Below are 127,403 nucleotides of genomic sequence, written 5' to 3' on the forward strand. Positions count from 1 at the left end.
ACCTTTGCTGGTGCAGTGGGTCCTGGGTTTTTCATGGTGTCTGATAATGCTCAGCCTCATGTTTCACAAGTATGCAGGCTGTTCCTGGAGGATGAAGGAATTGAAACTATTGACTAGCTTCCGTGCTCCTCTGACAAAAAAACATTTCTGGGACATCATATTTAGATCCATCTGACGCCACCATGTTGCACCTCAGACTGTCCCAGAGGTTAACAGGCCCTGGTCAGGATCTGCAAGATTTTCTTTTCAACTAAGATCTGATGTTTTTTCAAAGACTTCCTTTAATTTTTGTGAGCTGCATATTATGAAGTCAAGATGTGGGATGCCATCTGAGTTCTACCAAAGAAGAATGAATGCTGAAATTGAAGCAATAGGTGCTTCAACAAAGAATCAGTTCAAATGTGTGTGGACCTGCAACCTGATATTGCAGCTTCTGTTCCACTTTATAGTATTCCCTCTAAAATGTATAATTTTTTAGTTGAATTGTTCAGGATGTATGTCACATTAAAAGGTGGAAATAGTTTTGAAATCATTTCTCCTCTCATTTTCAATCCAAAATATCCTGGAGTTTTAACAGGGATGTGAAGACTTTGTATATCCAATTTAGATTATACCAAAAAACAGAAAAACGAAGAAAGAAATGTAACGGCATTGATTATGAGATCAAACAACTAAATTGTAAAACGTTTATTGGATTTTTGATATATAACATACATTAATTTACCATATATATACTGTTACTACTATACATCAAAGCCCTTTATTTAACTTTACTTATGAAGCTCTTCAAACAGCCACTGTCCCAAAGTGCCGTATACCAGAATAAATGAAAGGACATAAATAAAAAAGAGACAATGAGCAGAAAATACAAATAAAAGCATAGAGACCCAGACTTGATTATGCTGAAAAACAGACTTACAATAAGGACACATTTACTAACAATTCACTGAAAACAAAGGCATCCTCTCAAAGTGGTCAAAGGTCAAGGAGATGAGATAAACAGATGTGTCTGAATGCAAATTATTCTACATTTTGGGAGCAACAACAGTGAAGGCAGTGTGACAGTGGAATTTATGCTTGGTTTAGGCTCACACAGGACCAGCTGACCTGAGAGAACAGGCAGGGAGCGTGGCCTTCTGCTGTGACCTCCAACGGTCTTTCTGTTCCTGTTTCAGAGTGCTAACAGTTCAAAAAGGCAAAGTCATGATACAAGCATGGATATGCAAAGACTTTTGAAGCGATTTGTCACAAAGTAAGGCTAAACATGGAGTGAATGATAAATTACATTTTAACCTCATTTAGAATTGAATTTGTTTTATTTTATGTTACATATTTTGCAAAAAGAAAAAAGAAAATTCTTTCTATTCCCAACTGTTCACACATATCTCAGAGATTATTATAACTTTACAGTTGAACCATTTTTAATATCAGCCCTTCAACCTGATCTCAATTTTCAGGTATTGCTCTTTGTGCAGTGTAGAATCTGCCATCCCATGCAAAACCAACCTCAATCAGTACAGTGTTAAGATGATTTAAAACGACATCTGTAGCCATTTGCCTGTCTTGTTCTGTCCAGTTTTCATTATTTTGTACTCTCCTTTCAACTTCTTCCACCCCAAGCAATTTGCTCAAACTTTCAACTTCAGCACAGTTGCCATAGGGCCACACCTGTGTGTCAGTCGTGTCCAAGCCAAACATATTACTGCAAGATTTGCAAGGATTCATTGGTGTCCCTGTTCTGAGTTTAAAGGCTTCACATCTGACATCCACAGGAAGCTGGAAGGTTCCATTAAAGTACACCTTCCTCATTTTATTAGGACAGTAGCTTATCACTGCATTAGCTACATATTTATGCCAGAAATGAAAGCAGGATGCTGCAATCAGGATTTGGCCAGCAGGACGACCAGTGGTGGACATGGAGACTCCATAGTGCCTCACTGAATCGTTCTTGTTGGCATGAGAGACGCAGAGGGTGGAGGAGAACAACACTTTCTTAGAAGCATTTGCCATCAACTCAAGGGTGATTTCTCGCAGACTCGTTCTTATTGCATCTTCATTCTCTCGTCCCTCCAGGTTAACAACCTAAGATAAAACAAAAATAATGAAAAGCAAAAGCTACATTTCTAAGACATCATCATACTTTAAATTACACACAGGCAATCACTGTACTGATTGGTTGAATTTTGAAACAGTTGGTTGCATTGGACTTTGAGTATCAAAGTAAAGGGGCCTGAGTATAAATGTAATGTGAAAAAGTTTAGGGGCAAGGCACTGTATGTAGGACTTTACCAAATAAAAATATCTCACCATGTCCAGCAGACATGAAATGGGACTCCGTCTAGGTAGCTGAGAGGAATAATGTTTGAAAGGCTCCGGATGGGCTTCCATTAAGTCCCCAAGTACGTCCTCATCATCATCCAAAAGTTCTCTGGGAGAAAATGCTGGTCTATTAATCTTCCCCAAAAAGAAGATGCTATGAAGAATCTAGAAAGTAAAAACATACACAAAGAGATGTTTTTCTACAAGCATAAGAACCATGAAGTGAATGAAAGTATGAAGCATTATATTACAATCATACACACCTCATCCACCAATTCAGAAGTGTCTTCTGGAGTGCGTGTAGTCATTTCCATCATTTTTTTAATAAGTAGGAAAGCATTTCTTCTGAAAACCTCACTGTCGTCCAGAAAATATTTTCTAAATTAATAATAAAAAGAACATATTTAAGGAAAATTAAACATCAGACATAAACATAATCTTTTATGTTTCTATAAACTGACTTACATGTTCTGCTCCTTAGCCTGTAAATATGAAACAATACATTATAAAAGTGCACATTTATTGATGATTACTACGATTAGAAATGTATTAAAGCCTACAAAGATATATTATAGATAATCCTAAAGGTAATGACAAAGATAACATACAAGTTGCCACTCACCATAGCTTCTGGGTAAATGAAACTGACAGAAACACTAAGCCCGTCCCCTTGACTCAACTAATTTGGTTTCCTTTGTTTGACGTTAACTCAAACTGTGATCGTACACCCAACCCATAATTAGCAAGAACCACGAAAGCTTTAGCACAGCAGGAAGTATTTGGTCAAAGTTGAGCAAGGTGTGGCAGCTGTACAGAAAATAAAAAGCACAGCATAACCTGCTCTGTTAGATTATTTAGAGGACAATACAGCACAAGGTAAAACACATAGTGGAAAAACTAAATGGTGCATTAATCTTGTGGTACAGTCATCATAAATATGTTAATCTTGGGCTTCTAATGATTTCATTATGAACTGTTCAGAATCCAGGGTTGAATGATTCTAACTGCAATGATGTTTAAAAGCAAGAATTTGGTGAACAAGTTTGAGTTTATCAGAATATTTTTTCAAATCCACATGGGGTCACGATTATACCCACAGGATCAAATAAATCTTTTATATTTAGGGCTCATGGTTCGAGAATGACAACTTGTGAGGACCTTTTAATTTCTTCCTACCCATAATGATTGCTTGTCACCAATGAAATCCCTTTTGGGTTTTGTTTAACAGCGCCCTTTAGACTGACCAATATTTAGAACATTAGGTACGTTTCTGTAATTCAGTGAAGATTTAAAAAGGAGAGCTGTAGATTTACACAAGTTGTAAAAAAGCCTTTCAGGGTAATTTCTAAACTACTGCAGATTCAAAGATCACATGTCTTCTCGAGTCATTTCCAACATTTTCCAAATAAGTAGGAAAGCATTTCTTTTGAAAACCTGACTGTCGTCCAGAAAATCTTCTCTAAATTAATAATAAAAAGAATATATTTAAGGAAAATTAAACATCAGACATCAACATAATCTTTTATGTTTCTATAAACTGACTGACTTATGTGTCTTGCTCAGTAGCCTGTAGATATGAAACATAATACATTATAAAAGTGCACATTTATTGATGATTACTACGATTAGAAATGTATTAAAGCCTACAAAGATATATTATAGATAAACCTAAAGGTAATGACAAAGATAACATACAAGTTGCCACTCACCATAGCTTCTGGGAAATGAAACTGACAGAAACACTAAGCCTTGACTCAACTAACTTGGTTTCCTGTGTGTGACAGTGATCGTACACCCAACCCATATTTAGCAAGAACCACGAAAGCTTTAGCACAGCAGAAAGTATGTAGTCAAAGTTGCAGGTGTGGCAGCTGGAGGACACTGTGAACACTTTTTCCTCACTCTTCTGTTTTCTCCTGCTGCTCCACATTTATGCTTTATTTGCAATTATTGTAGCCATTACCTTTGAGTTCCCATGTTTTTTTCTCTCAGTAGAAAGGACTCTTTGTTCTTTGGTTGTGTGTCCTTTCATAAATGGTTCGGTGTCTTCATATTGACTCTACATTGCAATGCCAATGCTTGGGGTCACAGAAGGATGTGAAGTGTCTTAAACAGGATGATATACAGGAAACTATGCTGTGAAAGTCGGCTCCTCCTCCCAGAAGTAGATTCAGATATTTTAAATACAGGTCCTTCTCAAAATATTAGCATATTGTGATAAAGTTCATTATTTTCCATAATGTCATGATGAAAATTTAACATTCATATATTTTAGATTAATTGCACACTAACTGAAATATTTCAGGTCTTTTACAGGGGTTGGACAATGAAACTGAAACACCTGTCATTTTAGTGTGGGAGGTTTCATGGCTAAATTGGACCAGCCTGGTAGCCAGTCTTCATTGATTGCACATTGCACCAGTAAGAGCAGAGTGTGAAGGTTCAATTAGCAGGGTAAGAGCACAGTTTTGCTCAAAATATTGAAATGCACACAACATTATGGGTGACATACCAGAGTTCAAAAGAGGACAAATTGTTGGTGCACGTCTTGCTGGCGCATCTGTGACCAAGACAGCAAGTCTTTGTGATGTATCTAGAGCCACGGTATCCAGGGTAATGTCAGCATACCACCAAGAAGGACGAACCACATCCAACAGGATTAACTGTGGACGCAAGAGGAAGCTGTCTGAAAGGGATGTTCGGGTGCTAACCTGGATTGTATCCAAAAAACATAAAACCACGGCTGCCCAAATCATGGCAGAATTAAATGTGCACCTCAACTCTCCTGTTTCCACCAGAACTGTTCGTCAGGAGCTCCACAGGGTCAATATACACGGCCGGGCTGCTATTGCCAAACCTTTGGTCACTCATGCCAATGCCAAACGTTGGTTTCAATGGTGCAAGGAGCGCAAATCTTGGGCTGTGGACAATGTGAAACATGTATTGTTCTCTGATGAGTCCACCTTTACTGTTTTCCCCACATCCGGGAGAGTTACGGTGTGGAGAAGCCCCTAAGAAGCATACCAATCAGACTGTTGCATGTCCAGAGTGAAGCATGGGGGTGGATCAGTGATGGTTTGGGCTGCCATATCATGGCATTACCTTGGCCCAATACTTGTGCTAGATGGGCACGTCACTGCCAAGGACTACCGAACCATTCTTGAGGACCATGTGCATCCAATGGTTCAAACATTGTATCCTGAAGGCGGTGCCGTGTATCAGGATGACAATGCACCAAGACACACAGCAAGACTGGTGAAAGATTGGTTTGATGAACATGAAAGTGAAGTTGAACATCTCCCATGGCCTGGACAGTCACCAGATCTAAATATTATTGAGCCACTTTGGGGTGTTTTGGAGGAGCGAGTCAGGAAACATTTTCCTCCACCAGTATCACGTAGTGACCTGGCCACTATCCTGCAAGAAGAATGGCTTAAAATCCCTCTGACCACTGTGCAGGACTTGTATATGTCATTCCCAAGACAAATTGATGCTGTATTGGCCGCAAAAGGAGGCCCTACATCATACTAATAAATTATTGTGGTCTAAAACCAGGTGTTTCAGTTTCATTGTCCAACCCCTGTATTGTCTTAATACGGATGATTTTGGCATACAGCTCATTAAAACCCAAAATTCCTATCTCACAAAATTAGCATATCATTAAAAGGGTCTCTAAACGAGCTATGAACCTAATCATCTGAATCAACAAGTTAACTCTAAACACCTGCAAAAGATTCCTGAGGCCTTTAAAACTCCCAGCCTGGTTCATCACTCAAAACCCCAATCATGGGTAAGACTGCCATCCTGACTGCTGTCCAGAAGGCCACTATTGACACCCTCAAGCAAGAGGGTAAGACACAGAAAGAAATTTCTGAACAAATAGGCTGTTCCCAGAGTGCTGTATCAAGGCACCTCAGTGGGAAGTCTGTGGGAAGGAAAAAGTGTGGCAGAAAACGCTGCACAACAAGAAGAGGTGACCGGACCCTGAGGAAGATTGTGGAGAAGGGCCGATTCCAGACCTTGGGGGACCTGCGGAAGCAGTGGACTGAGTCTGGAGTAGAAACATCCAGAGCCACCGTGCACAGGCGTGTGCAAGAAATGGGCTACAGGTGCCGCATTCCCCAGTCCTGGGCTACAGAGAAGCAGCACTGGACTGTTGCTCAGTGGTCCAAAGTACTTTTTTCGGATGAAAGCAAATTCTGCATGTCATTCGGAAATCAAGGTGCCAGAGTCTGGAGGAAGACTGGGGAGAAGGAAATGCCAAAATGCCAGAAGTCCAGTGTCAAGTACCCACAGTCACTGATGGTCTGGGGTGCCGTGTCAGCTGCTGGTGTTGGTCCACTGTGTTTTATCAAGGGCAGGGTCAATGCAGCTAGCTATCAGGAGATTTTGGAGCACTTCATGCTTCCATCTGCTGAAAAGCTTTATGGAGATGAAGATTTCATTTTTCAGCACGACCTGGCACCTGCTCACAGTGCCAAAACCACTGGTAAAGGGTTTACTGACCATGGTATCACTGTGCTCAATTGGCCTGCCAACTCTCCTGACCTGAACCCCATAGAGAATCTGTGGGATATTGTGAAGAGAACGTTGAGAGACTCAAGACCCAACACTCTGGATGAGCTAAAGGCCGCTATCGAAGCATCCTGGGCCTCCATAAGACCTCAGCAGTGCCACAGGCTGATTGCCTCCATGCCACGCCGCATTGAAGCAGTCATTTCTGCAAAAGGATTCCCGACCAAGTATTGAGTGCATAACTGTACATGATTATTTGAAGGTTGACGTTTTTTGTATTAAAAACACTTATTTTATTGGTCGGATGAAATATGCTAATTTTGTGAGATAGGAATTTTGGGTTTTCATGAGCTGTATGCCAAAATCATCCATATTAAGACAATAAAAGACCTGAAATATTTCAGTTAGTGTGCAATGAATCTAAAATATATGAATGTTAAATTTTCATCATGACATTATGTAAAATAATGAACTTTATCACAATATGCTAATATTTTGAGAAGGACCTGTAGCAGAAGGTATCTGGAGCGGCTGAATGACGGCATTTACTGATCTGGAAGGCGATCTGGTTGCATTAAAATAAAATAAGAAAATAATTGGACTCGTCTTTGAACAACTGTTGGCCTGTCAACTGCATAATTAATATTATGAATCAATGTTCACACAACTAATACCAATGAAGCAGAAGCACATTAAATAAAAAATCTGGGACAATAATGCAGACCAGTAATGTCGAGGAACATTATGCTGGGAAAGGAAACTAAAGAAAGATTGATGACAAGTTCCAACATTTTAAGATTAGATTTTAATAACAAGAGAATTTGTTAAAATGTTAAGTAATGTTATGGAAATTTTTGTGCCTTGCTTGATTTGCTCTTTGATTCTCTACAGGAACTGACAAAAGTATTAGAACCCCTCAGTGTTGTTCCATTCTTCTCTTATTTAGTCTTAGAGTAATGGTTTCTCAGCCTTCTGCTTGCAGCTGTGAGATATGTGTGCCACACTATTAAGATTATGTCTAGGACAACAGGTCTCATGAGAGTCACCTTGAAAACTGTTGTCGCTTATAGGAGAACTTTTACTTTGTCTGGTCAGAATGATTTGGCAGCACTACTGAGTGCATCTCCAATGCTGTAAAATCCTCTCTTGCAAGAATAAAATAAAGCTGATTCTGAGTGACAATCATCCTTCTCTGGATGCAAATTTTTCTACAACAGTAATTTACAGTGTGAGTTTTAACTGGAAAGACCAATTGTCAACCTCTCACATGATGCTATATTACAGTTTTTCAACATCAGCGTTAATCTGCAATTCATTTTATTTAAACAAGTTAATTCCATAGAAATAACATATCTCTTCTACAGGGGAGACCTGGCCAAGCATGGCGCAGCATGGTTACATTACTAAAAACAATAAAGAAATTAAATTTACATAAAAACCTTTTAAACTCATTCAGTGTAATTAGTTTGTAGTTGATTCAACGTATCGGGAGCTGAAAACCAGAATGATTTCTTGTCTACATCAGTTTGAACTTTGGGAACAACTGCAGAACATCCAATGATCAGGTCCATTTGCCTTTGTTAAAAGACAAAACAGGTAAGATGGGGTTGATGCCTAAAATGATTTGTAAACCAATAAATACCTGACTGAGACAATGGGTATACAGGCACATCCAGTTAACTTTAGCATATAGTGTATAGTGATGAGTAAGGCAGCCAGACTTGGAAATGAATCTCAGCGAATCGCCCAGCCAGAGACAGTGAACAGAAGGAATTGGAATTAATTCTCAGTGAACAGAAGCACTCATATTGAGCACATCATCATTGTCAATAACAGGTAAAAACTTGTTTCCACCAAAAAAAAAAAAAAAAAGGCAAGACCTGGTTGTGTAAGAAAATCCCAATAAAAGTTGCTTTTTTCTTAAAAAAATACCGAACATGTTCCTTAAAAGTCAAGCGATCATGAATAATAAAAAAAAGTCAGATATAGATATAATTTCTAATTTTTCAGAGTGGTGATCTTGAAGATTGGGAGAAAAAAAAAAACATGCATTTAGTTTTATTTACATTCAGGGTAACCTCCAAACTAGAAGTTCATTTTGTGTTCTATTGAATAATAATGGACCCTGCAAGGAATCTTGAGGGATATCCTTTTTAACATGTACTACCTCATGATTTATATATACAAACATCACAGACAGGAACAAAACGGCTCAAAGTGCTCTGGTTTTTTTAACCCTTGGAGCAAAATATGATCACGTTCCACCTCTCTGCAACTGAGTCAGCTTGCTGTCAGGGAGGAAGCTGACGCACTGCTGATGACACCTGCAGGGAGGACAACAGAGAATGATTACTATGTTGGTTTAACACAGCCCTATTATGTTTTCCACTGCTATTCATGAATCCAACTGCAAACAGAAGTTAATGTCTGTAGGAAGATCCAGTACCATCTAAAGTTTCATTAGGTCTAAACAGTCAAGTCATATTTACAGAAGCAACACACAGAGCTTGCACATCTTAAGCTAGCTTATAAACTAAGACAGTTCAAGTTAAAAATGCATGTTTTTTTATAAATGTATGAATTTTATTTTACATTATAACATTTATTTTAAATCCCAACCTAATAGGACACTCACCTCTGCTTCTGTCTGCTTTTTCTGATATTCTCCAGGAGGGCAGATTTGTGAGAAGCCACCAGTTTATGATGCTCTTCATCCAACTTCTTCCCAACAGGGCCCTGCTTCACCTTCTCCCAGTCCTCTTTGGTCTAACCATAACAGAAAACACCAGAAACATACTGTTGACTCTCCCAGACCGACCATCAGAATAAATCTTCACACATCCAGTCAATGACTCACCATGTCTTTGAAGGCCTCCCCATGGTAATAGCTTTTTAATGCAGGATATGCTATTCCCTCACCAAACATCTGATTCAGGTCGGAGGCCACCAGATGCAGCTCGTCTCCGTCATAGCCGTACACCTTTTTGTCCTCACATGTCATCAAGACAAGCTGGTCACATGGGTACGGAGTTCCCTTCACATAACCGATAACCTGCATCTCCACTGGGATGCGAAGATAAAACTTTCCCCATCCTTTCACCTCTGCATGGCGGTCCCTGTACTCTGTGTCCTCCACGGGTGCTATGGTCAGTATAGCCTGAACTGGACTACATAAGCTGACGTTTTGGCCTCTATATGATATCAGAGTCAGATACTCTGCACCTGAAACACATCACAGACATCAGGAATATTTGAAGAAAACAAACTTTTTATTTAATGTAGTTCAGATATATGTAACCTACCTCTTATTCCACTGCAGGGTAGAAAACCATCTGATGCAAAGCTGAGAGATACAAAAAAACTGTTACAAATAACCAGGTAAAATAACTAACGTTTTCTAGACTCCTTCTGGGTCTGCCCTGTTCAATTTTCCTCTCAATCTTCGTCATGCAAAACCTTCTTTAATTCTTGCTTTGCAATGGACCACTAATGATTATGTTCTACAGCGATGAGTTGAAACGTAGGTCGGCATTTCTTCTTCCTCTTAATATTGATGTTTGTCCCTCCAGCTTCAGGTCCTCTTTCTTCAGCATTTATCTCGTCTTCCATCCGCAACAGTGGAAATAGAGCCTCTATATGATCATCTAGTTTAGACAAGTAGTTTGCCATCCCTTAGAAATTACACAACATCTTCCTTAACTCCGCCATCTGAAGAGTATTTAACATCTTGAAACACCAATTTTCAGAATCTTGCAGGTGCGTCTGATAGGAAATTTTTTATCTTAAATTATATTGTACAGGGGACTGTACAGTGGTGCCGTTGTTTGCATTGCAGCAATAATGTCTTGAATCCCAGCATGGCGTCTTCCTGTATCCTCTATGGAATTTTCATGCTCTCCCAGTGCATGTATAGGTTCTCCCCGGGTACTCCAGCTTCCTCCCAACATGTACATGTTAGGTTAAGTGGACACTTTGAATTGCCCTCAAGTGTAAATGAGTGCATGCTGGCATATTAGTTATCCTGTGTGTCTCTGTGTGACCCTTTGATGGACTGGCAACACTTTCAGACTGACTCAGACTCACCACAAACTCAAACTATTTGCGTGACTTACAACTAAAACAATACAACCAACACTGAGTGATTTTCATTTGATATATTACACGTCAGTTTATAAAGCATGCAGTTTAAGAGGAAAATGGTACTTACAGTTGGGGCTCCTCCATTGTGCCTTTCTGTCAATTTAGACAAACTCAAATGAATATTCTTTAAACTCCTGATACACATGTAAACTGCTTGCTGACAACAATAACTTTATTAAGACAACAAAAAAAGTCAAAAACTAAAACTCTTTAGTGTGAAGCTTAAATGTGGCTTCTCCCCAAAACACTGGAGCTACTAAGGGGTCATTTATTATACTCTGAAACTAGTTGACCTTCTAATTCTCTTCAATTATACCCCCCCAACTTTGACTGTGGACCTTTGCTCTAATACAATGTTTTAAAAAAAGATAAAGAAAAATCCAACTTTAGAGATATTTTCGTAAATTTGTCATTAGTATTTCTGCACATTTGTGAACTAACAGGAATGAGAAAAATAAACAATAACATTTTTTATTAAAGTAAACCGTTTCACTTTTACCTAAAAAAAAATTGTAAAAAGATATATTCTGCCGTCTTTCAAAATTCAGTGTAGCATTGTTTTCGTTTCTGTATCGTCTTGCTTCCAAGTGCCCACGTTTTTATTAGTATTATTTTTAAAAACGGAACATTGACGGTTGAAGAAAAACTAAGTAAAACTAAATTAAACTCAGATTTAGTTACTCTTAATGTGTCTACGTTTATTCATATAATGTTGGAAGAACTATTTTATCAAATAAATTATTTGTAGTAAAAAACTAACTTGAGGAGAATGAATTTGTATTGAGAAGATTAATGCTACGCAACAAACAAGGGGATCAAAAACGCCATTCTAGTTTTCGTTTCCTGTCTATGGAAACGTTGAACGCTTCAGACTTTGCGCTTTTATTCTTTTCATAACTTGTCTTTTATGTAACTAAACCATCAAATATTAGCTTTTTTAGTTTGAAACGGTATTATTTTTCAGCTTCTCAGTTGTTTAGTGTGTATTGCCAGTTTGAAGTATTGCGAAATGTTAGTAGACTAAATCGTTTTGGACACAACGCGGAGTTGAAATCTTTATGACTATAAAACAAAGTAGTTTACGTATCTTTAGCTAACAATAGCTGTTAATAATGTCAAATAAAAAAAGCTTGTTACCTCAGTAACAAACCAGCAGCTTCCACTGTCGTCTTCACCAAAAAGAATACCCGCACTTCCGGATCTTCTGGTTTTACGACAGCTTAATGCCGCCTTCACGGACTGCCGGAATATTGTGAACACAAATACTCTAATTCCCATTTTTTAATTCAAGTCTTTTATTTAGAAACAATTTCTCAGATGGTTGTAGTTATCAAAGCCTGGTGTATAAAGGTCATATTTAGGTTATTTCAGTTGAAGAGCTTTAGCCTACGTTTGAATCGTCTTACATCACACGAGGGAACGAGAGAGTATGACGCAAAGGTATTTAATCACGTCCAAGTATATAAATACACCAGGATGATCATATAATTTCAAATAAAGTTGACTGTGTCGGGGCGTTTACATGTATGTGCTTTTATCTTGGTGGAAAACTGAATGACCAGAAAACCGCCACGTTTTGTAACACTATAAATTCGTTTGTTTGAAATACAGGTCCTTCTCAAAACATTAACATATTGTTATAAAGTTCATTATTTTCTATAATGTAATGATGAAAATTTAACATTCATATATTTTAGATTCATTGCCCACTAACTGAAATATTTCAGGTCTTTTATTGTCTTAATACGGATGATTTTGGCATACAGCTCATGAAAACCCAAAATTCCTATCTCACAAAATTAGCATATTTCATCCGACCAATAAAAGAAAAGTGTTTTTAATACAAAAAACGTTAACCTTCAAATAATCATGTACAGTTATGCACTCAATACTTGGTCGGGAATCCTTTTGCAGAAATGACTCCTTCAATGCGGCGTGGCATGGAGGCAATCAGCCTGTGGCACTGCTGAGGTCTTATGGAGGCCCAGGATGCTTCGATAGCGGCCTTTAGCTCATCCATAGTGTTGGGTCTTGAGTCTCTCAACGTTCTCTTCACAATATCCCACAGATTCTCTATGGGGTTCAGGTCAGGAGAGTTGGCAGGCCAATTGAGCACAGTGATACCATGGTCAGTAAACCCTTTACCAGTGGTTTTGGCACTGTGAGCAGGTGCCAGGTCGTGCTGAAAAATGAAATCTTCATCTCCATAAAGCTTTTCAGCAGATGGAAGCATGAAGTGCTCCAAAATCTCCTGATAGCTAGCTGCATTGACCCTGCCCTTGATAAAACACAGTGGACCAACACCAGCAGCTGACACGGCACCCCAGACCATCACTGACTGTGGGTACTTGACACTGGACTTCTGGCATTTTGGCATTTCCTTCTCCCCAGTCTTCCTCCAGACTCTGGCACCTTGATTTCCGAATGACATGCAGAATTTGCTTTCATCCGAAAAAAGTACTTTGGACCACTGAGCAACAGTCCAGTGCTGCTTCTCTGTAGCCCAGGTCTGGGGAATGCGGCACCTGTAGCCCATTTCCTGCACACGCCTGTGCACGGTGGCTCTGGATGTTTCTACTCCAGACTCAGTCCACTGCTTCCGCAGGTCCCCCAAGGTCTGGAATCGGCCCTTCTCCACAATCTTCCTCAGGGTCCGGTCACCTCTTCTCGTTGTGCAGCGTTTTCTGCCACACTTTTTCCTTCCCACAGACTTCCCACTGAGGTGCCTTGATACAGCACTCTGGGAACAGCCTATTCGTTCAGAAATTTCTTTCTGTGTCTTACCCTCTTGCTTGAGGGTGTCAATAGTGGCCTTCTGGACACCAGTCAGGTCGGCAGTCTTACCCATGATTGGGGTTTTGAGTGATGAACCAGGCTGGGAGTTTTAAAGGCCTCAGGAATCTTTTGCAGGTGTTTAGAGTTAACTCGTTGATTCAGATGATTAGGTTCATAGCTCGTTTAGAGACCCTTTTAATTATATGCTAATTTTGTGAGATAGGAATTTTGGGTTTTCATGAGCTGTATGCCAAAATCATCCGTATTAAGACAATAAATGACCTGAAATATTTCAGTTAGTGTGCAATGAATCTAAAATATATGAATGTTACATTTTCATCATGACATTATGGAAAATAATGAACTTTATAACAATATGCTAATTTTTTGAGAAGGACCTGTAATTGTGCTGTTGGATAGATCAGCAGTCACTGTTTCATCGCTGCTCGTCTCTGAGTTTTAATTTCCAGTGACTCACTTTGTCCACGTGATTTGCTGGAAGCTCTGTACGTTCTTAGTCAAAAGTGAATGAGACATGCACATGGAATAACTAAGCAGGAAGAGAAATCTATTTCTTATCATCAACAAGCTCTACCAACAAATAAAGGACATCAAAGTACAGCTGCCATCATCTTGTTGATCTTGACGAATTTTTCAAAGTATTATTCTGTTTGGTATCACTGCCAAGGTTCTGTAATCAGCATAGAAACAGTGTTGGTTCTTGCATGAATGGTGCCCTCAATAACATAGCCCATAAAGCACAAATCAGATAATGTTTCTCACATTTTGGCCCAATAACTTATCAGAATCATTAGGAACTAAAACAATTCAGATTTGTTTGGAGGTAGGTCTTGTATGGAGGTAAATCTGGAGCACAATGATTTGTGCATTGTAACTATGAGTTTGAAGTCACACAGAGAAACACTTGGTTATAGGAGTTTTGTAATTGTAGATTTTCTTTCTGTCTTTTACAGTTACAAAACAACAGTTTCAGCTTTGTATTCTGTGAATCACGCATCAAAAACCTCTTGCATTCACAGTTTTGATCCAGTTGATCCAAAAGAAATGGTGCACAAATACTTGTGCATTGTAACTATTGTGTTTCATAAATGTAGAATGCTTCTTTTTCACAAATACAAAACAACAGTTGCATCTAATCAGATCCTTAGAGCAGCTAAACTGCAAAACAACTCTTGTTTGCAGACAAACTGTATAAATTGGGCCTCAATGCTGCTATCTTTATATTAGGCTACTGTGCAAATTTTGTCATTTTCGTGTAAACTTGTTTAATCCTGCAATTTTTGGCCTAAAACCACTTTAGTGCTTCCCTCTTTGGGTTGAACAGTGGCTACTGCAGTTGAATCTTTTCTGTTGGTTTCAAACTATACAGCTTCATAATGTCTACGTCAAAGCCTCGCGTTTGGGTATAAGACCATCTCACTCAATGGTCGGTTTCAAGATGACGACCAGAACGGAGGTTTTGTAAGGAGCTCCAAAACTATAAACTGGACCACGATGTTAGGAATAACCTTTATTAATATGCTCATAGCTGTTTTTCCCTTTTAAACAATAGTGAAGTAAAGTATAAGTTCTAATGTTTCCCTTTTGTTAAAATAGGATAAGAATGCTCATAAACACACAGTACAAGGATAAATGGTCCAAGGATTGTCATAAATGACCTGAGGCTGGGGCACTGGGTTTCATGGTGGAGCAGCCGGTATAACTGGTTTGATTAGAAAGCTACAGCACACTTAGATTAAGGATGGACACCCGCTACTACACAACCTACCAGATAGACACCACAATGGTGACACATAGTCTACTGATAATCACTGAGGGAGGGCACATCCATTGCATTGGAGTGCCAGATATAAAACTACATGTGACCTTCTATCGAGGCTCTTCGTCATCCTCTAACAGACGGAGACGGTCCGAGACGGGAGCCTCAGCGCTGATCTCTGTAATCATTCCTCTGCCTTAACTTAGATTAAAGGAGCTAAAAGCTAGAAACTGGTTGAGTTCCTTTCGTTCCTTTAAGCGTCTTTAGATAGAGTGTGTTATTGCTTCTGGGGACCAAGGACTGGAGGAGCTCCGAGGCATCTGACTGCCAACAGGGTGCGGTAGCTCAGACAACGACATCAGAGGTGGCTAAACCAAATCTTGTTGTCACATTAATCAAGGTATCTCGCTCCCCCAAGATAAAAAGAGAAAGTTTGAACGGAAAACTGTTGATGTTAAAAGAAATTTCTCCCAGAGGAAAACCTAGTGACCATTAGCTTTTAGGCAACTTCGCCAGCTTAGCATTAATACAACGCTATGGTGAAAAGAAGAATGACAAATGTCAAAGAAGGAGATTTCTTTGTTGCAAGAAGGTGCCCTAGACTTTGAGGCTATCTTTACGCCACTGCCTGTTGCACCCTCAAAGAGTCCTGAGCCAAAAAAGCAGTGGTCAATTGATAACTTATTTGAAGGCTCTTCAAATGATGACATCTTGAAGGCTGTACTGGAACTATCTGGTCACTTCGCTGCTTTTGAGCAAAAGATATCCAAGAACACAGAGGTGATCACTAATGTCTGTGAGCACCTTAAGGCAGTGGAAATGCACATACGAAAGAATTAAAATAAAATAAAAGAGTTATTGAAGCAGATGGCTAAAATCCAGAAAAGAAAGGATGAGGCTGAGCGCTACAGTAGATGCTGGAAGCTGTGGTTGTATGGCAAACAGGAAACACGCAAGGAGAACATCAGAGCAGATATAATGAAACTCGTTGCTGCACTTGCACCTGAGGAGAAAGAAAAAATATGGGTTTCCTTATTGACACTACACAGGATTGGTGTACCGGAGGACAACTCCAGTCAACCTGTAATAATTCAGTTCACCATGCGATCTTTCAGAAACAAGATCTGGAAAATCTCTCGAGACAGCGGAGTACTTAAAGACCGGGAGTTGCTGCTTAACGAAGATATTACACCTGGCCACTGGTGGAGGAGGCCATGAAACAAGGAAAACGAGCTGGCTTCAGGGGCCACTGAAGGGAAAAAAGTGACTCATTAAGATGTAGGGTACCATCTATGCAACGATGGATGACAATGACAGTGTTTTAAGTTAAATTGCAGTTAAGGGCATGGTACTTATAGCTGAGGATGCAGATTTGTAAGTACTACTTTTTTACCTAATATTTTTGAGGTTGTTTTATAGGCATCAGCAAATGTTTAAGCCACCAAAATGATGCTGTCTTAATGTAAGATGTCTACGGGACATGAAAAGAAAAGCAGTATTTTTATTTTGCAGTAGTTGTAATACAGATATTGTTTTTCTGCAAAAGACTCAGTCGTCCAAAGACGATGAAAGGTTTTGGAAGTCACAGTGGGGAGATTCAATATTTCTTTTCCAAGGATCAAATCATTCAGCTGGCACTGCAATGTTGCTAAAAAGATTTTATGGAGATATCCTGGAGTCTGTTGTGTCAAATGAAGGGCATTGGATCATGCTAGTCATGAGGTTAGAGAATGTATAATTTATTATTGTTAATGTTTATGTGCCAAATTATACAAGTCAGGCAAAGAACTTAAACAATAATCTTCTGTAAGACAGAAAATTTAAGGAAAGTGTCTCTTTACTTGTTATTAACACGTCACATTAGCTCTAATGTCAGATGGGTGTTGGATTTAATTGATTACTCAAGTTTTAAAGATACCAATGCGTTGATGATTTTCCTTGACTTTTATAAGTCTTTTGAACCAATTGAGCATTCCTTTATTATACAAACACTACAAATTCTAGGTTTTGAAGAGTCATTTATTAAGATTAATAAAATGATTTATAATTATATAAACAGCTCAATTATTTTGTATCCCAGAATGTCTGGAAGGTTTCTCATATTGAGAGGTGTGCGAAATTGCTGCCCTGTTTCTTGCTTTCTATTTTTCATCATCGCTGAGCTTTTATTTTGTTTATCAACCCTAATATTCATGGTTTAACAATTTTTGATAAGAAAGTTAAGATGTCTCAGCGGCCAGATGACACGGTCTTGTTTCTTAGAGATAAATCACAAATACTAGATGTGCCAGAAGCAACTCAGAAATATTCAGAAGCGTCAGGTCTTAAACTAGACGTTGACAAAAACTAAATTTTATGCTTATATGAGACTGATGAATGCCAAATGTTTATTATTCTGGTCAAGCAAAGTTTTAAATATTTAGGGAAAACTATATAACTTTTTAGGCAACAATTAAACTTATAAATTAAGATTAGGAAAACTCCATTAATTTTGAACACTTTGCTGCAAAGGGATTATTCTGTTTTTGGTAGGGTGTTGCTGTCAAAAGCTGAAGGTGTATCGAGGTTTGTCTATCCTGCTCTTTCTCTTTAAGTTAATAATGCACTTTGTAAAGACAATTACAGTTTATTTGTAAACTTTGGAAGAAAAAACACCATCACCACCTAAACAAGGACAAACCTTGCCTAAAAAAAGCAAAGAGGGGCTTGGAACTTTTACATTTTATCCACTTACATTTATAAAATGGATTAAAAATGTTTGGAGGTGCCAGAATCTTTATGGATTTTTATTCCACACAATATATTTAAGATAGTAGGCAGGTTAAAATCGTTACTAAGTTGCAACTTCATTGTCTCTAAGTTGCCAGTAAAACTATCAACAGGCTTATTATGGAACAATGGTGATATTACTACTAACAACAATGGCTTATATAGTCTTTGTTGCAGTGCTATGTGATGATAGAGGTAAACTTAATTACTATGAAAACTTTCTGAAACCAAAGTGTTTTCCAATGAAATACAAAGAGTTTGTCTCTAATGTGAAAGCTATTCCCCTGGGGATGGTGGAGCTAACGAAAGCACATTTTAAATATCAAAAAGTTAGTTTGCAGAAGCCCTAGCTAAAGATTGGGGGAATTACATAATGCACATTAAATGCTCAAATCAGATCATAAGAATTCCTTCTGTTATCCTGGTGTTTTAGTTTTGTCTACACTTCTGTCCCTTAGTTTTAGTATTTCCTTCTTCCCTCGTCCGTAGGTCCCTTTTGTTATTGTTTACTCATATGTTTATTCCTTAGAATTGTTTCTCCCTCGGGTTTATTATTGTTAGTACAGTTCTCTTTGTCTATTCCTTATGGTTGTTTCCCTTCTTTGGTTTTATTTAGCTTTAATTTCTTGCTTGGTATTCTTGTGCGTGTTTACTTTTAGTTTTTTCCATGTCCTTAGATTAAGTTCTTTCTAGAGTTACTATTTATGTTAGCTTATGTTCTGTTTAGTTTCTTGTTCCCTGCTTTGCCCAGTTAGTGTTTCCCTTCAGATCTGTTTCCCTGAGCTTGTTGTTTAGCTTAGTCTCTCCTCATGTTTTCCGTATCTCGGTTTCCCCATAGCCATAGTAACCTATTCCCTTCAGTTCCCTACACCTGGTCATCACACCTGTCAGTACTCACCCTGATTACCTGCCTCTCCTTCCCATTGTCTCACTATTCACTTCCCTCTGTATAAAAGCTCACCGGTTTCACTAGTTCCCCTTTGCCGCGTCCTGCTATGTTCCTGGTATGTTCCTGAGTCCATGCCTGTCTAGTTTCTGTTCAGCTCCCAGTAAGTCTTGTACATCCTGTCTGTCTTGACTCGTTTCTCTGGACTCGATTGTCAACTCTGCTCATCAAAAAAAAAATTACTCTAATTATTAAAAAAAGAAAAAAGAAAACATCTTAGACACACGCCACGTAGCGAATCAGGAGTTGGAATTACAAACTTTGCAAGCATTGATGGACAGAGTTTTTCAGGTTAATATTTTATGACCAGTTAACCTTCTGAATGTTTTCAATGTTTTGAACTTTAGCCCATATTAGTAATAATGCGCTAATATCAGTTTACTGCTCAGAAACCGGACCCATTCTGGCCTCCACTGCCTTGGCAGCGCCAGTTTCAGGCATCGCTTAGTCAGCACCTTGACCCAGCGGTCCAAACTGATTAGGCTCAGGCCCGCTGGGCTCCACAATGCCTCACTCAACCACCGGTGACGAGGGGGGTGAGAAATCCTTTACCCATGTGGTATTTCATGTACACAAACACAGTTACAACATCAGGTCTTAGTAGTAGTACATGTAAAGTGGCACATGTGTGACTGACTACATATTACATGAAAAATAAAAACTGCTTAAAACAGTCATGGAAAGAAAGTTTTACATTGTTGATGCGGGTAGCAGCCATCTTGAATGCGGATGTTGGGTATGGTCCTATTGCTCCAACCCTTCGTCTTTAGGATGTGTTGCAGTTGAAATTTCCTATCATTTGTACTTGGAAGTGGGACATTTAGATGAATTATAACTAGAATGCACCATTACATTCACAGTTTTGCTCCAATTGGTCCAAAACAAACTTTGCAAAACAAATTTACACACCTGTATTAACATCTAAGTTGACTTTTTGATGACAGTGAGAAGGACACTTATGATTCAAGAGTATAGTAAAGCTTATTTAATCAATAAAGAATCACATAACAGATATATGAAGCCAGCCTGTGATTAAAGACAGTCATTGTACAGCATCAGTCCTCTCTATGAAACAATGATTTTGATGCTCTGTAATATTCATTGCTCCATGTCTTAAACTTAATCATTTTCAGAATTTCTTTGAGCTTCCGTTCAGTATATGTTCTGGCCTCTGTGTTCTTTGTGAATGTGTTAGATGTTGGTTTAACGTTTTCATGTTTTAACAAGTTGCTCAGACTCTCAACTTCAGCACAGTGACCGTAGTCACTCTCTTTGTGATATTTTTCTTCCGGAACTGGGCTCAAGCTGAAAAGATTTCCGCATGCTTTGCAAGGCTGCATTTCAGACCCAGACTTGATGCTATATGCTGTGCATGTGACGCCTTCTGGTAGTTTGATGGTTCCATCAAAATAATCCTTCTTCGTATTCTCAGGATAGTAGGTCATCACTGCATCAGCTACATATTCATCCCAGTATGAGCTCAAACAGGAGGCAGCAATCATAATTCTGCCAGCATTGGGACCAGTGGTGGACATAGAAACTCCGTAGTGCCTCACTGAATCTGTGTTGTTTGCACGAGAGACGCAGAGCGTGGAGGAGAACAGCACTTTCTTATTTTTGTATTTATTTCTTTTTTTAGGAGCATTTTTCATCAACACAAGGGTGATTTCTTGCAGTCTCGTTCTTATTGCATCTTCATTCTCTCGTCCCTCCAGGTTAACAACCTAAGATGAAACAAAAATAATGAAAAGCAAAAGCTAAATTTTGAAGCCAACACCGTACTTTCCATTACACACAGGCAGCCACTTTACTGATTGGCTGAATTTTGAAACAGTTGGTTGCATTGGATTTTTTATTTAGGAATATCAAAGTAAAGGGGCCTGAGTACAAACCTTTTAGCATTTTTTTGTGTAAAATGTCAATTCATGTCATTTTTATTCTACTTCACAATTATTCACTAGTGGGTGTCAGTCTGTGCCATTAACGTTTGTGGTCATAAGATCACAAAATGGGAAAAGGTTTAGAGGTGTGAATACTTTGGCTAGACTTTACCAAATAAAAATATCTCACCATGTCCAGCAGACATGAAAAGGTAGCTGAGCCTAGGTAGCTGAGAAAAATAAAGTCTGAAAGGCTCCGGATGGTCTTTCATTAAGCCCCTAAGTAAGTCCTCATCATCATCCAAAAGTTCTCTGGGAGAAAATGCTGGTCTATTAATCTCCCCCAAAAAGAAGATGCTATGAAAAATCTAGAAAGTAAAAACATACACAAAGAGATGTTTTTCTACAAGCATAAGAACCATGAAGTGAATGAGAATGTGAAGCATTACAGGTTCTTCTCAAAATATTAGCATATTGTGATAAAGTTCATTATTTTCTATAATGTCATGATGAAAATTTAACATTCATATATTTTAGATTCATTGAACACTAACTGAAATATTTCAGGTCTTTTATTGTCTTAATACGGATGATTTTGGCATACAGCTCATGAAAACCCAAAATTCCTATCTCACAAAATTAGCATATCATTAAAAGGGTCTCTAAACGAGCTATGAACCTAATCATCTGAATCAACGAGTTAACTCTAAACACCTGCAAAAGATTCCTGAGGCCTTTAAAACTCCCAGCCTGGTTCATCACTCAAAACCCCAATCATGGGTAAGACTGCCGACCTGACTGCTGTCCAGAAGGCCACTATTGACACCCTCAAGCAAGAGGGTAAGACACAGAAAGAAATTTCTGAACGAATAGGCTGTTCCCAGAGTGCTGTATCAAGGCACCTCAGTGGGAAGTCTGTGGGAAGGAAAAAGTGTGTCAGAAAATGCTGCACAACGAGAAGAGGTGACCGGACCCTGAGGAAGATTGTGGAGAAGGGCCGATTCCAGACCTTGGGGGACCTGCGGAAGCAGTGGACTGAGTCTGGAGTAGAAACATCCAGAGCCACCGTGCACAGGCGTGTGCAGGAAATGGGCTACAGGTGCCGCATTTCCCAGGTCAAGCCACTTTTGAACCGGAAACAGCGGCAGAAGCGCCTGACCTGGGCTACAGAGAAGCAGCACTGGACTGTTGCTCAGTGGTCCAAAGTACTTTTTTTGGATGAGAGCAAATTCTGCATGTCATTCGGAAATCAAGGTGCCAGAGTCTGGAGGAAGACTGGGGAGAAGGAAATGCCAGAAGTCCAGTGTCAAGTACCCACAGTCAGTGATGGTCTGGGGTGCCGTGTCAGCTGCTGGTGTTGGTCCACTGTGTTTTATCAAGGGCAGGGTCAATGCAGCTAGCTATCAGGAGATTTTGGAGCACTTCATGCTTCCATCTGCTGAAAAGCTTTATGGAGATTAATATTTCATTTTTCAGCACGACCTGACACCTGCTCACAGTGCCAAAACCACTGGTAAATGGTTTACTGACCATGGTATCACTGTGCTCAATTGGCCTGTCAACTCTCCTGACCTGTACCCCATAGAGAATCTGTGGGATATTGTGAAGAGAACGTTGAGAGACTCAAGACCCAACACTCTGGATGAGCTAAAGGCCGCTATCGAAGCATCCTGGGCCTCCATAAGACCTCAGCAGTGTCACAGGCTGATTGCCTCCATGCCACGCCGCACTGAAGCAGTCATTTCTGCAAAAGATTTCCGACCAAGTATTGAGTGCATAACTGTACATGATTATTTGAAGGTTGACGTTTTTTGTATTAAAAACACTTTTCTTTTATTGGTCGGATGAAATATGCTAATTTTGTGAGATAGGAATTTTGGGTTTTCATGAGCTGTATGCCAAAATCATCCATATTAAGACAATAAAAGACCTGAAATATTTCAGTTAGTGTGCAATGAATCTAAAATATAGGAATGTTAAATTTTCATCATGACATTATGGAAAATAATGAACTTTATCACAATATGCTAATATTTTGAGAAGGACTTGTATATTAGAATCATACACACCTCATCCACCAATTCAGAAGTGTCTTCTTGAGTGCGTGTAGTCATTTCCATCATTTTTTTAATAAGTAGGAAAGCATTTCTTCTGAAAACCTGACTGTTGTCCAGAAAATCTTCTCTGAATTAATAATAAAAAGAACATATTTAAGGAAAATTAAACATCAGACATCAACATAATCTTTTTTGTTTCTATAAACTGACTTACGTGTTCTGCTCAGTAGCCTGTAAATATGAAACATAATACATTATAAAAGTGCACATTTATTGATGATTACTACGATTAGAAATGTATTAAAGCCTACAAAGATATATTATAGATAATCCTAAAGGTAATGACAAAGATAACATACAAGTTGCCACTCACCATAGCTTCTGGGTAAATGAAACTGACAGAAACACTAAGCCCGTTCCCTTGACTCAACTAACTTGGTTTCCTTTGTTTGACGTTAACTCAAACTGTGATCGTACACCCAACCCATAATTAGCAAGAACCACGAAAGCTTTAGCACAGCAGGAAGTATTTGGTCAAAGTTGAGCAAGGTGTGGCAGCTGTACAGAAAACAAAAAGCACAGCATAACCTGCTCTGTTAGACTATTTAGAGGACAATACAGCACAAGGTAAAACACATAGTGGAAAAACAAAATGGTGCATTAATCTTGTGGTGCAGTCATCATAAATATGTTAATCTTGGGCTTCTAATGATTTCATTATGAACTGTTCAGAATCCAGGGTTGAATGATTCTAACTGCAATGATGTTTAAAAGCAAGAATTTGGTGAACAAGTTTGAGTTTATCAGAATATTTTTTCAAATCCACATGGGGTCACGATTATACCCACAGGATCAAAGAAATCTTTTATATTTAGGGCTCATGGTTCGAGAATGACAACTTGTGAAGACCTATTGATTTCTTCCTACCCATAATGATTGCTTTTCACCAATGAAATCCCTTTTGGGATTTGTTTAACAGCGCCCTTTAGACTGACCAATATTTAGAACATTAGGTACGTTTCTGTAATTCAGTGAAGATTTAAAAAGGAGAGCTGTAGATTTACACAAGTTGTAAAAAAGCCTTTCAGGGTCATTTCTAAACTACTGCAGATTCAAAGATCAAATTGTTGTACTTAAGTAAATTGTTATTTGATGTATTGCCAAGATTTAAGGGATATCCTCACATGAAAAGGAAATTGGTTAGGATGTTTGGAAACAACCTTGTAACCCTTCGGCTCGAGCCTGTCATGACCTGGAAACTGTGGTAACACCAGTGTCCACAGGGAAGCCAGTTCTACATTCAATTCAAAAATATTTTATTAATCCCAAAGGAAAGTTAAATGTTGTAGTTCATATATTAAACAGGTTTCCTTAAAGAGCCGTTGTAGATGCTGATGGCTGTGGGCAGGAAGGATCTCCTGTAGCGGTCTGTCTTACAGCCGATCTGAAGAAACCTCTGACTGAAGAAACACTTGTTGTAGGACATTCGGATGAAGAGGATGCTCAGAGTTCTCCATAATGTTCTTCATTTTATGAAGAATCCTTCTTTGCACAAATATCTCCAGAGGTTCCAGAGGAGTCCCCAGAACAGAGCCAGCCTTCTTTATCAGCTTGCTGAACTTTTTCTAAATCCCTGGCTCTAATGCTGCTATCCCAGCAGATGATGGAATGAAAAGATCACACTCTCCACAATAGACTTATAGAAGATATGCAGCATCTTGCTGCAAACCTCAAAGGTCCTAAGCTTCCTCAAGAAGTACAGTCTGATCTGTCTTGTCTTGTAGGCGGCTTCAAAGTTGCATCTCCACACCAGTCTGTTGTCCAGGTGAACACCGAGGTATTACTACTCCTCCATCACCTCCACTTCTTCTCCCATGATGAGAACATTAAAATGAACCGAGAGAGTACGATCAAGAAATAGGCCCTGCTCCAAAATCGACACCGTTACGGTCGACTGAAATTTGCAGCTGCCAACATGGACAAGACAAAGGTCCTCTGAAGATTTATAAGATCAGACAATGATAGAGCTATTTGGCCACACAGAGAGACTGTGGTAGCAGCATCATGCTGAGCACAACAGATGTACTGATATCTCCATCTAATATTAATATTATTGTTATGGCAGATAACTGATTATTTTCCTATTTTAGATTGGTAAAATAATTACCAATAGAGTAATGACTAGTTGCATTATTCGATTGGTCATGGTTTGTAATCATTTATATCAATTCCCTTGGTCCTTCATGTGTATATAGTTCATTGTTTATTTCTTATTCTTTCATTTTACTCAGTAGTTTTAGTTGGATTGTTCTAGAATAGTAAAGGCTTTGTCAATACAAATATGTTTGATTTTGAGATAAATTATGTTTGTTAATAAATTCTTGTATTTGAAGAAATTGTGTGACTTTATTCCATGTGTGTGCAGAGTTTTGCAGTTCAGTAAGGCCAGAGCTTGTTTCACCCTTTTCTTTGTTGTCCTAATACCACCACCATATTGAGCTGGTATTCACAGGGCAACACTTAACAGACCAAGTTATTAAACTAAATAATATAATCATAATAACTAAAATATAAGTCAGTCTTTATTGGCAATTTAGCTTTGTTGGGTGAAGCAATTCTTTCTTTTTTTTAAATATTTTTTCAGTAGTAGAGGCTTTTATTTTTTATTTTTGGACAGTAGGCAGACAGGAAAGAGGGGCAGACATTCGGCAAAGGTCACAAGGTTCGGGACTCAAACCCAGGACAGCCTCTGTATATGGTCACACGCTTAACCCCTACACCACCAGCGCCACGCTGAAGCAATTCTCTGTGTCTGGAGTGTATTTCACTAAAACTAAGAAGGGATTAAGCCAGTACTTCCATGATATCATGGCTCAACCTATCCTATCTGTAAATCTATTTCACAAAAACAAATATATCGGTTACCATGGTGACTTATTCTGGGTAGCTAGCCTGGTTAGGAGGCGGGTTAACAGCCAGGCCTACTTAATGCTGAAGTGTGTTTACATTCTGTCAGAGGTCACCTTGTTTAGCATCTACTTTTACAGTCAACTAAAACATCTGAGTCAGGTCTTCATGCAGTCGGATTCACCATTTGCTGTGTGCATTATCTATCATTAAAGTAGCATCAGTCCTCAAACTGAGATTTCTCACTTTCATAAATGATTCGGTGTCTTCATATTGACTCTACATTGCAATGCTAATTCTTGGGGTCACAGAAGGATGTGAGATGTCTTAAACAGGATGATATACAGGGAACTATGCTGTGAAACTCGGCTCCTCCTCCCACACCCAGCATGTCTCACAACAACAAGCATTAAAAGTGAAATACAACTTTTTCTAATACTAAGAGTGCCTCTGATATGAAGATAGAATGCTTCATCTTTACAAATTTCTGGGCCAGAAGTAGATTCAGATATTTTTAATAGCAGAAGGTATCTGGAGCGGCTGAATAATGACAGCATTTACTGATCTGGAAGGCGATCTGGTTGCAATAAAATCAAATAATAAAATAATTGGACTCATCTTTGATTTGAACAACTGTTAATATTATGAATCAATGTTCACACAACTAATACCAATGAAGCAGAAGCACATTAAATTAAAAATCTGGGACAATAATGCAGACCAGTAATGTTGAGGAACATTATGCTGGGAAAGGAAACTAAAGAAAGATTGATGACAAGTTCCAACATTTTAATGTAGAAGATTAGATCTTTATAACAAGATAATTTGTTAAAATGTTAAGTACTTTACAGTGTGAGTTTTAACTGGAAAGACCAATTTTCAACCTCTCACATGATGCTATATTACAGTTTTTCAACATCAGCGTTAATCTGCAATTCATTTTATTTAAACAGGTTAATTCCATAGAAATAACATATCTCTTCTACAGGGGAGACCTGGCCAAGCATGGCGCAGCATGGTTACATTACTAAAAACAATAAAGAAATTAAATTTACATAAAAACCTTTTAAACTCATTCAGTGTAATTAGTTTGTAGTTGATTCAACGTATCGGGAGCTGAAAACCAGAATGATTTCTTGTCTACATCAGTTTGAACTTTGGGAACAACTGCAGAACATCCAATGAACAGGTCCATTTGCCTTTGTTAAAAGACAAAACAGGTAAGATGGGGTTGATGCCTAAAATGATTTGTAAACCAATAAATACCTGACTGAGACAATGGGTATACAGGCACATCCAGTTAACTTTAGCATATAGTGTACAGTGATGAGTAAGGCAGCCAGACTTGGAAATGAATCTCAGCGAATCGCCCAGCCAGAGACAGTGAACAGAAGGAATTGGAATTAATTCTCAGTGAACAGAAGCACTCATATTGAGCACATCATCATTGTCAATAACAGGTAAAAACTTGTTTCCACCAATTGCTGTTTACAGTAATAATAATGATAAAAAAACAAGATCTGTTTGTGTAAGAAAACCCCAATAAAAGTTGCATTTTGGTTAAACACTGAACATGTTCCTTAAAAGTCAAGCGATCATGAATAATAATTTTTAAAAAGTCAGATATTTAGCATGAGATACAAATTCAATTTCTCATTTTTCAGTGGTGATCTTGCAGATTGGAAGAAAAACCATGCATTTAGTTTAATCTGCATTTAGGATAACCTGCAAACTACAAGTTGTTCTTGTATTGTATTGAAAAATAATGGACCCTGCAAAGAATCTTGAGAGACACCCTTTTTAACATGTACAAACTCTTGATGTATATATACAAACATCACAGACAGGAACAAAATGGCTCAAGGTGCTCTGGTTTTTTTAACCCCTGGAGCAAAATATGATCACGTTCCACCTCTCTGCAACTGAGTCAGGTTGCTGTCAGGGAGGAAGCTGCCGTACTGCTGATGACACCTGCAGGGAGGACAACAGAGAATGATTACTATGTTGGTTTAACACAGCCCTATTATGTTTTCCACTGCTATTCATGAATCCAACTGCAAACAGAAGTTAATGTCTGTAGGAAGATCCAGTACCATCTAAAGTTTCATTAGGTCTAAACAGTCAGTCATATTTATAGATGCAACACACAGAGCTTGCACATCTTAATGGAAATTTTTTGATTTTTTTAACTTAAAGCAATTTGTCAAATAAAATGCAAACGCAATTTAGTCAAAGGTGAATGAAAAATGCACATGGAATAACTAAGCACATATTGCACAAACAAAAAATTTATTTATTTTAGAAATAACAAATCTATTTCTTATCATCAACAAGCTCCACCAACAAATAAAGGACATCAAACTACAGCTGCCATCATCCTGTTGATCTTGACGAATTTTTCAAAGTATTATTCTGTTTGGTATCACTGCCAAGGTTCTGTAACCAGTATAGAAAACAGTGGGGGTTATTGCATGAATGGTGCCCTCAATAACATAGCCCATAAAGCACAAATCAGATACTTCTTCTCACATTTTGGCCCAATAACTTATCAGAATCATTAGGAACTAAAACAATTCAGATTTGTTTGGAGGTAGGTCTTGTATGGAGGTAAATCTGGAGCACAATGATTTGTGCATTGTAACGATGAGTTTGAAGTCACACAGAGAAACACTTGGCTATAGGAGTTTTGTAATTGCAGATTTTCTTTCTGTCTTTTACAGTTACAAAACAAGTTTCAGCTTTGTATTCTGTGAATTACACATCAAAAACCTCTTACATTCACAGTTTTGATCCAGTTGATTCAAAAGAAATGGTGCACAGATGTTCCTCAATAATTCTTCATATTTTTGACATTAATTCATATGCATATATCACCTGTCAGCAATTTACTGCGATTGTGTCATGATTTGTGGGTGTTTTTGGTTTATTATTATTATTAATATTATTATTGATAGATTTTGAATAATGCCTCTGGTCATGCTTTAGTTTTTTTCTTCTTGTTCATGTTTTGTCAAGTTAGGTTTTTTGGATCTGGTTATGCTTTAGTTTCATGTTTTTCTAGTCATATTTCTATTAGTTTGTGTCCTTGAATTTCCGTTCTGCTCTAGCCACGTTTTGTTTTCTCCTGTCAATCAATTTTATTCAGTTCACCTGCACCTAGCTAATCTGTCTTCTTGCTTCACCTGGTTCACGCTCCATAAATACACACCTGTTCTGTTACTCATCGCGGAAAAATTTTCAGATCATGTCACCTTGTTTTTCGTATCATGCTTTGCCTGTCTTGCTTACCCGTTTGTTGTTTTGTTCCTGCCTCCTCTTTTGAGTGAGCTTTTGTTTTTTTTAAAAGATTAAATCTTTTTGTCTACCATCATGCTGCCTGCTTGTCTGCATTCTGGGGTCCTCCGTTGCACTCACACTGACAGATTGTCTTCTTACATAAAGAGGTTTGATTTGGCAGAATGACCAAAACAAAACCTAGAAAAAAGGGTGGAGAAAATGAACTGCACAGAGGAGTGGAGCCTGCTGTTGGCACAGCTGGTGGAGGAGAATAAAGGAGTGTTGAAAGTATTTGGTTCCAGGAGCACGGTGCCAATAAAATGGGCAGTTCCGAGCAGATCAATGCATCGTTCCCTCTGGTTTCAGAACCAGCTTGGATTATGAACAGCGCCGGTTTCTGCTGCTGGTCAGAAGCTACAGAGGAGATAACAACAAACCAGCTAACTTCTCCACAGACAGGTGGATGTTGGAGATGACCATTAGGCTTAGACTGCTGACATCGTGTACAAACAGTAAGTACCTCTTCACCTCATTCACATCTTCCTTCTATGTTTAGATTATTGTACTATTGTCTAGAGTTTGTATTTATGTGCATATACCGTATTTTCCACACTATAAGGCGCACTTAAAAACCTTTAATTTTTTCAAAAAATGACAGTGCGCCTTGTAATCCGGAGCACCTTATATATGGATCAATTGGTTAATTGGTTGATCCATACTGGTTGTACACGGCGCTCTGTCAAAATGTTTCAGTACGACTGGTAAACTACAAAGCCGCACCGCTTGCAGCATTACGGCTACCGTAGTCAGGGGCGTCGCCGAATTAATAGCGGTAAACACTTGTACTGTGCTTACTCTTAGTTCAACACCACTTGTGTGTGTATAACGTTTGAATGTACTGTTGCAGGAATTGCCTGAACTATATGTGATTAGAAGCTCAGTGTGTGGGGTGTATGTTTCGTGTGTGTGTATGGAAGATGTTGACATTACTCCTCCAGACAGAGGTGGCGCTGTGTGCTGCCGTAGCTGAGAATCAAGAGTGAAGGAGTGACGTCGGTATTATTGTGTGTGTGGGGTGGGTAGAGACGGCGACCGGAGCAGCGGTGTATGAGTCTGTAAGCCCTGTGTTTTTACGTGCTGCAAAGTCATTAAAAAGAACCCCGAATCTCGTCAACAACTCAGTGTTTTGATGCTGTTTCTTCATGCTCAACTCAGCAACGTATGAGTGAGGGAGTTAACCCCGAGGAAACTAGTAACTTCGGCCCTAGAGAAAGCGTCTCCCCTGTGTCATCTGACTACAGTCAGGGGACAGAAACAGGAAAGGTTAACAGTACTAACGTTTGATTTAGTGCATCAAACTGTTTCTTTTACGTGTTTACTGAATCAGGGAAAAGTTCCCTTTCACGTTTTAACTAACGTTTGATTTCAACTTCAACTTCATAGACTCCAATGCATTCCTAACGTGCGGTTGGCTCTATTCAATAGAATTCTATGTAGAGGAGACCTTACCATGAGAGTGAATGGAGTTATCAGAACGCTGGTTTGTAGTGTATTAATAAAGTTTGACTGACTGACTTTGTTGACATTCTCTTTAGCACAGCTCCATCTAGTGGATGCATAACGCAACCCCAGTCAAACGTTTGACTGCAGTAGCTTCTATTCTATTCGCCTTATAATCCGGTGCGCCCTATATATGAAAAAAGTTCTAAAATAGGCCATTCATTGAAGGTGCGCTTTATAATCCGGTGCGCCTTATAGTGCGGAAAATACGGTATATATATATATATTTTTAGAGTTTTTCCAATTTTTTCCAAATTAATTTTTTGAAAGCATTTTACAATCTGCAAATATTTAAATTATCCTGTACTAAATTGTTTACAATTTGTCACTTTTTAATTATGGTTATTTATTGCTTCTATTATTTATTTATCCTTCCTGATATTACCAAAGGTGCATCTTTAATCTGTCCTGCCACTGAAACTATTTACTTTCCCCCTAGGGGCATGACAAAGTTAATCTTATCTCTATATTAATAATGGTATTATTGTTATACAAGTTTAAGTACTCATTTCGTCGACTGTTTAGAAGGTGGATGTCAGGGGGGGCTTGGCTGGAGGGCTAAGGACACTGGTTTGGACAGGCTTGATCTGGAAAACATGAAAGGTCGGGTGAATGCGCATAGAAGTGGGTAGGCGTAGGCGAACAGCCGTGGGACTGATAACAGAGTCAATAACATAGGGTCCAATAAAACGAGGAGCCAGTTTCTTAGATAAGGATTTCAAGGGTTCATCATGGGCAAACAACCATACCTTTTGGCCAGGTACCCTACGACAGTCAACGTAGCAGCGATTCTGTTCGTTAGAGCGCTGCAGGGCAGCAACAGTGTTGGTCCAGATCTTTTGACAGCGACAGATATGGTGCTGAACAGAGGTTACAGATATTTATTTTTCATCTGCAGGAAACAGTGGGGGTTGGTAACCTAAGGACACCTCAAATGGGGACAGTCCAGTGGTTGCGGAAACATGAGAATTGTGAGCATATTCGATCCATGGCGGATACTCACTCCAAGTGGTGGGGTTGGTTGTGGTTTGACATCGGAGCATGGATTCCAATTCTTGATTCATTCTTTCGGTTTGTCCATTGGTCTGAGGATGATAGCCAGAGGAGAGAGAGACTTTAGCATTTAATGCATAACAAAATACCTTTGAGGTGAATTGTTGGCCACGATCAGAGAGGATTTCCTGTGGGATGCCATGGAGATGAAACACATGTCGGACCAGTAACTGAGCCATCTGAAACGCAGAAGGAAGTTTCTTTAGAGCAACTAGATGACATGATTTGGAGAATCGATCCACCAACGTCAGAATGGTTGTCATGCCACGTGAGGGTGGCAGACCCATAACAAAGTCCAAGGCAATATGAGACCAGGGTCATTTGGGTATGGTAGAGGTTGAAGTAAGTCCAGCAGGGGGCCGGTGAGTAGGTTTGCTCCGGGCGCAGATTGTGCAGGCTCCAACAAATCCTTTAACGTCATTATGCAGTGTTGGCTACCAAAACCGATGAGTGATCAAGGCGGTGGTATGGGAGGAACCAGGATGTGCAGAGAACTTAGAGGAGTGAAACCATTGTATCAGACGGGAGCAGACAGACAGGGGAACATAGGTCCTGTTAGGGGGACAGTTGCTTGGACTAGGGTCTGTAAGAGTAGCCTGTGTAATGAGATTATCGATCTCCCAGGTAACGGAGCCGATCATGCAGTTGGTTGGTAAATGGGAACAGGCCCCTCACTGGTTACATCAGGAGAATACTGACAGGACAGGGCGTAAGGTTTGACGTTTTTAGTTCCAGGATGGTAAGAAATGGTTAGGTTAAATCGTGAGAAGAATAATGACCAACAGGATTGACGTGGATTTAGCCATTTAGCTGACTGGAGATATAGGTTCTTGTGATCAGTCCAGACCAGTACTGGGTGTTCTGTGCCCTGCAGCCAGTGACGCCACTCCTCCAAGGCGAGTTTGTTGGCCAGGAGTTCACGATCCCCAACATCATAATTTTTCTTGGGAGGTGATAGACTGCGGGAATAGAAAGCACATGGATGGAGTTTATTATCTTCACACGAACACTGAGACAACACAGCACCAACTCTAGAATCAGAGGCGTCCACTTCCAGGATGAACTGTTTAGATGGATCGGGCTGGAGAAGGATGGGTGCCACAGTGAATCTCTCTTTCAGAGCCACAAAGGCAGAGTTAGCTTCAGGAGTCCAGGAAAAGGCAACCTTGGTAAAAGTGAGACTAGTGAGTGCTTTGTCAGAAACTCCAGAAGACTCAGGTGGAGGCCTCAACAATCTCCTGGATCAAAGACTACCTGACAAACAGACCACAGTTTGTGAGACTGAAGGGTTGTGAGTCTAACCAGGTAGTCAGCACCACAGGGGACTGTACTCTCACCATTCCTTTTCACTCTGTACACCTCAGACTTCCAGTACAAGACAGACTCCTGTCATCTGCAGAAATACTCGGATGATTCAGCAGTCGTGGGGTGGATCAGAGATGGACAAGAAGCTGAGTACAGGAAGGTGGTGGACCGCTTTGTGGCATGGTGTGGAAACAATCATCTCCTTTTGAACGTGACTAAAACAAAGGAGATGATTGTAGATTTTAAGAGAAACAGGAATAAGTCAAAAACTATTTCTATCATGGGAGAAGAAGTGGAGGTGGTGGAGGAGTATAAATACCTCGGTGTTCACCTGGACAACAGTCTAGAGTGGAGATGCAACTGTGAAGCCATCTACAAGAAGGGACAGAGCAGACTGTACTTCTTGAGGAAGCTTAGGTCCTTTGGTGTTTGCAGCAAGATGCTGCATATCTTCTATAAGTCTGTTGTGGAAAGTGTGATCTCTTCTACCATCATCTGCTGGGGAAGCAGCATCAGAGCCAGGGACTTAAAAAAGCTCAACAAGCTAATAAAAAAGGCTGGCTCTGTTCTGGGGACTCCTCTGGAACCTCTGGAGATCATTGTGGAAAGAAGGATTCTTCATAAAATGAAGAACATTATGGAGAACCCTGAGCATCCTCTTCATGAGACTGTCCTACAACAACAGTGTCTTCAGTCAGAGGCTTCTTCAGATCTGCTGTAAGACGGAACGCTACAGGAGATCCTTCCTGCCCACAGCCATCAGCATCTACAACAGCTCTTTGAGGAAACCTTCATGAGCTACAACATTTAATTTCCCTTTGGGATTAATAAAGTATTTTTGAATTGGATGGGAGTGGAGCACCTGGAAGCAGGTCAATAGCACAGTAGTAAGGACGGTGAGGTGGCAGAGAAAGGGCCTGCTTTTTACCAATCACCTGGCATAGATCATGATACTCAGGTGGAACCTCGGAAAGGTCAGTGGAGTCAGTCTCCTCAGGCGATGTTGGTGTATTGGTTGGGGGAACAGCGGACTGTAAGCAAGTAGAAAGGCAGAATGAAGACCAGGAGAGACTAGACTTAGTCCAATCGAGGTGGGGATTATGGAGACTCAGCCAACTGAACCCCAAAACAATTGAGGAATGAGAGATAGGAAAGACACAAAAAGATAATATCTCCCGATGGTTACCTGAGAGCACAAGTTGCAATGGTTCAGTGGGATGTGTTATGCGAGGCAGTTCCTTCCCATCTAAGGCCTCGGTTCTGAGAGGTGTTGAGAGTTGTACAGTTCTGATCCCAAGTCTCTCCACTAGTGTACTGTCGATGAGGTCACGTTCACAACCAGAGTCGACAAGAGCAGTGTGTTCATGTGAAGAATGGGGCAGCAGGATCTTGGCAGGAATAATTAGATGGGGAAATGTAGGTATTGTGGTATGGTCCATCAGACTCCCCGTCCTCACTGACGGACCCGATCTTTTGGCCGAATCGGACATGAGGCTAGGTAATGTTCAGAGGAACCACAGTAATTAGCAGTTCGTCTCCTCTGTTTCTCCTCTGGAATGAGATGTGCGTGCCCCATCTGCATAGGTTCTATTTCGGAAGACTGGCCAGGAGTGGGTAAAATAGGGGTCTTCTTGTAAGTAGAGACAAACGTACTCCTGCCAGCCAAAGAACCTTCAGCACGTGTCCTCCACCTGTCCCTGAGCCGATTGTCTATTGTAGCAGCCAGGGCAATTAAATGGTTGAGAGTCTCAGGCTCATCAAGTGTGGCAAGTTCATCCTTTAAGGACTCGTTTAATGCTTGAAAAATGCAGTTTTTAATGCACTGGGGTTCCAGCCAGAAGCGCCTGCCAATGTGCGAAATTCAGTGGAAAACTCGGCTACTGTCCTGTGGCCCTGTTTCAGGTTCCATAATCGGCAGGATAAGCCCGTCCAATCAGTGGAAACAGAAAAAGTCAGTTGAAACTCATCAAAAAAGTCCTTATAAGAGCAACCAAAAAATGAAGGATACTGAAACCTGGCTTCAGTCCCCTCTAAAGCTTTTCCAGTGAGTAAGCCTAAGATGAAAGATATCTTTGCTTCTTCTACTGGGAAGGAATGAGGAGAACAGTTAAAAACCAGAAAACATTGCAAAAGAAATCCACCACAGTCAACCTCACCAGAGAACTTCTCCGGGATGGGGGAGGTGACGTCACAAAAGTAGTCGAGTGAGGAATGGATGGTGCAGCAGCGTCGCCTGGCGGAGTGGAGGAAGTAAAGACATTAGGCTGTTCATTTTGTAGAAACCTTTGCATTTGTCCAGCCATCTGTTCTAGACATTGATTAGAAAAAGTTAGTTGTTCATGTAATGATCTGAGCATGGTGTCATGCGACTGGACTAGCAGATTCTGGTCGGCAAGCTGTTTACGGAGTGGGTCTGCTGGGTCTTGTTGGGCTGAGTGTTCTGTCATAATTTTAGTAATTTGCTTGACCCACATGCAAACACACTCCAGAACCCAAAAAAGGTTAAAGGGTTTATTTTACAGGTTGAATAAAAGTGCAGATCCATTGGAAGAGGCTCAGGCTTCGCAGGTTCTCTGGAGATAATGGTTCAGATTAATTCAGTCTTTTCTTAGTAATAATGTTCCAGAAGATGCAAACAACTTGCTCACTTGAGTCGTGTGTTGTAAATACTCCAGAGGGGTTTACCGTTGAGAAATGGAGTCGTTAGTCCAAGGAAGTAATCCTACTAGAAGCGGTCCACAGTTGGTCACAATCCTCACCAAACCGATTGCTGGGAAATCCAGGAGCTCAGCCACAGTCAATGGAAGTGAGATCCAAAGGCACTTACGGTCAGGTTGCAAAGTAGTTTGTCCAGGTTCCAAAATATACAGAATCCACCCACACCTCTCAGGTACTAGCAGGAAGCAGAACAAACACAAGATGAGTCAAAAGCACAATAACACAGGCAAGAATTACTCAGGCCAGAGATTACCACATGGGCAAAGCACTCAGCCAACGAAGGACTGGTGGCAGGCTCCTAAATACTCCTCAGGTGGCACACAGCATCAGCCAGATCTGGAACACCTGTGGTGAGAACCTGCAGTGGCTCCAGGATGACCTCTAGTGGTGAAACACAGTAAGTCACAACAGTGGATCCCTGAGCGATGGAGGTGGAAGCGTTTTATTAATTCACTGTTATTCATTGTACGGAGAATATCTCTACTTTCTCTCGGTCTTTCTTTCCATCTCTGCACTAAAGGTCTTTCTCACAACTCTTAACATTTTCTCGCATTAGGAGCACTCTTAAGGCCTAAGGTGCTTCCTGAATAACTTTTATCTTACGGAGGAAAAATTCTAAGAAAAATCACAAAAACCCCTCTTGAACCTCATAATAAAGAATGAGGCGTCGTGTTTTTTTTTTATTCTGAAGTTGCGTTTGGATTTCTGTATTACAATATTAGCGACTAGCCTTCGAGTCATCCTCTGGGACAGGGGTAATCAGGATTTTAGCTCAGGATCAGCCTCCCATTCCTTTCTGTATATTTCTTTGTTTCTTCCACTTTCAGCATGACGCTGTCTTCCAACATCAGGTCAAATCTTAAAAGTAAAGGGCTTTAGGTAGCTTAGTTGAACTCTTAACCCCATTAGGGTCGTTTACAATCAGCATTAACCAATATAGTTTAAAAGTGACACTTGATTAACTGGTTGATGGTCAAGTTCGACAAATTCTCTATATTGAAAAATAACTGAACTAATGATACAAGTGCAAGGAGACATTTTACTGAAATGCGTAAGTTTCTACTTTTGCACACAATGACAACTATTTTGATATAATTTTCCTATAAATACTTTTCAAAAACCCACAAAATGTTGTGAAAAGCAGCCCACATTTTAGCAACCAGCCCAAGCTATTTTTGACAGCTGAACGTGTTCAGAAGAAGCCAAATCTGGCAACACTGGAAACCTTCTCCACACACAATATTGAACTAGAGTATTTGTGTTTACAATATTCCGCCACTCCCTGAAGTGGCGGAATATTATAAACACAAATACTCTAGTTCAATTAGTACATTGTACTACTAACAAGCTCCAAGTTTTAATTCAAACTTTTAGTGGGAAATTAGTACAGGTAGAGAATGACGGGACACTTTGGATAGTGGAAGGATGAATCCAAAAAGAGGAAATTCTTCTGATTTGCTGCAGTTCCCCACCTGTCATCGTGAGAAGTAAGATACTAGCAATGAGAAGAGAAAATATATTTGTCCACTTGACTGTTTCTATACATTTGTTTTCTGTATGATTTCAACATTTTTAGGTGGAAAGTGGGAGAGCCCTGTTTACATCTAAGACATAAGCAAGTTATGATGAATTACTGGGTAAGCCAGGGCATAAGGCGAAGTACCATCCGACAGTAGGAATACTACAGCCACGCTGGGAATATGAAAAGGCTAAAGTAGACTGCTTTGCTTGGGCAGCAAATAAATTTGCTAGGGAAATGGGACTACAGGGTAAGAGATATAGTGCTGCAGTGCTCTATTCAGTTACAGCTTTTTGGCTGTTTCCCAATGTTAGTGTAGATCTAAATATTCATAAAGAAGTGCAAATAATAAAGGTAATAGGAACTGTGTAGATTTTGTAAATGATAGAATTGACAATACATACATGTTCTTGTAATATTTACAGATGACTCAAAGGATTCAGATTCATGTAAAACAGGATTTGTTTACGTTATTCCTGAGTTGAACCTAACTCAGGTTCAACTTATGAAGCAAAAAACATCTGATCATTTGGATACTGTAACGTATACAGTGGAAATGTTAGCAATTCTGATGGCGTTACAATGGGTAGAGCAAATTAGAGTAGGAAGAGTCCTTATACAGTGATGTGAAACAGTGTTTGCTGATGCTCTATTATTTGTATGTTTGTCACTCTTAAATGTTTGAGATCATCAAACTAATTATATAAAAAAAATAATATTAGTCAAAATTAATGTAATTCAGCCACAATAGAGGATTTTTGAGCATGAGCAGATTTTTTAAGGTCATGCCAAAGCATCTCAATAGGATTCAGGTCAGGAATTTGACTAGGCCACTCCAAAGTCTTTATTTTGTTTTTCTTCAGCCATTTAGAGGTGGACTTGCTAGTGTGTTTTGGATCATTGTCCTGGTCCAGAACCCAAGTTCATTTCATTTGGCCAGACAGTCTCATTCAGGGGCCAGGACTCGAACCCTGAACAGCCGTGTCGAGGATTAAGGCCTCCGAAAATGGCTTGCGCGTTTAACCCCCTACACCACCAGCAGTGCGCCACTGCACTGTTCCTACTAATGCAAAAAGAGAGCACCCATAAACCCTATACCTAATACGGAAATGGAGAACAGGACTCCGTACAAGAACAATGGTATGTACAATGGTTTTTTTTTTTGCATATGTTCAGCATACGCGAACGGAAATGAGTAGTTAAACAATGTGTGTTTAGTGTGTTTTTGCAAACATATAAATAATGTTTATACATTTATACAGTATGTTCTTCATCTTCTCCGCTGTGCTTGTTGCTCCTATTGTCTGTTTTTGCGGTGCCCAAGTTGAACCAGAGTTCGTGCTCTGGAACCTCTTTTTATTGGTAAAAACACACATCACCTGTTTGAAATCACATTCGGGAACCGGAACAGGCTAAGAACTGCATTGTGGAAAAGGAATAAAATGGCAATTTTTCTTTATCTATTTTGAAACCAGTGAGTCCCAGACCTTGTAGGGCTGTGTCTATACTTATAAAATCTGGGGTTACAGTATGTAACCAACGTATTTTGTATAGGCTTTACCATTTAAGGCTATAGTTAATTGGTTAAAGGTGACGCAGAATGTGGTCTATGCCTCACTCAAAAGCCCAGCCCTCACACTCAGAAGTGCCCTGTGCCACTGAGCAGCAGAGAGGAGAATAATCTCTGTTTAGGGAAGAGGCTGAGATGTTAGATCTGTTGCTGTGAATAGTGACTACAAGGTCACAATATGTGACAGCCTGACAATGAGCAAAGCAGGTCAACAACTCGTCAGGTGGAGAAGGAAACCATTCAGCTGCTGAATCATGCATGGTGGCGCAGCGCAACAAAGCTTACGTGCAATGACCGCAACAGCAGAAGGAATGATTTCTGATTACCGGGAGGCTTGATGGAATTCAGCCGTAGTGTCAATAATAGAGGTCATGAACAGGGGCAGGGAGATAATTATGATCTCACCTTGTGTCTGCAAGCAAAAGGGTTCACCGTTACAAAAGCACAGTGAAACAATAATTATTCTGTCAGAACCTTGCGAGGACTGAATGAGACATGGAGAATGTGGAAACTTGACCGCTGGTAAAACCTAATAAATGAGCTCAGAGATGACCAGAAGGCTGCCGTGCAGATTTCCTCTGCTGTCAATTCTCCGTGCAGAGCTGTGGAGGATGAACTCTGAGCTTCTCTGTAGGATGCAGTCCAGAGGAAGTATAAGCATGTGAAATAGCCTCACATAACCTGTGTGAAAAGTGCTGAGCCAACATTGGCTGTCGTGCAGAGTTCTCTCTGTAATGCACAAACAGCGCAGTGTAGCCGTGCACACCACACAGCATGAGAGTGCGCACACTAGACAAAGAAGATGAGACATGGCCTTCTCCTCAGAGTTATGAGGAGGGGGATAGACAGTGTTCAGGGTTATCACTCTGGACCTGACTGAGCTTGTGATGCTGTTCGGTGTAAAAGCAGGATTACGACGCAGCACAGCTGAGCTGCCTTCGGCCTGTATTCTGAGACAGGAAGGAACAACAGAGAAGGCATATAAATCCCTCACTCTCTTTGCAGATGTCTGAGCTAACAGCAGAGCTGTTTTAAATAACAGAAATTTAAGTGAAGCAAATCCAAGGGCTCAAATAGGGTTTTAGCCAGTGCGCACAGGACCAGAGCTAAATCTTACTGAGGAACAAGTTGGTGTGACACCAGTCTGTGTCCATGTACGCCATCAGCTGCAACAATATGCAGGCTAGTGGACATGAATGAGACCCACTGCAAAATCCAGTCGTGAAAAGCCTTCCATTTTGAGGTGTATAAGGCCGTCCACTCCTAATGATGGGTCCTCCCGTGGACTCAGTGAGAACTGAAGTCCACTGATGCCAAATCTGCACCAGACTTAAAAGATTATGTCGAGATGGAGGCTCCAATTTCAGTGTCGCAGAGCCCCCCCCCCCCCGGACATGATGACCCCTCTGTTCTGTCCTAACCCCGAGGATGAAAACTGCTCTGATGGAGAGGAGGTTCATGCACGCCCCCTTGTTGGTTTATGTAGGCTGCTGCAACTCTGTTGTCTGCATGTATCAGAACATACTGATCCCACAGCAGAGGAGCAAGGGGCTGTGTCACTTTCTACACAGTAAGGAGCTCCAGCTCATTAATGTGGTGAGACTTGTGATCTGGCCACTTTCCTCCCATTACCTGAGACAGACACATCCCTCCCCATTCTGACAGTGAGGCCCTTGTGAACTCTGGGATGTGTAAAGCAGACCTGCTGAGGGGAATTCCCTCTAACAAAGTATGGGTGCTCCCACTAAAAGGGGGCCAGAAATCATTCTGTGCCCCTCTTGTGCCACACAGGATCTGTGCGCAGGCAGGTGAACCATCTTTGAAGGTGTCATATATGAAGCAGACCCAGTAGAACCACACACTCAGCTGACATAGTTCATAACTGGCAGGGTTGTCACCACGCTGTGAGGCCTGACACAATGGAGATCTCTGACAGAGCATCTGCTCTCCGCTGTGAGAGTCAGGCTGTCATTGTGGCTGACTTTTAACTACACCTCCAGATAATAACAATCTGGGATGGGAGATCAAATGACAAGTGGTTGTACTGATATGGGATCCCTTGAAAGGCGAAACGCAGATATGTGCAGATGTGGGCATCTTTCAAATCAATGAAGGTGAACCAGACATTTTGGTGAATATTTTACAGCATCTGCCGTATTATCAACTTGTGGAATTGTCTCTACGTGGTCGATTTGTTAAACAGGGACAGATCTAGAATGGGTCTCATTCCTCCCGTTGTCTTGGAACCAGGAAGTAAGGGAATTCAAAACAGTATTTCTCTGCGTAGGAAACCCTGGAAAAAAGTTCTATCAGTTCTGACTGGAGAGTAGATTTCTACTCTGGAGACTGCAGAACTGTTTCCACAATCACTCTAAATAGTGGGGTGTGACAGGAACTGCAGCGTGTAACGTCCGCTGATCAGTCTGTCCATTCATCTGTCCAGGGAACATAGCGCTGGCACTCTGACTAGTGCTCTGAGAGGTGGCACACATTTATTTGCTGTAGTGTGGACTTCGTGGACATGAGCCAGTTTAGAGCCCCTGCCGCCATTACCCGCCTTGGAATCTCTGGGGGAAACTCATGGAGGGCTCTGCTTGAAAAAACAGCTACTCCAGCACCAACTAAAAATAGAGAAGAAACAGTCCAGCAGTCGGACTGATAGGACCTTCCAGCAGCTCTTTTTTTTTTTAAATCCTCCAAGATGGAAGATAAGAGACAGAGCAACATTTGATGTTGCAGCAAGGTCTGCCAAGCACAGGAGGAGCACACAGCTGATGCCACACAGAGGTTCAGGATGATGTTGGCGAAATTACAGAAGTCCTCTCCATCTTCTGGTGGGAGATCCAATTCTTGAGCCTTCTTTGAGATGGCATAGGCGAGGAAAGCGATGTTGTTAGTCGCTACTGTAGCCTGAGTGACACACTAATGGGAGAGATCAGTGAGCCTGCTTATGATCTGATCACTGAGGGAGGGGGCCACCGGCAGTTGTCCCATGTCAGGCCGACCTGACCCCTAACACCATGGCCAGGCTGGGCTCCTGTGCAGGAACTAGAGGAAAGCTCTGATCCGTGAAGGACTACACCCTTGTGATGGGTGAAATTGTGGAGACTGTTGCCTTGAGCTGGAGGGGATCGGCCGCCGCTTTGACACGTATGCAATTACCGCCGGGAAGTATGGCCAGACCGGGTCTTGTTGGCTGGAATGTGCCAAAGCGAATTTCCCCGCCAGGTCATCTGTGGGAGGTGAGCCTAGTGGCGCAGGGACCGAGAGGTTCTTTAGCGCTAGCTACTTTAGCTATGATTTCTGCTTTAGCTACGATGTCCGACAGCGCACTAATAGGCGCACTCATCGCTGACAATCAGAATCGCCCGATTCTCGCCTAGCATCGAAGATATCTAGCGCTATGTCTAGCGGGTAGCAGACCTCTATAGGGAATTCCCCTTCCAGTGGAGAGTAGTTTGCGAGCTGCCGTTGCTTCTCCTCCAAAAGGGAGGCACCTGCAGGAAGGGCAAATGGGCTGTGAGGATAGGGCCAGGTCCGCGTGGTCAGGTCCGAGGCAACCCTTGCAGATGGCATGTTGGTCGTAATCCATGATGTAGCCTGTCTGACAATTTATACAGACCCGGGTGAGGCCCACCAAGCAGGTGGGCGTGGACTAAAGTTTTCAGTGCGCGTTTGCAAACGGATAAACCCGCTAGTGATAGCCTTAATGGGTGAAGCCTAAACAAAATAGAACCCCTGACTCCCAGCACATCATTTTCATTATCCCGCTGGCTTTCACCAATGAGTGGACGTTAAACATAGAAACAATTCAGTCAGATAATATCTAACGGTTAATGTTTGGTTTATTTATTATTACCATGCTCGTACTCATACTCGTACTCGTACTCGTTGTCTTCCGCTTTATCCAGGACCGGGTCGCGGGGGCAGCAGACTCAGCAGAGACGCCCAGACGTCCCTCTCCCCAGACACCTCTTCCAGCTCCTCCGGGGGGAGCCCAAGGCGTGCCCAGGCCAGCCGAGAGACATAGTCCCTCCAGCGTTTCCTGGGCCGTCCCCTGGGCCTCCTCCCGGTGGGATGTGCCTGGAACACCTCCCGAGGAAGGCGTCCAGGAGGCATCCAGTATAGATGCCCGAGCCACCTCAACTGGCTCCTCTCGGTGTGGAGAAGCAGCAGCTCTACTCCGAGCCCTTCCCGGATGGCCGAGCTCCTCACCCTATCTCTGAGGGAGTGCCCGGCCACCCTACGGAGGAAGCTCATTTCAGCCACTTGTATCCGGGATCTCGATCTTTCGGTCATGACCCAAAGTTCATGGCCATAGGTGAGGGTAGGAACATAGACCGACCGGTAAATCGAGAGCTTCGCTTTTCGGCTCAGCTCTCTCTTCACCATAACGGACCGGCACAGCGCCCCCATTATTGTGGCAGCCGCACCGATCCGTCTGTCGATCTCCCGCTCCATTCTTCCCTCGCTCGTGAACAAGACCCCGAGATACTTAAACTCCTCCACTTGAGGCAGGAACTCCCCTCCAACCTGAAGAGGACAAGCCACCCTTTTCCAGTCGAGAACCATGGCCTCGGACTTGGAGGAGCTGATCTTCATCACAGCCGCTTCACACTCGGCTGCGAACCGCCCCAGTGCATGCTGTAGGTCTTGGCTAGATGGGGCCAGCAGGACCACGTCATCTGCAAAAAGAAGAGACGAAATCCTCTGGTCCCCAAACCAGACCCCCTCCGGCCCTTGGCTGCGCCTAGAAATCCTGTCCATAAAAGTTATGAACAGGACCGGTGACAAAGGGCAGCCATGCCGGAGTCCAACATGCACCGGGAACAGGTCCGACTTAGTGCCGGCAATGCGAACCAAACTCCTGCTCCGCTTGTACCGAGACCGGATGGCCCCTAGTAAAGAGCCACCGATTCCATACTCCTGGAGCACCCCCCACAGGGCATCACGAGGAACACAGTCGAATGCTTTCTCCAGGTCCACAAAACACATGTGGACCGGTTGGGCAAACTCCCATGAACCCTCGAGTACCCTGTAGAGGGTATAGAGCTGGTCCAGTGTCCCACGGCCGGGACGAAAACCACACTGCTCCTCCTGAAGCCGGGGTTCGACTATCGGCCGGACTCTCCTCTCCAATACCCTGGCGTAGGCCTTACCAGGGAGGCTGAGGAGTGTGATACCCCTGTAATTGGAACACACCCTCCGGTCTCCCTTCTTATGAAGGGGGACCACCACCCCAGTCTGCCAATCCAAAGGCACTGTCCCCGTCCGCCACGCAATGTTGAAGAGGTGTGTCAACCATGACAGCCCCACAACATCCAAAGACTTGAGGTACTCAGGGCGGATCTCATCTAACCCCGAAGCCTTGCCACCGCGGAGCTTTTTAACCACCTCGGTGACTTCAGCCTGGGTGATGAAAGAGTCCAATCCCGAGTCCCCAGCCTCTGTTTCCACCAGGGAATGCGTGATGGCAGGATTGAGGAGATCCTCGAAGTACTCCTTCCACCGGCCGATAATGTACCAAGTCGAGGTCAGCAGCTCCCCACCCCCACTGTAAACAGTGTTGGCGAAGCACTGCTTCCCCCTCTTGAGGCGCCGGACGGTTTGCCAGAATCGCTTCGGGGCCAACCGGTAGTCCTTCTCCATGGCCTCACCGAACTCCTCCCAGGCCCGAGTTTTTGCCTCTGCAACCGCCCGGGCCGCAGCACGCTTGGCCTCACGGTACCCGTCAGCCGCCTCAGGAGTCCCACAAGCCAACCACAGCCAATAGGACTCCTTCTTCAGCTTGCCGGTGTCCACCACCGGGTTCGGGGATTGCCGCTGCGGCAGGCACCGCAGACCTTACGGCCGCAGCTACGGACAGCAGCATTGACAATAGATGTGGAGAACATGGTCCATTCGGACTCTATGTCTCCAACATCCCTCAGAATCTGGTCAAAGCTCTCCCGGAGGTGAGAGTTGAATACGTCCCTGGCCGAGGGATGTATATTCTGTAATACAAAAATAAAAACCAAAGAGCAAAGTGTACCGGAGTCAAATTCCTTGTTTGTATGTACGTACTTGGCAATAAAGCTGCTTCTGATTCTGATTCTGAGTGTGTCTGGGATTACATGAAAAGACAGAAGAATGTGAGAAAGCTTATATCCACAGTAGATCTGGGGTTAGTTCTCCAAGATGTTTGGAACAACCTACCAGCCGAGTTCCTTCAAAAACTGCGTGCAAGTGTATCTAGAAGAATTGATGCTGTTTTGATGGCAAAGGGTGGTCACACCAAATATTGATTTTAGATTTTTCTTTTGTTCATTCACTGCATTTTGTTAAATGATGAAAATAAATGATTGACAATTACCATTATTGAAAGCATTTTTGTTTACAGCATTTTTTCACACCTGCCTAACGGCCTAACAGTACTGTATGTGGAGAAAGTATCCTGACTATTTAGTAGTGTATACTAATGCTTCAAAAATGGAGAATGGTAGGGTTGGGGTTGGGTTTGTTAAGCTGTGGCAAAAAAAACTGAGACAATAGGATGACAGGCCGTTTCTATTATTTGATCCATGTAAATGTAGCAGAGGCAGTTGTGATTGGAGGTGAGCTTATCCAGAGAGAGGAGGACGTAATTTCACGTTTGAGACTGAGATACACTGGGTTTAACAGTACACTGAAACTGACTGGAAAGCATCTAACCTGGGACTGTGAATGTTGTGAAGAGGATGAGACTATAGAACATGTGATTGTGTATTGCATAGGTATTGGCAGCAGAGGGACATTTTCAGAGCACATTTGAAAGAAAAGAAAATTCAATTTATCATGAAGTCAGTAATGCAGAGGTGTTCTCAAGCAGTTACTTGTAAAGTATTTTTGAAGTTACTAAAAATACAGGACTGTTTTTGAGTTCCCGGTCCATACTCCATACCGGAAGGTGGCGGTAATGCACCTACAAGTTGTTTGCCAACCGCCAATAAACCACATAATGATATGGTGTCTGTGAAGACTGCGCATGTGTGATTGTTGATAGGAAGTCGTATGAGCTCTGAGCGGAAGCTACGCCGTCCTTTCTGCTCCTAGACTGCCATCATGGTGAGTTCGCCATGAGAGTCAGAGAAATTTTTTATGTAAATTAGGTCTTATTTAGTGGTTGTTACATGACGGATGTTTCCACACGCATTATCGCAATGCCTATAGAGCTCAAATTGAAGCGTTTTATAGAGTCCCGTTGGTCTGAGATGGAGTTTGTGGCCGCGTTGAGGCGGGCTGTCGGCGTGTTGTCTGGCCGCCACACAACGTGGTCTATCGGGCTGTGTAGGCCCAACGCAGTCCGATGATTGAACACAATGCCTTAAAAACTTACATTTCGTTAGGCATGCGCCTTCGTGTATTATTTATTTCTTATTTATTTTAAGGCTCACTGTTGTGTTTGTATTTTGCTGGCGCTAGAATCTGGCTTGGCGAAATCAGCCAAATTGTTCATCCTTCACACCCAAATACTCCCATGTCTGCTTATAATCGAGATGTAACAAGTTCACAATTCACTTTAACATGGCCATTTTTGATGATTACAGAACCGTGAGCTCAAACCTAAGACAGCTTGCATGTTTTCGTATTCCAGATCCAGTTATGTCTGCTGTGTCTTTCAGGTGTTCAAACGCTTTGTTGAGATTGGCCGTGTTGCCTACATCTCTTTTGGACCCCATGCTGGCAAGCTGGTTGCAATCATTGATGTTATTGACCAAAACAGGGTAAGTGACTGGAAAACTGGATCATTACGGTGGGGGTTACAATTTGATTGCTTTGCTTATCTGCCTTGCATTCCCAGGCGCTGGTTGATGGTCCATGCACAGGAGTAAAGAGGCAAGCCATGCCCTTCAAGTGCATGCAGCTCACGGACTACGTCATCAAAGTACCTCACAGGTGAGTACACCTTACAGGCTGCATTCATAAGCACTTTAAAATATTAATTAAAATTGGTCTTATTATTTATATCCCTCACTTCTCAGCATTTCCTTTTTTGTAAGTACAGTAATATAGTTGCAAATAAAATAAAAAAAAAAGTGGTGATCTGGAATTTGTGAAATCTGTCTCCCTATTGTTTAATACTGGTATACTGTGGTGGAGGCACAGGTTTTTAGAACTGCAGATCACACGTGTTGCATTGCAGTACAGTATAGTATTGATGTAGAAACAACCAGTCCGGCCCCGCCTATCCAACAACAGCACATGCATTACTATTTTGAGCAAATTGTGCACCTTCAGTCACTTTTTACACCCCAGCCATTGCTGCTAAGGGTTGCTTTTAAGGCACAGGACAGTTTCTCTTAAAAGCATAGGGCTGCACACACGCTGTATCTTTTCTAATTATTCTTCTGGTTCCTAGTGCCCACCAGAAGTTTGTGAAGCGAGCCTGGGAGAAGGCCCAAGTCAACGAGAAGTGGTCACAGAGCAGCTGGGCCAAGAAGATCGAGGCAAGACAGAAGGTAAAAGTTACAATCTGTTTGCTATACAATTAATTTTAGTGGTGATGTCATTTTTATTTGACCAAATCAAAGATTAAAAGTGGGTCTAAAAGCTTTAATCCCTTGTCTGTTCTAAGAGGGTTAGCTTGGGATTCTTTAAAAGATACTGTGAATTCATTCGTAGTAATAGTTACCTGTAGTAAAACGTATATCAGTCAGCTTGTCGCAGTAAATGCATCCTCGCAGTGGTGGAGAGCTGACAAGCTTTTAAGACGTATGCTGCATCAGTCCGCCTCAACGTAAGTCTGTTGGGATCATTCTTAAATGACTAGGAGACCAGGGGCCTCATGTACGAAAGAGTGCGCAACTTTCATACTAAACTTGTCGCACAAAAAAAAATCAGATGTACGAAGCCGTGTGTAAACATGTCACGGCACACGTAGCCTTCATTCATCCCAATTTGCGGTGGATTTGGCGTAGCTGCAGGTGGCACCGCCCGGTCCCTGCCTCTAAATACATATGCAAAGTAGTATAAGTAACCGGAAGTCACCCATAACGTGTCTAAATAACCATGGCAACAGGGCTGTGACAGTCAAAGAACCGGTTTCTGTCAGCGCAAAAACGTTTAGAGAGACCATGTCTGCAGATCATGACGAATGTTTGTAGTAAATTACAGCAAACCAACAACTTATGGAATGAAATAAGTGACTCAAACCTGGCTGAAAATAAACCGTTTGTCAACTCGTACCTGCTTAGTTCTACATAGTGTGTATCTAAACCAAACGACGCTGTCTACCTGCTGTACTGACAATAATCATACCTAAATATTGATCATTATAATGATGTGAATATGCCTCCTATAATTCTATTAGGAAGACACACAAACTATGTGAAGTCCTTTAAATCTTTACAACCATTCAGGACGTCAGATAAAAAAAATGAAAACTACCCAGAAGTCAACATTGCTCACAGACGTTTGTTCCCAACACAACTATTATTATTAGATCAATTATTTAGATAGTATGAAGGGTTACATTTCTATTAATAAAAGCATTTTCACATAGGGCTGGTGCCCTTATAGCAATATGAGTGGGATGACTGTTAAATGCCCGACCTGTCAGTCAGCCCCCTCTGAAAAGCTCCGATTGAAAAGGCTAAAGCGTAGCGAGAACTTGGACCTGGCACCGGCGGCCCACGGTTCCTCCTGGTTTCCTCTGTAACACTGAGGCCAGCTACGTGCAGAGCTCCAAAATAATTACCTTGGGCAATCTAAAGCGGCCGATAAGCCAAGTATCATCATTTACCAGCAGGTCAGTACAATCTTTGAATAAAACCCTCCCTCTAAAGTCTTCTATCCTCCAGCTGTGCCAAAGTTGCCATCGTTTCACATTAACGCACAACTTTACGCAGCTACATGTGTCATTGTCTCCAGCTTGTCCACTGAAGGAATGATCAAACCTGACTTGTTTGGAATTAATCTGCTGATCTGACCGTTTTCTTTTTCGGTGAGAATTAAAGTGACCCTTAGATGATTCACATGTATTTTATGCTTGTTAGCGCTCAGGCCGATGCGCATTTCCATCTTCAGGTGACAGAAACAGAGGAAGTTTCACAGTTTATATCTGAACGAGGTTGTTTCCATGTTTTTCTGAGGTGTTACATTATTGTATGAGGCTAAATGTGATTCCGTTTCATCGCTCTGGTTTAAACCATAAAAGCTCAAACTCATGATAAATCATCAGGTTTGATGCTCCATGAAATAAATAAAGCTGAATGGAGACATATTTCAGTGGATCTGGATGAGTTTTACTTTTCTGTAGTTTATTAATGTCGATTGAAAAGGTTTGCGTGGCTTTTGGACATTTTCATAGCAGGTCAAACGTTTGTGAGGATTTACGCACACTTTCACGCAACGTTCATTTTAGTACATGCCAAGTTGTGCGTAAAACATTGCGCCGGAAGATTTTTGTGCGCACTTATGCTTCACACTTGAGTCCCCTGGAAACCACAGGAAGACAGTTCAGTGCACAACTGAGCCTGACCCAAAATCCAAAAGTTTGCTTGCTGAACATTCTTGACATTTAGGTCTGGAAATGAATGGAGATTTGGCATTAAGAATGTGCAGGAACCCTGGTTCTGTCTCTGAATATTATTTATGTTTTCAGAGGGCTAAGATGTCTGACTTTGACCGCTACAAGGTGATGAAAGCCAAAAGGATGGTGAGTACAACAGAAACATCTCCATCAGGAATATCTGCTTAGTGGGACAGAAGTCAACCAAATGTGTGTTTCCACAGCAGGTTCCTGAAGGTTATTTCCTGGAACCCTTTATATATGTTGGCCATTTCTTGTGTGCATTTCCATGTTGGGCTCATTACCCAGACTGTTAATGTAAACAGCTCCTCCAGCAGGAGTCGCTGCAATGATTTTAATTAAACTGCGTCCTTCCTGACTCCTGAAAATACAGGGCTCCAATTGGGATTACAACCTGGTATCTAAAGACCTGACATTTTTACAGAAGTTAGGTTCTGAAACTCAGAAAACTAATAAAGTCCACAGTTGTTTAATAATGAAAGCATACGAGATGTCTTATGAAGAATAACTGCAGCAGAGCATCTGCTCCGTTCAGATTTATAACTAGTGAATGATAAACAAACCGGGGCGGATGTTTGCTTTAATCTGTATCTCAGAATATAAACGCTGAAAAAACCTCTAACTTTACAGGAATAATCTCATAAAATGCTTTGGTCAGTGTTTTTGTCTTCGTGGAAACACATAACCAGAAGTACGCTTTGTATTTTAATTAAACATTTCCACTAAGGTTTGATTTTTATCTCTGTATTTTTATATAAACTCTGTAAAACACTGATATTCAGCCTGGGTGACTGGATTTAAATCGAAAGTATAAAGTGGATGTTGATAACATTGGATCAGTGAATCAATGCACTTTTTTTTTTTTTTTTTTTTTGTGCAGAGAAACAAGATCATCAAGCATGAGGTGATGAAGCTCCAGAAGGAGGCGGCAAAGAAGTGAACAATTTTCACAAAATAAATTTGTTGAGTTGTTTATCTGTGTCTTCTTTGTATTATTCATTAATTTAATATAGTTTAATGGAAAGCTCTCACACCTAATGTCACTTCTATTGATCAAACATGAACAGATGGTAATCAGCGACCATCTACGTATTAGATGAAGCATAGACGTCCTTGAACTGTCTGAACATGTCGTGCATGTTTGAGGTTTCCCGTCATCAACCCACCTGTTTCAAAAGAATTGGTTACCAGAGTGATTTGTCATCAGCTTCGAATATTTGGTCAAGACTGGTTGTGTCAAAGCAGTGAAATATATAAAACCTGCACGGTGGTGCCCTGCGAGGACCAGGGATTGTAAACACAAAGTTAGGCATATTAAACAAATGTTTCCATTCTTGTGCTTTAAGCTGTTTTACCAGGAGCTGACACCCACTAACACTTAAGCTCTGTTTTAATATAGGGTAATGGTTTTAATATTTTCTGGTTCTTAAATGAAACAGCCTTTGAATCAGACAAAAGCCAAGGATTTCATGTTTTCACCCACGCCATTTTGTCAGATGTCCACTAGGTGGCAGTATTGGTCGATAATTGTTTATTTCCAAGGAGAAGACAAAGCCAGATAAATAATTATTTAAATTGGAGCCTAATAAAAGAATGCCGTATAAGACTAAGCCCAGAAACAGTATGTGGGCATTTTTGTGTTTAAAGTTGAATATCACCTTCTGAAGCTACTGATGGACGGAACCACCTCAGTGTCTTTTTATAGACCCTGCAGCCGGGTCCTGGCTGAAACGGGCCTGCGTGCTGAGAGATATGCCAAACAGGTTGCTGCTTAGATCTCAGGCGGAGCTGGTAAATATTGCATAACAGCACACTTGAACATTGCCCAGCTGGTTCAGTGAAGAGAACAGGAACAAAGAGCAGTGCCAACACACACCCTCTGTCACCACCCCGAGCCAGGCGATGAGTTCCTCAGAAACAATTAGAGGACGGACTGATCTGGGAGGTTAGAGGCTGTTTGAATTCAATCACAGGGTGTTCATACACCTGAGCAGCAGAATTTAATTCAGATGTCACCTTCACGCTGTTAGTGCGGTACATACCCTTCTAGCAGACCCTAACAAAGAGAGATAAGGTCAAAATAAAAAACACAGGATAGAGTTAAATCTGTTACCCTGAGGTTGATAAACGCGCTGTTTTCTTAGCGTAGCTCTGACGTTGGAGCTTACGGAGCTGTCATTCATAGGCACCAAACCGGAAACGGTAACAATCATTCTGTCAAGATAAAAGCACTGAATCTGATCAAAACCAACATAAAGTAGTGAAGCTTACAGTTTTTTTCCTTCATTTATGGGGGTGCGTTAAAGTATTTATTCGGTTCTAATCATGCTGTATTAACATATGCTTTTATTCTAATAGATATTCCAAATCAAAATGTTTTCGCTGGGATAATTGCTCTTTAACTGTAATGGGTTGTAGCCAGGGAAAATAGACAAGTGGAAGAATGACTGGATCTGAGCATCTCCAAAACTACATCTCTTACAGTTTTGACGATATTGGCTGGTTGTTCCCAGACTGCAATTGTCAACACTAATAAAAAGTGGTCCAAGACAGGAACACCAATGAATCTGAGACATGGTCATGGGAAGCCAAGGCTCACTGATAGATGTGGGAAGTGAAGGCTGGCCTGTGTGATCCGATCTAATAGATGAGCTACTGTTGCTCATACTGCTGCTGATGCTAATGAAAGAAAGGCATCAGAATGCACAGTGCATCACAGTTTGATGCATAGATTGCCATGCGTCAGACCAGTCAGGGTGCCCATGCTTAGCACTCTCCAGAACCCAAAAACAATGGGCATGTGAGTCCAGATGGATGTTACTTTGTCACAAACCAACTGCTAAAGGCTTGCTGCAGACCACGTACACCCTTTAAGGCATGGGAGGGTCTAGTCAGAGGCCAACAGGGGCCATTGCCCTTGTAGAACTGGACCTGGCCCCTGTACAGAAGACATAATAGTAAATGAATTACTTATGATGATATGCGAAGGTACAGACACCGTAACTGATTGGTGCCTTAAACCAATTTTATTTTTAAACTTTAATGTTTTACTTTAACAATTAATTAAAAATTAGGCTGTTGCACTTTTGGCTTCAGCCATATTGATATAGGATCAGTTTTCATCTGCTAGATCAGGGGTCTGCAACCTCCATCTCCAGAGCCACAAGTCTCTCTGTGGCTTACTTAATATATGAAACGATGAAATATTACCATGTTTGTGCCTCCATGAAAAAAAAAAAAAAAAAAAAACACTGGCCCCACCCTGCTCCCCTGGTAAATTTGGTCTTGAACCGCCACTGCTTTCAGTGGCTGTGGCCTCAGGGTTATGTGTCCTTTCACAACCCAAAACTGTTTTTAGGAGTCAAGGAGCATATTAAACAATGAATGGAGGTGGGTCACAATAATAACCCTGATTGGTGTATATCAATCCAGAATATTGAAAAATGTCCTTAAATACAAAAATGATTCGCAAAAAATGTCTTTAAAAGTTTCTGTTTTTTCCTAAATGTTTCATTGGTTGTGTGGTTCAGACGGAGGGGCTTGCCCAGGGTACCATTCCTGAAATAGCTTTACGCCGGAATTAGCTGGAAATTGAATCTTGAGCTATCTGATATCATACTGATTTAGATCCAAGATACTTTCCATTTCTGACAGGTAAAATAAATCAAATCTTTCAATAGCAGTGTGCTAACAAACCGAGTTTCGACTGTTGAATGCTTTTATTTTGAAAGCCTGGAGCTCCGCATCATCCTGCTACCTGTGTTTACTTGGCGCAGCTAATAGCGCCAGAGCGAAAGGGAAACAGAGGGCTTGAGTTGACAGTGTGACAGATTAACTCGGGAGTCTTTCGGAGCGATCTGCAGCCGGGTCGCAGTCACTGAGTGACAGCAGTGTGTTGACCTGAGCGGTGACGGATATCAGTCCCGTTAAAAGCCGTCCGGAGCACCGCACAGTCCCGCAGCGTTGACATGGACCAGATAGGACGCCTGGCGCTGCTCCGGATTCCTCTGTGGTAAGTCGGACTGGTGCTGGGAAGATCGCCCGCAGTCAGAATCGGGGTGTTTTGTGTTAAGTTGTGTTGGGGGTCTGTTGGATTGTGTGTGTTTCTTTAATGCATCATGTTACAGCGCTGCCCGATGTGCCGTTTGGCGCAGGCTGCTGCTGCTCTCTGCGCTGGCATGTTGTTGTGGATGCAGCCAGCAGGCATGTTGACAGCAGAGTGGGGCTTTTATATAGATGTATGAACTAACCTGAAATCACAAATGCTGCATTAAAGAAGGATCACTTATAAAATTGGCCACTGACTTCTGAATATTTATCCCCTCTGCACAATATGTTGCATTCATCAAACACTTAATGGTGTGTGATAACATATTTAGTAGATGCTATGGGCGCTTTATTAAAGCCTTGCAATAAAACGAGGACAAATTTGTTCAGGCAGTGCAATCAAATTAACATTTAGGTCATACTTATCTAATTATTGAAGGTTGTATTGTGTATAAAAGAAAGCATTATGACCCACTAAATCAACATTTTATTCTCAAGGAGATATATCACACCAAAAACCATAGAATAAAATATCCAGATGCAGTAGTTATATCTCCAGTGACACAAGCAGATCTGTAAAAGTGCTTAGACATGGGCCAGTGTGAGATTTACACCATAACATTGAGTATAAATACCACATTTGTTTTTTTAAACTCAAAAGTGTAGCAGGATCTAATGGCTTTAATTTCCTTCTGCCACTATAGTTAATTCAACATATTGATTACACCCGGTATAATAATAATAATAAAAACAGAATTGATTGTTGTTTTGATTTTGATACACTGACTAAAGTAGAAATACAGGATTAATTGTGCTTTATTTAGCAGCAGTTTGCATTGTTGTTTGTGCAGAATATTCTACCTTTTAACGACTTTCCAGTAGCACAAGTATAGCAAGCTGATATTAGCTGGTTAATTAGTAAATGCTTGCAGTTGGCAGCTTAACACACATGCCAGTTGTTGCTTGCTAACTGCGGTTTCAATAAGAGTGATTGTTGGTGGTGTTTAAGTTACCACTCCATGGCTGTTCATGTATTTCACAACTGGAAATAAATCTAAATGGTCAAATTAGTTTTTCTTGTAAGCAAAGGAAAAGTATAGAAGTCTTCTTTCAGCCTACTGACAGGCAATGTACAGCAGCTGGTGGTGAATGGGCCACGCTGCATTACTTTGTGCTCCAAACAGTAAAACTTTCGTCACAACGGTACTTTCACTGGTAAAAGGACACTAACTCGCACAAACGTTATGACGGATAATACTTTATTGTTTTGGAAGCTTAACTTTTCCAAACCTCGGTAAACTGAAGTTTGAAAAAAAATCAAACAGGAATTTTTTGAAGTATGCATCCAACAGATTCAAAAGTCTTATGATTCTGCATGAGCGCCTTTACCCACCAGTTTCCAACATGCTTCGAAAGAATAAAAGGTTGCTTTTAATCTGTGATCAGTGGCAGGTCATGCATGAAATGCTCTCTTGGACCTTTTCCAAACCTGCAACCCGCCCAAATGTCTATAGTCACCTGCAGTGTGCAGCCATATTTTCCTCTAGTGATTAGACTCGCTCTCTACCACTGACTGGGTAGACAAAAGAAGCAACATAGAAATTGATCGGACCGCAACTGACATCTCAACTGTTTTTCTTTTTTAGAGTGGTTGTGCCAGCAACCTCTCCCCACCTTGTCTTGTTGCCCTGGGTGGTGAGCCATATCGTCTATATTTAAAATCTGCCCCCGCCTTTAATAATTTGTTCTTATAAAAGAAATCCCAATTTGGTGGTCCTATATATTGACTCCACATAGGACCTAACATATCTGAGCTATGTAAGATTATCTCTCAGTTTCATTCCCAGGGATGGTATGATGGAAAATGTGGTTTTGGCATAAATCCAGGTAATTATCTATTGCCTAACAGTGATACAGTAACAGCACTAAAATAGTGTTTTTAAAAGTGTAAAAAAAGGTTTTGAGTCTTAGTTTGGCTTTTCTGAGGCAACTTATCCAGAATATTTCATCATCTGTGTCAAAATTTCTGCTTATATGCCTAACAAATCAAATACCAGGAACCTAGTTTTAACAGTCAGATCACACTCTTATCTTCATTCATCAGTAGCTGCGGGAGCAGTGCAGCTATTAAAACAGGTCCTTGACCTCAGATGCGGACCTGCGTATATTTGTGCATACATGCTCACACAATTTACTTTGTTAATCAATACACTACCAGCTACTTTGAACGGGTTATGCAACCAACAGTGAGGCATGCATGGCTTGTAAATGGATGTGCTATTTGGAGACCTGTAACAAAAGACTAGTAGTGGGTGCGTAATTAACAATTCCTTACCTCATTCAATTTGCAGGTTGGTCAATCACTTGCTTTAAACCAATTAAATGATTAAACACTCCCTGTTTAGGTGAATGAGGAATCTGGATTTAGACTAGCCAGATCAGCCATTTACAGATTATTAGCAGGTTTGACTCAGGCCAGCTCAGCTGCTGTGCGATGCACCACAGCATTCATTGATCTCACCTGGCCTGCCCTATCATCGGAGCTCTGTGTGTGTGCTTTGTCCTTCCATTGCCTCGGTTACTGGAAAAATCAACACACTTTTGTTGTCAGTGTCGAAGAGTGAAAGCATTAATGAGTTTTTTTTTTTTTTACTTTTAAATTTCAAAGTGTGTTTGCCTGCATGATGTTTGCTTGGAAAACTGACAAACAATTTTCTCCCAGTTACAGTTTTCCAGCTGAGGATCATGCTAAGAGTTTTTAGGCCTTTTATAGTTTCCTTTAAGCAACCACAGGCTAGTATAACCACAGATGGCAGAGATGTTTTTATTATATTCCCCACTGCACTAGTTATGCCCATAGGTGCGCACCCTGGCAACCTTTATTTAGTTTTATGTCGTCTTCATAAAGTCTCTTGACAACGGGCACGCCTACAAAAAGATCATCTCCCCAGAATGTTCCTTCCTGGTACCTTGTGCTTCTTGTGCTTTAAGTTTGTTTCTGGCTCGCAGATAGATTCCTGGAAATGGAATGGCATTCCTGCCCCGCAGGCTTTTTGTTTCACAATCAGGGTGATGAAGCTACATGTCGTATGACGGGAGCCCATGAATGAACCAAGTGAAAGGTTAGAAGCTAGCCAGGCACATCTCAAAAGAACACAGGGTTGACTCATTCCTGAGAGAAAATATGCATTCATGCAACTTAAAAAAAACTAATGAAAACATACAGAAGATTAATTTTTTTAAAAGGAATATAACATAGCAACAACTGGACTTACAATTAAAAATGATAAATATAAAATAGAGTTGTTTTACAGAAAGGTAGACTGACAGAAGACTAGAATGGATGCAAGTTATAAACATCTATGTAAATCATTGTAAAGCTGTTTCATTTAGTAACCTATCACTTTGGTAAACGCATTCTTTATTTCAGTTTAGCTTTTTAAAATTACCTTAGGATGAACCATTTATAACTATTAGCAGTGGTTCTTTCAGCTTGACACAGCAGCAGTATTATGGCCATAAAAGGCTATGTAAAGAAGAACGCTGTTCTGTGTAAAGTGTAGAAATAAGGTGTTGTGGAGACTGGTACTGAGTTTTAGTGTATGCATTTGCATAATGCAGGTTCAAACGTGTCACAAACTGGAAAAAAGGCAACAGCAGTAAATAGTCTAGTTTTGTTAGCGTCGCAACAACATGCTGTGGAGGTGAAAAAGAGCAGGGACGCTGGGGGCTGGTGCCTAACTCAAGTGGGCAAGAGGCGGGCTTATTGCAGGGCAACATAGAGACAAACAGCCATACATGCACACACTCACTTCTGAGGGCCATTTAGAGTAGCCACCTAACCTACCAGTCATGTTTTTGGACTGTGGGATGAAGCTGGAGTACCCAGAGAGAATCCAAGACTGCACAGGGAGAAGGACCCCAGGCCAGGATTTGAACCTTCTTGCTACAAGGCAACAGTGCTACTATCTGCTCCACTTTGCAACTGAAGTCACTTATGAAAAACAAAAAAGTATTTATACTACAAAACAAATCTCATATTTGTGGCATGTAATTTAGCCTAACAATACAAATAATTTTGCCAGATAGTAGATTTGAGGCATTTATAGTTCTGGTTTCCTTCTCCACATTGACCACTAGATATCACCTGCCTTTAAAAAACCTTTTTTATTTTTTTATTTTGTAAAGGTTTTCCAGTAGTTACACATCTCAGGTATTTAGACAAGACATATGAAAGTATTTGCAGTTTTCAGGTCAACATGTGATAACTTTATACATGTATTTTACCCTGAGCCAACAAAGTCTGTTTCTGCATTTTTTTTCATCATTTGACATACATAATAGTTAATATTTGGAAAAACAAATGGTTGCTTGGATTTACAATTAATCTTAGAAATCTGTGTCACTAAATCTGTTACTCACTGAGCTAACCACAGTCGAGTAACTACGGTAATAGATATATAGAGGCTAAGTCAATACAATAAATTAAGACATTTTTTCTCAGGTAATAATGTGTCAATTTTTATGGAATATGACTCTTGAATCAAACCTTGCATTTATAATATCTAATTAAATACCTCAAACAACTATATGTCATACAGAGTCATCTGCATAGTTGGTGAGTTTAAGCGTATGTTAATTATACATTTTTATCCACAACTTTTTTCTTCCACTTCCATTTTATTTTTAAATGCATATTTTTATTTCTATTAGCAGGTCAAGAATGTTAAACATTAATTTAAAATAATTAATTGTTATACATAACTTTTTTTTCACAGATTAGCAACAATTGCATAGCTGTATACTCCTGTACTTTGAGTGAAAAATTACTTATTACTGTTAGAGATCATGATCTAGCAGGATGACATTCAAAGCAGTTTGTTCAACTGATCTAATATACTGTTACATTTGAGGAAGTCGATTTTTATGTTTTTTCTTTTACTTTCCTCACCCTCAGATTACATCTTGATGGGACTGAATTAAGCGCTTGCAGCACAAAGAGACAAGTCTGAATATTTACCGCTGCAGCAAGGAAATGTTGTCCTAAAACTACCACAAGAAGTTACACGGCTAATCCTGGACCAACAAAAGCTCCCAAAACAACTTCATCTAACTTCAAACTAATCAGGGGAAATGGCAAACTGACAACTGAAGACTAGCAGGCAACAAAAGGCTGTTCCTTCCGCCAGTCCGCCCGAGACATGTCAGGGCTTAAGCGCCATCATGATGGGAAGATCGCTGGACTATACGATCTTGATAAGACACTGGGCCGGGGACACTTTGCAGTTGTCAAACTGGCACGTCATGTTTTCACTGGAGAGAAGGTACGCTTGTTATTTCTGCTCATGAAAGTGCTTTATTTCAAAGGGCATGATTTAAGGCAACTGTGTCAACAGTATTGCTGACCTGTACTCTTAGCTGACATGCCAACAACTAATTAGAAACATATACATATAAGCAGAACTGAGTGGACTGATTTGGTGCTAAGTTATGCTGATCTTCGCTTTTGTGAAGGAATTTAAACATCTGATAACATCTCTAAAACCATTTACAATCTGGCTTGACAAAGTACCACATCAAAGTACTTTCACTATCTGCACTGCACACAAGCGTTATGTTTCTTGACTTCTGCTCCTGACTCTCTTCCAGGTTGCAGTAAAGGTGATAGATAAGACTAAGCTGGACCCAGTGGCACGGGGTCACCTTTTCCAGGAGGTGCGATGCATGAAAATGGTGCAGCACCCCAACGTGGTGCGTCTTTACGAGGTCATTGACACAGCCACCAAGCTCTACCTCATTCTCGAGCTGGGCGATGGAGGAGACATGTACGACTGCATCATGAAGTATGACGGAGGCCTCAGTGAAGAGGTGAGTGTGGTGTAAAAAAACAACGTTGGCCTTTGTGTTTACCTAGAGCTTGTTAACCTATTAGCCAGTAGATGAATGTGCACGGTTACTCTTTTATAACATCATCTGACCTTGGACTTGCCTCAATAGAATTAAAAGCAATGAAAGTTCAGTATTAATATTGATTATCTTCAGACATCATGACAATAACACAATGGCAGTTTGGATGGATTTAAATCGAATATTTAAAACGAGAACAACACTTTAGTTGAGTACAGTCCAGCAAACTGCAAACGTTGGTGTAAGGCATATGAATGTATTGTGAAGACAGATAGTTTGAAGTTAATTATTTTAAGACTCCAAGGGATAAGTGTGGGACATTAACAATGAAGCAGTGCGGGTTAAGGAACAGAAGGGGATAGGAGTTGTTCTGAAAGTGTAAAGTATATTTATTGTTTCTTTGAGCTTAGAGTTGCATTGGTGGATTGAAATAATATTGTAAATTTTGCTGGTTATAGTTTTTTAGTTGATACTCTTGCTGAAGCAACATGTTTTATCTCCTGCCTCTTTATGGGTTCCTTCCGACTAAGCCCATTTTCCTCTAACTGGCTAACTTCCAAAGGTCTGCTGCAGTGCTCCACAGAGCACCATTAGCTGTCCTCTCATTACATTGTAGGTATGCTGAACCCAGATTCTGTGACCATATAAAGAATTCCTTTACTAGCTGACATTAGCTTGGAATGAAGTTGGAAAAAATAGCTGTAAACTTAATACCTAAATCAGTCCTGACACTTTTATTTGGGGTGATGGAAACTTTCTTATTGTATATAGTTATTTAAAACCACTACTAAACTTTCCCCATGCTATCTTTGGATTGGGCTAGTTGTTTCCCACCAAGCTGTTGTGCTTCAACATAGTAATAACAAAACATATGACTTGTTTCTAGAGAAAAGTTTACATGACAAAAGTCATCACTTTAACATTCATCTGGAAAGACATGTATCACTTCCAAATCTAAAATTACATTCTGGAACTTTGTTTTTATTTTTTATTCATGTTAAAATGTATTTGTTGCTAATGTTTGTTGGCTTTTTCTCGTTAGCTAGTTAGCATGTTTTCATTGTTCTTACTGTATGTTTCTGAGCAGGTTAAAAGCCCACCAGATTAACTGACAAATGATCTTTGAAATACCATTAAAAAGTATTTTACTGTCTGAATTTAGCTCGCACTTGTTTTGCTTGACATTAGTTATATTACATATAATTAGTTGGAACTTCTACCACACTTTCACCCTGTTATCCTTCAAACAAATAGTTCGTTTCCCGCCTAAATGTTGTAGCTACCTCAACAAATTGAACACAACATACCTCTTGTTTCTGCAGCAATCTTTACATACAAAAAGTCATTACATTATCATTTATTAGTCTGAACCTATCTTCTTGAACTTATGTTTTTCATATTTACTAACTTTTGAAAGATGTTAGTTTTTTTTTTCTTGCTAATTAACTATTAACTGTTTCATTACTGCGAGCTTATAAGCATGTTTTATTTCCTGTTCTTACATGTTGTTTCAGGGCAGGTTCAAAGTTCACCAGATAAACTGACAGATGATAATTAAAATTCTGTAAAATAAATGTTTTACAAAATGACATTAAATTAGAATAAGGTTGGAGGGAAAAGCTAAACCTCGAACTGACAGCAGTCCTTACAAGTATTTGGCTGAGAGAAAATTTACAAATAATAATTTAGACGGCTTTTCAAATGTTTATCTTTATCTTTAAACCAAGCACGTTTTTTCTTTTGTCCACCACCATGTTGTTTTGTAGGCAAAAACTATGGCAGACTATACAAAAAATAAATTCTTTAGACAAATCACTTGCAAGTCTAATATTGGGTCCTTGAACTTAGTTTTTTTCTATCTTTACTAATTTTTGGAATATGCAAAAGTTTAGGATAAACATGCTAACTGGCTAACAGTAGTTAGCCAGTTAGAATGTTTATCTGTTGTTGCAGTTTATTTTGGGGAGTTTAAAACCCACCAGGTAAACTGAAAGGCGACCATAAAAATACATGTCTGACTGTGTTTTTGTCTTATCTTTCCAAGGTGGCCAAGTGTTATTTTGCCCAAATTGTCCACGCCATCTCCTACTGCCACCGGCTCCATGTGGTTCACAGGGACCTGAAGCCTGAAAACGTTGTCTTCTTCAAGAAGCAGGGCGTCGTCAAACTCACAGATTTTGGTTTCAGCAACCGCTTTCAGCCTGGAAAGAACCTGAACACTTCATGTGGCTCGCTGGCTTACTCAGCTCCTGAAATACTGCTAGGGGACGAGTATGATGCTCCTGCTGTTGGTAAGTCCAATCTGGGTTATGCGATGGGAGGAGCGTTAGTTTGATTCCATCAGGCGTTTTTATCAGCTGTTCTTTAGGATGCATCAACCTATTGCAAGTGATGCTTTAATTCTGCACAAAGGATCGAGAGAAATAGCTTTGACCATACTGTTTGACCTACACTTTATTGTTGGAATCTGATGAAAATGTGGCCTCCTGGCAGCTGATAAAAGGGGTGGAGGTGTTCAGTCTCCAGAATGTGCAACTTAACCTTGCAGTTTAGAAAGTAGATGATCAATAGCAATAGAGTCTTGCATCCATACTTTATTTTTGTCTGCAATTTGCTTTAACTGACAGTAGTGGCTTTTCTACCTATAATATTATTAGCTACCTGATCTGACTGAAATAGATTTCCTCAGCATTCTCTCCTTCTGCTACTAGAGTTTACACATGCACCTAAAGGAGCATTGCTGGCAGTGTTTCTACCAGCAATGCACGTCTCCCAAAAATAGCAGCATTTTGATATCAAATTTAATTGTAATCCTAAACAAATCCAAACTGAAGCATTGCAGACCATGGTTACTAGTGGAGAAAAAGAGGTGCAAGGAACAACAAGGAAATAGACAGAACGAGAACAAGCATCAGCAGTTCTTGTCTGCCCAGAGGCCACTGCGTCAGAGCAAATGCAGGGGAAAGAAAAGGCAGGAGCAAGAGAGAAGCAGTTTCTGTTTTTCTGACTGAGTGGATTTGCACTGGCTATTTCCATCTGTCTTCCTTGTCTCTCTCTTTTTGTGCCAAGCATCTTCCATATTCTAAAGAGTGGAGTAATCATAGTGCTCTTTGGTCGCGTGTGTGTCTTTGTATGACTGTGTGAGCTCTGTCTGAGGACTTGTTTGTGTACATTGTCAGTGCATGTGTGTGTGTGTGTGTGTGTGTGCATTGTTCTGTGGAGCAGCTGCATTACCCCTGTGTTATTGTTCATTCAACTGAGATGATGATTTTTGATTGCTGGGATTATCTACCCAGCCGGCATGTAATATTGTGCCCACAACAGTGGCTAAATCTGATGTAGAGTAGTCTGAACGGAGACCAGCAGACATTTAAGAGGCTCCATGTTACCTGTTCAGGGGTTACAAGCAACAATGCTGACAGTCTGTAGGGTGCTATGGTTTCTCTTAAGTCATGCCAAGTGGCACAAAGCCAAGTTTGCTGCAGAGATAAAGAGGCTGTTAACACTCTGTTTTATCGAGCTGGGTTCCTTTGGAGGTTGTTGGTCGAGTATGGAAGTCGCTGAGAAAACTAGATCATTGAATCAGGCGTTTATGCAACAGGGTAATAAGGAAATGCTGAAGATTCCAATAAACATGCTATATGCATACGTAATGACAGAGGTAAAATTGTTTCCACCTCTGATAAACATTTGCAAAAAGTCTTAAAATAAATTTAACATTTGATAATCTCAAACCTTTATTTTGTGAAGCACGTTTATTTATTATTTATTAGCACATTTATTTATTAGGGGACAAAAATGCCAGAAAAACACACTGAAGAAAATCTCTGAAGCTTAATCTTAGGGAATTACAGCAAAGAGTGGCTGGATTCTTGGGGTGAGTAACTCTTCATAACGACCACTAGACCATCTGTGATTGGGCTTTTTCTGTCATACAATGAAAAACGTGGAGTTTGCTGAACTTTACTGGAACTTTGTGCTTTGCCCACTGTCAAGCACGGTGGAGAATCCGCCATGTGTGGGCCTCTTTCTCTTCTAAAAGCCTTGGAAACCTTGTAAAACTGCATGGTATCAGGAACTCTTTGAAATACCTGTAGGTTGAAAATCAAATTAAGATTTAGAAAAAAAATCAAACATTTTTGGGAATATTCACATACTGTAAAATATTTTGCTGATATAAATATTCAATCCACTGCTCCTTAGGAATCACAAAAATCATATCAAAGTTATATTGCTCTGATGCTGTACGGCCAAGAATTGTGTTAAACAGTTGGCAATTTGTTTTCTAATTTATTTTCATGTTTTCTACCCATTTCTTTGGAGATCCTTTATTTCTGGCATTTTTCCAATCTTGTACCTTCCCCACAATAAATTGATCTCTTTAAGTCTCATAATGAACAGAGGCCTCTGGTGCTTGCTCTTTTTTATTCTAAGATCTTTAAGGAAATTGTGACTGATGCACTCTTAAACCTATCAGGAGGCAAACTTGGACTTGCTCCAATTAGTTAAACAATCCAGGAGGCGGTGTTGATGATGCGTCTGGGTCTCTGATTATAATGTGATTGCTTTTATGGATTCACAGTTAAATAGCAGGTATTAAAGAACAGGGTTGTTGTCTAATCTTTATTATTTGTTTTTGACAAAGACTAACATTGGAGGCCTTTTGTTGTGTCTCATGTCATTTTTATCCCATCTTTTCTTTATGAAAAGCTTAAATATGGTGTTGTAGATTTTGGGACGCATCTGTTCTTGGCCAGGCTGCTGTTTGGGCTAGAGAAAACTCTTATTAGTCTATTTTTATGAACCGTTCAATCTATTCCATCATCATTTTGATAATTAGTTTTTTTTAATCTATACTTATTTGCTTGATAATTATGTTGCTGCAGCTGGCAGAGCCACAGTGATTCAGCTGTTGTTATTTGACAAGGATTTTGTCATTAAATAAAAGCATTTGCAATTTTGTTCTTATAAGAAAACCTCGAAGGATGTCGGAAATTAGCATTTTTTTGAGTGGATGATGTCAGACTGATAAGTGCTTTTTCTTCTCTGATGATCTCCACTGTGTGGGCTTTTTTTGTCTCCAATAAATGGAAAGTTAAATTTAGCACTTCTCCTCTTCAAAAAGCTCAGGCTGCTCTTAAAAATAATAACTTACCTAATAGCATTCCCAAAGAACATAAGCAAGGGGCATTCATTATTCAGAGTGCATCTATGTATAAAATGGGGTCTGTTGTGTCATTAGGTGTTGCAAAATACAGTGCCAAGCACATTAATTGGCACCCCTGGTAAAGATGTAAAATCATCTAAAATGAATGAAACGTTTGTTGTACAAGCATCATCATTAAATTTGGTGTGTTTGTATTTACCTTGCTAATTATCGTGTTAAACTTTCTTTGGCAAAAGATCATTGGTATTTACATCACAGTTTGAGAAACCTGGCTCTTGATCATCCACAGTCCTGGGTCTTAGCTCTTTTCTCTTCAGCTCACCTCACAGGTTATCCAAATCCAATTTATTTATAAAGCACATTTAAAAACAGCAAATTTGCCAAAGTGCTGTACATACAAAGATAAATAAATAAAGGCGAGACCTTTAAAAAACATAAAATAGGATAGAGACAATAGAAGGACTCACAAATGGTCAAATGCTATTGAGACAAGATGTTTTTAAAAGAGACTTAAAAACAGAAAGCGAAGATGCCTGTCTGACATTTAAAGGCAGTGTTCGACTTCCTCTAAATTGATGATCTTGAAAAATGGTTGATTTGGAATCTGGTGAACCATTTCTGTGTTGATATGACCATAAAGGACCCACTGTTGACCGATTTTTAGTTTTCTAGGCAGAGGCCACCAATTTCTCAATACAAAAAGTTCATGATGACATGCCCTCTGACATGGTTCCCAGGACCTTTTGAAAGAGAACCCAGCCCACAGCATCACAGATTCCCCAACATAATTTACAATAAACAGGAGATTTTTATGGAGATTTGGGGGTCCCCAAGATGCCACCCTTTGATCATACTTAAACACTACAGTATAAATGGCCTCTGGTTGTAGAGGCAAGAATTTTGGCCTCATAGGAATTCGGAGACATTGTGGAGAAAGACCGCCACAAGGAAGTTCTGGCAAGCTGTTTGATGGCCTAGAAAGGAAAGGCAGTGTCCATCCCAGCCTCTATTTGGTTTGGGAGGGAAATTGCAAACCCAGTTTGAGGATATTGTCATATTGTCATGCGGTGGAAGGAGTATCTTATTAATGTGGTCATTATGTCTTCTGCACAGAAGGCAGAGTCTTAGAACCTGGGAGAGTGTCCATTACAATGACAGAGGTTGCTGAAGTAGTTAAAAGTTCATCGGTGGCAGGGGCCCAAGACTTGATGAGTCTGCCCGAGATACTGAAGGCTCAGGACACTGTGGGGCTACCATGGTTGGCATGTCTCTTCACTGTTCCATGGAGGACCCAGACAACACCCATGAAGAGGCAGAATGGGGGATATTTCCAGTTTTTAAGAAAGAGGACCAGAAGGTGTGTCAACTATCGAGGTATCACATTTCTCAGCTTTCCTGAGTCTAGGGTGTTGGAAAGAAGGCTTCAACAAATCAGCGAGCCTTGGTTTCAGGAGGAGCAGTGTGTCTTTTATTCTTGCCTTGGAACAGTGGTCTAGATCTTTACCGTTGGAGAATTCCTGAGAGGGTCACTGGAATTTGGTTGTCTGGTCTACATGTTTTGTGGATCTGAAGAAGGTTTGCAGCCATGTTCTCTGAGGTATTTTGGCAAGTGCTTCAGAAGTATGGCAACAATGTGGTGCTGGGGATGTATTTAAGGGCACTCCGCTCCCCATATGAACATCTATGTCGGCATTCTCTGCTCTAAGCCAAGCTTTTTGCCAGTGTATGTTGGACTCCGCCAGGGCTGCTCATGTCCCTGATCCTGTTTGTAGTGTTGATGGACAGAACCTCAAGGCATAGCTATGGATCAAGACTGCAAGATCCTAGGTAAGTGACTGAAATGAGCTTCCTCCGTAGGGTGGGTGGGTTCCCTCTTAGACATAGGGTTTGATGCTCAGACAGCGGGAGGGGGCTGGCAATAGAGCCACTGCTGCTCTGCTTCGAAAGGAGTCACTTGAGGATGTTTAGATACCTGATCAGGATGCTTCATACACAGTCTGGAATGTGTTTGCCTGATGAAGGTCTGTGACTGAAATGTTGCATATTGGAGTTTGGCCCATTTAGGCTCAGGGTTAACAATGTCACAAAGGACTGCCTATTGTTTTTTATTTAGAGAATCAGTTATATGAAAAGCAAAATACTGGGCTGCAGAAAGGAATGTTTACCCTCGGAGCTGTCAACACTAAGCAGCCTTCATCTTCAAAGCATACTATGCTACAGTGCCGTGACGCGGACAGTCTCTCAACCATCTGGTTTATAAATAAAATTATCGAAGGAAGTTTGGCGAACAGCTGACGCAAGTAATGAGGGAAGGGGGTTTACGGTTGCCAGGCTACACTACTGAGGAAGTAAGGTGGTGGCGGTCGGGACTGCAGTAGCGTTTGCTCCCTCCATCAGCAGAATGAGACGCTGCTGCTTATAGTAAAGCAGCACATTTACTCCAACAGAGTTGGATTCTCTGGCGTGTTCTGGCAGACTGGAGCGAAGCAGAGACATGTAACGACAAATCACCAGGGGTCCGAAGATGATAAATCCACTGAGGCTCCTTCATTTAAAGACTCATCCAAGTTACAAAGGCAAACGTTTTGTCAAGGAAATAATGGATTAATCAACTACTCTAAAAGAGCCGTCACTTCTATTTAGTTTTAATTTCTACCCACATGACTGAACAAGCATGCTAAACAAAAATACACAGTTGTTTCATGAGGCTCTTTATGAGGCACCACAGTAGCTCTTAAAACATTCACAGTGAATCAAGTGAATATGCTCTCCAAGGTCATCACTAGGAGTTTCCTTCAGCTCACCAGAAGAGCAGAGCTTTCATTTGCACCTCTTTGCTCTTGGTTTTTATTGAGCTCACAATGTTGCCCCTTTATAGTCATCCACGTCTACTACTTAGTCCCCAGCTGCAAGTTGCAAATTTCCAATAAATTAGCTTCATAAAGGAGTAACTTTTCCAGTTTTTCTGTTGCCTTAAGTATTGGGTTACTTTCTTTACAAACACATGAACTTGATGATATCCCATTCCTTATACAACATAATTAATATGCCATTGGTCCACCATTTGCAGTTAAACCAGTTTAAACTAGTAAGGTTTAGGTGTTTGTTTATGGGAATTTTGACCATAAAGCAGAAGCATAATAGTGAGGTCAGACACTGACGTTGGATGAGAAGGCTTGACTCATAGTCTTCGTTCTGATTTATCACGAAGATTTTCTGTTGAGTTAGGGAATGGACAATAATTAGCCCAGTTAAGTTCTTCCACACCATACTCTCTCATCCATGTCTTTATGGACCTTGCTTTGTACTCTGGTGTTCAGTCATGAAGGGGCCATTCCCAAACTGTTCCCACAAAGTTGGGAGCATGAAATTGTCCAAAATCTGTTGGTATATTGAAGTGTTAGGAGTTCCTTTGACCTTAAAGAGGCTGAGCCCAATTCCTGAAAAACAGTCCCACACCACGATCTTGGCAAGAGTTGACCCAACTCAACCCAGACGCACCAGATGGAGAGACAAGATCCAGGTGCTGGGTTTTGGGAATTGTGACGCACTGTTACCATATGCATTTTGCAGTATTTTTATAGCCTTGTTCTGTTTTATCTATATCATTTATTTTATTTATAAGGTGATAAAGTTCTTATTGCTTCTAAATGTTTGTTTTTGGATGTCATAAACGTAGAAATTATAGCAGATGTGATGCTTCTTCCCGTTTTTCAATCTAAAATTAGGCAAAAAAAACTTGCCAGGCAAACTAACAATTTTCAGCAGCAGAAATTGTGTCACTTTTGTTTTTTTATTGTGTTTAGCAATTATTAGAACCTACAAATCCCATTTATCTTTTAGTTGAAGTATCATTTATTTACTGAAATTTCCTTTCATTTATTCCGTGAAACATTTCACTATTTAAAAGTGTAATAGTGGGTGAAAATGAATTTAACCAAGCCTCCCCCTCAGTCTCGATGTTAGATCAGGAGAACATCTGCAACCTCATTCATGATCACTAGAATCTCTTTCACAGCAGTTTAAATGTATCGGGCAGGTTGTCAGCTTCGAAGCACAAAGAATATTTTATGTTTCAATGGCAACTTAGGAATTAGCACTTTAGTTAATTAAAGTGGAAAAATACTCCCCCTTTAAATCAGTCAGATTTTGCTGAGAAGGGACCAAAGCGCTGATTGAATAGTCTGTGTGTTTCTGTGAATGCTTGCAGTCAGCATATGAGTGAAGAATATGTGTGTCAGTGGAGCATCCTGCTGACCAGAGCAGCGGTGACAGCCCTGAGCGCACAAAGCTGTGCTTCTTTCTTTTCTTTTTTTTAAATAATTTGACTAAAAAAACTGTTCCATGAAATTAGCATTTGCTTGAATCTCTGAGGGATGAACACGTTAACCCACATTCCTGCAACTGTGTGTGTCTGAGAGGGTGTGCATATGCGTGAGTTGACATGTGAGCACGCCGCTGGCTGCAGGCAGCCGTGCAGAGCCTCCTCTTCGGTTAGACAGACATGCCCTGAGCTTGCATATACATGCAAGCTCAGGGCTCAAATGTATATACTTATCTAGGTCACTAAGCAGTGACGATTAAAGTGCTTCACTTTATGGAGCTGTGATTTTGTATCTTTTTATTTTTGTGACCTTTTTCCTCGAAATAACCTTTCTTGCATTGTTGCCAATTAAAACGTGTACCCTCTGTGTGTCTGCAGATATCTGGAGTCTGGGGGTGATCCTCTTCATGCTGGTGTGTGGTCAGCCCCCCTTTCAAGAGGCCAACGACAGCGAGACCCTAACCATGATCATGGACTGTAGATACACAGTGCCTCCGCATATTTCCCATGCCTGCAGAGAGTGAGTAATACCCCGGTACACAAACCGACACAGATGGACGGAGTACTCTGCAGGTGCTGCATATTTCATGTTTGGAGATGTGTTGAGAGGAGAGAGCAGAGAAGTGAGGGTGCGGTCTTTCTTCTGCTGCTCTTTGTTGTCCTGCTTTCACTCAGCTGCTGCAGTGAACTGCTCCAGCAGGGATGCAGCGCTGCGTTAAGTGGAACTAATGCACCGCTTTCAAACTGGCCCTCTGTTTTTAGCACGGTGAGGGTTTAACCTTACATCCAGACAGCAAGAACTGCCATAGCTCAGAATACACACTGTGCCTGGCCTTGACTTAATTTTATTGTTTTGACTTTAACAAAATACTTCAAACGGTGGCACTTAAATTAGTTTCCCTTGTTGCCTTGGAGAAACAGGATTTCCTCCTGCCTGTGTGAACAATTTGCCAAGCGTACATCTGTGAGAGAGATGGGCGTATGATTTAATATTGTAAACCAGTTCAGAAGAAGCTTTGAATAACCAGACAAAAACACAGCAAATGTCAAAGAATGTTGGTATAACAGTCTTAGTCTTAGTTTAGTAATTAAGCCTTTACTTTAAAGGCTTTTAAAAAATAATAGTTTCATTGTACAAGCACTGTTCTCTACGTAATAACTGACTCATTTATTAGCTACTTGACTTAAGATGATAAGGTTCAAAGGGTCGTTACTGTGAATTTAAATTACATATAGTATGAACTCTGGCTTGAACACATCAAGATCTCTGGTTTCTCTCAGGTTGAAATTGAAGGGTTGAGAGCTTCCTAATATTTTTGGGATTTCTGAAAATCTTAATTTACAGGGCCTTGCAAAAGTATTCATACCCCTTGAACTTTACCACATTTTAACACATTACAGCCATATATCATTGGGATTTTATGTGATAGACCGTTACAAAGTAGCACACAATTGTGGAGTGGAATGAAAATGATGCATAGTTTTCAAAATTTGTTTTATCAAGGAAAATCTGAAAAGTGTGGCATGCATATGTATTCTTTCCCCTTTAGTTGGATATTCCTAAATAAATCCAGTGCAAATAATTGTCTTCAGAAGTCACCTAATTAGTAGATAGAGATGGAGTCCATCTGTTTGTAGTTTAATCTCAGTATAGATTCAGCTGTTCTGTGAAGGCCTCAGAGGTTTGTTAGGGAACATTAGTGAACAAACAGCATAGTGGAGATCAAAGAACACCACACACTGGTTCAGGGATACAGTTTTAAAGAAGGTCTAAGCAGGGTTAGGGTATAAAACAATATCCCAAGCATACAGGGCCCTGTTGAGGATGAGGAGAGCATTAATCAGAGAAGCAGCCAAGAGACCTATGGTAACTCTGGAGTAGCTGCAGAGATCCAGAGCTTCGACTAGAGAATCTGTTCATAGGACAACTATTAGTCATGCACTCCACCAATCTGGAAAAGCAAGAAGAAAGCCATAAGAAGTGCTCTAGCTTTTGACTCTGTCAGGGGAAACGTATGGAAGAAAGTGCTCTGGTCAGATGGAACCAACATCAACACTGACCCTGGACATTGCCCTGAAAACACCATCCCCATGGAAAACATGATGGTGGCAGCATCATATTGTGGAGATGTTTTTCTTCAGCAGTGACAGGGAAGCTGACGGGAGAATAGATGGAGCTATATTCAGGGCAATCCTAGAAGAAAGCCTGTTAGAGGCTATAAAAGACGTGAGACTGTCCAGCTGGACCACCCTAAACATCCAGCTAGAGCTAGAAAGCAATAGTCCAGACCTAAATCTGAATGGAGATCTGTGGAAAGAACTAAAAAATGGTGTTCACAGGAGGGCTGAGTAAAAATTTTAAATACATTTAAAATATTTTTGTGTAACAATTTAAAAATTATGAATCCATTTCCCTTCCACTGTAGTACTGCAGTCCATCTAGACTTAATTACACCGAAGCATGGGGTCAAAAGCTACTGAATCCTCTGCAAAGGCTAACCTGGACAGAAGAACAATCATTCTGACAGTTAGTTCTTTGGTCAAATAGAAATAGAAATTAAGTTGCTGAGTCTAACTACAAAAAAACTCACAAGAAAGAGTAATGGGAATGTAATGCTTGGAAGGGAATTTTAGTGATTTGGTCTGTCAATGCTCAACTGAACTGTCACTATCCTTGTTAGACAGGTATTGAGTAGAGCTTTATATAATTACAAATAAAGAAAGTTTATTATTAAAATCTAAATGTTTAAATACTCATAGGGCAGTGACCAGATACTGATTCAATTTATCCACGATTCTAATCTTCACTGTTCCTCCTTCCAGCCTTATTGGCCATATGCTGCAGAGAGACCCAAAGAAACGAGCTACCCTCGAGCAGATCGAGTGCCACGAATGGCTTCAAGGTGTCGACCCCTCCCCGGCCACCAAGCTGTCCACCCCTCTGGTGTCGTACCGCAGTTTATCCGAGGAGGAGCATGGGTCCATCATTCAACGCATGGTACTCGGAGGCATCGCAGACAGAGACGCCATAACTGAGTATGTGTCTCCCTCTAATTGTCACATAAACATGCACACACACACACGCACACACAGACACACATAAATTAATCTGAACCTATCCAGTCCTGCATAATCTCAGAAAATTTGTCACAGTTTCATACATCCCATTAAAGCTTAATTGACTGTCATCAACTGTCTAAATACCTTTAAGTAGCAGATGCCTTCATGTTGAATTCAGTCTTCTCTGCTGTTCCATCCTCTTGGGCCATGGTGGTTATTCAAAGTAGATGTTGATATGCAAGCAGCATTCTGATTCAGTTTTTGTAACTACTATCTCAGGGCTCTGGAGTCAAACCAGTACAACCACATCACAGCTACCTACTTCCTGCTGGCAGAGAGGATGCTGAGGGATAGACAGGATAAAGAACAGAACAGCCAGACACGATCGCCCAGCCCAAGCAAGGCTCAGTTCAGGTAAATATGGGTCCCAGCTCACCACACACATTTACAAAAATTTATTGCAGCAGACAGAAAGCTGTCTGTGCAATGTTGTTTACGGTCAATCTCCAGAAAATACATCTGACAGACGACAGATAGGCAGATCCACTTTGCTGCACTGGGAATGAAAAACAGACAGAAAAAGCTGCAACTGTGTCAGTGATTTTATTGCTGGAAAAATAGTAAAGAAGAAGCAAAATGATTAATTCACTTAGTGACAAAGTCCTGATTAAGCGCTGATCTTAATTCAGCTTCTAGCTGAATAAAATATACAGGCCCATTCAGTAAATTAGAATATTATTGAAAAGTTCATTTATTTCGGTAACTTGGCTCATTAAGTGAAACACATTATACAAATTAACTGCACAATAAGTGATGTTTCCAAGCCTTTATTTATGTTATTTATGAGGACTTTCTGTTTACAGCCTATTGAAAACACAACATTTAATATTAGAATATTACATCAGACAATCCTCATTGCAGCACATATTCTAATTCATTGAATATGACTTTAGGTAAGATTTTTATTTAAAATGCAATCTGAACTCTCTTACTGAAGGAAATAACATAAATCAGTTATTTTTTTAGTAATACCAATAAATCTTTTTTTCTAACTTTTCTAACCAGCTACTTAGTGCAGCTTAGCATTAATTGTGGGTGCTGAACCTAGTGCTGTTTATTAAAGATTAGACTTTAAAAATATGTATAATAATTAATAAAAACCCTCAAAGCAGAAGCTGAAACTTTCTAATTGACATATTTATTCTTGTTTTCCTGTGAACCATAGGCCAATACCTAAATCCCGAACAATGCTTATTTAGCATTTTCAAAAGTCAGCTAAAGCAAATTAAAAATATGGTCCACAGTTTAAACAATTAATCTTTTTATTAAAACTCTCAAATAATATGCTAGTGAAATCCTTTTTTTCTATCTGAGAAAGGGTGAGCATAGCTTAGCAAAAAGAGCTAGGTGTAGCAACTAGCCCTGTGCTGTTTATTAAAGATTAGTTTAATATAAACTTAATCAATGGCAATAGACATGAACCTACCAAACCGATGTTCAAGATTTCTAGTTTGTCCATAAACATTCCTAATAAAGGACATAGGATATAACTATTCATTTTAATCAGTAATATCAAACGATGTATCAGTAAAGGAAACTTCTATCTTAAAGGCAGCTAACAGCGAGTTAGCGTACCTAACATAAATAGCAAGATTTGCAGTTTTTTACCTGTTAAAAAACTCTTATATGTAAGTTTTTTTGTTTGTTTGTTGCTATCTTTAAGCTATTTTGGACTTAACTGTTTACTTTGCCTTCATGCTAAGCTAACTAGCATTTGACTAGATTTTCTCATTTTAAAAGTGTACATACTTACATGCATGCTTCTGAGATCTACTTAAATCAGTATGTTTCAGCAAGATAAGGATTTTACATGTGCAGTTATGTTATGCACTATTGTGTGCAATCCTTCACAGGCAATCTTGGCCTACCAGAGTAGATGTTCACCAGGAAGTCAGTGATGGGATTGGAGGTCCTGCTATATCCCACCCTGGGGGCCCCCAGTCGCCTGCCCGAAGTGCTGAGAGCCTCCACAAAGGTCCCAGGCCTAAAACTGCTTTGCTGGACCTCAATCAGCGGCAGGAGATCCAGACCCCATCTTCCAGCCAACAGCTGCCTGCACGACAGAGTCAGGAAAAGAGTTTGAGGCCTCTGGCAAAGCCCCACTCTAACCCCCTCAGACTGGGCTCTCTGGGGTCAGTAGGTCAGTGCAAACCACGTAGTCCCAGTCTTTTCAGCGTGGAGGAGGACGAGGAAGAAGAAGGAGCAGAAGATAAATGCTTGCCCCCTTCTGCTCTACCTTGTCAAGTTGTGCTTCGTTCCAAAACCTCCTGCTCCTCTTCATCAATGTCTTCTGCTGGTAACCGTATGACTTCTCGGATGAGTGCCCCAGTTCTAAACCAAATCCACGAGGAAGATAAAGAGGATGATGAACAGGAGGAAAGTAGAGAATTACATGGACTTGGTCCTCCTAAACCTAGTCTTAGCCTCAATTTAAACTCTAGAATACCATCACCTTTAACGCTAATGTCCTCTCCTAAGACTCCAACAAATACCACACTCACTCCCAGCTCAGAGACAAGTGATGATGATACAGAAAGTTACTTTAAACCACATACATTGACTGTAGTCGGACAAGAAGATAATAGAGAAGAGAGAAAAGCTGGGCAGGGGAGTCCCCTCAACTGTGCCAGTCCAGGATCGGGGTCAATACAAGGGAAGGGTACAACCAAAGCAGCCAGTGGGCTGGTGGAAAGCCTAAAACTCATGAGTCTGTGTCTGAGCTCTCAGTTCCACAACCTGACGAGTGGAGGAGGAGGTGTTGGTGGTGTTGGTGTTGATGGCAGCAGCGGCGGCGTCAGCAGCAGTGTTGGCGCTGACTCCCAAGAGCGTCCCATGTGGAGAATGTGCATGGGTGGCTCTACTGGCAGCCTGGACAAAGTGTCACTGCTTGGCGGGCCCTCACCGAAGGGAAACCTTTACCACCAGCCCCCGCTGGGAGACGTACTTGCGGATCCTCTGCTGGACGGACCCTGCTCGGGAACTCTGAGACTAGGAGAGCTGGATTTGGCCAGGGAAAACCACAGAAACATAAAGAACCGCGCACTGCAAATGCCTCTGAACGAGAAGACGATGTCTGTCAACATTCACCGAAGCCCAAAGGAGGGTCTGCTCTGCACCCCTACCCCACATAGCTGCTGCCAGGTCATATAGAGCCGCAGCCGCATCAGTCACACTCCACCTCTCCCATTTATATCACTTTTCCTGCCTTTATTTAACTTACATCAACCGGTTGTCATGAGTTCACACTCTGTGTTTTTCTTGTTTGGTTTGATTAACACCTAACGGTGGGTAGCTGGGAGGGGGTCCAAATGTCACAATTGCACATTTGGAGACATAAGAATACTCCATGGAGGACAGTGTGTGTGTGTAAGTATGTGAAGCACTTTCAGTAAATTAAACAGAACACTGAGGGGACGTTTTTACTTGACCGTGTGTTTAATCAGAGACTTTAAAAATAGAAGCAGATAGAGGAGTCTCTCAAAACCCTGCTTCTTCACATTACTTCTACTGTATGCACACAGTGTTCACACCTACATCACTAAAATAAGCTGATAAATGAAAGCTGGCAAGCTTTAGTATTGTGTTACATATCATGGTTTTGTTTTTATTATCATAATTGTTATTTTTTTAGACAATCTTTTATTATTTAATTTGAAATAATTGAACTAATGTCAGTTTTCATTTAAATGAGGAAAAATACAGGGACGAAAACAGACAACAGCTCTTAAGCATGATAGAGGCACGCAATCTATTTTTGTCATTTTAGATGTTTTATTTATCTTGAACATTGTCTGCAGAAAGAAAACGCACACTCTGATTTTTGTGTTTTTTTTTTATCTCTGCAGAATTTGTACAAATGTGAATAGCTTGACAGTGCTCTGTACCTGTTGTATTAATGGTAAAGTTGTATCACAGTAGAGACCTGAATGCTAGATCCTTGTACACCATTATCCTATCATTCCTTAAGGATCATCAAGGTCTTGGTTGAATCCAGAGCTGCTGAGTTTTAAGGCCTGGAAAAAGTACATTAAGCAGAATTTAAATGTGGTAAAGGCAGCTGTGAAGACTCAAAGTGGCCCTCAATTCATGTTGTGAGGAAGAAAAAAGAAACAAACTCTGGGTGCAGCCACAAACCGCTTCCATTGCATAGTTTTCCAGGAGCACAGTAGCCACTGCTGTAGCGTATTCCAAGACTACAACAAAGGGGTTTTTCAAGAACACAACAACACTCCCCCCACCCAAGTGTTGATCTTTGTACCTGAATGTGTGACCCACCCCTAGTGGAATATATAAACCAATGACAGTGCATGTGTTTTGCTGTAGCAACATCATTTCTTACCCAAGAGGTCAAAACCACCTGTTGTCTGTACCTAAGTAAACAGATATAAGTGGTCACTTTACTGTAACCTCACAGCAATACCAGCAACAATAAAATGTACAGTGGATGTGCCATAAAATCTGTCTTAAGCATATTGTACTGTATGTATATGATAGAGATCTATTACAATAAAATGATGTGAATGATGTCTAAGATCTGTTGGCTTTTCTCAAATATGAGTTTAAGCACGCAACCCTTATTCTTATAGAAGTATAGCTTTTTATTTTATATATTGAAAAGTATAAATTAATTCAAATATTGTTGAGTGAAAAAAGTTTTTCTCTTTGTAGGATAATCTTTTGCAGGCAACCACTGAACAAAGAGGCATCATTTCAGACATTGGTCACCAGGTTTTCCAGTATCTCGTGGCACTTTGGCCCGCTCCTCCCCACAGAAACTCTTCAGGTTTTTAGCACTGGCTTGAGCTCTCACCACAGATTTTCTTTAGGACTGAGATCTGGAGACTGGCTAAGTTACTATTATGTATTATGTACTCATGGTTCTCCTTTAGCCAGTGCCTTTTTAGTGGTATGTTTTAGGTCATTGTCATACTGGGCTGTGAGGCCAAAATTTACTCCCAAACAATGTCAGAGCTACAAAATCTAGCGGTAAAGAAACTCCAAGAGAATGATACCTTTCCCAGTAATGATCACTCAAATATTAAGGTATGTAATGGAAACCAAGGTAACTATTAGATCAAGCCAGCCCATATTCAGTAATGTTAGTTTTTATTAGTTTATGATCAAAAGAACATCTAACAACACTGATGTGGATGCCAGGGCTGCAGGGAGAAAGATCTGATTTCCATAAAGAGCTCAGCAGACTTTCTGGGGTTTTCATGGTAATTCTAATGACAGAGCAGACGACTCTTTAGATGGCTGCTTTGAGGAAGAGGACTTGGGCACAGATTTAAACCTGTTTATTAACTGTTTTTAATCAAAAGGGAAACATTAACCAGGAATCATAAAACAAAAGCAATAGAACATGTCTGTGTTGGATGAGTTTGTGATCATCACTGATGTGGTGTTAAATTTAACTCATGCTCTACTTTCCACATCCAGTGTAAAAATGTTCATGCTCTTTGAACTTTTCCACATATCGTCATGTTTCAACCACAAATCTTAATGTTTTTATTGGGATTTAATGTGATAGACCAGCATAAAGCCGCACATAAAACTGGGACGTGGAAAGGAAAGGATACAATGGTTTCAAAATGTTTTACAAAGACAAATCTGACAAATGGGGCATGTATTTGTATTCAGCCTCTTTTACTATCACACCTCTGGAGCTCAATCTAATGGAACTGAGAACACTGTAAACACCAATTTTCAATTCTTGTCACAAATGATCAATTACGCGGGCTGTTCTCACTCATGAGTATGCCTTGTTTTGAAACCTCTGGCTGTATGTTTTTAATTTTCATACAAACACTATATCTAAAATGCTTAATTTTATTTATTGAGAATGAGAATACTATACAATTAGATTTCAAGGTTTCAGCATAGATAAATTAAAATAGTTCAAATTGTTTAAACCTTTAATTTAGAATTTATAGTAATTAGCAATTTTACTTTGAAAAAGTGCAAAGAATAATTTCCATTGTTTGTTAATTGTGTTAACATAGTTACAATATGGAGCTTTGGTTTAATCTTTCTTTGTGTTTGAGTTCAGTTTGTTCCCAAATACATGTTAGAAAATAATAACATATTATCCATGATTGATTTTAAGCTTAGCCAATTAAACTTACCCCCTTCTGTTAGTGGTAGTAGAAAAGGGGCCCCAAATCAAATTCTGCTCAAGGCCCCATACAACCTTGAGCCAGCCCTGCAGTAGCCACCAATCCTTATTACACTGAAGATTTTGTCTTTAATTGCAAGAACACATGAAGACAGCCATAAGCCATTATGTCTCAAAAGGACAAAGAAATGTCACATTGCATGAGTACATCTGTCTGTGTTTTTTTTTGTTTCCTGAATGGTTCCAGTGCTCCTCTCCTCAAACAGGGGACTAGTGTAATCTCTCCAACATCTGGGCTACTGTCCCACATCAGCCAACTGGGAGGAAATCAGATCACACCAGATGAGATCCCGGGTCGTCTCGTGAACCTATGTGACACATAGGCTTACACACACACAGAGAGACACACACAAATCACATGCACACTCATGATGCCATGTGCAATCACAACCCCTACATTAACAGGGGCACATAAAACACGTGTGATTACAGACACACACAAGTCCGCAGGTAACAAATTTATCATGCGGCTTCCAAACTGTGAATGGATCACTGAGGGAACTGTGTCAGAGACAGGATGTCACGTGTGGACCAAGACACGTGCTAGAATTGGATCCTCCCATCCATCTAAAATAGTCTCACAGCAGCAGAACGCAACACAATTGCCTGATCTCACCAACATTGTTTTGTGAAACCCTCACTGTCTTAACTGATGTAACTATCTTCTTGACAATAATTTACCTTTTAGAGAGGGTAAAGGAGAGGGTAAAGGGTGTTTTTTGCTGGTTAAATCTTCGTATCAAAGGGGATCAGGTCTGCAAAGTAGCAGAGAGACACAATCTGTTAATAGCAACCAATACATTACGGTTCAGACAGATCAGAGTGCTTTAACAGCAGTAACTGACTTTTAAACAAGCTAAACATAACATTTGTGATGGATATAGCTTTGGATTATTGAGCAGATCTGCCAAATTAGATGTCTTCTCCCGCTGCACTTAGACTGCAGCTTTTGACCACAGCTGGCTGCTGCATTCAGTGGAAAATGCAAAAACTCACATTACAAACTGCAGACAATGCAGATTGTGGCAATGTAGCAACTGTAGTGTCAGATGTAGGTGCACAGAAGTAAATTAGAGCAAATAAGGCAGTGGATAAAAAAGTTCCATTAGAAATAAAAAATAATGTATTCTGCATATACAAAAAAGCAGGCATCTACAAATTCCTGATAGTATTGTCCTGTTGTAGTAGAATAGGTTTGCAGCCCTTAGTGGGATTTTCTTCCTCATACACTACAGATATTCAGACTTACATCCTCAGCTGCATCTTTAAGCTCGGGTGATTAGCATATTTCAGCAGGTTGTTGCCATATCAGCTGGCTAAAAGCATGTCAGCTCCATCAGCTCCTGCATACGGGCAGAAGCCGATGCAAACCCTGGCTTATCCCTAGTAAGATGACCGGCTGTTTCAACACTGGTCTATGTGGCAAGTTGAATGTGTACGTATTCAATGTATTTGATATTAGGGGTCAAATCCCTCTGCTAGTTGACACTATTTAGACATTTGGTTGTTGCACTAGTACAGCATAATAGTGCTCTAGTTGAACAGACATGATTAATAGTAACCTTTTTGGCTGACTTTGTCTGGCACAATAAGACATGCTGCTCTAGTACCACAAAAGTGAAAACCACTCGTAGATGTCTTTGCTGGACTAACTATATGGTTTACATAAAAAATGTTAGCTAGTCAATAGAAATTATGCCTACTATATTACGAATAGTACAAGCAAAGCTTAAAATATTAGATAGTTGACTAATCAAACCTTTGTTCACCTTCCTATTTCACTAGAACAACTAATACTGTGAACTGCTTTACTAAAATGCTAAAGTCAAAAACATGCACTCATTGTTTTAAGGACCAGGTTTGGATTTACAAGTTAACACCTGAAGCCCAAACTGATAACCAGCTTCCATAAATTCTTCTCTGTGTATAATTGTATTACCATCTGTATAAAAGCCTTTTCACCTCTACCATCTATTTCAGGGCAATGGGCACAAATCTCTCAGTTCTGATGGAAACATCTGTACATTTTTAGGCTTGCACATTAGGAATTTCAAAAATGTTGTTTGTGGTACTGTTCCTTATATAAGACTGTAGTTATTTTAATGTGCAAAAAAATCCCATCTTTCAGTCTAATGTATTAGGCATTCAGCTACAAATTTCCACAATTACATTCTTCCTTTGTGGAATGAACACTTGAAATCAAAAATGAACCTTATAGAAAGAGAAATGCACATGTCAGATACATAAAAGTCCAGTTTTAAATGTTATATGTTCTTTTTTGAATTTTAAATACAAAAGAAAAACAATCACTGGGATCTTCAATATTTGCATTTAGACTCATAACATAGTTAATTTAAACATCAGAGCAAAGCCTTGGGACAATATCTACATTGATACTTCTTCTATTTTGTCCCATTACAACCACAGACGTCATTGTATTTTATGGGACTTCATGTGAAACACGAAGTGGCACAAAAGGAAAATGATGCATGGTTTTCAAAACATATTTTAGAAATAAACATCTAAAAATGGTGGTGTTTGTATATGCATTAAGCCCCCCTTTACACTTATGTCTCAACATAAAACCCAATGCAGCCTTCAGAAGTCATCTGATTAGTAAACAGAGCCCACCTGTGAGTGATTTAATCTCAGTATAAATGCAGCTGTTCTGTGAAGACAACATTAATGAAGAAGCAGCATCAAGATGACAAAGAATCACAGCAGACAGGTTGGAAATTGAATGATGAAAACATTTAAAGCAGGGTTAAATTATAAAACCATGTTACAAGTTTTCAGTACCTTATGCAGTACTGTTCAACCCATATCTAGAATGCAGAGGGCACACACCCAAGTCTACATGGATAGATATGGTTGTCCACCTTAACTGATAGACCAGGCAAGGAAAGTGTTAATCAGAAGTAGCTTAGAGGGCCATGATAACTCTGGTAGAGCTGCAGAGAACAACAGCTACGGTGGGAGAATTTGTAGACGAGACAAAGCCACAATGTAACATTTGTGGAAGAATGACAACAAAAAAGAGAGAGGACCATGAGAAGAGAACCATAAGAATTCCCGTTTGCAGTTTACTAGACGCCATGTAGGGGAAACAACAAACGCACAGAAGATGGTGCTCTGCTCAGACAAAAACTTAGCCTATTGGCTTATATGCAAAACACTATTTGACCAAACGGTTTGGACCAACATCGGATCTGATCGGTGAATCCATTTGCGATTTCCAATAAGCCATCGGGAAATAGGGCGAAAATGTGAAAGAAGATGCTCTGGACCGCTTTGTGGTAGAAAACACATCACCCTGACAGCACCATCTGCCCTGTAAAACACAGAGGTGGCTGTATTATGATGTGGGGATGCTTTTCTGCAACAGCAAAGATGGTTCACAGTTGAAAAGGGCAATCCTTATTTGTTTTTGTTTTTGTGCAATTAAGCTCACTTTGTGTTGGTCTGTCGCATAAAATCTGAGAACTTATGTGGAAAAGCACAAGACGTGTGAATGCTTTCCCAGGGCAACGTAACTATTAACAGCTTGAAGTGTTACATATCCCTTATTGTTGTTGACAGAAACATTGTTTACTACTGATGAGCTTGTGTCCTATATTTTTAAGTGAGACAATACTGCATTTCTTTGTGGGCAGTAGCCCATACGTCTCAGCAACATAAATGTGGCCAAGCAGCGACTTCACACATATGAAAACGCTTTTAATCTCTGGCAGAACAGACAATCACTGGAGATCTGATGAGGCTTTTTCATATTTGACATTGCTAAGAGTGTGGTTGAGGCTTTGCCTGTCCATGTCTGTTTGCAGGCATTTGCTTGCACTGTGGGTTTAGCCAGAATTTAACACAAAGTTTGTGTTTGCTCATGCCTCACAATGAGAACTCAAGGTCTGCCAGAGAGGGCGAGCCGGGGAGAGACATGTCAGTGAGAAACATGGCATGTCTCTTGTGAGATGTCACAACCTTAAAATAAGCAACGGAACAAAAACATCAATTATTACTGAGGTTTAAGAGAATATAAAGGGAACATTAATGTGTGAAACTGAAGAACAATATAATCAAGAGTTATAGGGTAGAAACAGAACTGGAGCAAAACACAATAAAACACATAAAAACAACACACCCAGCGTTTAACAGCTCTGAGCTGAAGAACACATAGCAGAAAGATTTTAACTTAAGGATGAATCCATTTACCCATACACTAACAAGTAAAGATGTCCGGTAAATTATCACCTCCCATTGCTTGTGTCATATCCCATTTCAGTGCCTCATAAAAGTCAAATCTGGAGGAAGCGGGAGAAAAGACACAGAAGAAAAAAAGGAAATCGTAAGAGACGTGGCAAGAAAGGAACATCTATGAGATGAAACAAGGTGGTGGAAAATGATTTTCTTCAGCAGCAACAGAGAAGAAAGCAACACCGAACATAAAACCAGAGCTGCAATGGAATACTTTAAATCAAAGCATGTTCATTTGATAAAAATGGCTTTGTCAAAATGTAGAGCGAGAATCTGTGACAAGACTGGAAAATTGATGCCCATCCATCGAGTGCGACTGAACTTGAGCAAAAGGTGGTTTTATAAAGTACTGAAAAGGGAAGGATGGAGTCAAATGCACACCATACTTCAAATTTTTATTTGCAAAAAAAAAAAACAAAAAAAAAAAGCAATTATGCATTGCTTTGTCCATCACAAAAAATTACAATATAATACATTAAAGTTTGGGGTTGTAACATGATGTATTGCCTGCATGCCAATTGTTCCTATCAATGATCATTAAAGTGAAAATAGCCTGCTGCTGTTCAAACTTATTTCAGTCAAAGCATATTAGATTCTTTATTTGGAGGTGAAAATATTGACAAGTTCTCAAATGGAGTGATACTGCACACCAGCTGTTCAGTATTTAAAGTAAGAAATGCAATTTAGTCATTGCTGTGAAAACAGACATAAAAAAATCACCTAATCTATATCTGTCTTTTGAAAACAACACAGTCGTGTATTACAAGAAGTAACAAATGAAGAGGTGAACTACACACCCTGGTAAGGTTAGGAGATAACTCTTAAATGATATTTATTCAGTTATTTGTATTGGAAAGTTATGCAACATAATTTTGTAAATTTTGGTTTTGTAAAGCATACATTTTTAGATATACACGGAAAATTATTAAATCATTTAATTAAAAAATTATGGAACTGTATGTTAAAAAAATACCTGCACAGGTTGACCTTGGGTATTGCAACTCATCCATCTTTGCAGCCTTGTTGGTTCATTCTTCTCCCTCTCATTCATCTGTCTTGCTTCTTGCTTCAGATCTTCTCTACTTGCTCCCTACTCTCAGCACAGATCAGCATGTCATCTCCAAACATCAAGACTCCTGTTTGACCTCATCTGTCAATCTCTCCTGGTTTGCTAATTATAAAGTAAATTTTCATCTTGCCAGCCAGAGATACAATACTGTTGAAACCTTTTTCGAAAGATATGTAAACTCAATGAGATAACGAGAAAATATGACAATAGAAACAGAAGAGTTAAGGACCTATCCTGCAAACCTGATGTGCCAGCTGCCAAATGACAGATGTGGAACATGACTGATGAAGGAAACTGCTTTTGGTTTGATAGTGCAGCACAAAGTAACATAATTGTAAAGTGGAAGAGGCATTACGTGACTTTAAACATTTTTTACAAACAAAAACTGCATTTGCGCCCACCCTTCCAGAGCACCTCTCATTCAATATTTTTTTCCTATTCTTCTTTGCAAAATAGATCAAGCTCAGTCAGAGAATGTAGCTACAGCCTTTCAACTGGATTTAGGTCCGGACTTTGACTAGGCTGTTCTCACACGCAGTGATGCTTTGATCTGAACCACTCCATTGTAGCTCTGGCTGTATGATTACAGTTGTTGTCCATCTGGAAGTTGAACCTCCACCCCAGTCTTAAGTCTGTTGCAGCCTCTAACATTTTTTCCAGCATTGCTTTGTATTTAGCTCCATCCATCCTCCCATCAGCTTCTTTTACTCAGATACTCCTAAATAAAATCTAGAGCAACCAATTCCCTCCAGAAGTCACCTAATAAATAAAGAGAGCCAACAAAACTTTGAAGTGGTCATTTTCTTAGCTTTCTTTCAACAATTACTTTCTCTCTTCACTGTCTTTTTTTGGGGGGTATAAGTTACAGCATCAGCCTGATGATAAATCCACCACACACTTTTCAGTTTTTCAGTTTTATTTGTAAAGATGTTAAAAAACTGGGTCTCAGTTTCCTTCCACTTCACACAATTATCTCCTAATTTGTGTTGATCTACCAAACCATATCCCATGAAAACGCAATCAATGATTTTGATGGAAAAAATGTGGAAAAGTGCAACTCTGTGCACAGTTATGTAACAACCAAAAGGTTTTTTTTTTTAGCTTTTCTGTGAGCTGTTTTCTAGCAACTGAGAGTAATTTTGAGAAGATATCTGGGAGGAATTTGTGCCCTTTCTGTCTGAAGAAGGCTTCTGGCTGTGTGTAACTCTTGCACCACCTGATGTTGTGCTACTCTTTTTAAGCAGCAACCCCAAATACATGAGAGAAACAGCAATCCCACCAAACAGGAAACATAAGACAGAAAGATCATCTCTTGCTTTTGAGTGAAAATCAAGGCAATATTGAGCCGACAAAGGTGTCAGATTAAAGTATGCTGGGTCTGATAAGCCATCTGATAAGTAAGGAGGTGAAGCCCATGCTCTAAAACCAGGGGCCAAATGTGGAAATTTGCTTGAAAGGAAGTAGCTCAGAGGCCAGAGTCAGCTCTGTGGGGTCATTAGTTTCAGTGATGAGGGAGAAATTGCCAGCTTTGCACAGTTTTATAAGTCACCCTTTAACCAGTCCTTCTATGGATCTTTACAGAAAAGTGTCATTGCTTCCTCTGGTTCTTTTCATTCCTCCTGCAAGATGAAGAGAAATCATCACATCAACAGCTTTTCCTGCACTGTGCATGCAAAGAAACAAGCAGCCAGCTGGCAGGCAGTGGGACTGTTTAGCCTTTCCTGATGCACTCAGTCAGAATCTAAATGCTGCAATCATTAGAGTCTGTTGCTTTTGGTGTAATTTGAGAGCTGTGCGGTGCTGTGAAGTGCCCTCGCTGCATAATATCCCAGAACATTTGGGAGTTCTTGGAAAATGACTTTTGCTATTTGATCGGCGGTTTGTTGAAGAGTGAACGTATTAGAAATGTAGGCTGTTAAGAACAACTTGGCTTTGATTTAACACTGCTTCACATATGTTATTTTGGGCAAATGTCAATCTGATTGCTTCTTTTGTGTGTAAAAATAAATGTCTGGATGGTAAATATCATTCGCCACTCACAGGTAAACTTTAATGGTTCAGATCAGACCAGAGCGAAGGGAAGCTGCCTGTTCATTATTTATTCTTCCTATTAGACTAAATGATTGTCACATGAAAAATGTTTATAATCTGGTGTTTCTGCAAGATAATGAGCACATCTTTGGATTAGTGAACGTTGACCACAATCATTCATACTAAATAAAATGTTTGCTTTTTCTCCTAACCTTACAAATTACAGTGCTTTGTAAAAATATTCATGCAACGTTTTCACGTTTTGTCACATTACTGCATATTTTACCGAGGTTTTATGTGATAGACCAACACTTAAGTAGTGCATAATTGTAAAGTGCAAAAAAAAAAGATACATGCATAAAAATAAAAATCTGAACTGTGTGGCAGGCATTTGTATTCCGCCCCCTTTGCTCTAATAGCCCTACTTAGCATTCATTCTTACCTGCATCCATCTTCCCATCAGCTATGGCCAGTTTCCTAGTCACTGGAGAAGAAAATCTCCACACCATGATAGTGCCACCACTGTGTTTCACAATGGGTGATGCGCAGTGTTAGGCTTTCCCCATACACAGTGTTTTGCATGTGCAATTTTAGTCTGATCTAATCAGAACACCTTCTCCCACATATTTATTGTGTCCCCTTCTTTGCTTGCTTTCAACAGATTCTCTCATCTGAGCTATGGATTTCTGCAGGTCCTTTAGACCTATGAGCCTCTTGACTGCTTCTCAGACCAATGCTCCTCTTTCTTGGCCTGTTTAGTTAGGGTGAAAGGTAATGACTTGGTAGACTTGCACCTGTGCCAAAATCTTTCCATTGTCGTGTGATGGATTGATCAGAGCTCTGTAAGATGTCCAAAGTTGGGGTAGTGTTTATAACCAAACCCTGCTTTAAACTTCTCCACAACGTTCTCGGTTTACATAAAACTGTTTGTTCACCGATGTTCTCTAACAAATCTCTGAGGCTTTGACAGAGAGATTTATACTGAGAATAAATTGCACAATTGTATTAATGGAGGTAACTGTACTAATTCGGAGGCTTTTGAGGGCAACTGATTGCATTAGATTTTATTTAGGGGTATCAAAACAAAGGGGACTGCACACAAATATGTGTCAAAATGTGGAAAAGTTCAAGAGGTGCACTTTTACAAGGCACTGAAGGACCCGAAATGAGAATCATTACAAGCCTTAAAACATATATGGTTATGACCTTATTATTGGTCTGACAGCACAGACTTCCCCACAAGCTGTTAATTCACCAACAACATTAAACCAGTATGCATTCCTGTGTGCAGCCATCTTTTATGTGCAGTTATTTCAAGCCAGTGTGCTTTCAATTATATCCAAACCCAGCATGAAAGCTGCTGTCACATTTCTCGCTTGTTTTCTGTTTCATAATAAAATGATTTCATGATCATGTGACTGAGTGGGTGACAGAGATAGAAAGAGGGAGAGAGAGACGTAAAAAACAGCTTGCAGGCTTTTTAAGTGAATATTATGGATAGAGGCACAGGCACATTGTGTGAACACGTTTTCCTCCACAAGAGGCTGTGCACATGGAGCTGCCTTGAATAACAGCCAGACAGCAAGCCAGCATCTTCAAGAAAACAACCCATAATTACCTTGTCCGACCGCAGGATCACTTCCTGCAGGTCGGCTAATCCAAAAGACTCGGTCTCCGTGGCTACCCTGTTGCCTGGAGACAGCTGGGGCGGGCGGGGTGATGTTTCAGAAGTGACAAAGATGGGTAGAGGTAACTGAGCTGCTGCACTGGTGAAGGCCAAGGTGCTCAGGGTCCTGGCTGATTAGTTTAACCATAACCACTGCCATTAGTGTCCTGTTCAACTCCTTTTTCTGAGATTTTTGAATCATGGCTCCAAGATGCTGAGTGGAGCTACAAACTTTTTTACATGAACAATTGTTTGTTTTTTCATTTTCCGCTGCATAATACAATACAGCTCTGATAAAGAGGTGCAAAAAACCAGTTTTTCCAGTAGCAAAATCTCACATGTAAAAATTTAGAAAAAACACCCTTTAGTTAAAATGCATTCAAACTGTTCAGAGAAAATCTCTTGTTTTAACTAAATATGCAGTGCCACACTTATTGGCAAAAGCATTTTTTAAATTAACTTTACTTTTTGAGGTGGATGATGGGATGCCCTGGGGTATTAATATGATGTAACAGAGTCCAGGTCCTCTTAGAACTCTTGTCTTTCCCATTTTGATGAGCAGCTATCAGGATGAATGGTTCAAAATTCCAGCAAACCATTGTGAGAAGCCTGTAGAAAATGACCCCAAATGTTTGAACCAAGTCAAACAATTTAGTTTTTTCTTTCATTAATCTGGCATTTAGCAAATAGATTGGAATAAAACTTAAAACAGACTAAAAACTGTCAGAAGACTTGTGGTTGAGAAAGTTTCTGTGCTGGATCCATCCCAGTTTAGCTAGTTTAGCACCAGCGCTTGCATGAGCTTCTTAATCCTAAGGCTGTCAATGCCAAAGATTGGCAAATCTTAGCTGTGGTTGTTGGGGGAAAAGGGTTACATTTTACCTTCTTAGAACAGATCTAAAAAGTTATCAAGTTATTGTTTCTTTCTACTATGTAGGACAAACCAGATTAATTCATGAAGCAAAACAGTGAAGGCGCTTGGAAGCATCGAGCAGAGTCACCTGTTGTGATAGAAGTGATCCTCTGCATCTATTAAACTTGCTTGTGCTAAAGAATGACTGCAGCTTTAAAACTGAGGCATCTTCTTTACTCGGGTGCATTTGGCAGTGATCAGTGTGAGCTTGTAGTTGTAAGATGTAGCCTACATTAAGGAAGAAAATTCTGGCTTGAAAAAATTTTACATGCAAGCTACAATGTGTTATATTTTTTGTACTTTAATTAATAAAATAAAAGTGACTAGTATATTCATGTAATTAAGCTAATTCATTTAGGTAAAAGAATATTAAAAACAAGTTATAATTAAATGAATGTTGTTAGGTAAGTCCATGTTAATGATTGGTTGGAATTGATCTATTTTATTTCATTGTTTTTGTTGTTGTTAAACTACCAAAATAAAAATTCAGTTGATTCTTAGTCCAGTTTTATTGGTTACATTTTAAGAGTTTGTTTTGATCAGTGACAGTGAGACCAGAGAGAACAGTCGGAGATTATGTTAAGGTGATGCTCAAACATAACTAACAAAAGGATAAACTTCAATTTTTCCTGGCCTGTCCATTTTCTGCACACTCAAGAGTTTCTTTAAATCACAGCGATTCCTTTGTTAAACAGACAGCCTATTTTTAGTATAACACATGCCTCTGACCCGATTCTGTCACGGCAGCTGTGACTTATAAGTGCTCTGAGAGCATCACTGTCCAGGTCTCCTGAGTGGGTCACTCAACTCAATATTCATGTGAGGGCTGCTTTGTGTTGCAATTTGCAGTTTTTGCCTCTGCAAAGCGTGGTGCTGCTGTACTGCCATCTGCTGGCCACTCTCACTCAGTGTTTCCCAAGAAGTGAGAAGGCTTCCTGAGAACCACAGCTGCCCTTTGCCCTGTCTACCTCTGCCTCATATTCCCCTCATTCTGTTTATCCTGCCTGGATCAAAACAAGATATTCCCCGGAGAGGAGAGCTGTCCAAAGAATACACAGAAATAGTTTTAACAAATGCTAAGAAATCAGCACGACAAGGCACACTGAGTTTCACATTTATTTACAAAACATATTTGAAATAAACCTGGGAACATTTTGCACCAAACCCAGATAAGTCGTCTTAGTAAGAGTGGAGTGATGAGACCCTGTATTCTGTCTCGTAGAAATAAAGTGCATGATGAAGGGGCTTATTTCTCTGTTAGTGCGATGGGTTCAGCTTTGGTTAATCAGCATTTTACTGCTTTGTTTTTTTGTCTATGCCTTTCCCATCCATCAGGTCAAGAATACGAAGGATTGTGTGGTTGAAGTCCTCCGGCTGGTCAGCAAACACGTAATGACCGGCGCCTCGGATCACCTGATGAACACAGAAATTGATTTTGACACAAAGTTGTAAACTTTTGGTGGCCTGTTTCAGTGTTTGAACCAAAAGGAGAGCTGAGTTAAGAAAATAATTTAAAGCCACCTACGATGATTTCTACATCTGGCCTGGTTTTCTTCACTGCATATCCAGAGTTGCTGTCGATGCTGGATCGAGATCCGTAAATGAAGGAGATGGGAATGTCGGCTCTGACCCCATCGATCCGCTCCAGCATCGGCCTCTTCGCCCATCCATACGGAATGGTCATGTTCCTAAAGGCTGTCTCTCCACTGACAGAGAAATCATTTGAGGGCTTGAACAGTTAAAACAGCTGTATGTGGGGCAAAAATTATTTCTCACCTGGGTGTCTGTGCATTGAGATGGTAGATGTAGTCGGACACTGTGTTGTCATCAAACACAGAAGAGTACTTCTGCTTGAAATCCGACCGGATAGTCTGGACCAGCATCGGACCTGAGGAAGTAGAGTGTCCTGATATTATGGCAGTAAAACAAGCTCAAATCATCACCCCGCCACCACCATGATACAAAGGTTTGTATGAGGAGTTTTTGCTTATGTATTGTTTGGTTTTCTCTCAATTTACTGCCAAACAGGTTTAACGTGGCGGCATCTAAATGTTTGTGGCTTTATTCAGATATAAATTTTAAAACCTGAGCTTAACTAAGGTGTCTTTTTGAGAGACACACAGATTGTTAGCAACACCCTTTCCAAAAATGGTCTATTTTGTCTTTTTCTTCTTATTTAAGTGTTTATTGAATAAATGAAAATAAAACACCAAAAAAAAAAAAATAAAAGAAGTGGCTCAGCCCAATAAGTTATGGAGTAAGCAACCCATCATGTTATCTGAAAAATGAGATGAATTCACCCTATAATTGGTTCATTTTTATCTGGACTTTGATTACCTTAGCAGGTAGCAGTTCAAATAAGGCAGTTCAATTGAGTTCAATCCATTCCTCAATCTGAGGCCTGTTGGACTTTTCCAGTTCCTCAAAATAAGTCCTGCAGTCATGATACATCCATCCATCACAGACCCTAGAATTTCTTTGGTCACTCCATGGTTTTTTGTTTTTTTTCTAATTGGATTGTCATGAGTGGCAACAATCAGGCATTTTGCAATTTTTCTAGGCTTTGCACAGTCTGATCTCTGGGTGATCTTCCTGGGATGTCCACTTCTGGGAAAACCAGGAACAGTCCAGAATGTTTTCCACCTCTAAAAAAAGCTGTCTTGCTGTGGAAAAGTGGATTCTAGATTCTTATTTTATTTTTCCATCTTTTTCTTCCTTTTAGTTTCCTTTCCCCCCCTTTTCCACACAAAAACAGAGATAGCCTTACTACCCCTCCTTATTAGGTGGGGATCAGAAATTGCTTCTCTATGGTTATTGCTGATGTCTTTCTGTCTTGGGATTGTGCCAACTATCACCTGTATGATTCAGACCAACAAACAGCCAAAACTGTGACTGAAATTTGCATAGACTTTTTAAAATAAATTCCTAATTCTGTTTCTGCATTTTGCCTCTGCTTTTGCCATTACCTCAGTATAATAGGCTATGTGGTGTTGATCATTTGAGGCTGTGTTTACCACAGTTCAAGACCTGTATCAGATTGTTTTTTTTTTAATTGTGCCAGTTATTATGTAACTTAAACTGTAGAACTAAAAGGGGTATGTTAGGAAATGTAATGTGATCACCTCTGTAATGTGTTACTCACACTTCAAAACTCATGCAATAAAAACAAAAAAACGGGTAAGTTTGTAAATGTGTTCTGACCCAGAGGACCAGCCAGCCTGAGACCAGCCAAAGGGTTGAATGGGCTCATGACAGCCCCGATGGCTCTGATCCACACTGGGATGGAGTAGTGGTTAGGGTTGTCTGGGCGGGCTGGGAATCCCCACGGTTCCACCAGTAGCAGATGTCTCACCCTGCAGACACAGAAACGCTGTAGTTACTTCATAAAGTCATTGAATCAAAGTTAATGTAAGCTTGTTCTAACTAAGCACCTGTTTGGGTACTTAAGCGTGTAGGCTGCAGAAAGGTATCCTCCAAGGTTGTGTCCCAGCAGAACCATCTTTTCCAGGCCCACCTTCTCCCTCCACTCTTCCAAGGCCACCACAAACTGTTCCTCTGCCTCCTTGGGGTCGGCGCTGAACTGGGGGTGGCTGCTCCTTCCGAACCCCAACAGGTCCAGGGCATAGACTGGTCCGCAGCTGGACAGAGCGTCCAGATTCTGGGCCCAAAGGCCGACACCGCCTCCAAATCCGTGGAGCAGAACCAGAGGAGTCTTGGGCTGGAAGGAAGGCTGCAGGTGAGTTGTTGAGTTTGGATGCAGGTGTGTGGAAAAGGCTATGGTCCACAGGTAGTTGCTGCTGGATATACAGATGTGCTGCCTTGAGTAGGGTTGCTTCACAACTTCAGCAGAGAGAAGGGACAATAAGACAAGGAAGAGTAGTGGGAAAAGAAGGAAACAATCTTTTTCGCTTACTCTTTAGCATTTTTTCCTCTGCATCTTTCAGCTGAGTTGGAGAAGTGGGGCACCAGGAAGGAAGCCAGTTTGGTAGCCACGAACTGACGTTCAGTCAGTAAACACACAGCCCAGCAGGCAGACAGGAGAGTATGCACAAACAAAAAGCATACATTGAACTTTGGCCATGTGCCTTTTGTTATCAGTGCTCCTTAGTTATCTCTGGACAAGAAAAAAACTTGACAACACCAGGCAAGCTACAAAACAAAGCCCCAAAACTTTGCTCTGGGTTATCCAAAAACCCATAAGCACTAACAATTAACTTAAATTAAAATGTTATACTGAATTTTTTTTATATAGTAGACTTATTAAATAGAAATGACTTAAGGACTAACAAAAATCCTGACTGTTCAGGTGGGTACGCATTACATGTAAAAACGACCTGCCAGACCATCATAAACAAAACATTCAGAACATTAAAAACAAGAAACTTTAGAGTTAAGAGGAGTAAAGTTTTGCAAAGAGGATCAGCTGGAAACCCTGGGTTAAAACTAAGGATTATGTTGCAAAAAACAATACTTACTAAAATCTGGTATTTACAGAAAGCTGAAAATATTTGACCAAGTATATCCAGATACAGATTTAAACTAAGACTGGTCTGTGGTTTGGGTCAGAGTTGATCCTGAAGGAGTCATGCAGGGATCATAAACACAGCTTTCAGTTTATAGGGTTCAGGAGGTCCCGCGTTTCCAGCGGCAATCTATTTAAATAAAGTTTCGGCGTAGACAAAAGAAATACAACTAACCTCTGCTCAGTGCGAGGCTGAACCTCCTCAGCCATCCTCCGCATTGTGGTGGTCTGACAAGCTGCGATCATGTGAAGCAAAACTGTCAAAAGTTTCTGTGATGCCTTCAAGTACATACCGTAAAATTGTGGAGTTGCTGTTTAGCCGAATGTGGCCCAATGAGACTCCCCTTTCAAAAGTGTATAACCGCCAAGGATATATAACTAAATTAAAATCAAACTTAAGTTTAAGCTGGTTGGTGCTTGGCTGTAATTGTTAATTTTGATGTCCGACTGTACTTGAAGGCAGCATCGCATGGTTGACTCACGCAGGTGAGCTAATTATCACTTCCTCGAAGAAAATAGGTTATTTTTAACATGGAAACGAGATCCTCCAGTGGCTTCGCAAAAAACGGTATGCAGGCTATATTTAAAATAAAGGTTTTTGGAATATGTGTTTGACTATTAAAAGTTACCGTCGCCTGTATTTTGTAAAAGAAGCTTTGCCGTGCAAATGTGTTCATTTTCATTGAACTTGTTCATATTTTTTTTTATGTAACAGATACAAACTTTAACGTACTTTGTTGGTCTTAAATTGTTACGTAAAGGAAAATCTGAAAGGTGTGGCATGCATTTATGTCTCCCAAATCATACTTATATCCGTCTTTCACTCTAATTTCAGCTGCAAGTCTTTTGGGGGTAGGACTCTACCAGGGTTACACATCTAGAGACTGAGATTGTTACCCCTTCTTTTACTTTCCACTTTAAGTTTGGGTCTCCTCTGATCAGACTACATTCTTCCTCATCTTTGCTGTGTCCCCTACATGCAGCTCCTCCAGAGTAATGGGCCTCTGGCCTGGGCTCTCTCTCTGATTCATGTTCTCCTTGCCCAGCCAGTCAGTTTAGGTGGATTGTCATCTACTTGTATTTCCATTATCGAGTGATGGATTGAAAGTGATGGTTCAAAGCAGGGATGCTGTTTCATATCCTAACCCTGCTTCAAACCTGCCCACAAGTTTATTTCTAACTTGTCGGCTTTGTTTCTTGTTTGTCCTTCAACAAACCTCCAAAACGCTTGCAGAGCGGATGGATTTATACTGAGATGAATATATTAGCAAGTGGGCTCAGTAGACTGGTTGCATTGGATTTTATTTAGTGGTATCAGAGTAAAGAAGGCTAAATACTAATGTACAAAACACAAATCTTTGTTTGTTGAAAATGTTAAAAACCACCCAATTTTCCTTTCTATTTCAAAAGTATACACCGCTGTCTGTTGGTCTATTACCCCATTAGATTCAATAGGAATATATTAAAGTTTGTAGTTAGGTGACCAAATGTGAAAACGTTTAAGCAGACAAGGCCCTGTTTATCTGTTTTGTGTCTTATGGTAGCCTTTAATCAGGCTTGTATTGAAAGACTTTTCTACTTATAATGTTAGAGTTGGTCATCACTTTGTCCAGACAAGGACTTAGGGATTAATTTATTATGGGTTTTTTTTTAGCCTGGAAAATGTATCTATATATATTTTCTCAGTCATGTGTAATTAACAAACCCAAAAGAAATCTAACGATTAATACCTGGCAGCTAACCTAAACATTTTCTTATCTCTTTTTTTTCCTCCTTTAATTTAAGATAAGGCAGAGATTAAATACACAGTTAATTTATTTCATTATCCTGCAGCACTTGAGTGTACAGTATGATTACGTTGCCGCAGGAAAATTCACCTTTATCTTACCTCTTCCTTTATTTAACTTCTACACTTGCGGTGAATCTCATTAAATCTTAAAAGGGGGGTTTATCTTATAGATTTATGGACGTGTTATCCTTGAAAAGCTCAGGAGTATCCTTCAAGAAATAGCTGTCTCTTCGCTGTGTGCTGACTTGACATTTAAGAGTAATTTGTGTCTTTTGGAGGTTTCAGGAGCAGCATAATAGTTTATACAATGCCTTGCAAACGTACCCACTTTGTGTTACATTGCAGCTACAAACCTGCAGGTATTTTATTGGGAATTTGTGTGACAGAGCAACATGAAGCAGCACATAATTGTAAAGTGGAAGGATAAAATGATACATGGTTTGCTGATGTTTTTACAAATCAATACGAATGGAATGGACAGACCATGACATAACTGTAAACCTTCCAAGACATGACTGTCCACATAAACTAACAGGTCAGGCCAGGATAGCAATAAGCAGAGAAGCACCCAATGGGCCCATGAAAACTCTGGATGAAGTGCAGAAATCCACAGATCAAATGGGAGAATATGTCTAGGTCAATTGTGAAATTGTGCAGTTCGCAAGTCCTGTTTCTAGTTTGCCAGAAACCACGTAGAGGACATAGTTGCCATGTGGAACAAGGTGTTCTGGTTAGATGAAACCAAAATTGAACCCTTGGGTTTAAATAAAGCTCCGCTTGTGGAGGAAAAGCTAAAAATACACATCAACCTGAACGCATCATATTTACCTGTGATCATGGTGTGGGGGATGACTGAACAGGGAAACCGGTTAGAGTTGATAAGAAGAAAGAGAGAGGAAAATTTAGGGCAACACTGGTAGATAGCCTGTTAGTATTTGCAAGGCTCTTAAGACAGTACAGATAGTTACAAGCAGAGCTACGATGGAATATTTCACATCCACGCGTGTTAGAATAGCCTAGTGAAAGTCCAGATATAAATCCAGTTGATAATTTGTGACAAGCCTTGGAAATTGCTGTTCACAGATGCATCCAATCTGACCATTTTGCTAAGAAAAGTATGTGCTGATTTTAATATTTCAGCTGCACCTGAAGCTAATTGAGGTTCTATGAAATATTGACTCGTGGCACACCACAGTTTTGACATTTTTATTTCTAAAATCTTTAAAAGCCACAAATCCTCCCCTATTCCACTTCTGAGTTATGCATCACTGTGTGTTGGTCTATAACATAAGATTCCAGTGAAATACACAGAGGTATGGTGCCATCACCTGACAAAATGTGAAAAGGTTCAGGGCGTGGGAAAGCTGTCCAAGGCACTGTAAATGTAGCAGGATGTCACTGGATCTGGCTTAATTTACAAATTATATACAAAGTCAGATCGGTCAAAAGTTATGATAGTAGATGCATTTGTTTTGTCAGTGCAGGTTAGACACCAATTTTTCATCTGATTTATTCCTCCAAAATGTTCCACCTTGTGTATTATGTTTTCGACGAGCACATAACAGGCGAATCCTGTCAGCTCTGTTCCACTAGGGGGCGTAGCCATGCTCCAGTACTGCAAACACTCTTGCAGCTCTGAGCTTCATTCCTCTAACACAATTTTCCTCTCACACCACCCACTTCCAGCGGCTCTCAGACTGTGGCTTGGCTGAGTGGTTCCTGAGTGCTCCATTTCCTTTGCTTCCACTGATGCACGCACTCCTTCTCACCGGTTTGTTCACTCATACGCCAGCAGACAGCGAGGCCTTAGCCAAGACCATGGATCAGCAGAGGTAGTGTGAGACTTTAGCTGTCTGGAGACCAGTAACTGGGTGAAGCTTTTAGTGAGGAGACAACATAAATCTACAGCAGAGAGCCAGCAGCTCCTTATTGTATCTTACATCTAAAAGCTAGCCGTGCTAGCCTGAGGTTACACATTATCTTCTAGTAATAAAACATTAGTAACCTGTGGTCTGGCAGCAGGTTGACTTTAAATTTCAACAAAGAAGTATAATCTAGTCTGAAGAATCTAAATCATGTATGTAATCTGGAGGATTTAGGCTGGGGTGCATAGTGATGTTTTAGTTTGGGAAGAGGGGGATCCTTTGTGCTCCTGCCTGTAGGAATCTGGAATATATTTATTATGTCATTCAGAAATATTAAAAGAGCTGTTATAGTCTTTTTTTAATTAGTCATAAAACCTTGAGATTTTTGTGCCCACGGTTTTTAAATTGGGTAGAGAAAAAAAAACATTTTTTGGTACCAAGTGAGTTGAGAAGGTCTGCTCTGATTATACGGTTATCTTCAGCAGTTTACATTGACTCATCATGGGAATGCATTTCTTGTATTTTCTTGGTTTTAAATATTTGATTTGCTCCGTTTAATGGATGGAATCATCAAACAATGAACAATTGCAGTGATTTAAAAAAAAAAAAAAACAAGAATTGGATTCACACATACAAATTTTCTTGTATCCACACAGGGTCAAATGTATTAATTCAGGCTCATTCAGGCCTGAGCCCTTCCAGAAGCTAAATGTTTGCTTGCTTTATGAATTACAAAACCAGTTTTGATGTGTGTTTGAGAACGTTGTTCTGGTGAAACGTCCAATTATGTCCAAGCTTCATCTGTCCAGCAGTTGATTTGAGACAAGGCTGGACTCCTTGTGGCAGTGTTTTGCTGCAAGTACCAGTACGGCTGGCAATGAAACAACCCCTGTATGATACTGCCACCACCATGCTTGAAGGTTGGTGCCATGTTCTTGGTTTTGCAAACCACACTTGTCAAAACATTTTCTTGTCATTGTGACCAAATTTTTAACTCTTTGTCTGCTCTGATCATAAAATGTTTCTCCAGGAAGCGTTTTGCTTGTTCATCTGGGCAGCTGTAAATTTCAGCGTAGTTTGAAGATGTTTATTTTAGAGCAGAAGCTTCTTTCTTGGCTTGGCACCCGGCAGTACAAAAACAACGTAAAACGTTCTTCACTGTGGGCAGCAGCTGCCAGTTCATGGTGTGCTTGGTCTCTGGTGGTTCATGAACATCCAAACTATTTTTCTTTCATCTGAGAATCACTGTTCGGCTCAGATAGTTGATATCAACCTTGTTGAAGGCCACAGAAAGTGTGTGGTTTCTTTGGACCTTACTAAAGGACTTTATCCCAATACTACTAGTGGTATATGTATATATTTGAGCCTGTATGTGTAATTTTGACCTTACATACATTAGATCCAAAATTAATTCAAGTGTGTGGACTCAGTAGTTGTTCTAAAAAATATTGAACATTATTGAATTATCATTCCACCCTGAAAAGTAAACTTCATAGAATCGGGGGGTGACAGTGGCAATGGTGGTAGGGGTTTGTTCTGTAACCTGTGGGTTGCCGGTTTGAACCCCTGCTCTGTCTGTCTCAGTCTTTGTGTCCTTGGGCAAGACACTTCAACCGCCTTGCCTGCTGAGGGCTACAGTGTAGCTTACCACTCAGTGTGTGAATGTGTGTATGAATAGGTAGATGACTGTAAAGCGCTCTGGGGTCCTTTTCAATTCAGTTTATTTTCAGTTCAGTTTATTTATATAGCGCCAATTCACCACACATGTTGTCTCAAGGCACTTCACAAAAATCAGGTACATACATTCCAATTAGTCCTAACCATTGAACAGTGCAGTCAGATTATTTATTGAAATTGGATAAAAAGTTTTTCTGTCTAAGGAAACCCAGCAGATTGCATCCAGTCAGTGACTTGCAGCATTCCCTCCTCCTGGATGAGCATGTAGAGACAGTGGACAGTCACTGGCGTTGACTTTGCAGCAATCCCTCATACTGAGCATGCATGTAGCGACAGTGGAGAGGAAAAACTCTTTTTAACAGGAAGAAACCTCCAGCAGAACCAGAACCAGGCTCAGTGTGAGCGGCCATCTGCCACGACTGACTGGGGGTTTGAGAGAACAGAGCAGAGACACAAAGAGAACAAAGAAGCACTGATCCAGGAGTACTTTCTATGGGAAGGAAAAGTAAATGTTAATGAATGTAGCTCCTTTAGTCGTTTCATCTAGAAAGAAAGAACAGATAAACTCTGAGCCAGTTTTCAATGTTAGAGTCTGAAAGAGAGCACATATAATTAGTTACAGTAAAAGCTCAGTCAATTTCCATGTCTAGGAGAGAGAAAGGGTTAAACACTAAAAGACAGGGCTATGTGGATCATGGGTAGAGGGTGAGCATTAAGTTGTTGCCAGCAGAAGCTCGGACGATGCCCCTCTCCAGAAAGGTGTCACAGGTAGACACAGAGTCAGGCCAGGTGTAGCTTCTAGGAAGAGAAAAGAGAGAACAAAGATTAAAACTGAAATAACAGCAAATAATGGAAAATTGGAGAGTAGTGTGAGAATGTACCGAAGAGGGTGAAAGTGGTCATTATGTCCTTCAGCAGCCTAAGCCTATAGCATCATAACTACAGAGATAGCTCAGGATAACCTAAGCCACTCTAACTATAAGCTTTATCAAAAAGGAAAGTTTTAAGCCTAGCCTTAAAAGTAGACAGGCTGTCTTTTATGACCCTAACATAAACATATTCAAGTGAAGTGTAAAAAGAAATGAATTGGGTTCCAATAAATGTGTCCTGGTGAACAAAAGGAAGCAGAAATGGCTAATTTGGACATCAAAAGCATGCCAATGTAATTATGTTCAGCTCCCACCGTCACAAATACAATATGCGACATGCCTTAACAGCAGATGCAACAACATGTCGAAGTATTTGCTTTTACTTTTGGCATGTCAGATTATATTGCCACATGACCTTTGTCAGATTTTTAAGGGGTTCGAGGTTAAATATCTCTGCAGGACTAAAATGAACCTTGACAGGCTGATGAGATACAGGTCCTTCTCAAAATATTAGCATATTGTGATAAAGTTCATTATTTTCCATAATGTCACGATGAAAATTTAACATTCATATATTTTAGATTCATTGCACACTAACTGAAATATTTCAGGTCTTTTATTGTCTTAATACGGATGATTTTGGCATACAGCTCATGAAAACCCAAAATTCCTATCTCACAAAATTAGCATATCATTAAAAGGGTCTCTAAACGAGCTATGAACCTAATCATCTGAATCAACAAGTTAACTCTAAACACCTGCAAAAGATTCCTGAGGCCTTTAAAACTCCCAGCCTGGTTCATCACTCAAAACCCCAATCATGGGTAAGACTGCCGACCTGACTGCTGTCCAGAAGGCCACTATTGACACCCTCAAGCAAGAGGGTAAGACACAGAAAGAAATTTCTGAACGAATAGGCTGTTCCCAGAGTGCTGTATCAAGGCACCTCAGTGGGAAGTCTGTGGGAAGGAAAAAGTGTGGCAGAAAACGCTGCACAACGAGAAGAGGTGACTGGACCCTGAGGAAGATTGTGGAGAAGGGCCGATTCCAGACCTTGGGGGACCTGCGGAAGCAGTGGACTGAGTCTGGAGTAGAAACATCCAGAGCCACCGTGCACAGGCGTGTGCAGGAAATGGGCTACAGGTGCCGCATTCCCCAGGTCAAGCCACTTTTGAACTAGAAACAGCGGCAGAAGCGCCTGACCTGGGCTACAGAGAAGCAGCACTGGACTGTTGCTCAGTGGTCCAAAGTACTTTTTTTGGATGAAAGCAAATTCTGCATGTCATTCGGAAATCAAGGTGCCAGAGTCTGGAGGAAGACTGGGGAGAAGGAAATGCCAAAATGCCAGAAGTCCAGTGTCAAGTACCCACAGTCAGTGATGGTCTGGAGTGCCGTGTCAGCTGCTGGTGTTGGTCCACTGTGTTTTATCAAGGGCAGGGTCAATGCAGATAGCTATCAGGAGATTTTGGAGCACTTCATGCTTCCATCTGCTGAGAAGCTTTATGGAGATGAAGATTTCATTTTTCAGCACGACCTGGCACCTGCTCACAGTGCCAAAACCACTGGTAAATGGTTTACTGACCATGGTATCACTGTGCTCAATTGGCCTGCCAACTCTGCTGACCTGAACCCCATAGAGAATCTGTGGTATATTGTGAAGAGAACGTTGAGAGACTCAAGACCCAACACTCTGGTTGAGCTAAAGGCTGCTATCGAAGCATCCTGGGCCTCCATAAGACCTCAGCAGTGCCACAGGCTGATTGCCTTCATGCCACGCCGCATTGAAGCAGTCATTTCTGCAAAAGGATTCCCGACCAAGTATTGAGTGTATAACTGTACATGATTATTTGAAGGTTGACGTTTTTTGTATTAAAAACACTTTTCTTTTATTGGTCGGATGAAATATGCTAATTTTGTGAGATGGGAATTTTGGGTTTTCATGAGCTGTATGCCAAAATCATCCGTATTAAGACAATAAAAGACCTGAAATATTTCAGTTACTGTGCAATGAATCTAAAATATATGAATGTTAAATTTTCATCATGACATTATGGAAAATAATGAACTTTATCACAATATGCTAATATTTTGAGAAGGACCTGTAATGCTGACTAATGGTCAGTGTCGCACCCCTGTAGTGCAGAATGGGTGCTGCGCTACAATCACGGCATCGATGAACTTCAGAGAGGGGTCATCTGACGCACCGAGGCTCTATATCCATAGTGAATGTAGTTAATCAACAGAGTGAGGCATATGTATTAACTACTGGCAGAGTTTTATTGCTGTCTAGTTGCAGATTGACGTGACTATACACACAGCTGACATCAACAGAGATTACATTTACTTACTCGGTTTTCAAAGTATATAATGCTATATATTAACTGTAGTTAGGCTTTGGTCCACATTATAAAGAAATTACAATGTTTCTACTCTTGGAGGATGTTCAGTCAGTTGTGTTACCTAAAAATCGATATTATTTTGGACAACACTGAAAGCAGGATTATTTTACATGATATATGTTATATTTTTTCTTTAATAAATTATTTCTAATATAATTTTTTGACTGCTTGGAACAGAAACGGAAATACATATTTGATTGCACACTCATGTTTTGGAAGAAAATAAGAATTAAAACATGTGACTGACACAAAACTATTTTATTTAACAACATTATGTCATGATTTAGAGATCTTTGCATCTTGATGTCCTTTTGGGTTTGTTTTCAGCAGCTCTGTATTACTATTCTGGTGTTGCCTATGGCCATTATTGTTTATAATGTCCAGATGGTGCTTTATAAGTTTCTGTTTAATTTCTTAGTTATTCTTGTATTATGTTCATGGTTTATTTTTTAAATTCTGTTATTTCTGTAAGACATTTCCTTCAGTTAACATTGTGTCCTTGTATTTCTGTTATGTTTCCAGTCATGTTTTGGTTCCACTCTCAGCTTTTGCCACCATAATCTGCTTTATTCTGTTCACTCGCGTCATGCCAATCAGTCTCCTTGTTTTCACCTGTGACATCCACTATTTATACTGTTCTGTTTACTCCTTGCTGGAGAATACGGTTTGCTTCATGCCATGTCTGCTTCTGCTAATCCTTTTCTGGATGTAAATATTCACCTTTTATTCATTAAACAGTTTATTTGCACCAAGCTGCAATTCTGCATTTAGGGGTCCAGTCCAAGAACACTTCCTGTCATACTCTAGCTTTGGTAAACAAAGTTATATGACATTATTATAATTAATAGCAAACATTTTTCAGATCAAATAGAGGAAACAAATAATGGAAGCGCTCCACATATAAATGATAGACACAAGATCCAAACAATAAAACTCTTCGTACTGTGTTGCAGTACAAAGTATGGTTTAGATGCTCCTTATTTGGTGGAAAGATGTGATATCATACCAAAAAAAAGAAAACTTCATCAAAATGCCCCAACTCCTTGGCCAATGCAGATTCATGATTCACTGAATCCTATTTTCAACCAAAAATCAGCAGTCAATCTTCATCCTGCTAAAACCTTGTTTTCTTCTGGTTAGGAAGTAATGATGGTTTTATTATTATTATTTAGGTTGCATTTTCTTCAGCTGATTTCTTACAGTTAAATCCCAAAAATGAACTTGTAATTTAGCATTTCTTGTATTCACATTCTCTTTTACAGACATAGTGCCTTGTAAATGAATGAAAACATCTTGAAATGTTTCACATTTTATCATGTCACAATCAGAAACTGTGTTTTATTGGGAATTAATGAGATGGACCAATGTAAAGTAGTGCATTATGTTAAGATGGAAACATATGTACTGTATTTTTTGGAAAAGTATGGCATTGTGTTCAGTATCCCTGTATAAATAGTTTGGAGAGCTGCCTTTTTCTGCAGTTACAGATGCAAGTCTTTTGAGATATTGCTCTACCAGCTACCAGTCTTTTGCAGCCTCTTACTGATTTTCCTCTGTGACTGGCCTGTATTTAGCTCCATCCATCTTCACATACACATCTGACAAGCTTCTTTGTCCTTCCTGAAGAAAAGCATTACCACAGCATGATGCTGCCACCACCATTTTGGGGATAGTGTGTTCAGGGTAACTGCTGCACAGGTAGTTATCCTTTTTTTGTAATTGCCATGAATTACAAAAAAATCTTTTGAGTTATGTTTTACAGTCAGATTGTTCAGCTGTTAAATCAAATGGTTTGTGTCACATGTAATTTATTTATTTATTTAGTTGCTGCAAAATAAAACAACCAATTGAACATTTTTCAAGCCTATTCCAGAGATTACTGTAGTATTTGATTCATCCAGCCTTAGTGGTATGAAGTTTATGGTTTAGCTGAAAGGCAATACTTAAATGTTAGTCTGAATCCATTGCTTTTGTCAAGAAATGGTTTTCCCATCCAGCTCAGTGAATGTGTACCGTTTTTAAAAAGCACTGTATCTATGTGTGCAACTGTCAGTGGGCGTTCTCAATCAGAGTAGGCATGAAATATGTAAATTCCTCCACATGAGGGACTTGATGTTCTCTGCAATTAGGTGGAAATGTATGTGCATATATTGGCATCTGCATTAACGCCTGGACAAATTGAGTTGGAAAATATTGCCATATTGAACATTAGTGTCTAACATCGTGTTATTATTTACTGACATATGCAGCCTCACCTGACTTTGTCATTTGCTGCTGGTTTGAGGAAAGGCTAATTTGATTCATTTACAGTATGTCAAGTTCTAATCAGCTGGGATATTCCCAGATATGTGTTCATTCTTTAGCCTGATTAGATCTGTAAAGGTGAGTCTATATGTAGATTAGACTAACATTATCATTAGTCTCCATCTAGTTTTGTTATACTCAACCAGACCCAACCATTAGTCCTTGAATCCTCATTAGCTGAACTGATTTTAGTTTAATTTTACATTGATGGTTGTATATGTATCATAATGTGATAATGTAGGAGGAAAATCTTGATTGGTGTCTGCAGAGTATCTGTTATTCTGTTCTGGTGCCAGTTCTTACTGGGTTTGCTCAACACTAACTCTACCTCGATTGGTCAGCAAGCTGTAAGTGCAAACCAAACTCTGTGAGGAGTTTTTAGGGCATAGCCCGGTGCAGTATGGGTAATCAGAGTGGCCAGGCAGTTAGTGGAAGATGGAGAGGGGATGGAGGAGAGGCGGAGGGTCTGTCTGGTTGCTAGGATACGTGGCCGGCGCCAACAGCAGACATGATTTATAATGTCCAGGCTCACCGTTTCGCATTCTCCACTAGTTAGCCTGCAAGGATTCTCTCCTTCCTCATTTTTCCGCAGATAATTTTAGTTGCCATGTCTGACTGATCTGACTGCTTAATGTTTCTGTTATTGGGTTATTTTTCATAGTGGTGTTTCCCAGATTTGCTCCTGTCAAACATGAATGAGCACACTGAAATATTGTTTTGGCCATAATATTTACACAAAGATGTAAAATGAGTATGACAAATAATTGCTTTTATTTAAAACAAAAACTGTTATTAGTCTAATTAATTAGACACTGAGTAACTCATTTGTGGTGATTAATTCCAATTTTATGAAATATTTTTAATTCAAATAAATTTTGGTTGACCACTGAATGTCAATAGACATACAATTTGGATTATGATGTGCAGCTACCTTGACTCAGTGAAAACCTGAATGTTGTGACTATGCATAGATAGATGGATAGATAAAGGATTACATGTAGTTTGTTATTCAGAAGTGTTTAACCACTCTCTGTGTCACTTCTGTACCTTACAATGCAGAGCTCTTTCTCGACAGTGATTCTGCAGCTCTGTTCTCCAAGTTGGTTCTGGTTGTCTCTTAATCTCAACTGGTGAAAGAAATTACAAAGCGTACGTTTAGTTACGCAGAGCTTTGCATGAATGCTATTTAACTTAGCATGTATCTTGATAAGAATTGGGAATTATTGTGATATCAACACATTCAAATTGATGTTTCAAAACCCTAAAACTGAAGCTGTAGCTTTTACCGTTTCAACATATTTTTCAGCTGTTGCTCCCATGAGAGCATTAATAAATATTAGTATATTTGAAAATATGACCACATGCAATTATTGTCTGGTGTTTAGTGATATGATTTTTTTGATTACATGTAGGTTTTATTTTTAGAGCAGTATTTATGTTTTGGTGGCTCTGACTGTATGTAGTGGCAGATGTAAGACTTAAATGATGAAAAACTGATGAATACATTATTAAATGAATTTTTAAATACTTTTTATTATCACTTTTCTCATTGTCACAAACACCACAAAATATGGTGATCACATTTAACTACTGTGCAAACTGTATGACAAAAGATGTTAGTGATTCTGAAACTAACTTTTATAACCTTGGTATACCTTGCAGCACATGTTAAAGTTCATGTGTGAGATACAGTTTTCCCCACAAGTTTTGTTGTTTCTGTTTCTGTTTCTATTTCTCTGTATTTGATATTTTATAATGTTAACCACATTTGTTTAAGAATGGAGATGAACCAGAGTCTGAAAAAAACCCATAAATGGATCTTATAGAGCCATACTCCAACTGACTGAGAATGTGCACATTTATATGGTAATGCGTGATCATGCATGAATGGATTGTATTGATTTGTAGACACTTGATCCACCTCAAGATGTGAAAATCTTAAGGGAGGTACAGGAGTACGGAGGTTGAGATTAAGCCAGGAGTGACCGTGGTAGTACTGAATAATTCACTGACTGCTTTTCTGAAGAACTGCTTCCTTCAGAAGAGTCAATTAGAAACCTCTTTACTCTGAGTGCATTAATGATGCATTTATAGCAAAACATGGGAGAAATTAGGTTAATTTGGGCTTTAATTGTATTAGTTTTAATTCTGTTTTCTCAAACTGTTGTCAGCCACCACTAACTTTTACAGTGGTCATCTACTAATCGAAGAGACTAAACACACAAATTAACCCAATATCTGTCCATCTGTAGAGGCAGTATAATAAGAAGCCATGTGTTAGTGCGTGCATGAATGAGAAGCTGCAAGCAGCATTGAAGGCCCTCGCACCTCAGCGCAACTTGACCTGTGCAAAGACCGCGGGAGCCTGGCATCGCCGGCTGCACGCCACCGACAAGGCCGCTGTTCAATTCCAAATGTCGCCTCTATGTGACGCTGTGAGCGTCATGTCATGATCTTCACTCATGCAGAATTCTGGTCTGGCGAGAAGTATTAAAAATTTGGAGGAAATCCGACCTTCCAGATGGAAGCTGCACTCACTTGTTTGTTTGTGGGCGAGGCTAAAATGATGTCATCAGTTCACTGTGTCAACATGTCCATCATTAACTCATGATCATGTATACTACATTTCAAGTGGATCCGATGATGTATGACAGTGATATAGCCATTGAAGTGTCCTAGGGGGCGCTGTTGATCCAAATTTCAATGTAATCCAATAGAGGTGTTTGGGGGCTGACAAAGATCAACCATATTTGGAGTGAATCGGACCACACGTGTAATTTAGAGGCAAACGAATGGCCGTAGCGTGACATCAGAACTCGCCACGCCATCATATCCACACCCTCCAGCTAAAGCAGTCAGTACTGGCAGCTGTCTTAGACTGTCATGTTTTCTGTTACTTGGGACAGTTTCACATTGATTAGGTGAAGAACATCAAAAATTGACTCTCTAAAGGAAAACATGACACTTCCTCTTCTCAGGGGGCGGGGCTTTGATGATGTCAGCATCTGATCAGTGAATATTGTTCAGGGCCGGAGACAGATCAATCTTAGAAGGTTTCAGGTCTCTGTGACTTTCCTTGTAGGAGCTATATCAATTTCGTCTTTTATGGCGAGAAGTCATATTTTGAGGCGTGGCCACGCCTACACGCTTTCATGTATCAAAAAGCTTTTGATAACTTTTGATCCCCAGTGCCTTAAGAGTATACTGAGTGATTTTCAAGTCTGTAAGTCAAAAGCTGTAGGAGGATTTCGCTCAAATATGCGGGCTAGAAAGGGCAAATCTGGGGTCAAAATGGCAATTTCAATCCAAAATGGCCGACTTCCTGTTTGGTTTGGACCAACGCTCCAAGAGACTTTTTTGTAGGTCTTGACAAGTTACATATGTGTTCCAAATTTCACAATCCTCGGTCAAAGCATGGCTTGGGGCTGATTTTTATTTTATTCGTTTTTATTTCTAGGGGCCGCTGTGGATGAATTAGGCCACGCCCACCAAATATGTCATCAGATCTCTGTTGGGGACTGAACTAGGATCAATCACATTGAATTTGGTGCAGATCAGATGATGTATGTGGAAATTAAAGCGAAACGTATGGCCATGGCGTGACGTCCAACTTCGCCGCCCCACCACACCACTTTTATGAAAAGTCACTGTGCTTGAAACGAAGTTAGACCCACTAGTTATCAGTCACTTGACACAGTTTCAAGTTGATTGAGTGCAGACAGCCAGATAGCGACCTTTCCCAGTAAAAAAAGTGACTTCCTGTTCTCAGGGGGTGTGGCTTTGATGATGTCAGCATATGACCCCATAGGATCGTCGGGAACTTGAAGTTCCTCCTTCATGCCAACTTTGGTGTGATTTGGCATTTCTTTGGGAAAGTTGACGCATAAACATGGCCGAAAACTCACGATTTTGATAACTTTTAATCCCCCATGCCTTAACGGCCGATAGCTCAAAATCTCTAGGAGGAGTTCGTTAAAGTTCGAGGTGAGTAAAAGTGAAATCGGCCAAAAAGTGGCCTTTGACCCAAAATGGCCAACTTCCTGTGCATTTTAGGGCATACCCGCAAGAGACTTTTTTTCTTGGTTTGAGGAGCTCTAGCAGTGTGCCAAATTTCAGATGTCTACGACTTACGGTTCAGCCTATCTCATGTTTGGGGGCGTGGCTAAGAGGTTTTGCCACGCCCACTGACGACATTAAGGAACAAGAATTAAGGAACAAGAATTTCACGTGCATCTAAGGCCTTGGCGAAGTCCCCAAATTGCCCCGCAAAGACGCAACGGAATAATAATAAGTAATCCTACGATTCCAACAGTCCTTGCAGGCCTTCCTGCTCGGGCCTAATAATTACTTTGCATTGTCTTACTAACATGCCCTGCTGGCCTGTGTTTTTTGGTTAGATATTGCTAGTAAATGTATTATTCTAAGTGGGTGTACCTTTATTCCTGCAATATATTAAGCAAGCTTTTAGTGCTCTTTGGGTCTGCAGGATTACTCAAACTGTATATAGCAAATTTCATGTGATTTTTAAAAAAAGAGTGCATTTGCAAAGGAAGTGGTATGGGGCCAGACTGCTTTCCATCTAACTTTGATATAGAGGATTGACCTTTACTAGACCTGTACCTTAAAAAAAGTTTCCTGCAGGTTTCTCTTTAAATAGTCTATATATCCACAGTGAGTTGATATTTATTGGACGTAATAAAAAGTATTACATCGGTGTTCAGAGTTCCTTATTTATATAGGACATACTGTTCTGCAAGCGATCAGTCTGGGTTTGTGGGTCTATACAAAACCTTATCTGCATGCTTATCTGCATGGGTTAAATGTGTGAGCAAGTCCCTAACTAAAGTGGTGGGATAGATCCTATCCCATTTTATCTGAACACATTGACAAAGCAGAGGGTTTACTTTGCTGTCCGTCCATTGCCTGTTAACTTCTCTCTCCTTGATCAAACAAGGTCTTAAAAACATGTTTATTTTATTTCTTGTTGATTAAACACTAAAAAACTGTGTTCTTGAATGTATAATATACAATACTATTGAGTTCCAGGTAATTCCTCTGTTTTTTATACAATTTTGGCTCTATGGAATGAGACTGTATTGATACATGCGTTTTGTAGGCACACATTTTCTTTTTGTCCTAAACCTTTTTCTATTAAAAACCCATGAACTTAAAAATTGGCTATTTAATTGGCTCAGATTGATAAGAACCTCATGCTCCTTATGCTGTTAAGCTGTCAAGTGTAACAGCATTAGAAACTTTGAAAGACCTTTTAAAAAGCCTGAAGAACTATTGATCAAGACTGCTAATAATGATTGGTTTAGTATTAGTAATGGGTCTGAGGTAGATTGACATTCACTGGCCACTATATTAGGTACATCTTCCTTGGACCCCTGCTTGCCTTCAGGACAGCCTTAATTCTTTGTGGCATAGATCCAACAAGGCGTCATAAATATTCCTCATTTATTTTGGAGATTTTGAAAATTTGTGATCCTGTTTCACCACTCCTGAAACGTGCTCTATACAATTGAGATCTGGTGACTTTGGAGACCATTGGACTACAGTTGACTTGATGTTAAAGAAGCCAGTTTGAGTTGATTTATGATATGCTATAATGGTGTACCCATCTCCTGTTGGCAGTAGCCAACAGGAGAGGGGTAAACTGTAGTCATAAAACAATGGATATGGTCAGCAACAATACTCATGCTGCGGGATTTAGACAATGCTCAGCTTAGGGCCCCAGAATATTTGGAAAAAATATCCCCCACCCCATTACACCCCCACCATGCTGAAATGTTGAAACAAGGCAAGATGGATCCATGGCTCTATGTTGTTTACACCAGAATCTGACCCTGAATGTCAGAGCCGAAATTGAGACTTGTCACATCAGGCAATCTGCTATTGTCCAACTTTAGTGAGCCTGAGTGGATTGTAACCTCAATTACCTGTTCTTAGCTAAAGGGAATGGCTCTAGGTGTGGTCTTCAGCAGGTGTTGATCGTCTGCTTCAATGTTCACCATGTTGTACATTCAGAATCTCCCATATACCTCGGTGGTAATGAGTGATTATTGAACTTTTGTTGCTTTTCAAATCAGTCTGACAATTCATCTCTGACCTCCGACATCAACAAGGCATTTTTGTCCAAACTGTTCTGTTTTTTTATCATCTGTAAACCCAAGAGATGGTAATGCACGAAAATCTCAGTTGATCAGCAGTTTCTGAAAAGTCTTCTCAGACCTGGTACCAACAACCATCCAACATTCAAAGTTACTTAAATCCCTTTATTCTAACATCTTTTATTCTTGGGCTTTATGCTTGTCTTTTCTTGGTTGTCTTCACCTGGATGCCGAAATGCTTCGAGTTTTCACCCCATGATTGGCTGACTCTTTATGTCTGATAACATGCAGTTGAACCAGCGTACCAAATAAAATGCCCGGTGAGTGTATACAGTAATAAAGAAAAGTTTCTATGTTATTTATAGAGAACTAAAAACTAATTTCACATGTGTGGTTGTAGCGCTCCAGTGATTATCAAAAACCTCTCTTTGACACGCAACCAGACTTCGCTGACCAGCGACAGCATCTTTGTCTTCACATACTGCTCCATAGTAGCCGAGTGTTACAAGTTGTAGCTAAGCACCCTACTGTTTCCCTCTAACTGCTTTAGCAACCATGATTGGAGCTGTGGTGCTCATGTGACATGTACACTCCAGATGTTTGGTGTTACTGCATCAAGCTAAAATGTCCCATGTGATAAACTGAGTCATCATCCAAGTAACTGACTTCTTAACTTATCTGTGCCACATAAAATAGATTATTTGACAGAGGAAATGCCTGCTTCTCTTTGTTCTGAACCAGTAAGTGATCCAGGAAAACATTCAAACTGGAGTGTCCATATTTCTCTTTTCCTCACTGTGCTCAGTGTCTTCCAGTAAATGGAGGATAATTTTAGAGCGATAAAGAGCCCAGAGGATACCGAGGGGAGGGAGCATTCACTCGCACACGTACACACTCTATAAGAAGGTCCCTCATTCCCTGTTGCACCTGCTGACCCACAGGATCCACTGAGATGGGCTACTGCTGAATGTGCAGCTTTTGCACACGCTCAGACACACACATACAGGAATGTACGCACTTTGACTAATAGGCCTAATGCTTCCTGAAGAGGGCCCAGCACTGCATTAGCTACGGATGTGGGATTGATTTAGAAACTGAAAGCCTCCTAGTGTGTGTGTGTGTATGTGTGCAAGAGAGAATGGATAACTTGTCCACTCATAGTTGTTTCTTTTTTCACCCTAGATTGTCTTTCTTTAGTGTTATCAAACAATTGAAAATGAGACACAAATCATCTTGGGAGAAGGGTCCTCAATTAGCATGTGTGATTTTAAATTCAAAATATGTTGGCAAAGTCCTATTTGCATTTCAAAAAAATCATAAGAAAACAAATATTCATGACATAAGTTAAGTCTTTTCCGAGCGTGAATGCCTCTGCAAGAATGGTTAAGCTGTCATCACACCATGAAACTCTATTACTAAATTTAGCCTTACCAGGAGGACTAATTAAAACAGCTTGACCTTTCACATCTATTACATTGCAATGAACCTCTGGAAAAACTGTCTGTTTAATGTGGGAATATTTCTTTAAATCACTGCTTAGAGAAAGAAACTGAAGGCATAATGAACTGACCTTGCAGAATAACAGCTATAGCAGCGGATGATTACTAAACAGATTTAATAGTTATCAATGGCTGGAACAAGTATCGACTTGCAAAATTATCTATATCTCTTAAGGAGTTGCACATTTAGTCACGTTATAAACTTTAGCGTAAGTTATTTTGATTTTATGTGACAGACCAACACAAAGTAGTCAGAAAATGTGAAGTGGAACAAAGATAATACATTGTTTCAAATACATTGTTTCTACATTTTTTCCCACATTTTGTTAGAAATAAAAAAGATTAAGTGTATCATTAATTTATACAGGTCCTTCTCAAAATATTAGCATATTGTGATAAAGTTCATTATTCATTATTCATTATTATAATGATGAAAATTTAACATTCATATATTTTAGATTCATTGCACACTAACTGAAATATTTCAGGTCTTTTATTGTCTTAATACGGATGATTTTGGCATACAGCTCATGAAAACCCAAAATTCCTATCTCACAAAATTAGCATATCATTAAAAGTGTCTCTAAACGAGCTATGAACCTAATCATCTGAATCAACGAGTTAACTCTAAACACCTGCAAAAGATTCCTGAGGCCTTTAAAACTCCCAGCCTGGTTCATCACTCAAAACCCCAATCATGGGTAAGACTGCCGACCTGACTGCTGTCCAGAAGGCCACTATTGACACCCTCAAGCAAGAGGGTAAGACACAGAAAGAAATTTCTGAACGAATAGGCTGTTCCCAGAGTGCTGTATCAAGGCACCTCAGTGGGAAGTCTGTGGGAAGGAAAAAGTGTGGCAGAAAATGCTGCACAACGAGAAGAGGTGACTGGACCCTGAGGAAGATTGTGGAGAAGGGCCGATTCCAGACCTTGGGGGACCTGCGGAAGCAGTGGACTGAGTCTGGAGTAGAAACATCCAGAGCCACCGTGCACAGGCGTGTGCAGGAAATGGGCTACAGGTGCCGCATTCCCCAGGTCAAGCCACTTTTGAACCAGAAACAGCGGCAGAAGCGCCTGACCTGGGCTACAGAGAAGCAGCACTAGACTGTTGCTCAGTGGTCCAAAGTACTTTTTTCGGATGAAAGCAAATTCTGCATGTCATTCGGAAATCAAGGTGCCAGAGTCTGGAGGAAGACTGGGGAGAAGGAAATGCCAAAATGCCAGAAGTCCAGTGTCAAGTACCCACAGTCAGTGATGGTCTGGGGTGCCGTGTCAGCTGCTGGTGTTGATCCACTGTGTTTTATCAAGGGCAGGGTCAATGCAGCTAGCTATCAGGAGATTTTGGAGCACTTCATGCTTCCATCTGCTGAGAAGCTTTATGGAGATGAAGATTTCATTTTTCAGCACGACCTGGCACCTGCTCACAGTGCCAAAACCACTGGTAAATGGTTTACTGACCATGGTATCTCTGTGCTCAATTGGCCTGCCAACTCTCCTGACCTGAACCCCATAGAGAATCTGTGGGATACTGTGAAGAGAACGTTGAGAGACTCAAGACCCAACACTCTGGATGAGCTAAAGGTCGCTATCGAAGCATCCTGGGCCTCTTTGCTCTCACACTAAATCACAGAAATGCTTTGAAACTTGACCTAACTAGTTAATCAGGTTTAATCCATCTGTTCTGGGAATGCCTCAGAGGTTTGTTAGAGAACATTGGTGATCCTTGGTTTACATGACATGTAGACCAAGGAACACACCACACCCGTCAGCGATGGAGTTGTAGAGAAGTTTAAAGGGTTAGGTATAAAACAATTTCCCAAGCTTGAAAGAGTATGGTACACCTACAAATTTGCCTAGATTTGGCTGTCCACATTCCCTGACAAGCCAGCCAAATAGAAACAGCCAATAAGCCCTTGGTAGCTGTGGGGAAGCTGCAGAGATCCATAGCTCTAGTAGGAGCAACACATAGTTGGTCACTTGGCTCTTAAATTAGTAGAATGTTGAGAAGGAAGCCAATGTTAAAAGAAAGGGGTAAGACTCTTGTTAGCAGTTTGCCACAAACCATGTTGGGGACGTAATGAATCTGATCTGGTCAGATGAGACCAAAAACTGTCTGGGGTTCATGTAAAACTCTATTTGTGGAGCACAACTAACACTGCACATCACTCTGAACACTTTAAGAAAAGCATCTCCAGAGCAGGTGCTGTCACCACTGTTTCACCTTGGGGATAAGTATTGACTTATAGGATGCAGGCTAAACCTTACAGATTGTTATGTATAGATTGAATTGAAAACTACCTATTTTCTTTAAACTTTACCATGATGTACTACCAAATAAAATCCCAAGTGAAAACACTGAGGTTCGTGGTTGTACCATGACAAAGTAAGATAAAGTTCAAGAGGCATGAATATTTATACTGGACATTTTATATGAAGGCACAAAGGAGAATTGCATTGTTTCTGTGGATTGCATTTACTAAACAAAATTGGTTACATTGCATGAAAATGTATGTAAACAAATGTTTTTGTTTTTATTATTTACATGGATTGTATTCCTCTGTCATCCCATGATTTATGTGTTGGTGTATTTCTACCATATGCAGTAAATGTTTAAAATATAACAAATATGGCAATACCAGTGAACCAGGTTAATGTGAGAATACATGTGGTGCATCCTGTGTAAGTATAGTTATTTTACAGTTACAGTATTTTACAGGGTTTCAAGAAGCAGAACTTGGAAAACAAAAGTTGTGAAAAACTACTGTGAATGCTCTGAGAAAATCTTACTGTAAATAGGACCTGCTGTATAGATGCTGTTGATCAAATGGACATGAATTAACTAACAGTCAGCATCTCATAAAGCGGACGTTTGTTCGACTTGCCTGTTTGGATAGATGTAAAACCAAACCAAATGGAAAGAGATCAGCGATGATATTGTTCTGCACTAAAAGTAGTGACACATCTATCCTAAACGAGCACACAGACCTCCCTGCAGAGGTAAGCGTAAAACGGCTAATAACATTCCAGGATGCTGGTGAAACTCGGAGTACTCACAGATGCAGCAGAACAAACAGAAGCCTATATTGTTGAGCATCTTGTACCTCTGCAGTAAGATGAGTTAAAGAGCATGTTTCTTTTGAAAAGTATGTAATTTGAGTGCGTTCACATCTGCCTGTTAAATCCAGTTAATGCTGGAAACTGACTGGGGCTAGTTCAAAAATATTTGATTTAAGGGGAAGATGTGGCAGCATATGGTTTACATCATAGTTATGGTAATCTTTATCACAGATTCTTATAAACTTATTTGGACACATGGGCAATCTTGGTATTTATCTAATGATATTTTTACTAATATGCTTTGCTATAAATCAGGGGTTTTTTAGACTTCAAGGTAAAAGGTCCAAATCTGATTTCTAGATATGGTCAAAGGTCTGGAACAACTAGTATGAGCACATCCCTTTTATTAAATATTCTGATATCTGACAAGCAAACGAACTGGGAGTCTGTGCCTGCAATGCTTTGTTGACTTGATCACCTGATTTACTTTTCAGCTCTACAGCTCTAGCTTTATGTTTAGTGTTGTATTCCTGGTGGATCCTGAACCTCTGCCTCTGTCTCAAGTCTTTTGTTGCCTCTTAATAGGCTTTCTTCCTGCATTGCCATGTTTGTGGCTCCATCTATCATGGCGTTTTGGTACATTGGCCAAACGGTTCACATTTGGACTCAACTTTTGAAAGCAACTTTTTGTTGTCTCTATTTCATGGCTTTGGGTAAATTGTAAATTGTTTTTTTATGGCTTTCTTTAAAAATGGGTTTTCTTCTGGACACATTACTGTGAAAGTCAGATTATTGAAGTGCACTACTAAAAGTAGTTCTTTCGAGTGATTCTTCTAAATGATCTGTGGATCTCAGCAGCTCCTCCACAGTTACCATGGATCTTTTGGCTGCTATTCTGATTAATGCTCTCCTTGATCAGCCTGTCAGTTTAGATGGACAGCTATGTGTTGCTTGGTTTGCAGTTGTGCAATAGTCTTTCCATTTTTTGGTGATAAATTGAACAGTGCTCTATTAAATGTCCAATGCTTTGGACATTTTTTATAACCCAACAAACATCTTATACCTTCACAGAACAGCTGGATTTGAGATAAAATTACACACAATTCCTATTAGATTTTTACAAGATTTTATTTAAGGGGATCTGAGTAAAGGGGGCTTAATAGAAATGCACTGCACAATTTATTTTCTAAGTGACAAGTATGTTCTACTTTGTGTGGGTCTCAGTCAGTCAGTCAGTCAGTCATTTTCTACCGCTTATTCCATAGTGGGTCACGGGGGAGCTGGTGCCTATCTCCAGCAGTCTATGGGCGAGAGGCAGGGTACACCCTGGACAGGTCGCCAGTCCATCACAGGGCAACACACAAACAACCACGCACACACTCATTCATACACCTAAGGGCAATTTAGAGTGACCAATTAACCTAACAGGCATGTCTTTGGACTGTGGGAGGAAGCCGGAGTACCCGGTGAGAACCCACGCATGCACGGGGAGAACATGCAAACTCCATGCAGAAAGACCCCTGGCCGGGAATCGAACCCAGGACCTTCTTGCTGCAAGGCAACAGTGCTATTAACTGCGCCACCGTGCAGCCTCTACTTTGTGTGGGTCTGTCACATAAAATCCCAATAAAATGCATTGAGGTTTGTGATGTTAATGTGACAAAAGGTGGAACGATTCAAGTGGCATTAATAGTTTCACAAAGCACAGTAACCTAAGTCAAATATCTATGTAGAAATTAACAACGCCATATTGCGTAGGGAGTGTCATTGGTACAGAACCAGGTGACTGGCAGTAAACGCTAGGAGAAACGAAGAGGATGGAGGCTGAAAAGAAATGAGTTAGAGCGTGCTCGGAGAGGAGAAGAGGGGAGGGTGAGGTGGCCTGGGGGGAGGAGAAAAGAAAGAGCAGAGAAAGAGAGAAGCAGACGTGGAGGAGGTGGGGAATTGATGAAGCAGAAACCTGGGTTATTCCTGCTGTGAATCTATGTCTTTGCTTTTTGTGTTTGTGTGTGTGTGTGAGTGAGTATGAATGGCAGGCATTGGCAGTAAATGAAACTGTTTATCAGATCAATATGGCCATCATCTCCCAGATGACTGTGGCCTCTACTGAAGAGCAGCCATAAATCACAACCAAAAATGGAGGACAGCGATCTATACTGTGTCCGCTGCTCTGTGTGCGCACACACAAAGTAGCCAGTGCACAAGGATAGAATCACTTCTGTATTTTATTTTTCTGCAGCAACTCGTTTTTGCGTGTTTGTGTGTCTGTTTTAAGATAGTTGTCTTTTCTTTGATGCTCTGAAGCTGAGTTGAGATGAAGCAGTCACAAAATGGAGACAGAAGAAAGACAGACCACACCTTCTGAAAAAAACTGTGCTTCCCACACACAATCTTACAGGAAATACAGTACTAGATAATTTACACACTGGTATTACACTGTAAGTGTCCTCCTCTACAGGGTTAACAACAGTGCTCTTGTTCCGTGTGTGACGGCCCCCATTGCTCTCACTCTGAATAATGTAGCCTCCCGATATCAGTGACAAGAGTCTCAAAACCAAAATAGCATCATGAGCTCCGATAAATATAGAAGGTAATTAAATCGGCAGCAGGAGAGAGGAAAAAAGAGACAGAGAAAAGCACGGAAAAGGGAAATTCTGTGTTTTATGGGTACAGATAAATGTCCACTGAGTGGAGCAAATCATTGAGTGGAAGGAAAATGCTTTTGGGTGAATGGTATTTTCAGAGTTCCTATTTGGTCTGGAAAAGTATTGGGATTGAGGGAGGTATTTTCTTGGTTTGGATAAGAATGGAAGAGGGAAGTAGAGTACAGCAAAAATGTCTGTTACCAGACCTAATTTGTTTCTTCTTTTGTCAAAGTTTCTATCCATCAATTTGTCCATCCATTCATTGGTCTATACCAGTCCATCAGTTAATCGATCCATTTGTTGATCCGTTAGTCCATCTGTCCATTCATCCCCTTCACATTATAAGTCTGTCCATCCATTGGCCAGCAATTTAACTATCTGTTCATCCATTTGCCTTTCCGTGTCTGCATCTATCTATTGGTCTACACGAGTCCATCTATCCTTCTGTACATTCGTCCATTAGTCTATACCAGTTCATCCGTCCATTTTTCCAACCTTTCATTGGTCTATACCAGTGCATCTGTTTATCTATCCATTTGTCTAGCTGTCCGTCCATCCATCAGTCTGGCCGTGTTTCCATCTATCCCACAGTCGGAAAATGTATTTCCAAACTTTTTTGCATTTTCCTTCATGTCTGTCCATCTGTCTAACAGTCGATCTGTCTGTAATTACGATAAAGTATGGGAAAGTTTATTTATTCCATTTCTATTTTGTCAATCAGTCCTTTCATCTTCTGTTTATCTGTGCGTCCTTTCTTTTATCCATCCATCCATTTAGTTTGTTTGTCCTTTCGTCCTGTACTTCTATTATTGCAGGAATTTGTCCGTTCATCTATCAACCCATCTATTTATTTATTTATCCACCATTAAGTCTGATCACTGTGTCTCTTTGTCCTGCTGTCATTCACTTGATCTGTCATCCTTCCTGTCTTCCTTTCTGTAGTTTTTCCAGGTTTCATTTTCAAACAATTTCTGCAGTATTATTAGCCATAAATTAATGGCAAAAATTCGTTTTTGTTAAATTTATTCCATGCAGATGTCAATTGTTTCTGATACTTTGTTTCAGGAGATTTGGTAAACACAATAAACCTCTACTTTGAGCTTTGTGCCGTTTTGAGGCCCAGTATGCATGCAGTGAGTCAGCAGTATTGCATTGCGTAGTTCTCAGGAGACTCGGCTGTTAGTGACGTTCACTCCTATCTGCATCTTGACACACACACAAACTTTTGGCTGTAGCATTGTAGTTGCCTTTATTAAGTGTCTCCCCTTCAATAGGAAAACATGGAATCACACAGTTGATCCTAAATGTGTCACCATCGGCATGAAAGTCAGAGAAGCGGGGTGAAAGGTTACTAGGAGGGAGTCGGGGGCTCAGATCAGTTTGTCAGAGTGGCCTGGCCCCCTTCTTGACATGATCCCCTCTGGGAAATTGTGTGTGTGTGTGTGTGTGTGTGTGTGTGTGTGTGTGTGTATGTGTGTGTGTGTGTGTGTGTGTGTGTGTGTGTGTGTGTGTGTGTGTGTGTGTGAGAGTGAGAGTTTGTTTCAGTGAAATGTTGTGACAGAAACTGACTGACAAGCCCTTTTGCAGCTCAACACCAGCCACCGCAGGGAGACTAATGATGACAGCTCTCAGGCCCTACACATTGCTTTTTGTTTCTGCCCCTCTATCACACGCGCACACACACACTATAAAATGTCTTCCTGTCCCTTACCCTCTCTTTGTCTTGTGTCTCTCCCTCAGCTACCTCTATTACACGCCCACACAAACAATAGCATCCTGTATATTGTCTCCCTTATGCAACGCCACAAACACACGCACGTTAACATGAAGGCTCAGACAAACACACACATGTACTCTGCCTGCAGTCATCCAAGTCTGCATCATACACACACATTTTTTCCCTCTTGCGTTGTCGGCCTTTCTTTTAGACATAATTTTTTTCTCACACGCACACACAAACGTTGCACTACTCTCTCTGTCTTGGAATTTTACATTTTGATGAAGGAGGAAGCAAAGCATCCAATCATAGGGTCGGGAGGAGGGAGAGACCATCAAACTGAAGGCAGCGGGGTGGTTCAGAGTCCGCTCCACAGGCTGCGACAGAGCTCTGGCTGCCTTTTCTACCCCCTGGAGTCCCCTTAGCTCAGCATGACTGGTGGTATGATCCAGCAGGCTCCATAAGAAACCCCCCCCCCCCCCCCCCCCTCTCTTCTGTCAGTGCTAGGGTGTAGCTACTGATCCCATACTACAGCACAGAGAGTGAGAGTGAAAGGGAGGTGGGACATCAGGTGTCACAGCTCCACAGCCCCAGATGAGGCTGCATCACCACGACAACCGGGGTGCCGGCAGGTGAGTCTGAGGACATGCACGCACACTCACATGTACACAGAGGAGTACATTACTTTGACATACAGTTCTGGGTTCAAGTGACAGCAGCCTATTGTCACTTTTACCTCTTATGAACATTTTACTAAAAGTGAATCTGTGCAGCATGTACGTTTCTGTATATGTGTGTGTGCATGTGTGTTGGCTTGAAGCTATGAATGTACAGTATATGTGTGTGTGAATGTACGCCATCCCTCCCAGTTTGGTGATGGTGGGAGACAAAGGGTCCCCTCCGTCTGGCGCCTAAGCATCATTCGCAATGCCGGCGTTAGGTGGGAAAGTTCTGTGTCATCCTCCACGTCTGATCGAACAAAAAAAGTCATGAGATTGAGGATGAGCCCTCCTCCACCTCTACACATAAATGCCACTTGCCACCAATTCCCATCGAACACTCCTGACTCATGATGATAAAAGAGCACGGTCACAGCAGATGATCACCCAGTCGAAGGGGTTAGGGTGGGGGATGTGTTCTGAGGACACGGCGTCTGAGGCGACGGGGGTGGCGGTCATGACACTACTGTAATGTGCAATAGACATAGAGCATGATGTTTAAAGCACAAGTGGCAAAGGCAGGGTCATCTGCCATGCACATGACTGTGTGAGAGAGTGTGTGTAAAAGGGAGTATGTGTGTTTGTGTAGGCACTTTAAAAGAAGCTTAATGTGTCAAACTGTTGCTCATTACTGACCGATGAACTCAGACAAAGGGGTCGCTGGATCATACATGCAGTCTCGTGTCATATTCTGTGGGGGGAGGGGGGGTGGGTGGATGTTGCATGTAGGGGGTGGGGTGGTGGGGGGTAATAGGGATGCTGTATATGTAGAACGTTAAAAGGCATGTATGCACAGGAATCCCGATCATCTCATTTTAGACGTGTCTGTCACCAGACGATCGTGTGCGCATTGCACCGCTCTGTTCTCTACTGACACTCTAATTCCACCGGTCCCACTTCACAGCCACGGTCATCTTCCCACCCTGAATCTCCACCGACCGCAGAGCCTCGCTTGGGCTCTGTCTCCGTCTCTGTCTCTCAGAGCTGTGGACTGGTTCAACCTCATTCCTTTGACACAAAATGATCAATCCCCTCTTTGTATTCGCTACTGTAATACTTGTGTTCTTATCCTTAGGTGCCCTTTGTTAGAAGCTGCCCATGTGATTGCAGATCTTGGTAAAAGGGCTCCAGTCTAGTATGTTAGACATGGTAAGTCAGCTAATAAAAATGAAATTTAACATTTAGTTTTATTTTAATTATACCTTCCAACACTTTTTCCAGTTCAGACTTTTTTACAAATAGATTTCTTATGAAAGAAGCATTTTTTCCACCCTTTTTTGTCTTTTGGGGCGTTTACCAGTGAGCAGTGTGGTTGAGACATGGGTGGAGAACTGAGCTCAGACTCCTGACGTACAAGCTCACAGGTCGAACACTCAAAGTGAGACTCTTCAGCATTTAATGTTCAAAATCATAATACAGTGTTTGGACTAATTAGCTGCTTTTTCTCAAGCACATGTATCATGAAATGGGGATACACAGATGATGCTGTGATTTACCTTTTTTTGTAGGCTCCAAATTATATTCATCTGTGTTTTAAAGATGCACTAGTCAATTGATCCGAGACTGGAATCGATCAGTTTTTTTGTGATCCACTCTTATAGGTCAGATACTATCATTTTTACCTTATTCATTAAATGCGTTCAAATTAATAGCTCCCACATTTTGTAGTCTATAAATGCATCAACCACCAGCATGCACATTTTGATTTTAATCGGAAAACAGAGATGTTTATGTAGCCCTTAATTAAAAAATGGGGATAATCTTGTAATTCCTTCAATTTCTGTTTGATTAAAACTAATAATTTTATTAAAGACCTACAGCTCATTCATTTGTCTTATATGTGGTATAATCCTTAAAGAGAAAACGTGGAATTACCCAAAAACAAACTGCAGATCAGACTTAGGAAAAAAACGGGACATTGGTATCGGGCAGGAAAATCTGGATAAGTACATTCTCTGATCTGTCATTATTTGCAATTATTATTCAGTGAGTTGCAAGCAAATATCAAAAACAAGCTGCACATTTCCTTTCAATGTCCTTTTCTTCTTTCCCTTCCTATTTACAATGATTCCCTTTCTCCCCATCGCATTCCCTCTTTTATCAACCCCCTTAGCTTGTATGCACACCACCGTCCCCTCCTCCATATGAGAGCACAGACATGCACCAAGATATACCCACCGTCACGTTCAAATACATTCAGACGAACTGTGCTGCAACCGCACATACGTGTGGAGTTTGCACACCGCTGCACAATGACTTGCCATCATGCATGTCCTGGTTTACACTGTGGGGGGCCTCAACAAAAAGAAACTGAAGACACAGTTTAGTACTTTTAAAAAATGTTTTTAAATACTGCAATGTGAGCACGATGGTAAGTGAAGTAGTGCTTCAAGGGTATATCTCGAATAGTAGTAATTGTAGGAAATGAATGTGTAGCAAAACAATTATCCTAATTGAGCATTCCAGAGCAGCCTTGCAAAATGGCTGCCGAGCTGGCACGCTGTCTGTGATGGCCGACGAGTGTGTAGGTCTGAAGCGTGTGCATGTATCGCTGCGTATGCCTGTGTACATCATAAGCTTGTTTGTATACCTCCGTGTGCTTTTACTAAATCTGATTGTATTTCTGCATCTGCTTTTTCAGTGACTGCTTTTTGTCACAGGAAGCCTTTCCTGCCGGAGATCTCCACTAATCCTTACTGTAATTACCCTCCTCGGTATACCTAGACTGTAGGAGGTATTATGTCAAACTGCCTTGCTGTAACAGTTGGGTTGAGTTAGGGATTACAGTTCTTTTACTCTTTCAAATAAAGCTGTGCTTTAGCTGGTGAAGGTACATTTGAGTTTCGCATCTTTGAAATGCCAGCGTTTTTCCTAGTATTGATGTGCTAAATGTATTCTACCAAACAGCTGACCTTGTTGTTTCCTTACAGCTCTTTGTACCTCACCGGCCAAGCACCCAACCATCCACCCAGCCAGCTATCCTGCAGTCTACCACTCCATCCATCCATCCTTCCATCCACCCAGTGAAGCGGGGCCAGCACCAGCCAGAACTGGCAACCTGCAGGAGTCATCAGGGTTAGTGCTCGTTTGGCACGCCTCAGTGTCAGAACCATCTGCAAGCATCTGGCTGCAACTTGTAAATTCATAGATCTGCATTACCTCAAATGAAAAGAGGCCTCATTCTTATAAGTCATTTATTCAAGTGTGATAATGTGCCGTTTTCTTTGCTTTTTCCTTTAAACTCTAACAGGATATTAAGTTTTAGATAATTTGTTCTTAAATCTCCTCATGCTTTTACACTAGGTAAGATGTCTCACTGTATAACCTTGAATAAAAATAGCACAGATTTTTTCTGTTTTTTTCACAGACTTGCAGCAATAACGTGTAACTGGATTGAATTAATATAATCACAAAAGCAACAAATATTGCTGCTGCTGTTAAGGTTATACAACATATCGATTGTTACTGGTATAATAATGTCATTTATTTATTGTTTTTGAAAACATAGAGAATACACACTCACTAAATATAGTAGTAGTTTTCTGGTGCTTAAAGCCCAGAATGTCATACCTTTTTATAACGCTGCTCTTTATGGAGTAGCACATGGATACCATGCTAATATGAACTTTGTCTTTATTGTAAGCGAGGGGGAAAGTGTAGTTAACCTTTCGGCCAGCTGATTGGCAGTTGGCAGCAGCATGTTGACGAGGGGCAGCCCCTTTATTTTCTCTGACATATTAACAGGACTGAAAAGTGCAGTAAGGGTATTATATGACATTTTCATTGGGTTGGAAACCTTGACTTTCTAAAATCTTGCTGTAACTTGATACTGTTAACTGGCCCATGCCTATTTCAAAGCAAATTCCAAGCAAATTATTCAACATCCTTATGACAGTAGTTTAATATGATTCACTTAAAGGTGGTTATCTTCCTAAATATACAGTGACACTTTCACGCAAGATAGGAAGCATTCTTTCATTTACATACTTATTCCAACTCTCCTATTAGCCTACACACATGTCCACCAAGCGCAGATTATGAAGCGTCACTGGATTAAGTCAAAGCCGTGCGCTCTGCTAATAACTCCAACACCGCGAGCGCTTCCCTTTTCTGCAGTTCATCTGGGACGCACTGTAAAAAGACAAAGCTGAACTAAATGAGTACCAGTGCCAGGGCCTTATCGCGTCTGAGTGGGCGTGGGGCTCGTGTGCTGGCGTGTAATGGAGACGATATGTGTGTCTGTGCAAAAATATGTACGTACTACACATAAAAAAAGAAATCTCATCCTCTATTTCTAATGTATTTGTTGAGCAGTGGTGCGGTCGACAGTGAGGAAGGGATGGTGACGTGGGAACACTGGGCTGCTCAATCACAGGCAGCAGGGTGTGCCCCTGGATGTGTGCTTTAACATGTGTGTTATAGAGTGAGGCGGTGTGTAGATGACTGTGAGATACCTCTGCTTTTTACAGAGTGTGGATAATTGTCTCTCATGTCAAAACTATTCCAGTGTAATGGAGTCATTAACTTCATACCTGTGAATACAGTAGTTCAGGGCAGCTCAATGCAATGATTTTTTTTCTTAAAAAAATAGATGATAGCAATAGCTGCATTCTTAAAGAGAGTTTAGGAAAACACAGACTTGTATAATTTCTTAGTTTTACTGTCAGATAATAATCACAAGAAAGTAATAAAATTTGTGTAACCAGATGGTTTCATTTAAGCACACTCCTGGTATTTGGTGTAATTCCAACAACTGTTTAAGGAAAAAAGGGCTTTTGAATACAGTCAGAAATGTCAGGGTAAAGAACAAATCCAATTTTCTTAACCAATTAAATTGGAATCAAATGGATGTGCACTCCAGAGTAAAAAGGAAACATGAGTACATGACTCCCTGTGTGTGTACCAGTGATTGGAAAAAAGGCCTTTCAGAGCAGTCTAAACAGGAAATGGATGCTTGGCAAATGCTCAGCCAGCATCTTTATCGCTGCTGCTCTCAGACCTGACCGCAGCATTTCCTTAATAATGGACACAGTCACTTCTATTTATGCACTCAATAGCACCTCGCAGCCTTTCAGTATGTTTCCAGAGATAATATTTGAGTCTAAAATAAAGCACCAAGGTTCAGAAGATAGTTTTTTTTGCATAAACACGATCAATTATCTGATTTACACATAAACCTTGAAAAAGGACATGTAGTTCGTGTTTAAAGATAAAAAGTGTTCTGAAATTTTGAAGTTTTCTTTTTATTTTGTGCTGGTCTGCAAAGATTTGACCAAAGCTGAGGTTTATAATTTCGACAGCGCAGAATGTTCTCCATAGCACAGCCTTTCTGCGTTCCTGGCTTCCATCCCAAAGCACAGACAACAGGCGTCGTCATTTTCCAACTCGATTTACAGACGCATTAGGAGACGCTTAGACGCGCCCATCTCGCTAAAACGCAATCAGCGTGCCTCTGTGTTTTAAAAGGAAATTGAGGGTGCCATTTTTATCGACTTCTTTTTCCGTTCTCCTCCTCGGCAGACTCCATTCGCTGCTGAAAACCCGTCCGGCGAAAGCAGCTGCATACAGTTTGGAAGTTTTATAAAACGGCAAGAATCTTTTACTGAAACATGATTACAAATGTGTTACCATAATATATTGTATGTATCTGCAGCTGAGTTTTAATAATAAGTTGCCTTTGTAAAGGTTTTTTTTGTTTTTGTTTTACCCAAATACAATAAAATACATTTCTGTTCAGTTTTACTTTTAACAAATATACCCAAAGCAAGAATGGAAGTGACTTATTTTGATTAACCCTGGATTTCATTAATAACAAAATTATTATTTAGAATTCTAGTAAGTTTAATGAATATATTTGTTGACACATTTATTTAAAAAAAAATTATTAGCAATTTAATTTTCTGTATTTTAACTCTCTCCCTTCTGTCTGAAAATCAACCAAACATACTTTATATATCATTTTTCACCTGTAGAAAGTGTCCTGATCAGTCTTTGTATTTGTTTTGCTATTTAATTGTAATGTTATTTAGTGAAGATAAAATGTCCCCTCCAAAAAAAAAGCTTTCACGCGTACAACTCTGGTGACATCACATAAGGCATTATGCCACTGATCACTCTTTTTGTTAATGTCCCTTTGTATTTAACACATTTTCTCTTTATGCACATATTTTGATTTAAATTTAAAGTGTCTACTTGTGTCCTTTTGGGCTGCAGGAAAATTTGAGGAGCAATCTTTTGGAAAATTTGGCAACAATAAAACTCATTGAAGCGGTTTGTAGAGAAAACCAGTTTAGACTAGAAATGGACTTGAATACTTGAGAATCTAACGTCAATGTATTGTTAGGTGGAAAAAATTCACCACAGAATGCCATGTTTAAATATTATTTCTCAAAAGCTTTTGACATCGCGCTTTTTGATGCAATCTTGCACAATGAAAACATGCTTCCATCCTCTGAACTTCTAGATCAAACATCTCTGAGCTTTCCAGAGGTTACCCGAGTGCACTTCAGGGAGGGATTCAGGCAAAGTCCACTCCTGCAGTGGTTACGTCCTGTTTGACCCTCAGCTAAACTTATGACTAATTGTGAGGTTGGATAAAACTGACTAGAGAAGCTGAGAAACCAGACAAAGGATGGGGGTTGGGAATGGCAGAAATGAACGGATGAAAAGGGATAGAGATGTTTTAAAAAGAGAGCTTTTAGGTTAAAAAAGGGGGTATCATTGAAAACGTGGCACCTACCTTACTGCTTATCTCGAATAATTTTTTTGTTAATTTTCTGTAAAAAAAAAAAAAAAAGTTTAATATCACTCATCCTCTTTTACACTCTTCATTTCTCCCAGCATCACCCCATTTCTTGTACCAGCTGTTCAATCATCTGCTTCACTTTTGATCTATGATTTTTTTTTTCAGTCGTATTCCCGTTCTACCTCCTTGACATTTTTCTATTCCCCTTCTATACACCACAAAAAGACCTTTCATTTAAATCCCAGCCTTTTTTTTTCTGAATCACTGGAAGAACGAGATTGATCATGCATCTCTCCCATATTGATTTTTCTCAAACAGTATATGCAGACGCTCATGTGCTGAATTTATATGTGCCGTTTAAGCGGCTGCATCTCTTCAACAAACCTTTCTCTTTCTTTTTCTTTCTCTTTTTCCACCCAGCAGCAGCATAGATCTATAGCTTTTAGGTGGAGGGGTCTCTCTCCCTCTCTCTCTTTCTCTGTCTGAGCATGTGGACGTTATCTTGAAATGAGGGGCTGGCTGCCATAGCAACCATATGATGAGGCAGGCGAGGCTATTTAAAGGAATTCCACTGCTGCTCTCGTTCCCTGTCAGCTTCACACCAGTCCAGCACGAGACAAAGGCACACATGTGAAGACGAATTTAGATGCTTATCTTTTCATGTATTATTTGCTGTTGATGCTTTGTCACAGTGTCACAAAATATAGTTGTTTTTTTTATTTCAACTGGAATCTTTCCGCTTTAAAATCGCTAAATTTTTGTCAATCACACATGTCCGTCTTTCTTCCCTTATTGCCAGTCAAGGATCAAATAATAGGGAAACATTCTTAATTAACATACATGGAAAACAATAATTCAATGTCTTGTACCAGTTAGAGCATGCAGCAAACATTTTAACTCGATTTGCATAAAATGATCACACATGAACACACACACAACGTGCCTAAGCTAAAGCTGTCTGGTCATTGGTGGCATTTTTAACTGTAATCTTGAATTATCTGCATAAGGGACGGCTAGACTGTGTGAGGCCTAAAGTAATTATTTTTTCCATAAAACCCACAACATCTCTCCAGAGAGGGATTTTGTCAGTGGACAACTATGTATGAAACAATGAGTGTGAGATGTTGCTCTGCACATCCCGAGGCTTATAGAGGAAGGAATCCATGTTCTTAAA

At 40.4% G+C, this 127,403-nt stretch overlaps 5 protein-coding genes and 4 long non-coding RNA genes across 12 annotated transcripts; 3 read left to right on the forward strand and 6 right to left on the reverse strand.

Annotated features, from left to right (window-relative positions):
• Window positions 1-672: 672 nt before the first annotated feature.
• LOC124879367 lies at window positions 673-2,753 on the reverse strand. Its single transcript, XM_047383897.1, has 3 exons — window positions 2,583-2,753; window positions 2,308-2,484; window positions 673-2,082 (listed from the first exon to the last, which is right to left on the reverse strand). Exons 1-3 carry the CDS (start codon window positions 2,634-2,636, stop codon window positions 1,447-1,449), a joined length of 867 nt encoding a protein of 288 aa, XP_047239853.1. The 5' UTR covers window positions 2,637-2,753; the 3' UTR covers window positions 673-1,446.
• Window positions 2,754-7,620: 4,867 nt separating this feature from the next.
• LOC124879368 lies at window positions 7,621-12,263 on the reverse strand. Its single transcript, XM_047383898.1, has 6 exons — window positions 12,112-12,263; window positions 11,042-11,067; window positions 10,137-10,177; window positions 9,692-10,056; window positions 9,470-9,600; window positions 7,621-9,158 (listed from the first exon to the last, which is right to left on the reverse strand). The coding sequence occupies exons 1-6, from the start codon at window positions 12,250-12,252 to the stop codon at window positions 9,089-9,091; spliced, it is 774 nt and encodes a 257-aa protein (XP_047239854.1). The 5' UTR covers window positions 12,253-12,263; the 3' UTR covers window positions 7,621-9,088.
• On the reverse strand, window positions 7,621-36,268 carry LOC124879370. Of its 3 annotated transcripts, XR_007041021.1 has the most exons (6): window positions 35,968-36,200; window positions 35,439-35,515; window positions 31,928-32,009; window positions 31,674-31,784; window positions 26,973-28,059; window positions 7,621-8,094 (listed from the first exon to the last, which is right to left on the reverse strand). It is a non-coding gene; the product is annotated as an uncharacterized LOC124879370 (long non-coding RNA). The 3 variants fall into 3 exon arrangements; XR_007041022.1 differs by lacking the exons at window positions 31,674-31,784; window positions 31,928-32,009 and adding an exon at window positions 36,254-36,268 and having other exon boundaries at window positions 35,968-36,175; XR_007041020.1 differs by lacking the exons at window positions 31,674-31,784; window positions 31,928-32,009 and having other exon boundaries at window positions 35,968-36,191.
• Window positions 20,207-23,730, reverse strand: LOC124879369. The gene is made up of 5 exons (XR_007041019.1): window positions 23,555-23,730; window positions 23,396-23,412; window positions 23,194-23,308; window positions 21,315-21,492; window positions 20,207-20,968 (listed from the first exon to the last, which is right to left on the reverse strand). It is a non-coding gene; the product is annotated as an uncharacterized LOC124879369 (long non-coding RNA).
• On the reverse strand, window positions 32,020-35,417 carry LOC124879371. The gene is made up of 3 exons (XR_007041023.1): window positions 34,469-35,417; window positions 34,218-34,313; window positions 32,020-32,936 (listed from the first exon to the last, which is right to left on the reverse strand). It is a non-coding gene; the product is annotated as an uncharacterized LOC124879371 (long non-coding RNA).
• Window positions 36,269-46,128: 9,860 nt separating the features above from the next.
• rpl14 (ribosomal protein L14) lies at window positions 46,129-50,611 on the forward strand. Its single transcript, XM_047382900.1, has 6 exons — window positions 46,129-46,172; window positions 46,730-46,831; window positions 46,909-47,003; window positions 47,467-47,566; window positions 49,711-49,764; window positions 50,519-50,611. The coding sequence occupies exons 1-6, from the start codon at window positions 46,170-46,172 to the stop codon at window positions 50,576-50,578; spliced, it is 414 nt and encodes a 137-aa protein (XP_047238856.1). The 5' UTR covers window positions 46,129-46,169; the 3' UTR covers window positions 50,579-50,611.
• A 2,789-nt stretch (window positions 50,612-53,400) lies between these two features.
• On the forward strand, window positions 53,401-76,729 carry LOC124879773 (SNF-related serine/threonine-protein kinase-like). Its single transcript, XM_047384497.1, has 8 exons — window positions 53,401-53,650; window positions 58,643-59,009; window positions 59,335-59,553; window positions 61,637-61,883; window positions 69,462-69,603; window positions 71,907-72,119; window positions 72,423-72,557; window positions 74,057-76,729. Exons 2-8 carry the CDS (start codon window positions 58,887-58,889, stop codon window positions 75,351-75,353), a joined length of 2,376 nt encoding a protein of 791 aa, XP_047240453.1. The 5' UTR covers window positions 53,401-53,650; window positions 58,643-58,886; the 3' UTR covers window positions 75,354-76,729.
• Window positions 76,730-89,410: 12,681 nt separating this feature from the next.
• LOC124878906 (1-acylglycerol-3-phosphate O-acyltransferase ABHD5-like) lies at window positions 89,411-93,159 on the reverse strand. Of its 2 annotated transcripts, none has more exons than XM_047383090.1 (7): window positions 93,006-93,159; window positions 92,222-92,304; window positions 91,740-92,148; window positions 91,510-91,661; window positions 90,085-90,196; window positions 89,834-90,014; window positions 89,411-89,721 (listed from the first exon to the last, which is right to left on the reverse strand). In XM_047383090.1, the coding sequence occupies exons 1-7, from the start codon at window positions 93,119-93,121 to the stop codon at window positions 89,602-89,604; spliced, it is 1,173 nt and encodes a 390-aa protein (XP_047239046.1). In that variant the 5' UTR covers window positions 93,122-93,159; the 3' UTR covers window positions 89,411-89,601. The 2 variants fall into 2 exon arrangements, with proteins under 2 accessions (XP_047239046.1, XP_047239045.1); XM_047383089.1 differs by lacking the exon at window positions 93,006-93,159 and adding an exon at window positions 92,784-92,915.
• A 26,123-nt stretch (window positions 93,160-119,282) lies between these two features.
• On the forward strand, window positions 119,283-122,729 carry LOC124878953. Its single transcript, XR_007040911.1, has 3 exons — window positions 119,283-119,397; window positions 120,560-120,633; window positions 122,415-122,729. It is a non-coding gene; the product is annotated as an uncharacterized LOC124878953 (long non-coding RNA).
• Window positions 122,730-127,403: the final 4,674 nt, after the last annotated feature.

The sequence above is a fragment of the Girardinichthys multiradiatus genome, chromosome 13 (assembly GCF_021462225.1).
Source record: "Girardinichthys multiradiatus isolate DD_20200921_A chromosome 13, DD_fGirMul_XY1, whole genome shotgun sequence".
NCBI classification, from domain to species: domain Eukaryota; kingdom Metazoa; phylum Chordata; class Actinopteri; order Cyprinodontiformes; family Goodeidae; genus Girardinichthys; species Girardinichthys multiradiatus.

Bases quoted from the DNA above. Each gene is read 5' to 3' on its own strand.
- rpl14 (XM_047382900.1), top strand. The intron at 47,567-49,710 runs GTAAAAGTTACA...TTATGTTTTCAG, and splicing joins AGATCGAGGCAAGACAGAAG to AGGGCTAAGATGTCTGACTT. The intron at 49,765-50,518 runs GTGAGTACAACA...TTTTTTGTGCAG, and splicing joins TGATGAAAGCCAAAAGGATG to AGAAACAAGATCATCAAGCA.
- LOC124878906 (XM_047383090.1), bottom strand. From the start codon at position 93,121: ATGTACTTGAAGGCATCACAGAAACTTTTGACAGTTTTGCTTCACATG. The intron at 92,305-93,005 runs GTTAGTTGTATT...ACTGAACGTCAG, and splicing joins CAGCCTCGCACTGAGCAGAG to TTCGTGGCTACCAAACTGGC. The intron at 89,722-89,833 runs GTAGGTGGCTTT...TGTGTTCATCAG, and splicing joins GGCCAGATGTAGAAATCATC to GTGATCCGAGGCGCCGGTCA.
- LOC124879367 (XM_047383897.1), bottom strand. From the start codon at position 2,636: ATGATGGAAATGACTACACGCACTCCAGAAGACACTTCTGAATTGGTG. The intron at 2,485-2,582 runs GTGTGTATGATT...TTTACTTTCTAG, and splicing joins CTTCTGAATTGGTGGATGAG to ATTCTTCATAGCATCTTCTT. The intron at 2,083-2,307 runs GTGAGATATTTT...GTTTTATCTTAG, and splicing joins TTTCATGTCTGCTGGACATG to GTTGTTAACCTGGAGGGACG.
- LOC124879368 (XM_047383898.1), bottom strand. From the start codon at position 12,252: ATGGGAATTAGAGTATTTGTGTTCACAATATTCCGGCAGTCCGTGAAG. The intron at 10,178-11,041 runs GTAAGTACCATT...TGTATCTCTCAG, and splicing joins ACAATGGAGGAGCCCCAACT to CTTTGCATCAGATGGTTTTC. The intron at 9,159-9,469 runs GTGAGTGTCCTA...TCCTCCCTGCAG, and splicing joins AAAAGCAGACAGAAGCAGAG to GTGTCATCAGCAGTGCGTCA.
- LOC124879773 (XM_047384497.1), top strand. From the start codon at position 58,887: ATGTCAGGGCTTAAGCGCCATCATGATGGGAAGATCGCTGGACTATAC. The intron at 61,884-69,461 runs GTAAGTCCAATC...GTGTGTCTGCAG, and splicing joins GTATGATGCTCCTGCTGTTG to ATATCTGGAGTCTGGGGGTG. The intron at 72,120-72,422 runs GTATGTGTCTCC...CTACTATCTCAG, and splicing joins GACAGAGACGCCATAACTGA to GGCTCTGGAGTCAAACCAGT.